Raw genomic sequence first — 144,179 nt, forward strand, 5'->3', positions numbered from 1 at the left:
CTTCTCATTTGTATACAGGTTGTCTATATTTGGGGGCACAGTCAGCAGGGGAATTTTCCCAAGTAAGATGTAGCTATAAATCAAAATACTTCTATTCCTTGTGTTAATATAGTGATTTACAGAATTTATTTTACATGATCTTAAATAATATCATACGAAAATGGTATGAACTGAGTTCAGTTTTCATTTGCTGACAATACAGGCTGTTCCAAGATCTTGCTTTTGAGATTTCTTATACTGTAATATCCAAACCAATGAACTTACCTAGATTCATAGGAATGTGTATTGTCCACAATAAATCTTTTGATGGCTTGTGGCTGAGCTTTAAGAGTTGGATGGTGATTGCAGCACCACACCCCAGAGAAGTAGAAGCATTTTATTATCCCATTGCTGGAGAAGATAATTTTTGCTAATGTGGAGGTGAGTAAATTTTCTGATTCACACCATGGATGACCCAACACATCGCTGAACACATTTGCACAAGACACTAGAAAGAACTCTATTTCATCTCCCTTACCGTTTACAAAATACAAATCATCAGCCCAAATGGACAACAGATTCCCTATACCTCTCTTTCTAGCTAGGCCATTAGTTGTCCTGAATTTAGCAAAAGAGTAACCTTGTGGGAGCTACAAATGTTGAGGTTTACACGAGAATATTTGAGTCAAAGTTACTACCTTGGACTTTCCTGAGAATTAAAATTAACGCAGATTAAAACCAAACAAAATCAAAGTAACAGCTACAGCTAGGGAAAAAGAAAATATACATGAAAATAAGTCCTCCAAATTCTGATCAAATATTTAAACATCTGTTGTGTGGACTTAAACTTCAGTGTATAAGAAATTCACTGTGAAACACGCTAAAAAAATGGTCTGAGCTCCCAAAGAGAAAATTCTAAACTTAAAAGGAACAGCTCATTTTTGATAACGCTGCACCAATACACTATATCAGAGGCTGAGTATCTGCTCCTTTTAGAATAGTCATTGATGACCAGTGCAGAGTAAGACACAGTATTGAAAACTATAGTACCAATGAAAACAATAGAAAAGCTTCTGAACTTTCAAAATCCAACCTTTTTTTAAAAAAAAAAATCTCACCTAACTACCACAGTCCTTGAGTGTTAACAAGGTACCTAAAAGTCAAAAAAGATATAACCCATAATGCTATGCTCACATTATCACAAGATAAAGTTATTGTCAACCATGGCAATTAGAATGCCAGAAATATTTCTCCTTTAAAATTTCTTTCTAAATAAATTATATTATTGCTTGGTTTTCTTCTTAGTAGCTGTCTCTTGTATTTTGAAATATACTTTATGACTTCATTTGGCAATAGGAATGCAAAAAACTTTTTGACCAGCTGAATTCAATGTCATTTTCAAAACTAACATTTGCAAAAGAGAAGATGAAAAAGGAAAAGCTGATTCCACTATAATATTGAAGACAAACCCATCCAAATTTATTCAGAATCATATCCAAACTTGGATGTCTTTAGTATACATGATAGTTTGGATTTTGTTTCAAGATTTACCAAATTAATATTCTTTTCAAAATTAGTAATCTGCCTATCTCCAAAGTTGTCATGCTTCTTATGAATTCATAAGATTTGCTTTCTTTCTATTTAGTCTTGTCAGGAGACCCAGTTAGAATCTGATGATGTGAACACCTATAATATGCTGACAATGTAGTAAGTGCAAGTGATGTTTAGGAAATCATACGACGAAAAGATTTAGGGCTTCATATTTTTTTAAAGAGTTCACTTGCATGAGACATGCCTCTGTAGGAACAAGAATATAGCTGTGGAAAGCAAATTAAAAGCATGCAGTATTCCAAAAAAGTTTATTTGCCTGCAAAAATTTCTTCTCCCTCCAATGGCTGTGTGAAAAGGACAGGCATATGTGTTTGGATGTTTCCACAAACTGGTATGTATGGAAAGGATAATATTTTTTTTCTCTCATTTTGCAAGAATTATCTTGTTTATGTCTGTATTTTCCCCCTACTTTTCTCATACCTGCTTATTCAAGTTTGGATTTTACATGGAACAATCATGGCAACTCTTCCTGTTTGTTCAATTTGTTTCCTGATAGCCTTGTTTACTGTTGTATGGCTTTTTTGGAATCCTTTTCTTTCCCATGTCCACATGGTTAGATTTTTAACATGAGTGAGAGGCAATTGATTATAAATAACAATGTCTACAATGTTTGTAAAATAATTTTTTCCATACTGAAGCATAGCTACTTGTGAACCGAGATGAAGCATTTTCTTATTAAGACTCTTTCAAGAACAGAAAATGAAGATGGCGATTTTGGTCAGGATCTGGCTGAATGCATATTACTGACCACTCACCAAAAGGGTGTCAGGAATAGTTTGAATTTTAAAGCATAGCCAGACAGTCTTTTATATCCTCAGTGATTTTCCGAGTCACAGTTTCATTATCCATTGCCCCTTTCAACAACTGGAATATACAGTACAGATGTCCTGGGCCTATTTCCCAGTTTTCTTACATAGCTTAAATTCACAGTTACCCAGAAGCACATGAAGTGAGTGAAGCTCCTCTTTTGTAATTCAGCTTTTCAAAAGACTTATGACTGACATGAACAAACCGCCTTTGCAAAGCATTTCTAAGTATAACAGTACTTTACTTGACAAATAAAGCACAACCTCAGCATTACTAAATGCAATGTCCATTACTTTCAATTAACTTTTCTTTAGGACTCCCTGGAGATCCCACCCATGTTCAGTCATGAGTTTTCTTTATTCTGTATGACTCTGCACGCAGACAGCCCTCCTTCATTTTAAGCTATTGTGCCTCAGTTCCTATGCTTTTACAACCTTCCCTTTTTCTGTCAATCTCAGCAAATAGCAGCCAGACTACAATACCAAGGCAGTACCCTTTCATCTAACCAATTCTTCTTATGGGTTAGGTTCTGACAAACTCTCACAAAATAATTTGGTCAATCAAGCTCTCATATACAGAATTTCTCCCCACAGCTTTTATAAACACAGTCTTTTTAGTGTGCTTTTTCAGCTCATTGCCCAGGTTCTGCTAACATTGTATCTTTACTGTTCTGTGTCCTTTTCTGTACCATTGTCAAATTTTACCCATTCAGATCTATTCAAAGGTTTCCTGTGAAGATCATCCTCTGAAACCACCTCTTTGACCATATCCCTCTCATTGAATCTTCCTCTATTGCCTTTTATGTCAACCATAAACTGCTTATCATTACTTTTAAGATATTTCCATTACTCCCAACCTATTCCTCTTCTATCATCTTCACTATTGAGATGTTCAGTCTAAGCTGCACATCCCACTTGCTTGTAATGAAAAATAACAAATCACAAGGACCAGATGGTATTCTCCCAAGAGCTTTAAAGGAACTCAAGGATGAAATAGCCAAGCTACTAACTGCAACATGTAATCTCTCATTTAAAACTCTGTTAGTGTCATAGGAATAGATGGTGGCTCACATGATAAAAAAATTTTAAAGAAGTCACGGGGAAGATCTTGGGAATTACACACCAGGAAGCGTTACGTGTATATCTGACAGACAAATAGCAATTAATCTAAAGAATAATTATAAGCTACATGACTAAATGTGATACATAGAAGAAGAATCAATCTGGTTTCTGCACAGGGAAATAACTTCTCCCTAATTTATTGCAATGTCTTAAAAGAGACACTAAGCACAGGGATGAGATAGATCTGATGGTGTTCAATAGACATTTCATAAAATCCTTCACTGATGTCTGATAAAGAAACTAAGGTACTCTTGGAATAAAAGTAAAAATACCTAACAAAAGTTAGAAAAGAAAAAGTAGGAAGCAGCTCACTAGCAGGAACCCACAGGAGTCTGTATTGCTCAGCATATTTGTAGCTGAGCCAGAAAAGACAGCAATGATACTGTTTTCCAAGCTGGTAAGGACAAAAGCTACTTAGTAAGAGCTGTATGAAAGCCTGAATAATGGGGTAAAATGGCAAATGAAGCTCGGTGCAGATAAACATAAAGTAATGTACACAGGAGAAAAAGTCCAGATCTTATGAAACAAGTTTGGAATTAGATTATTAGTAGTGAGAAGAAAAGTCTTGAATTTATAAAAGCTGTTTTCTGAAAATGTTGACTCAATACTTACTAGTCATTAAAAGGGCAACTAGAATACTAGCAGTCAGTCATTAAGAAAATGCACAGAGAACAAATGAAAAGTATCTTTATGTCTCTCCATAAATCTCTGTTCTGCTAGTAACTCTAAGCACTGTGCATATTTCTAGCTTCTCCATATTGCAAGAGGTATTCTAGAACTGGAAAAGTGGTACCAAAAAGTACCAAAGACTGTCAAAGTTACATACAAAGTGATTTTTATATAAGGACCTTTCAGCTATGGAAGATGGCTGCAAAATCTGGAAAGGCCTGACAGGGAATGTCTTTTCCAGGACAAGTAAGAGGCACAATAAATGATACTGGCATGTTTAAACCTAATTCAAGGAGGTGCTTCTTCCAGTATCAATGCTGTGGAAATATTGTGAGGGTTCAAAATTTGCAGGTGTTCAGACTGTCATTAGGCAAGTTGAAGAAAGAAAAATCATTCAAGGCATCCCCAGATAAGATCTCTGTTGGAAAATTCTTTCCCAGAGTCTGAGAGACTATTCATGGGAAGTTAATACTGTGCATTTGCTCTGTTCTTATAGGCATCCTTATTAACAAGGTCAGGATAGTGGGCTCAGTGTGGTCATTCCTGCGTTATTAAATGTTCAGGAAAGACCTTTCTGCATCATCCTACTCTTTGCCCTGGGGAGGATTTACCCATGACCCAAATGTGTGCTTTTCCACAAGTCCTACAAAAGAATTTGACAGACAAGCAGAGAGTTTATGTGCTGACCTTTGCCAATTATGAAAACTTGTTTCTTTGTTTTCTACTAACTTTTCTGTCTTGTCTTATGCTTAGATTGTGAGCCCTTTTCAGTAGCAGCATTTTCTGATCTGTGCTTGTGGAGCACGAAGCAACAAGAGACACTGGTTTCTGACTAGAGATCCTAAAGGTATGAAAATTGTGGTAGTTAATGTGATTAAGAATATCAGAAGTGGATTTTTAAATGTGTAAAATAGTTTAGTTTGGGATTTGCAGCTGTGTGGGATTTGTGGTTTCAAAACATGTAAGACTCATTGAAACAGGGGGAGAAGAATCTGAGCACCTACCTTCATGACGAACATACATTAATATTCTTTAAGGAACTTTTATTATGGACAAGACACCAAATCTTTCTTCAGTCAAAGGGATTTATGTATCTCAACTCTTTGCCAGCTTTACCTACACCAAGTATAACAAGGAAGAAACTTGAATAAAAAGAACTGAAAATATAATTTTCATTGAATGGTACTCCTGAACCAAAGCTGATGCAGTTGCTTTTATATTGCTTGCTCCATTAAATCCCAAGTCCTCTAAAAATAAGAGTTGAGAAAGCAGTTTCAGAGAAACTCCAAGCCATTTACATGGACTTACTGAAACAGAAAGGCTGCTGTTGATGTCTCCACAACAAAGATGTCATTGTCTACAATGCTGACCTGTCATGATTTGGATAGTGTTCATACACATATTTTGTTGTGTTTATGTGGCATCCTGAAGGGCACCTAATGGCATAAAATAAGCCAAAAATCCTGGGTCACTTTATTCAACAAAAATTAGATTGTTAAGGTGAAAGGCTTCTTTAACAACAACCAAACATTTATTTAGCTTCCAATTATTCATCTCAGAACTTGCTATATGCATAAGAATAGCAGGGGGAAATGCTGCTCTAGATGTTACTTCTTTCAGATTCTATTAAAACTGTAATAGCTTGCTTCCATTATACGTCTTCCTGTATATTTCAATCAACATGTCACTTAGCTGCTGCTCCTGAAGTGCACTTAATATTTTCATTAAAATCAATAAAGCCAAGAAATGACAAGGGTGCAGGTGGATGCAAGCAATTAAACTTCTCCTACATGTATTGTTAACTAGCAGTTGGAAAAAGAAATTTCATTCAACACCTGTCCCTTTCCTTTTGAATTGCAGCTAACAGAAATCCATTTAGCCAGCTTTTGTCTGCCTATTTTGCTGACAGATGATGTGAAGAAGTAGGCATTTATAGGGCCAGTAATTCAGAATTAATTTTCCCTTCAAAAGAGTGATGTGGACAACTGAGTGTGGTAATGGTACCTGCTCAGAATTCAGAGGGTAAACAAGATAATTTGAGATGATGCATCAGAAATAAAAGCTCTTTAAAGGTTTACTCCTTACATGGCTCTCAAAGGCACACTCACTAGCACTTTTTATCAGCCTCAAATGAAAGTCAGGAGAATTAATCATTGAAGTATTAGCCTGATGTACTTTTGTGTCGGGTAGGACTGAAAAGGAAGCAAATAAAATAATAGAGGTTTGTGCCCCACCCCAATATGAAAAATACATGATAGTGAAAGACAGCACCTAAGCCACACACTGATTGTGTATCAATCATATTTTCAGAACATGCTGCAAATTAAAGAGAGCTGCTGGCTGTACATGGGCTTCTTATTTGTAGTAAAGAGATATCATCATATCTTCAATCATTCAGCAACATCTTTTTATCCTTTCACCTGTGCAGCATTAACCAGGGTGGACCTCATTACTAGGAGAAAAGTGCAGTGTGGAAAGCACCATTGCTTACGCAGAGCCAAATGCAGTGGTTCATTCTGTAAATGTGCACAGGTTTATGTGGGAACTGGAAGCTGCAGGTCTGCACTCACTGCTCCAGATGTGCTCTTAAGGTTGTCTCCACACACGTGCACATGAAGAAACAAGGCAGGATCTAAAAAGTTTTGAGCACATTGAACATAATGGTAGATTTGCCCAGGTATTTCCTCTCCCTATACTTTAAGTACATATGCATGCATTAACGTTTCAAGACAACTGTTCAAAAAGAAAGGGAACCTTCTCAGCAACTTCTGCTGCTGTAAAGGGAGCTAAACTTGATGTCTTTCTTTTTAAAGACTTTTAAAGCCATGTAGACAGCTCTCTATTACTACAGACACACAAACTTGGAATTAGCTATCGCTATTGATTTCTGGCTCTCTAACCTCTGGATGTGGTTCTAGATGAAGTAATGGGACTATTCATGGGACAGCTGCCAGACTAGGCTGTAGTTGGAGTCTGATGCCTCATAACATTTCTTTCATCTCTCTCTGACATTCAATCCTACTCTGCCACTCAATCTCATTATTATCAGTTGGTTGTTTCTGTCCTCTAGCAGTTTACTCTGCACTCTAAAAGCTACTGTCTACAAAATATATGGAGGTATTTAGTACCTAAGTAGTATTCGCTGTTACTGCACTCTATAAGAGCCCAGGAAAGGAGTTGACTAATCTTCAATACAACCTATGATTCAGTCGTGGTCATCTTATATATGAGGGATTTCTGGGACTCAGACTCTTGTACGAAAATATTAAGAGCAGTCCAGGGTTAGCCTTCTCAAAAAAACTCAGCTGCTTTTGTGTCTGCCATGCATAGTCAAGCCTTTCAAGGGAAGACCCCCTGCTCTTCAGGTCTGCAGCAAAGTATAGTGTTGGCAAGTTGCCAGATCTAGAAAGTTTGCAGATGTGGAGACTGGGTGAATGTCATGTCCAGCATGCTCTCTTTCCTTTCTTCCTGAGCACCCTGAAGCTCAGGTGTGCCTAGAACGGGCAGCCAGTGGGCACGAACAGTGGCTCCCAAGGACTACAGCAGGGCTGTGCCTCATCACCAGCCCAGCAGAGCAGCTGCTTACTGTAGCTACAATGGTAACTCCGGAACCATTGGGTGCACTCCTCTTATGTGTCAGACACTCTGCTCATGGCTGTGCTTTATGACAGTGCAGCTCTCCATCTTAGCAGGGTGCCCTTTCCCCAACTCCATCAGACAAGAAATACGTGCTGAAGTGTTTCTCTTTGTTTTTTTACTTCTCCTCCAGTCATGGTAGTTTCCCTTGTTATGTCTGATCTTAAATTAAGACCCAGTCCTCCAAAGACTTGTAGACTGTTTTCTGTAAAGCTTATTAGAAGTTGTGCAGTGAGGTGTGCAAGCACATAATTTTAAACTTGTACCAATACCTGTGCAGGATCAGAGCCTTCATTTGCAAATCCTTTGCTGTGCAATTCATGTGTTTTATTTATTTGAGAAAAACTTCAGTACATTCCAAGATATGTTAAAATAGTAATGCTTTTATAACCAACTTTAACAGAATACCTACTATCCCCTCTCATTTTTTCCTGGAAAAGAATAACCCTTACACATTGGTTAGTTGAAATATATCACATGAATTCATGCTAGAGGGTAGCATAATTATCATATGTGATGGCCTAGGCTGTCTCTAGCTACAATGTTCCATGTAATACACACTCATTCATCATTCATATGGGGTTTATTTCAGATTTACATTGACAAGACTGAGATCAGAATCTGGCCCGGTCTGTGTATGAGGGTCAGGTGATACAGAGTTGCTATGGTAATGGCTTATTCCTTTTGAATAGCAGGGTAACTATTTCAGATAAATCCTGTATCTTCTGGCATCAAATTAAATCTGTTCCTGTCATGTTCCTCACTGACTTGTTGAACTTAAAAGCAGAAAAGCTTACTCTGCAAAATAGACCTACTTTATTAAACCTGATCTTACTGTTGTATGTGGTAATACTTATCTTGTGGCTATCCACAGTTTTGCTGTTCTGTGTTTTTGAAGAGAAGTCTATGTGCATAGATTGCTAGCATGACCCCAAAGTAAATTTGGATCTCACCAGTATCAGAAATGTATCAGCTATTTGTTTTCACAGTACTGCTAACACTTAGGTCTGTGGATTGTTTATTCATCATCATAGCCATGAAGTTGTCCTCCTAAAAGTGGTTAAGTGCAGGGAATTGATGAGCACTGAGCTGCAATCTGACATTGGACCTGAATTATACCTTTAGAGACAGAAAGAATGAAAGGTGAAAAGCAATTGAATTGAACATTTGATCCAGCAATAATCAAAACAAAATACATTTTGTCACTTGTGAATGACAACGTAAGAAATTGGTTGGCAAAAAAGAGAGGATGGTAAAAAACAAAAATACATAAAATGTTTACAAACCTAGATGGAAGAATGACGTATTTGAATATGCAGAATATTTTCTCATACCCCGTGTTTTGTAAATTCTAGACAAATCAGGGATTTCTTAACATGCAAATGAGATGGCCCAATGTACTTCAGGCTTTTAAGCTTGATCTGAGGAGTTCCTTCTCCACAAAAGTGTTCACACAACAAAATCTAGTACAGCATCTGAAGTCAAACTATAAGCACAGCTGTATACTGCCTCCATTTTCTTGCTGTACATGGCGTGTCTGCTGTTAGTGCCTGGATTTTCCCACTAATTTATTCACTTCATACACTTGTCCTGTAGCACTGAGCACTTTTTAGTAAATTGTCCCCCATGCCAATAGTTCTGTAACAGTGAGTTCACAACACAAAGACATCTATTTATTCTGATCTTACTCTGAGAACAGGCATAGAATGGTGCTTTCAGTTGCGGATGAAAAAATATGAGTTGTGACATACAACAAACATTTGGTTATTTTTTTTTTCTGAAGCCTGTTGCAACAAACCATTTTTAATGTATTTTTTTACTCTTTGATATTTTTAATCGTGCCTGCATGTTAAGCGACAAAATTTACTTTTCTGGTTTTAATTCTTCTTGTGTTCACTATTCTCTGCTCAAGACTCAGGAGACTTATTTTTTGTCTTTGTAACAATAGTGTTTCATAAATGTTTTTGCTAATGAAAGACACTTCTATTAGAAAGCATTTTTTCTTTCCCCCCCCCTGAAATATTTGTTCTGTATTTCCCTTTCTCAAAAACATTAGCTTTTTTAATTTAAAGTAAAAAAAAAATACATGTCCACATAAAAAATTTGCTTTGGTGCTGATCAGCACCAGGAAGCAATTTTCTCCTAGTCTGAATAATGAAATGTTCTATTCTGGACAAGACAGTGTGGGTAAAGATTATAATCTAAGCTAGTTCTTAGGAGTATGGAAAATCATATTAAGCCAAATTAACTGTACGGCCTGCTACTGATACTTGTTACTAAATACAACAATTGTGAAAATCTGGTAACTGTCTTATTTCAGAGAGATATTATATATATGTTTTTATGCCAAAATAGATCAGAACATTCCCAGAATTGATGTACAGTCTAAATATGTTTGTCAAATTCACTTATGTCACTACAAGGAAATGCAACTCCAAGACTCAGGTGAAAGTTCAGCCCACACATGGCCCCAGTCTTCTGATTAAAAATATGCCCACCTTTCCTAAGAGCTGGTCCTATTATTTACATTAGTAAATGCTTATTTAATCAGAATCATTATTTCAAATGCCCAGGAAATACCCACTAAATAAACCACTAAACTTTCTACTGGTAATAATAATGATTTCTCCTACTGCAGTTTATCGCGCATTCAAGTGGTAGAAGACAACATTCACATTTTCCTGTTTGCCAGAGACTCAGGAAATGGAGCGGTAAGATCATTGTAATTGCCCAGCAACATTATTTGTGAATACACACCGAACAGCTAAGAAATAAGAAACGTCATGTCTGTGCAAAAGGGCATCATGCAAATAACAAAGTCAAGAAGTCTATGATTTTCTAAGCACTATAGCAGCAGTTACATTATCAGCTCTCTGCTTCTACAGTTCTCAGTACCTTACTGAATTTCAAGTACAGCCTGTGAGAAAATAGGATATTGGTTCTATATGCTTTTACAGATGATGCTTGCATGGATGAGCATGGATGTTTTTACTAGTTGCACTTCTACACAGTTCCCAATTTACTCATACAATATTTATTTATTTATGCAGGAAATGGTGGCATCGGACAACCTGACAAGGGGAAATGACCATGGATAGGGACTTGGGAGGTTCAGGCTGAGTATCAGGAAAAAACCAAACATTTCATTCAAAGGGTAGCAGAACACAGGAAAACTTCCTGTGGAAGCCATGGAATTTCAGAGGTTTTCCACATTCAGCTAGACAACACTATGACTGTCTTGATCTAGTGTTGGTGACAATCCTGCAGGAGTCTGGGCTGAAGACCATGTAGGTCTTTTCCAACCAGCATTTCGGTGATTCTGGGAAAAATTATACCAGAAAGAAAAGTACACAATTATTTTAACATTACAGTGTATTGCTATTTTCCTTTTCATCTTTAACTTCACCTAATCTGAGGGAATAGCTGAAGTAAATACTAAAAAAAAATAAAATAAGAGAAATAGCTACTATTGCCTATAAACCCCATTAATGTGTAAAAGATGAAAAACATTTGCCAGCCTGTAGGACTGAATGCTGTGAGCAAACTAAAAGAAAGCCCAAGTAGAAAGTAGCTGAAGCTACAGGAAAACACATTTTTAAAAGGTATAATAAAACATATATAGACTAGAGTTTCTGGTTTATAGGTAAAACCATTGCACTGTTTGGTTAAAATAGTGATCTCCAGTGGGCAATAATGCTACTTAATGGTCCCTTTCTCAAGCCAGAAGGCAATTACTTCTTTCCCTCTGTAAACCTCAGCAAGAGTAATATGTGCATATATATTCCTATTTATAGATCAGAATTAATTTGCAACAGTACAACAAATCATACAGATATGGAAAAGATAGATACAAACAAATGAACAGATATAAATAACACAGTTATACCATATTGCCATAAATATCTTCCCTGAAAGAAGTAAATCACACTATAACATGCTCTTTTCCTCATGCCCAAAACACAAGGAAAATGCAAAAACCACTTCAGTTGTCTGTCCAGACATCCTTCCCTTGCCCTTGTAAAAAAAACTGCAGTATACTAGCAACATTACAAAATTATTTTGTCATCCAAAAGCATCTGGAAAACTTGCACGGAGATCTTTTTGAAAGTCTTCTTTAATGTTTTAAAGTGCTTTAGCAGCTGTCTTCTTCATGTTTATTTTGCAGCATTCACATTCCCTCCCATCAGCCTGTTTTCTCATTTGCTGAACAAAGCGCACTTGATCATATGGGTAACATTTCAGACATGTCTGGAACATCCAGCTCTAAAAACCCCATCCATAGGCCTGTTTTTCTCAACAGAATAAAAGTCTCTCTCTGCTTTAAGTTCTGAGGAGTTTTAACATATTTTATGTGTAGTATCAATAAACTCCATTTTTTTTTCATTTCCTGGAAATCTCCCAATGGGATAAATTACACATCCATGTTTGAAGTTGAGAGAGGTGTTCAGAAAAAGTGAGATTCATATCAGTTTGTACACAAAGTCTCAATGCATCAAGGAGAGATGGGGGTGGGGGGTGGGGAAGCAGACCTGCAATAGATAATGCTTCATCTAAATGAGATGACGATTTGCTCATAACCAAAAAGCAAGGTGCTGCTGAAGGTTTATTAGAGCATTTTATGAATAACCAGCCTACCCAAGTAGGTGTGGAAGACACTAGGCCTCCGAAACAGCTCACCTACTCTCTAAAAGATCTAGCAAAGCAGCACTAATAATAGCTCTTCCAAACAAATTCCACTTGCAACTCAACCATGGCACAACTGTATATATTGGAAATGGCATTTCTTTTAACACTCTCTCACACTTTACACTCCTTATACATTTATGTTCATGTATGTACAATGTTTCACAGTAACAGCCAAGCTATCAAAAGTCGCTGTGGCACAACCTGTAGAGTGGATGGTTCCAAACGTGATCCTCAAGTGATCTGAGAGGTTTCACTCTCCAGCAGAGCTCACACTCCCTGTGGAATTTCTCAAGTTTCTCAGGACAACTCCTTCCCTACCCCATAGGAATTTAAAATTACAGGTAGGACAACCATCCTATACAATCCTCTGTGTAAAGGCATATCACACTGATCTACCAGTGCTCACCACTAACCCTGAGTGTTCATGACATGGAGGGGATAATCTCAGCCAGTTTCAATCTGCAGTGAAAGTCCTTTGAGCTTTCCTCAGGATATTGTCCTTGTGTGGTAACACCAGTGCTTCTCCCCAAACAAAACAGGAGGTTACCAAAATAAAACCTTGTTGCGGTTTTGGTGCTAAATTAGCAAGGCTTTTCTCCCCAGTACGCTGAACTACAAATAAATATATCAAGTTTTCCAGAAAAATGCCTTCAAAGTTTTGCTTAATTCCATTAGACAGTGTGAAACGATGTGTTCTAGCTGCACAGAATGGTAAACAGAATGGGAAGTGTTTCTGAGCATGCTGCAGATGGGGTAGGAAAATCAATAGTTTGTGAGGGAAAGCTTCCAGCAATATAGATTGTTTGAACTACTTACCATTATGTCAAATTCACTTTAGCATCAGCAAATAGACACACAGTAAGATGAATATTGAGAGAAGCACTATTTCTACTGTTTGCATTTAAAGGCCTAAAGTTGTATAGATTTTTATAATCAACTAAGTCTTTATAATTCAATAACAAGGCTTTTATTTAACCCTTAAACAGCTGATGGACCAAGTATTCTTTTTCTAATTTTAATCAGGCAGAAGCCCAGTAAAATTTTTAGACATACTTCTCTTTCCTTTATCCACTCTCATAAGTATTATTGATAATTTGTAGAACACGCCATTCTGTGGGAATCATTTTTGTCAAAAAACTTGAGGGAACCTGAAAAGAAAGTGTCATCTGAAAGCAGGTAAACATTCTCACCTTCAAAAAACCCCACCAAATACCATATGTGATTGCTAATTTTCTTGAGGAAAACACATTTTCCTTTTAAAAAGATACATTCAACATGTGCTTAAAGTTAAATATGCACAAAGTGTTGAACACAGGTAGAATTAAGCATCCATTTCAAGTACTTTGTTGCAACAAAGGTTTGAAATAATAATTTAATTGATTTAACTTTGAAAGGCAGGTAGCATGGTTTCCATTCAACTGGTCTACCAAAACTGAAACCACATTCTTCACATAAAGTTCACAACTGACCTCCATTTGCTTAAAATTAGGAAGTCCATTGCATATTATGATTTGCACGGGCTTGCATTAAAAAAAAGTGGTTGTTACAGTTACTCAACCTGACAAGCAAGACTAGTTTAATTTGCTGTTCTTGTCCAAGACATTGTTTATTACCTACTTTGTGTAGGAAGATAGAAAATATGAGATACAGAAGCACAAACAAAATTGGGGTTCTTGGAACTTAAATGAAAAGGGAACTGCATTTAAAACAATTGATTTAGCTACCAGGATATCTGCAAACTTCTCCTAGGCTTCTTTTATAAGCTTCCTAGTAAGAGCTCAGATTTGCCCAAACTATGAGGGAAAAGAAGGCCATTACTGCCTTGACAGTTCCTGGTTCTGCACTGTAAATATTCCAGCCAAAACATCTCAACTGGCTGACAGGCAGAGCCAAACAGATCACTTTCCCCAGATCCTTAGATTATAGACACCTGACTTGGTGGCTTTTACTCTCCTGAAATAATTTAGCTACCTATTCAAGCAGGATAGATAGCACCTTTGTTAAGCCTTTCTTATATCCGAGAAATCTTTCACACCTTCAGATGTACAACTTTCTTTGCTGGTCTTCTGCTTATGATGCTCAATATTTCATCAAGGAACCAGTTTCTGCAGTATACATGGTGATATTGGTAAAAGTCTCTGTTCATTAAGTCTTCTTCATGGATAGTCACTGAACTTACTAGTGTGAATTGTAAATATATATTTTATTAAATACATTTACGCTGCCTGTTTACACTAATGAAGATTAGTAGGAAAAGGTATACTTTGCACCAGAAACAAAATGTAATGATGGTCATTAATTTCTCTGGAGGCTCAAAGCTCAAACCAGTCCTCCAGCTTGCTCTAGCTGCAATGAGGTCATGGAGATGGACAGCTCTGCTGTGTTTGACAGGCAAAACTGTGGACTACCATCAGTGTTCCAGACTTAGCAACAAGCTTTTCTAAAGTGCAGACCTTACTGCAACAAGCAATGAATTAACCCAAGAACAGATTCTTCCTGATGGGATGAGTATGTATATTAAAGCTGTTACAGCAGTTATTCACCTGAGCACATGACTCCTGAAAGGTTCCCTCGATGCTAGCATAAAGGTGTCAAATAGGGCTGTAGAAAAAGAATTTATGGTTTTTAGACCCCTGAAGCTAATAGTGTGATATCAGGAGTTTCCCTTGTTCTGTAACACCACTGTTAGCACACTTGCTCTGTAATAAAACTCTGGGCTGTTCAGAGGTTTGTACTATGGTGTCAATAGCTGAGCTGAAGCAGCATGGAGAGCACAACGCTATCATGATAATAATAGACAGCTCTCCAGTCTAGTATAGCTTTTTTTTGCATCAACACTGATATTTATTCCTGAGCAGTCTCCATATCCATGTGGGAAATCACATTCATTCTGTCCGTAGTGAATGTGTTACATCTCACTCCTTGCCATTGCCCACCACCAAATCCTATCCCAGAGCGCCCTGGAAGGATGTATAGAAGCCAAAGCCTGATATCAGAGTATGTTCATCTCTCTAGCAAGGTTGCTTTTCTCGACACTGTTCCAAGGATAAAAGCTGATTTCTCAGCCATGAACTCAGAAGTTACTCCCTGCAATGTATAGTTAGTGTCAGATTTCTGAAACAACTGTGACACACTCTAAGAGATATGTTAGTTTCACTCCACAACAACTTGAAGAAAAAAAAATTGCCTACAATAGTCTTAATGTATATTCCAAGATCCTTTGATTTACACTACATGAAATGAATTACTTTAAGAAGTGTCAGTGGCATTGCTGCATGCTGTTTCCCTTTCCAGTGCTCAAACATGAAGGACCTCAAACTTTTATCCTGTGTACTTGGTGGGAAGCTGCAGGGATGCTGAATGTATAGATCCACTGAAGCAGTCTATATTAGCAATGACACAGCAGTAAAAACAAGATCACTGGTGCTTGCAAACCTCAGAGCAAATAGTGGGAGTTCAAAGTGTGTGCCTTCAAAAATTCTATGGGTACCAGAGCAGCACCGAAAGCTCATTAACATTCAAATCATTCCCAGCCTCATTAGCTCACCCAGATGTTTCTATGACTGTCCCTTTAAAGAATTCCTGTCTAAATTTTATTTACATTTGTTCAGCAATATTGATGCTTAATGAATAAATGCAGTATGCTGTCGGTACTGATGACTAATTACATCTATGTATGAGCCTGAGAACCTGATTGAAAAATCTGCAGTAACTAAACTGGGTTTAAATAAACACTTTAGTGTAGTGCTTTAATTACACTTTAGTTTGTAATGTAATTTTTGGCTGTTTAAACTATGATTTAGTCTGAGCTAATTACAAATGATTTTCTACTCGGTAATTAATAATAACAAAATTGTAATTAGACAGCTGCTCTGGATCAGGGTGGCAGTTTGTGTTAACTGTCTCATGATAGACTGTCAGATAGACAAGAGCTGCATTTGGGGACTAGGACATACTGCACCTTCCAGTGTTTATTTTTCAGTCAGAGGAGCTGTTACAGTTGGGAAAACTCTAAAATGCTCCACATTTTTGAGGACTAAAGTTTGATATTTGCAGTGAGAACTTCCTGTGCTTCTGCTACTGCTGAAGGTGGGTAGTTCCATCTGTGGCTGATAGAGATGGCACATGTTCCTTTCTCTTGCCCAACAGGAAAAAAAAAAAAAACAAACAGCTTCAGGTTTTTTTGCATGTTACATGACTGCATCACCACAAAGTACCCTAACTCATGGCAAGAAGACCAGTAGCGTCAACAGCTTTTTATCGATCACCCACCTGAAAGCTACAAGAACTACGATAAAGCAAATGTAAGCTAGGGATGATATTTCCATATTTCAGCATCTCAGTAAGTGTTCCACGCTCCAGAAGTGTTTGGTGACAAAACACCCTCTCTAATACCAGTATCCTTCCTTACTCCAAATACTGCAGACCCAGAGAATGGGATCAGTCATGCAACACTCCAGACAATACTGCTGTTATTCTACTGGTTTGCAAACTTCTTCCTCATTATTTATATTCAGCAGGCCATACATGATAAAACAGTGACTCTTCAGACATACAGTCAGATAACCATCTCAGCTGTCCTGTAATCACCAGGGATTGATTCCCGGAGCCTAAACAGGTTCCTGGAAAAGACCAAGCACACGCTGCTACTTCCCATCTCCATTTGGGGTTCCAGAGTTCTCTATTTCTGACACTGACTCTATTTAGTGCTCAGCTTGTGTTGCAAATGTTTTGCGTTCTGAAAATGCAGTAACATTTCCCCAATTTTAATCAAAAAAGCTTAAAAGCTTTTAGCAGATTGGCTTTGGGATACATTGTGTATCCTTTTATTCAAAGCAGGCTATAAAGTGCAAATTTGCCCAAAGCTGGAGCAAAATATAAAATCAATCACTCTATTTCTGCTAACAGCTGAGTTCTAAAACTCATTTGAACAGACCACCAATCATGTTTATACCACCTAATGAAATATAATAATTGAACACTGAATGATACACTAAAAAGAAAAAACCAACATTCACATGCCTTAGGATTAGAATCTGCTATAAGCTATGTGAGCACACAGGCAATGTATAGCCAAAGTGAGACTTTCACAGGTTTGTTTCTATATATGTTTAAATACTCACAGATTTTGTACCACTGGAGCATCTTAAATACAAACTACTACTACCTCATTACTTACAGTAACCTCATGTCTAAATATATGTGAGTTACTAGCAAATTTGGTGCATCTCTAATTGAACAATCCACTTAAGGATTAACAAATTACCAGGAATATTTGCACCAAAATGTAACTATAAATCAGTCATATAAATAGGAACCTTAGTACCACTTCCAGTCTATAATTATGTAAGTAGTTTGAACAACATACTGTAGCTGATGTTTTACTTAAAATATTTATTTCAAAGCATGTTGCCTTCCACCAGAGAATAATCATCAATTTTACAATGTCTCCTATGAACCATTTACATGGGAAGAGATGAATGATTTTGTCTACGTCTAAAATCTAAACGCCCAGCCTGTCCTAACTTAAGGCAGGATAGTAAAATTGCAAAATAGAATAAAAAGACAAGTCTTTGGACAGACACAAAAATTAGGAAATAGTGCCTGTCTGAACACTGTCTCTTATTGTGGTCTACAAAGAACAAGATAAATCAATCTGAAAATAGATGTGTTTAATTAAAAATCATCTGTATATCCCTTTTCTGTCTATTTTGGAACATTCCTCTGTTATAATTGCTCTTGATCTTGTTCTGAGAAGATTCTGTGAAATACTTTGTAGGATCATATTTCAGTCTTTTAGGTTCCTGATATATTTCCTTATGCAAATTTAAACTAAGAGTTCTAAATTTAAGTAACTGCTCTTTCTCTATTGTCATATCTTTCTATGATTTCAGTGAAACTTTATAAATTGAAAAGGAAAACTTTAGGTTTTTGTTGGCTTCCTAAGTTGTTGTGAGCAGCAAAAGTAAGTATGTCTTAAAAAAATCAATGGTGCAGTTATATGCACTTGGTAAGTGGATTAAAAAAGAGCCCTATTTTAAAATTAAATACCATTTTTCATGGGACATTTACACCCAACTACTGCATCTAAGCTAGCTGGTGTCATTCCATAAGCTATTATAGACTGGATCTTTGTCTGGTACTCTACACAAATGTAACACACCCTCCGGAGATTTTCAGAGTGCACTAAATTTCACACCCACTCACCTTAGCAACAGTATTTTACCCTTAATTTTGATGTACTTGGTTTGATTGCAACATTAAACTTTCAATTCTCGTGGCCGTTGTATGACAGAATATAACAACATAACCAAGTTGTAAGAATATACAAAACTATTAATTTTAAGGTTTTCCAAAAGCTATTTGAAACTTTTCTCTGTGGTATCTTAACGTATAAGCAGGGCATAAACTTACCTTTGAAAATAGCAAAAGTGTAATGGTAGCATAAGTTAAACCATATAGCTCCTTTGGATTTGATCCTATTTTGAATCAGTTCTTCCAAGCTAAGAATCCTGGAATCATAGAATACCAAGTTGGAAGGGACCTCAAGGATCACCTGGTCCAACCTTTCCTGGAAAAAGCGCAGTCTAGACAAGATGGTCCAGCACCTGTCCAGCTGAATCTTGGAAGTGTCCAGTGTTGGCGAATCCCAAGAAGAAATCCAGACCGAAGTCTTACAGCTCCTCAGAAGAAAAAAGGCCAATCAGTGCAGGATTTCTAAAGCAAAACTACCTACATTAAGATATAAATCTTCTGAGCTTGTTGATGCACTGAGTCAAATGCTTTACTAGCTTTTTTTGGTTTTTTGCGGGGACTAGGAGTAATTTTTGTCACCGGAGTTTAGAGCATCCTGGAAATTTTATTTTGTCTTTATTTGTCCCCACAGCTTCAGGTCTAAAAACTGAATTCAGCTTCAGTGCTTCCTGCCTATATTGGTTCTGTGTTTTAATGAGTTGCATAGTGCTAAAGGTGATAAATAACTTATGTTATAAGGTAACATAGGTGACAAAAGGAAGACTAGGGAAAATGTGGACATTGCGCAACAAGTTGGGGGACCCAGTTACACAGGACATGGAGAAGGCTGAAGTATTGAATGCCTTCTTCACCTCAGTCGTTTACTAACAAGACCAGCTCTCAGGAATCCCTGGTCCCAGAGACCAGGAGGAAGGCTGGAGCAAGGAAGATGTATCATTGGTCAAAGAGGATCTGGTTAAGGAATACTTAAACAAACTGGGCCCTGACGGGGTGCACCCGCAAGTACTGAGGGAGCTGGCTAACGTTATTGTGAGGCCACTCCCAATAATCTTTGATCAATCATGGCAAATTTTAGAAAAGCCCAAGAACTGGATGAAGACAAATGTCACTCCTATGTTCAAGAAGGCCAGACGGAGAACCCAGGGAACTACAGGCAGGTCAGCCTCCCCTTGATCCCTGGGAAGGTGATGGAACACCTGATCCTCAAAACCATTTCTAGACACATTAAGGACAAGAAAATATCATCAAGTGTAGTCAGCATGGATTCACCAGAGGGAAGTCATGCTTGACCAACTTGATAAGCATCTACAAGGAAATTACTGCCCTGGTAGATTAGGGGAGAGCAATGAATATTGTCTACCTGGACTTCAGTAAGGCCTTTGACACTCCCATAAGACCCTCATGGTCTTCCATAAGATCCTCATAGGCAAGCTGTTGATGATTGAGCTGCATAAGCAGATAGGGAGGTAGGTTGAAAACTGGGTGAGTGGCTGGGCCAAAAAGGTGGTGATCAGTGTCATGAAGTCTAATTAGAGGGTAGTAACTAGCAGGGTACTCCAGGGGTCAGTACTGGGTCCAGTCCAATTTAACATCATCATTAATGATCTGGAGGATGGGGCTGAGTGTAGCCTGAGCAACTTTAAAGATGATACCAAATTAGTCATCTGTTACTAGAGGATCATGCTGCCATCCAAAGGAACCTTGATAAGCTTTAGAAATGGGTTGAGAGAAATCTCATGCAGTTCAACAAGAAGTACAAAGTCCTGTACCTTGGGAAGAACAACCCCATGCATTGGTACATGCTGGAGGCCACCCAGCTGGAAAGCAGCTTGGCAGCAAAGGACACAGGAGTCCTGGTAGACACCAAGTTGACCATGACCCAGTCCTTGTGGCAAAGAGGGCTAATGGTGTCCTGCATTAAGAGGTGTTGCCTGCAAGTTGGGAGAGGTGATTCTTCCTCTCTCCTCAGTGCTCACGAGGTCACTACTGACATAATGTTCCCACATCTGTAATGTGTCCAATCACCGCCAGAGGAACATAGTCAGAAAGAGGGCCTGGGGCATATCTCCACAGTGCACAACAACCCACACAACTTGGCCACCAACAATGCCCCTTCTACTGATAGAAGGGGTCCTGTGGAAAGCCACTAAGTGCAGAGGCACAGCTTAGCTCCAGCAATCTCAATGCCTCATCCCAGCAGGCTCCCACTCCCAGTCCTTTTCAGGAGCCAATGCCACCAAGTGAAGGAGAGCACCCGTCTGGCACTGCAGCTGCAGTCTACAAGCACATCAGCAGAGCGGTGTGGCGAGCTCAGCTTTTTACCTACTATTGCACGCAATAAACATGCATATGCTTTCCAGGGGCTGGTTTTTTCATTAAAAGAAAGGACCTGGGTGTTCTGGTGGACATCAAGTTGAACACAAGCCAAAAGTGTGCCTTTATGGCAAAAAAAGAGGCAACAGCATCCTGAGCTGCATTAGGGGGATTGTTGCCTGCAGGCTGAAGGAGGTGATCCTCCCCTTCTCCTCCACACGAGTAAGACATACCTTGAATACCATGTCCAGTCCTGGGCGTCCCAGTACAAGTAAGACATGGACATACTGGAAAACATCCAGTGATGAGTCACTAAGATAATTAAGCAACTGAAGCACCTCTTCTATGAGGAAAAGCTGAGAGAACTGGGACTATTCAGCATGGAGAAGACAAGGTTTGGTGGGTATTTTATCAATGTATATAAATACCTGCAGGCAGGGTGCAAAGAGGACAGAGCTAGGCTTTTTCCAGTGGTGCCCAGTGGCAGAGCAAGAGGCAGTAGGCACAAACTAAAACAAAGTAATTTCTCTCTGAACATTAGGAAAAAGTTTTTTACTGTGAGGGTGATTGAGCACTGCCACAGGTTGCCTAAGGATTTTGTGGAGCCTCCATCCCTGGAGATATTCAAAAGCCATTTGGACATTGTCCTGGGCAACCAGCTCCAGATGGCCCAGCGATGTGGGCAAGATGACCTCCAGAGGTCTTTTCCAACCTCAACTACTGCATAATTCTGTGATTTCATATCTTTCTGATCTTTCTTATATTAAGCTTTAAGGAACAAGATCCTTTGACTTACTTTTATGCTCCTCTTTTTACAGTAAAGCCTTGATTCTCATACAGCACCATTAATTGTGAATCTTCACACTTTTTTCTATAAAACAAAGGAATATCAATTCCTTTCAAGAGAACATAACAGGATATGAATGCCTTACACATTTGAGAAACTCATTAATTTCCTGGATCTTTATGAAGAAAAGACAAATAAGAAACACTCTAGTGTCTTTGGGAAGAGACCTTTTTCTTGTACATTTCTTGAATGGTTTATCATAAATTGATAGATCAAACCATAAAGATTTCCCTATATTAAAGATTAATGGTAACTGACTGATGGAAGTCTCATCTTATCTTCAGGGTTTAAATTTCAATTTAGTTCAGGAAACATTTGCATGTATGAATGTGCATGTGTGCATGTTTGTGCCTGGGCTTTACATGAGTTTAGATGCTGCTTCTCTCTAAGAGTAAAAATATAGGCCTGATTTTTTTCTGATTTATATTGCTATAAATCAGTGTACTGCTGTAGTCAATGGGGTTACACATACCCCACTAGGGTACGTGTAACACTAGGGAGAGCTGACACAAACATGTAAGGTTTTATGGTGATTTTGTCTAGATAGCTTGCCTTTGAGGTTACTGCCTGACTCATCATTTTTTTCCTTCCAAAGGGACAGAAATTGTTTCAAAATAAAATCTTTTTGAACCGTTTGAGTGGTCATTTCGTTCAACCCAATATTCAAATGGTACAGACAACCACATAATCATAGAATCACAGAATGGTTGGGTTTGGAAGGTACCTCTGGAGATCATCTAGTCCAACTCTCCCTGCTAAAGCAGGTTCACCTAGAAATACTTCAGTCAAAGGTGCTGCCAGCCGTAAGAACAAAGCAGCAAATCAGTGAAAAGGGTCAGGAGAAAAATACTTTCCTTCATCTTATGAGAAAATGTGAAAAAAGTTAAGGAAAAACTTTTTGTTTGGACATGAATCTAGTTTCTGTTTCAGTTCAGACTGAGACATTCAGAAATTAAATGTATTCAAAAGTCAATAATAAACAGTTGTTTAAGTGCCTTTTATTATAAAACTTGGAGGAAAGTCCCTGAATTCCTTAAGTCCATTTTAAATATTTTGCTACAATGTTAATACAGAAACTGCCCATAAGAAGTCAACATTTGCCAAAAAGTTCTGAGTGAGACACTACAGTAGTTCCCTGTTCTGGCTAGAGAAATTAATCGTGACATGGCTGAGGCATTATGTGGAACATTCGAAGAAATACCTTTTGAAGGAAAAGTATTTCATTCATCTTTGTTTCAGGATGCTTGTTTATGAGCTGAAAACAAAAGACGCAGCCATTGTTTACAAGGATAAAAGCAGGTGAAGGTATCAGATCACTTAGAAAAGAACACTACTCCATACAAACTTTTGACTTTGTTATGTATTCTTGATTAAATGAAAGAATATAATTTTCTTTATACATTTACCTATTTTTTCACTTGTTTGTATTACTGAGTTTACAATGAAAACTTTATCTGAGTGGCATTAAAAGTCAGTCTAGCAATATCAGCCTTAGAAATAGTATTTCCTTATGCTTTCCATTAGAAACAGCAATATCAACATTTAGTGATCCCTTAAGAATTTGATTTCTTCTTTCACTTCTGCAAGCCTAAATCAGTAGTAAGTCAACTGAGCTGAAGACCTGTTAAGCTAGAGCAAATTCGATCAAAACCACACGTTAAATATACAGTGGTATTTTAATCCAGCAGCTAGTTTCCTTGCTTGTAGTTTTAAGCACCTTCCAAAACTGCTGAAGCTGGTGCTATGTCTGCATCATCTAATGCTTCCCAAAGGTTTTGAACATTTACCACATTTTTTTTTAATCACAAATGGTATGGAACAAATTAAAGGAGAATGAATCTCCTTGAAGTCAGATGTTGAGGTATAGAATTACCTGGATCATTTAAACAGAAGATTGCACCCTAAATCATCCAGAGTAAGGTGGCTGACCCAGAGTATTTGTCATTGGCCATAGAACAGGTGTTATAAATGCTATGGGATAGCATCAACGATCTTAAGCTATCATTGTCACAGAAAATTCTTGCTAAAAAAGACTAAAAATAGCATCATTAATTCATGACTTCCCATTTAGGATTCAGTTTATCATGGATCTCCAATACTTGCATACTTCAAGTACGCATACATCCTACTGAAGTCGATAGATTCATCCAAAAGCATGAATTCAGAGGGATATTTTACTCCTTTTTGAACAAAGGCCTTTTGGCCAGCTCCTCAAAAGCAGTCACCAGTGTTGAATCTTGTCTGCTGCTTCTGCATGTACCAGTGCTTAGGTAAACATCCTATTTTTGTGACCGAAACACCTGAACTTCATAATAAAATGACCAAATTATCAAGTAACTCATGACTTTAACAGACTTATAACAGGGATTTAGGGAAAAGTCTCACTATGGGTATTTTAGACAGGGAGAAAACTATACAGACTTTTGAACCAGACTGGTAATGACCTAGAACATAAAGAGTATTAAGAGATCCTTGTCTTAGGAAACTACCGGTTATAAGCAATCAGAATTACAAGTGCCTCACTTCATATAATAATGCTGTGACTGTCTGGCACTCATCATTTACAATAGCAAAGCAGATTTACCAGAAAGTTTCAATTTGCCATTTTTAAAAAAATAACTGAAGTTTTGCCTGCTTTTTGGAAAAATAAAATGAGATGTATCTTTGGAGACGGCTCTAGAATACTTGTTGCAATACAATGCAATGTTTCCAAACCTAATACAAAAGGAAAGGAAAAACATCAGCCTTCAGGAGAAGGAAAGAGAACTTTGCACTGCAACTGCTGCTTGTGAGAAATTGCAGCAGGCAGACTAATGTTTTCCTTTGTTTAAATTATGTGCAGAAACAGTCTGACATAGGTTGGTTGGGGAAATATACCTTTTCACAGGTGGCACAAGAACTTAGTCAACTCATATTCTAACATCGTTCTCCTTTTGTCTTTGATTACAGGACACATATTACATGTAAGAGTATTGAATTTGTGTGGCAAGGTCTTGGTAGTGTGGGGGTTACAGGTGTGGCTTCTGTGAGCAGATGCCAGAATCTTCCCCCATGTCCAGCACAGACATTTCCAGCTGGCTCCAAGACAGGACTGTTGCTGACCAAGGTGGAGCCCATCAGTGATGGTGATGGTGCCTCTGTGGTAATGCATTTAAGAAGGGAAAAAAAAATCTGCTCTCACCTTATTCTGCTTCCACCCCTAGGCATATTTTGGTACATGCTGGTTGCTCCCTCACATAAAGACCAACTCCGTCACCTCTGCTTGCTGGCCTGTCTTTCCTAAAAAGTACATAGCCATCCATCACAGTGTTCTAGTCATGCAAGCTACCCCACCAGATCTCTGTAACTGCAACGAGATCATTCCCCATGCTGCATGTGTGGTATACAAACATTTCAGAGGGATACCCAAGCATGCATGTTTCCCAGGAGAGGTGCCAGAGGATCCACCATAGCTATGCACACCCTTGAGGTGCCTGGCCTTCTGGTACTCATCTTGGGAGTCAGGTAAGAAACATATATCACTGCTCATGTTTGCCAAATAACTGCAATGTCCTCAGCCAAAGGTAGAAACTGTGCTCATATTAAAAAACTTGAATGGGAACTCAAGGGAAAGAGAAAAGAAGTTTAGTCAAATTTTAAAGCATAGGTGCAGGCTATTTTGTTGCAAGCCTTCTCTGCTACAAGATACTGCTAAATTTCTGCTGCTGCAGATGATGGCTTTTCTACCAAGAGGCAGTTGGAACAGCTATATCTTCCTTTCTTCCTCTACATTTCAATGCACAATGGCTTTGAAAAAGTCCCTGTGTGTAGGGGAGAGCTTTCTCACTATGTTGTGTAGGGAAAAATTTTTCTGTTCTATACCTTGATTGTATCTCAGCTATTAAAGGATGTTCTAATGTCACCTGGGATAGAGTTAATTATTTCTCTTAGTAGCTGGTACAGTGTTGTGTTTTAGATTTAATATGACAATAACATTGTTAACACACTGATATTTTCAGTTGTTGCTAAGTAGTGCTTACTCTAAATCAAGGACTTGTCAAGCTTACCATGCTCTGCCTGTGAGCAGGTATGTAAGAAGCTGGGAGACAGCATAACCAGGACAGCTACCCCGAACTCACCAAAGGGATATTCCATATCATATGATGTCATGCTGAGTACATAAACCAGGGGGTGCTGGCCAGGAGCTGCCAATCACTGCTCAGGGACTGGCTGGGTATCAGTCAGCAGTTGGTGAGCAACTGTATTGTGCATCATGTGGGGGGTTTTGGTTTCTTTTTGCCCTTGGAATTTATTTCTCTCTCTTCTTCTTCTCTTAATTACAATTTTTATTGTTGTTGTTATTACTGTTATTACTATTTTATGAGACTGTTCTTACGTCAGCCCATGGGTTTTACTTTTTTCCAGTTCTCCACCCCATCCCACCTGGGTGTGGGGCAGGGGGGACACCTGGACTGAGTAAGCACCTGCATGGTCTTTAGTTACTGGCTAGGGTTAAATCATGACCTGAGAGGGATGGATGATTATCACTTCACTTCTGAGTGTTCATAAAATTATTAAAGTGATACTAGAGTAGCAAAAATCTCCTTGTTTGTTAGTGCTCAGGGGCTGAGGAAGAATGACAAGAAAATCACAAGTCCAAACAGAAGAACAAGTAAATGCTGCAATAAAATAGTTTTGTGAGATAAGTTTAAGTTTCTTCCCTCTCTTCTTGATAATAAATGTTAACAAAAATACTTCATAAATTTACAGCAAAAACTGAGCTATAGGTAATGTATAATTTTCCTGTCAAATCTTATTGCATCAAAGACAAAGTTTAGTAAACTCCTTGCACTTTCAAATAATCTACTTCAGGGAGAAGTGTTTCTTAGGGTGAGAGGAAGACTTTCACAAGATCACTCCTGACTAAAGCAAGGAAGACAGACAGCATGAGCCCACCAGGGTCCTAAGTACCAAATTTTAAAATTTCCTTTGATATATATATATAGTTTGTGTCTATTTCAGTACTTTGTTTCAGAAAACAAATATTATTCTTAAATGAATCTTTATGCAATTAATGACTGCACATTGGTACACTTTTAATATGTATGAGAAAGCTTCCTTTTGGTGGACATGAACACACGAGCAGGAACTGAATGTCAGCTCCAGGTATTCACCAAATGAACTCAGCCACCCATAGGGGTCCAGGGCTGTAACAGAACCTTACACAGCCTCACAACATCTCTCTGATAGAAACATTTGGTCTAGAAAACAGGGCTAAATATGATCTGGTGTAAGATCCCCAACCAGCACACAGTACAGATGCCAGGGTCTCAGCACAAGCTGCTACAGTCTCCTGATCAGATAATCACTCAGATAGGAAGGAGGCTCTCTAAATCCAGCCTCCTGCCCAATGAATTAAGACAAGGTTTTTCAGGGCTTTGCCCTGCCCAAGTCAAGGCTGGAAAATCCCCAAAGACAGAGATTCCGTATCTTCTGTGGGCAACCTGTTCCAGCTTCTGTGGGCAACCTATTTCAATCTGATCCTTTCCTATTACACCAAATCACTTCTTCATGTAAACATAGCCAGAGGAACAGGCAGGTATTAGAACGTTTATGATGTGAATAATTTTGAGGGCCCGTTTTTTAACTGCCTTTGCCTTTCCTGTAAAACAGCAATGGATACCACTTTTTGCAAGTGAAGGGATGTGTAGATGTAATTGAGTTTGTGTTTCACCTTCTTTAAGTAAGATACAGCATTGCAGAGGATTTATATAGTCCAGTTCTGCTTCTATTGTGACAGTTAATTTTCTCAGCACACCTTTGAATAATTCCATCAATAATGCCACCACACAAATGGTCATTTCTGTCAGTGGAAGTTAAGGTCAGACAAACATTTATCAAGAATGCTGTATGTTTAGTGTACCTGCCGAAGGCAAAGAAGTGGTCTATATTTTTTGTTGGTCTTCTCCACATTTTATTCTGCATCTGTGATATATCTCTTCAACTCAGAATTTTCATGATCCAACCATGGTTTCACTGGAACTTTATCACGAAGAATAAAGATGCATCCTATGTTTTGCAGTATGCAATAGTATTTGATTATGTTGAATGTCATGATTATTTAAAGAGCAAGGTTAATATGAAAGGGATTTTGTAACAGTCCCTTTCCTTCAGCATTTGGAGCAGTCATATACACCAATGCAAGACATCAAAAACATCTGTACTTTTCAGTTCCTCTTTCAGCTAGCTTTTTAGAACAAAAATTTAAAAATGGCCCATCTTGTCAAACACTTATTCAGCTTTCTGTGTATGATGGGCCTTCCGCAACTGCTACATAAAGTACCAGCTGAAACCAGCCCTGTCATACATACTTCTACAAAATATGAACAGTGCTAAATACTTCAAAGTGTGTTGATTTCCAGTGAAAGTGTTTTAGCCTCCTTTTAGGTCAAGAAATAGCAATTTTCCAAGCTCATTGTAACCTGAGAATTAATCCTGAGATACAAGTGTGCACTGCATAATTCGCTTGGTCTGTAAAATTTATTAAAAATACTCTTTTTCTGACCTGTACTTGAAGCTTTCTATTATAACTTAGGTGTGGTTTCTCTTACTTGTATTCTAAGTTGTATTCAGAGTTGAGTTCTCTCAGATCAGCTAGAGGATTTGCAATTCACAATCTTTTTCTTTGTTAAGAATATAACAACAGAATGAGCAGCAAAACATGACAGGGTATGCTCATACATATAAAACTTGGGTATGCTGCTGAAGCAATTTGCAAGTAAAAACATTCACTCTTTGTGCATTCACAAGAGTGGAGTACTTATGAAAATGACATTTGGCTCTAGTCAATCAAGGGGGGTTTGTGTTGAAATTCTGTTTCTAGATGCATTGCATTCAAGATTCAGTACATTGAAAAGCAACAGCACAAAAAGCATGGTTCACACTGTTGACCCCATAAACAGCTGGTGGTGCAAGGAGAGAAATATTAATTCTTACAGTACTTTGTCAAGTGACTAACCATGCTAGTATCAGAATGCTTCATTCCACAGATCAATGAAATAGTTACTAGTCCTCTTGTATTCTTGTCAGTATGTTTATTATTAATCATATTTTTTTTATTTCCTTCATAAAAGAGACGTTTGTTCTTCATCCTTAAACTGTTTATTCCTATATATGAATATCTTATGTCAGTAATAAAGATTAGGTGTTTGGTATAACACATGGCTCTGAACGATTGGAATATTTTTTAATTGATTAGATGGTGCCATTTTTTTTGTTGTAGTAATGAAATAAATTGGCAACTGCAGCCTGTCATCCATGGACATTCAATGTACAAAGAATTGCCTCATGGCACGATACTTACATTTCTCCTCACATCTCTAGCTCTAGGCTTTCAATAAATGTAAAATTAGGGGAAAATACTCAAAAGGCATAAATGAACTTGTGAAGATGTGTAGGAGTTGGCCAGCTAACTTCCAGTGGCAACTTTTAAAATCCTTTTCTGAAAATGTTGGGATTTTTTCCCTGAGGTTTGTTTTTCCATTTGAGATTATGACCATAATAATTCCAGAAACATATTGAAATCTACACTGTACTCCAATTTTTGGCCAACATACTTGCTCTGCTGGGTCAGGACAATGCCAAAAAACTCAAATGATAAGGAAAACACTGGTATGGTAGACGTGTGAATGGTCTGTTTTCAGAGAAAAAGTTCCTATTATGGAAAGATTTTAGATCTCAAATTTCACATATATTAAACATCAACAACTACAACACGTAGAAAAGTAAACACCATTTCTAAATACATGGAGTGCAACTACATCATAGTAATTTAATCCTATAATTAGTCTATACCACATGTAAAATTTGTGCAGATTTCTTGCACCAGTGAATCACAGCAGCACCACCAAAATTTGGACTAAGCTTTTCCTCTAAGTTTCTGCACCTGTTCACAAGCTCCACCTTGGCATCAGTGGAATTTGTTGGTCCATTTCCTTTCCCTCTGCAAGGCTATCATGGTTCAACCCCAACCAGCAACTAAGTACCACATATCCACTTGCTCAGTCCCCCCACTTGCCTCAACAATATAGGAAGGAGAATCAGGAAAAAGATGAAACTCATGAGTTGAGATAAAAAAAGTTTAATAGGTAATGCAAAAGCTGCGTGCACAAGCAAAGCAAAACAAGGAATTCATTCACCACTTCCCATGGGCAGGCAGGTGTTTGGCATCTCCAGGAAATCTGGGTTCCATCACCTGTAATGGTTACTTGGGAAGACAAACGCCATGATACCAAACATACCCCTTCGTTCTTCCCCCAGCATTACATGCTGAGCATGACATCATATGATATGGAATATCCCTTTGGCGAATTCAGGGTAGCTGTCCTGGTTATGCTGTCTCCCAGCTTCTTACGCACCTGCTCACGGGCAGAGCATGGTAAGCTTGACAAGTCCTTGATTTAGAGTAAGCACTACTTAGCAACAACTGAAAATATCGGTGAGTTAACAATGTTATTGTCATATTAAATCCAAAACACAACAATATACCAGCTACTAAGAGAAATAATTAACTCTACACCAGCCGACACGAGGACAAAGTTATCTGACATTTTGTTCTTCATCAAAAAAATCCACAAAGACTTCCTGTCTCAAGCAGAATTGCTAATAAGCATTTGAAATCTTTCTATTTTGCTTAATACATAACACACATTTTTGCTTAATACATAACACACATTGCTTATTCCTGATGAGCACCCTTGGTCTGTAGCACTTTTATTTCTCTTTACACAGAGATACCTAATCTGGTCAGCTTCAGACTTGTGTGTGTGCACATGTTTATCTCAAAAAATAGAACTATTTATTTCTAATAAAGTAAGTTCAAGAATGACCTATTCTGGGAAAATAGACTGTTGACCTTGCAAGCTGCATGAAAATCCCCACCAGTAAGAAAGGGGAAGAATCAGGTTTCATATATCTTCTCTCTCTTTAATTTCCTTCGCAAAACATGCGTGCTCTGAATTGAGGATACTTTGCTGTCAATGAAATACCAGTAATTGGTGAAGATACCCATTACAGAAAGAAAATGAGAATACAGCCTGTTACTTCATGAAAAATGTCCCTACTTCTAATCTGTATCTATTTGCCTGCTGTTTCCACAATCCTCTGCTGTACACACACACATACCTACAAAACAGTCAAAATATATGTAAATATATTTTCAAGCTACAAGCTGAAGTTTGCATTTCTCACTGGAAGTTACTGCTGTCGGTAGATCAAATCTGGCAGCTATAGTCAAAACTCTCTGTAGTCATTTCAGAATTTAACTTGAATAAAGAGTCAGTATGGACAACAGTTAATGCAACTTTTATTATATTCTTCTGCTGATAGCTATTTTATCGTGCCTTTACTACAATTCCTGAATTTTAGCTCACTGATTAATTTCCAGAGCTCTAGTATTAAAAGGAGTTGTCATTACAGATTAGTGTACTTGAAACACTTCCTCAGTATTTACAGTATTTCATTGCCTATCTCCTTTGAAATTAACAGTTAATTAGAACACTGTTTTGCACAACTCCAGGTGCTATAAACATGTCTGAAAGTATTTCAGTTCACATTTTTTCCTTTATAACCAGGTATACTCAGTTTTCACCAAATTTCATGACTCACAATGCAATTAATATGCATTAAAAGATAGCAAAGGAACAAAGAATTGTAAACCAAATGCAAATCTAAGTGCAGAAGAGGATAAACATATAAATGTACTACCCATCAGCTGGTTCCTCTGTGTGCCATATAGCAAAGTGGATGTAAAACGCCAATGTGAATCATTATATACGGTACAGGGAACTTGGAAATTATATCCATGGCTTCCTTTTATAGGAAACCTGCCCGAGTCTCAACTTCTTATGACACTGGACAGGCAGGACTGTGGCAGAGCCAATGGTCCAACCTGGGGCCTTAGGCTGTTTCTATAGGAGAAAATTTAGCCATACTATTTAATTGCTGGCATGTCCCTGCAGCCTCACCAACATCCACTTCCCAAGTAACTTTCAGGTGTGGCTGTGTGACAGCAGATGGCAGGAATTGCTTTGTATAGCAGTGCAGGTGAGACTAACCTGTCCTCAAAGGAAACGGAAGAATGTGCCTGTACTGGTGGAAGTCTTGCCATGCACTTGTACCTGGGGTCAGAAAACAGAGCATGCCCTGTTTTATGTATTAGTGGAAGAGAGTGGAGGGGATAGGGGAAGAGACAGAGACTGAAAGACAGAAAGGCAAACTTTTATAGACATATTAATTTTGAAGCTGATGGAAAGCAGCAGGATACAATACCAGCTAAGGTTACTTTTGACTATTTTTTAATGAAAATATTCCAAATCCACCTTTATGGAGCTAGCATACATCTCCATTTGCTGAGACACATTTTAATACTGATTTTGATCTTACCTACTATACAATACCCTAAATGTTATACCTGAATAGACCAAGATGAGTGTGAAGTGATTCCTAGTGAAATTTCAATGTATAGCACTCAAAATAAAAGAGTTAAAAAATAATCTGTAATGGACTACAAAAATATAAAATTCAAGGGAAGGTCCCTGTTTAGGCCAACACAAAATCTCCCACTGATTAACAATGCCAAAAGTAAGATAAACTATGAATTTTGTAGATACTTTAGCTTTTAAAACAAGGTAAGTAAATCAATTTTCATCATACAATGAATGTACGAACAGTTAGGCCTACTAGAATAATAATAGGCTTGCTTCATTTTATCTAGTCAGATTGACCTTTTGTTGCATACAAATTACAGTAAGTATGGTTTTCTTACATACAGGTATTTCTGGCAAGAAAAAAAAAACAAATATTTGATCTCAGTTAAATATGTATATATACATATACACTTAAAAATATGTATGATATCTTATCTCCCAGAGATTGTATGACTTCTGATTCTTCTGTTGCATATGGTTTACGGGTGATGGCTGGTGAAGGTAACTCTTCACTTGTGTGTTGTGGGAGATCAACAACTGACATTCATTAGGAGTAAGGATGAAAAACATTTTTATATGGATTGATGGACTCCTTTATCAAGTTTTCATTTTTTACAGCAATAGCAAAAAGTATAAAATACATAATACTGTGAGAAGGTAGTTAGAAAAAAAAAAGAGAGGACACTTTTTCCTACATATGTTTCTTTCTTTTATCATCAGCTCATCGAGAAATGGCCCATCTAGACCATCTAGTGCGTAATAGGCTGTAAAGTGAGCAATATTACATCATATCATTGAGGCAGGGTATGAAAAACTGAGGCTTTCCATTGCTAGTTACACATTGCAGCAAAATTATTACAATTTGTCACTTCAAAACTGTTATGGCCAGACTCACCACTTTTTATAAAAAAATAACATTTAAACCATTTATTTCCTAGCAGTGATTTTGACATCTAAAAATACATACTATTTATTGCAGTAGGCCTTCAGAAAAGACAGTATTTAGTACATAAATAAATAAACTTTTTTTCTTTCTTCTACTAGTGATTCTAGATTATGTCTCTATATGTCCCTGCATAAATATAAAATAACTCTACTGAGTTCCCCGGTTATGCATAGCTGGAATTACCTCCCTCTTGGGAAAAAAAGGAGAAAAAAATTTTAAAAAGATAAAATAAGTTTACAGTTTTGATTCTATCTTTTCTTCTGATCAAAATAGAACAGTATTTTTTTAGCTGAGTAACTTTCCAGAGTAAAGTGCTTTCCAGAGCATTTGGGAGAGAGGGGGAAATAGCACTGTAAAAGTCACATAAAGATCTGCCTGGAAATCATTAGAAATCAATCTAGAAACATGAAGCATTGTGTCATTGTATTTAAGTCTTTGAAATAGTGTGACAACCTGATGCTACTTCCTTTCTTTAAGATCATTTGAAACCACATGAATCTTCTCCCTTTCAGCAGAGAAACGTATCATACCACATTCATTTACAATATTATGTTAAAAGGTGCTAGTTTAGCAGGTTCACCCGAGAACCTGGACAATCATTTCAGCTATTCCATATTTGAAATCTGCCTGCAACTTTTATTTCTAATGAACTTGTACAGGGCTTGCAAAATGCTCTTGATTAAAGAAAATATTCTGTACCTCAACATATAAAACCTTTTTTTTTTTAGAATTATTTCTGTTTGTCGAACTTCAAAATTTCTGATTAAATTCTCAAGTACATTTCCATATTTTTGAGAAACAACTGATTATACCTTTCTATTCTTTTTTGCATGTTTTAGGGTGTTTATTCTCTTTTTTCATCTCAAAAAACATAACATTTTTCTTCAGCTATATATATTATCTTGCTCAACAAAGCCCTAAATACTTTGCAGTGGAGAAAAGTATTAAAACAGTCAAAAGTAAAACCCATATGTAATTTCTAGAGGAGAGGAGAGGAGAGGAGAGGAGAGGAGAGGAGAGGAGAGGAGAGGAGAGGAGAGGAGAGGAGAGGAGAGGAGAGGAGAGGAGAGGAGAGGAGAGGAGAGGAGAGGAGAGGAGAGGAGAGGAGAGGAGAGGAGAGGAGAGGAGAGGAGAGGAGAGGAGAGGAGAGGAGTGGAGAGGAGAGGAGAGGAAACGATACGATACGATACGATACGATACGATACGATACGATACGATACGATACGATACGATACAATAGTTGGACGGGACTTACAATGATAATCTAGTCCAGCTGCCTGACAGTTTCAGGCCCAACCAAAATTTAAAGAACATTATTAAAGGCATTGTCTAAATGCCTCTTAAAACACTGAGAGGTGTGGGGCATCAATGACCTCTCTAGAAAGCCTGTGACACTGTTTCATTACCCTCTTGGTAAAGAAATGGTTCCTCATGTCAAGTCTGAGCTTCTTAATGTCATGTTTGAACATCCACTGTTGTATAAACAGTGATATGAAGAAAGAAGGAAGGTGCAAAGGTGGGGGTCAATAACTTGCCACTCCAAATTAAAAATTATGACATTTCCATTACAGAAATTTCAGATTTCTGGTTTTTTATGAACAGGCCAGACCATGCTGATATACTGATACTGAGCTAGTGACTTGGAGTGTTTGGGAGCTTTTCCAAAGTCATCTGATTTTTTTCTGCTTAAGTCCATACAGTAAGGAAGATGGAAATTACCAACAGCTGACATAAATTCCATTAGGCAATGATTGGGTTGAGTATTGCCATGCAGTTTCCCATCCTTTTGCGTCTGCAGTTTGCATTACCTTTACACTAAAGTAGAGCTCAGAGGAAAATGGTCCTCTGCATGCAGTACCCAGCCTAAGGCTGAGCCTAAAGTCTTTTGAGTAGAAACACTGCACTGCAAAACAGTGTTACAGTTTTTAGCCATAAAAATCACTAAATTTAGGTTGACAAAGCCATAAAGATTCCTCAGTGTGGAATTGCCAAGCTGTTAGCAATGGTAGAAGACCACAGCTTTGAAGTTGCTTTTTTTTTTTCAAGTCCATTGAAGTTGCAAAATCTTCTCCAATTAAGTTAGATCAAGCCCTCTCCAGTGCTTCTGCTATGAAGCCTATTTGCACCCAAATATCTCTGGGAATGTTATGAGCGACAGAACGTGGAACCAAATACTTGAAGATAATTTAGAGGCTAGAGTGACCTTGGCCACCTTAAGCTTTAATGAATGTGCTGGGGGTCCATTTGTAGAATCCTCATTACTATGGTTATACAAAGTTTACTCTTGGGTCCAATTTGTTGCTGAAGGAAATTCAGATAGAGGCAAAAGAAATTACTAGTGAGAACATACTTAGTTGAAGTAAGTAATCATTGTTAGCATGGTTATGAAAGCTGTGACTAATAACTTGGGAGAAAACCATAAGGTTGGGTTCTTCTTCATAACATCGAAAACATTGATGTTCCAATAAAAAAGGACTTCTGCTAGCCAGCATGCTGGATATTCATCCCCATCTTGTTCCCTTCCTGTTTCTTTACACTGTAACAGAAGCAAGGGTGTACAGTTAAATAACACCCCTTGTAGCCTCCTTTTAGGATAAGGGAACTGCCTTTCTCTCTTTGCTATCAGTAAACCCAAAATACCATTCTACCTCCAACATCTACATAGACTCCAGCTGGAACTTCAGGGAATGACAATGAAACACACATTGATTTAGAGCAGCACATCCTGTTACAAATACCCAGAGAATGAGGAACAAAAACCTACAAATGCCTACATGCATTGGATCAGAGTGGCACTACAACGACTGTGCAATGCACATGTGGCAGCATACTTTTCCTAGCACTGACTTTTGTAATGGACTCATTTGTGTGGTATCCTGATTTTTCTAAAGAAATAAGTTCCTTGCTTGAAGTGAGTGGTATGTATAAGACTTTTCAGAGTCCCTGAGAAGCAATTTAAAAGTGGATTCAGGCTTTCCTTTCCTGGAAAAAAAAAAGAAAGCTGGAAAGCCTTGTGTGTGTTGGAGGGATGCTCAGCTCTTGCTTTATTTCTTCTCCCCTGAGGTAGAATGATAACTGTGGCCTTCCCAGATCATTTCCAGACAGTCTAGCAGAGCACATTCCTTGGTAACTCACTATTTTGTCTTTAGCAATTCCACTAAGTAATTAGTTCAATCAATTTGCATAAATTTCCAGAGACAGAAAAACTACCTCTTGACACCATATATGGCATCAGAGCCTGGAGTAACAGCCTTTTCGTCCTTATAGGGAGTGCCCAGTGATCCTGCAACCTAAGCTAATGTTTCCATGGAATGCTGGGACTGTTCTGCTGTCCCAGGCTACCATTTCCTCCCATGTCCAACTCCCTAAACCGTCATGAAGTGGGAAGGGAAAACCACCTGTCATACTCAGGGTGGAATCCAGAAACTATGGCATAGAATTTCATTTCTGAGGGAGGCTCCTGAAATAAAGCTAGTAATTTCCATCTTAGTAACACAGGAAATCTAGAAATAGGAAAACACACCTTTTTATTTTTTTCACATTTTCACATTTCTTTTAAGCCCTTGGTAGAAAAGTTATGGCCTGGTTGTTAGAACAATTTGTCATTTCTTACTTCTGTTTTGGATCAAAACTTGGTTCCCTGAGCCTGATCTATACACAAAACAAGACCTTTCATTCTGGTGCAAATGATCCACTAGTTTGTCCTCATACTTAATATAGAAGCTGCCATAACAAAACAGGTGCCCTTACACAGACTGCAGTGTGTCAACAGTTACCCAAATTGTCTTTCACACCATCCTCATACAGGTAGTAAAGAAAAATGTACTTTGGCAAAGGATTCGCTGTTGATTTTCAGTTGTGGAACTTGTGAAGTTCCAATTCACAAGTAATAGCAGGCCAGAAGTAGAATGTATCTGGCTACTTGCGAAAAGCTACAGCAATATGAAGCCCAACAGCACCTGAAAAGCTCCTCTGCTAACTTCCCTCAGCTCAATACCATGCTTTAAAAAAGGATCTACAGACATGCCTTTACTGGACAGTTTCCTACTTACAATCTGCCTTCTGATGAGCCACTGCAATGATACAGAGCGACTAGCTTACACATAAGAAGAGCCGCATGCTCTTGAATGGCTCTGGCTGATCTCATCTGTATTAACCAGGCAGTTGCCTTTCTTGCTTAGCTTGAGTTGATGACTTCCTTCCTCCAGATACTGTGGACCTGCTAAATCTGCATGCACTAGACTCTTACTCCTCAGTGTTTATACTTCTGGTTCAGAACTGCTCATCTCCGCAGGGAGATAGTCTTATTAAAAGTCAGCTGAATGTAGCAGTCCAGTTAAGCCCCCTCTATTTTCCCTGTAATTATGTGTAACATGAATGATTTCTTCAGCTTCTGGTGCCTTTTCTGGACAAAAATTTGCACCCATAAGGCCTTCTGCTCTTATGCCCATACAAGACTTCACTGTCCAAAGGACTGGTGTAAGCATTTCATGTATCCCATCACTGATAGGGCTCCTCATCTTCCCACATGTACAAGCATATTCCATGCAGGGCAGACAGGGCTCTTATTAAGCGGTCCCATACAGAGAGGAGTATGATCACTGAAATGCATGGCAAAAATACAAAAGGAGAAGCTCAAAAAAAAATGCAGTCCCAAAAGGCCAAACAGAAGCCCCTATAGGAAAACTTCATGCAGACCAGTGCTATATACAGGTAATGTTTACTATATAGAGGTAACATTTATCGGGAGGGGTTTTGCCAGGCTAAGCCTGCTGCCCTGGTTCAAGCGGATAACAATGGTGCAATGTGCCAAGTGCAATAGCTGTCAATAGGCAAGATCCCTGTTACTACTCGCAGATGTACACTAAGCCACTTCAAAGCTAGGTCCCTCTATTTACTGGTGGATACAGTCTCCTACTGCTACATACAAATCTTTGTAGTAGACAGGACTTGACAGAGAAGAAACCAAAAAGGGGCAACAACCAACAACACAAAACCCTTTTTTAAATCATAGCTTCTTCATTTCTTTCTTACATTTAAACGTAGAGATAGCACTGTTTAAGCCTTGCTCAGGTGCTCCGTAGAAATGAAATAGTTGGACCTTTTCAAAGAATGAGTTGCGCCCATATGTAACAGTGTTTGTAATACAGAGGCAAGAGAGCTATTACACCAAAACAAATATTAAAATCAAGGTCTAAAGGAAACTTAGTGCATGCCAAAGCTAATATAATTTTCTAATCCGATTCATTTTACTGGAATAAGACATTTTTACTCAACAATTATTCTTGCAGGCTCACATTTGGTACAAATTTTCACTCACCAGTCTCTTCAAAACACTCTGCAATGATTCACATTGGACTTCAGAGGCCCTTTCTTTGAAATTACCCATAATAACCCACATGGCTGACACTTAGGAAGCCATATGTGGAGTTTCCCAGGTTAGGTTTTGTTTTGTTTTTCACATGAGCTGACAGCCTGATAGATGGGCTTATTTTAACACCAGAGGGGAAAAAAAATCATAAATACTTTTGGCAGCTACACTAGTCTTAACATAACACAGTGAAATCTTCCACTCTCAATGACCAAATTGTCTTAAAAGCAGTGAGTTGTGATGGCCATTTTCAGTATTAATGAGCTGGAGGAAAGAGACAGAATTCCAGGGAACAGTTAGTCAAATTTCTATTCCAGTGGTTCAGGCACTTTCCCTGATGAGGGACACAAACAGTACAAGAAGAAAAAAATCTTGGAGGATATCTGGGGTGTTATGGATTAGTTACTTGATCCTAAATAATTATACTTAGAGAGACGAGTTTTCTGCCTGAAACCTTACAGAAAGGTTCTCTTTTTCTGTTGCAAGTGTTAACCCAAGGTATGAAGGTTACAAAAAGCATTTTTTGCTTAAGTTAGAATCTGTTCCAAGTTTGAAGATATTTTGAAACACGTGAAAGAAAGAAGAAATACAGACAGCAATAAGACAGAGGAGAGGAAAAGCAGACTAGAGGTAAGACTGCACAAAAAGAAGTGGACAAAGCAAGTAAACATAGAATATATATAATCAATTGCCTGAATTTCAATGGTGGATAGCTGTATGTATAAATACCTATAAATGTTCACAGAAGCAGAACATAGTGGGTTGACCCGGGCTGGGTGCCAGGTGCCCAGTAAAGCTCCTCCGTTACACCCCTTCTTCAGCTGGACAGGGGAGCGAAAATACAATAAAAGGCTCGTGGGCTGAGATAAGGATGGGGAGGGATCACTCACTGATTGTTGTCATGGGCAAAACAGACTCAACTCAGGGAAATTAATTTATTGCCAGTCAAATCAGAGAAGGGTAATGAGAAAAAAATCTTAACTAAATCTTAAAACAACTTTCCCCCATCTCACCCGTCTTCCTGGGTTCAACCTCACTCCCAAATTCTCTGCCTCTTTCCCTCCCAGTGGCACAGGGGCCAGGGAATGAGGGTTGTGGTCGGTTCATCAGACATGGTCTCTGCTGCTCCTTCCTCCTCAAAGGGAGGGCTCCTCACACTCCTCCCCTGCTCCACCATGGGGTCCCTCCCACAGGAGACAGTCCTCCGTGAACTTCTCCATGTGTACTTCCCACAAGCGTAAGTTCTTCATGAACTGCTCCAGCGTGGGTGTTGTGGGTTAGCATCAGCTGGTATCTAAGCCCCAGGCAGCCACTTAATCCCTCCCTTCCAGTGGGATGGGGGAAAGAATCAGAAGAGTAAAAGTGAGAAAGCTCATGGCTTGAGATCAAGACAATTTAATAAGTAAAGCAAAAGCTGCACAAAAAAGCAAAATAAAACAAGGAATTCATTCACCACTTCCCATGGGCAGGCAGGTGTTCGGCCACCCCCAGGAAAGCCGGGCTCCATCACATGTAACGGTTACTTGGGAAGACAAACACCATCACTCCAAATGTGTGTCCCCCCCCCTTCCTTCATCTTCTGGCTTTACATGCTGAGCATGATGTCATAGGTATGGAATATCCCTCTGGCAAGTTCCGGTCAGCTGTCCCAGCTGTGTCCCCTCCCAGCTGCTTGTGCAGCCCCAGCCTGCTCCCTGGGGTGGTGAGGCAAGGATCAGAAAAGGCCTTGGCTCTGGGTAAGCCCTGCTCAGTGATAGCTGAAACATCCCTGAAATAGCAACATTATTACCAGCGCATATCCAAAAGGTAGCCCAATACAAGCTACTATGAAAAAAATTAACTCTATCCCAGCCAAAAAAACAGCACAGTAGGCTCCTCCCATGGGTGCTGTCCTTCAGGCCCAGCCTGCTCCAGCGTGGGTCCCCCGTGGGGTCACAAGCCCGGCCAGCAAACCTGCTCCAGCGCGGGCTCCTCTCCACATGGGGCCACAGGCCCTGCCAGGAGCTGCTCCAGCCTGGGCCATCCCCAGGGTCACAGCCTCCTTTGGGCACCCACCTGCTCTGGCGTGGGGACCTGCATGGGCTGCAGGTGGGGATCTGCTCCACCATGGACCTCCACGTGCTGCAGGGGCACAGCCTGCCTCGCCGTGGGCTGCACCACGGGCTGCAGGGGGATCTGCTCTGGCACCTGGAGCCCCTCCTGCCCCTCCATCTGCACTGACCTCAGTGTCTGCACAGTTGTTGCTCTCACATGGTCTCACTCCTCTCTCACCAGCTACTGCCCTGCAGCAGTCTTTTTCCCCCTTCTTAAATATGCTACTACAGAGACGTCACTACCATCACTGACAGGCTCAGCCTTGGCAGTGGCGGTTCCCTCTTGGAACCAGCTGGCACTGGCTCTGTCAGACATGGGGAAAAGTTCTGGAATCTTCTCACAGAAGCCACCCCTGTAACCCCCCACCACTACCAAAACCTTGCTACACAAACCAAATACACAGAGCAACATTAGTGGAGTTTTGAAAAATGAGATACCATGAGAACAGAGCACAAGTGATAATTATAATTAGGAAGTTTATTGCCAAAAGCCACTGTTAAGTTTTAACTGGAAAATCAAAGTAAGAACAGAGTGGGTGATATGAGCAAGAAAGAAGAAACAGGTTTTCAGCTGCTTTTCTGCTTTATTACATGAGCAAACTGACAATGATACACATACCCACTGGGACCCTGATGACCTCAAACTGCAGCCTGCAATGGTTATTCCTTAGCCACACATTTGTTTTCCAGCTTTTCTGGCAATTATTAATTCACCTCTGTTGGCTAGAAAGAAATTATGATAGATGGAATAGCAGATGGTTCTTACCAAAACATGAAGGTAAATTCAGGTCTAAAAGGAGAGAAGACATACTGAACCTCCCAGGTAACTGATTATCGTAATTGGAAACCTTCTTATGATCTACCACACACATGGGTAACCTAGCGCTTGCACTGAACTCCAAGATATGTGTTACTGTACTTCAAACATTTGTTGTGTGTGAAGAATTATGAGGAGGCGACTAAGCAAGATGATTATGATGTATCCTGCCTTCTCAATAGGGCCAAAAATGAAAGATTCTTTGAGGGGCTCAGCTTCTCAAGGAAATGCCATGGGAATTTTAATGGCAATTAAGAGTCCCAGCTGCCATGCAAAACTTGGTCTAATGTATTGGCCCTAACACAACGCCTCTTCCCATCACAGCAGAAATGACTGTTACTGTTATAAGTGGATTATAACTATTTTTCCCCTTCCTTACAAAATTCAAGTCTGTGATGTTCTTATCAAGGGAAATGATGATAGAGTTACAGAAGCCTGTGATTAAATTTGCTTAGCAGCAATCTGTAAATAACCTGCAGCATAGTGTTTCCATTTTTTGTTTTATTCTATAACCTGCAGTGAGTGTTGACTTCCAAGTACTGTTCAGCAAAAAGAAAAAGCACACAGCTGACTGATTGGTCCTCATACTCTGAAATAAAAAATGATGAGCAGAAAGTCATCAAAGGAAACCCCAGAAAAGAAACAAATTTCAAACCAGTGTGCCTCCCCTACGTTTTCACTTGACTGCTCCGAAGGGTTTTCATGTTGTGCCTTGTCCTTGTCGTAGGTCAATGAGGACAACTGCCTTGTATTTAAGAGAAAGCTAATTGTTGAACTCCGTGATCTCCGCAAAGTGAGGAGGCTCATCAGAATGACTGTCCATTCATGGGTGATTAGAGCCAATAATGCTAGAGCCTTGTGTTGTCTCCACCTATCTTTCTTTCGTCCATAAAATGAGCTGAATTTTGCACAGGGCTTTGACTGAACAGGGAGTGGGGTTTCTTCTGAACCCCCCCATACCATACAATCCCTAACAGTCAGACCTCACTGTTGACAAAGAGCTCAAAAGCTGTGCTTCTAGGCTGCAGGATGGCATTGAGAACAGTGGGATAATCTAGGGACACCCAGATGACAGCAAGTGTGTAAAGATCTCCATCTAGGTGCTTCCAAACTACGTCATGTTTATTTTTTGAGATTTCATCATTCTTCCCATGACTGAATAGCTGGTTCTGCTCAGTGGAGCCTGGAAGGAGGAAGTGCTTGGAGATCTTCCTTACCAGACCCTGACAGTTTTTCATTTCTCTGATCTTTGTGCATTTGTATTCATCAATATTTTTTTGTTGTTGTTGTTGCTTAACTTCCCAGAGAATCATTGGACTGAAGTACCTCTCTTCATTTCTCTAACTAGTGTCATTTGACCTGCTATACAGTTTAATCCAGCCTCCACTTTTGAATGGATTTTATCACAAGTGGCAATCTCTAACAGATCACTTTGATAGGCAACCTACCTCACACCATAATGAGGGCAATTTCAAAAGGTGTTCAATCAAAAGAAAGGGTGTTTTCTGCAAGATTCTTGTGTCCTAGGTTTTCACTTGTCCTTATGGGTGGCTGAAGATATAGAAACATCTCAATCTATGTCTTGTAATTACGTCAGTTTTGTGTTTGGCAGGAGCAGAAGTTGCAGTACTCCAAGGATAATCTTAGCAGCCACTGGGAATTATGCAAGTTGGGAGGACCTGAATTGCCTGTCAGGAAAATGAAAGGATTCCCTCTTTCTCAGGCAGACCTTTTCAGAAGATTTTATTTGCTTGGCCTCTAAGACATGGACAGATAAGAAGGGATGGATAAAGAAGGAAAGCAAAGAACCTGTCAGTGTACTCCACAAATTAGTCTGTTTTCAAGTTATCGTGAGGCTGTGATTTGCACTGTAAAACAGAGAATAGAATTTTTCCTGTACTGTAACAACACCTTGGCTGTATATTTTCTAATCAACAGTCCTTTGGCATTCATGCTGTAAGGCCTTGTGCCTTACTGCTCTCTCTGCTGCCTTTTTTCCTCTCTTTTTCTTGTTCAAAGCTCACAAAGACTGATAGCTTTTCAAACTCGGTGTCCATAGAAAAGGTGCAGTGTGACCTCCTGTATGAGCAGCTACACTGGTTCTGAAGGAAGCTACTTACTTCTGAGCTTCAGCCTTTCTGCAAGGAAACCATACTTTACACAAGGGCAGACAACTCCTCCAAAAAGTATGTGAGCTGTCTGCAGGAGTTGCCAAAAAGAGCACCAGGTTTCATTAAAAATGTTGTGATGTTACCATTCAGCTGCAGTGAACATCATGGAGATCAGCAACATACATTCTATTATTTTGTTTCAAAATTCAAAATGAATGTGAGTAGAAGCATTTTATTCAGTTTAGCTGCTTTGTACCAGAATCATAAAAAACTGCAAAGGCAGGATCAATTAATTTAATTAATTAGGCAGTTGCCACAGGTAGGGAAGGGGGGAAAAAATCCCAACCAAACAAACAGAAAACATCCCAACTTGTTTTTAAATAGGCAGTAATACTGTAAAATAACTGACTATCTCAGTGAGGTTGGTTTAAGTGACCATATCTTCCTTGGGTTTTACTGTTTATTTCTACCTACATCAGTTCCCATGCAGGAAAAAAAAAAAGTCAGGGTAGAGAATACTTGGGGAGCAACAGCTCATCTGTAGATGTTAAGCCTTCTTCTTATGCTAGTTCGTAGAACGATAATGTATTTTTTCGTAATTTTTAAACTGAATGTGGGCCACTGGAGCTCCATGTGCCCATCACTGTTTATTTCAGAGGATGAACAGTTATGAAAAGTAGGATGTATCTTCTTGAGGAAGTGGATTAGAAACATGCAGAACTGGGCACGTATTAAATTAAGATTGCGCTTTCAAGCTTTTCTGTGTGGTTAGGTGTGTTGGAAAGACTGTTTCTATTTTCCTTACGTTTTTTAGTACAAAATAAAGTTCTGATGGCACTGATGAAAAGTGAGAAATGAAACGCTGGTATGTATTCTTTGTATTCAGCTAATCTTAATTCTCTGTGGAAATTAACACAGGATTTATAAGACAAGTTTGTCCTTTGTGCCTAGCAAACAGGCTAACACTGGTGAGAAAATAAACTGAGCTAATCATTACATAATAGCTCTGAAGATGTGCAGTCAAAACTGAGTACGTTAAAAAATCTTTTTAAGGATGTTTTTTAAAAAAGGAATGAGTAAAATATACTTTGAGATATGAAAAGCAAGTGAATTACTCAGGCATCTAGGCAGTTTAGCATGATTTTTTTTTACTTTCAGAAGCAAAAATAATCAGTAATATCATGACCATATCAGATTCCATATAGTTACTGCATATCTTCTACTTGCTTCACTTATGCAAATGACCACACACTATATATATATATGATATAGGATATATATATGATACAGATATATATATATATGATATAGGAAAATATCACTCTGTAATGAATAGAAGTACAGAACCATTTAGGCTGGAAAAGACCAAATTTAAGATCATTGAGTACAGCCATTAACCTAACACCTCCAACCAAGTCCACCACTACACCATGTCCCCTAAGTGTTACATCTACATGCCTTTTAAATACCTCCACGGATGGTGACTCAAACACCTCCTTAGGCAGTCTGTTCCAGTGATTCAACACCCTTTCAGTGAAGAAAATTTTCCTGATATACAATCTAAACCTCCCCTGGCACAACGTGAGGCTGTTTCCTCTTGTCCTGTTTCCTTGTTACTTGGGAGACCCACCAAGCTACAACCTCCTTTCAGGTAGTTGTAGAGAGCAATGAAGCCTCCCCTTAGCCTCCTTTTCTCCAGATTAAGCAACCGCTGTGCCCTCAGCTGCTCCTCATAAGACTTGTTCTCTAAACCCTTCACCATTTCATTGCCTTTCCTTGAACACAATCCAACACCTAAATGTCTTTCTTGCAGTGAGGGGCCCAAAGCTGATCACAGTAGATGGGTACGCAGAATGGCAGTTGCAGAGAGACACCCAAGGTACAAAAAGACTGGAAAAGAATTACACTTGTCTAGAGATACAGGACTCACACGGTTTTATCTAACACGAAGGAAGCTGACACAGTAATAAAAATTCATTCAAACAGGTTTCAGTTGTCAGCATCATCATTATATAAGTTACAATGAGGCAAAGAAGCAGAATCAGCAAGGCACTGAATGCACATCTCACTTACAAACTTTGATGCAGACCAGAAGCAACACAATTATCCATTAAGTTCTTTCAGCCTGAATGAAGAAGGGAGGGAAAGCTAGGGAGAGATCAGATAACTGATGGCTTTGACTACTTTGACAAAGCCAGAGTCTTCTCAGAGGTACAAAGTGAAAGGATGAGAGGCCATGGACAAAAGCTCCACCAAGGGAAATTCTGATAAGATACAAGGAAAAAAGTCAAGTGGGGATGGTCAGATATCAAAAGAGGTTGTTCAAAGCAGCTGTGGAATATCTTGGGAGATACTACAAATTAGACTGGACAACTGCAGCAACCTGAACAGACCTCGAAACTGGTTTTGCTTTGAGCAGATCAAACCAGATGACTTCATACATTCCATAATTTTGTGATTGCAAAAGCTATGTAGTCCTGGATATCTTGGTAACAGAGAGACACCTGGTACAGACAAATCATTAGTGTCCCACTGAAAATACCCTTACATTTCCAGTGTTTTAGAAAAAGGGCCAGATGTTTATTAAACAAGTTCAAGTAACCAGGCAATCAAAGATGATTTATATACAGTCTGAAGATCACCCTAGCTAGATTAACAGAATAGTGCTTCTTGAGAAACCCATATGCAAGCCAAATCATTCCTGACCCTTCCTTTAGGCATAAATACGAGTGTCTATCATCAAGAAAAGATAGAAGAAAACCAGGTTACACAGAACTAAGATCAAAGAACAGGGATAGAAGTGGAGGCTCGTGGTCTCAGAAAGCTTAATTCTGGCAACTTCCTACAGTGCCTAAGCTCTCACCCATCATTCTCTGTCCATCTTTATAAGGAACTCTGGAATGAGGCTGAAAAGCTTGGTACCAAAGCATTTGAGTCAACAGTAGTTTAAATTATGCTGAAAAGATCTTGAAATACTACCTGATATGACCTGTTGGGCTGCTTCTGCTTCACAGGCACCCACAGGAGGCAGCAGGTTAGTATCCATACAGTTTCATAGTGAAATCCATCAGCACTAGCTCAAAACAGAAAAGATCATGCATTTCTGAACAGAAGGCTTCTACTTTAGGCAACTTGATTTAACTATCCAGAATTGGCAGTCCTTACAGGAACCATAGTCAGTCAAGAGTGATGGAGTAACAATTTCCCATTCCACAGAATGTTCTGCTCATGAACACAGGATGAGCTATATGGGTAAATGAATAAACGCAAATACCCATGTAAGCAAATACATGACACACAGAGGACCAGCATTCTCGTATATAACTCTCCACTCCTTTGCCTTTGATGGTCTTTGAGGGGACAATTCTACTTTGACCAGCCTAGTACTAATGTAATAGCCAGGGTAACTATAATGGAGACTGCACATGCCAGAATTTGAAGGGTTTCATCACCCTGGGAATCATCCACATGAATAATCAACATGAATTTGGTCTCAGATCTCAATGTATTTTTCAAGTAAAATAAGTAGTCAGTTACTTTCATTGGGTGAGGGTTTGGTTGGTTTGGTTTTACAGACTTTCTCCTATTTTTTAAAAAGCCATCGTTTATATAGGACTTTGCACTGTTCTTGAATATTTATATGTACGTATAACATACACATATATGTTATAGATTGCTATACCAAGGCATCTGGAGCTCAGGGGTTTAAATGTGCATATGGAGAAGAAAGATGCAGCTACTACTTTCACTCAGTGCTCAAGACCAGCACTAGAATTTGTCTCCCTGTTCACCTCTTTCTCCCTGTGCACAGCTGTGTGAAAGCATTCCTATAGCAACTTGATTCTGCAATGGTATTTCCAAGGAGTAGCAGCATGCCCATTACTGGTGTCATTTTGGGACTCACAAGGAATCTTCTTATGACACTTGTTAGTTGATATGAGAGGAGGTGTGTAAGTGTCAAAAGTGTGTGTGTGGGGGGGGTTCCTACCTTGTCTCATGATCAGGTTTCATGCTCACACTAGAACCACTTCCCCTCGCAAGGAATAAAGCAATAAAGGGTGATATCTCTTCATGTTTACCCAATATATGTGCTGAACTATTTGGGAGTGCTCGCTGCTCTTCAAGCTAGCTTCCTGGAGCATGTATCAGATGGCACAGATGCCGGCTATGACTGAGAATATCCTCATACACTGAGTGTACACAGTCTTGGGTACATTTAGACTACACATACTCTTTTACATTCTACTGTTAATTTTTTTGTCCGTAATTGTATTCTGTGTATGGAATTAGACATAATTACACCATCTACTCACCTTTCTCTGATACCTTCCTGCTCTTTTGACAGCCGTACCTATAACTGCTGCTGACACAGCTTATTCTCTTCTTAGCAATGGTGGCAGTCAAAGTAAAGGCTGTAAGCAGAGATTATTTGACTTTGTTTTCTCAGTGGAGGAATGATGTTCTGAGTATCCTTTTCCTTCTGGCTTCTCCCCTTTTGCTGGAGATAGTTTTCCTTCAACAGTAAATAGAAAATACAACAGAATAGCAGAAATAGAAGAAAGCTGTTGTCATATTTTAAATTTTTAGCAAAAGAAATAGAGTCTGCAACATAAAGTAGATGATTTACTACTTCCTTCCCTTTTTCAACCTTTTTTTGTGAACTACAATATCCACAATCTTGTAGCAGAAGCATTTAGAGTCAGGTGATAGCAAAGCTAAGACTAGATGACCCAATAATACTTTTCCATCTGTACATCCTGGAAAAAAGTAAAGAAACAAGATGGACTGAAAATCAGGGTGCTGGGAAAGGCAGCTACTGTTCCAGTACAACAGTGTGCGCGCACACACACACACAAAGAAGCATTATCAATAGCAGTCAGTACAGGAATATCAGTTATATTTTCAGTTTGGATGTGCCACTGCAGCTTCTTACCACGGCAGACACAGCATTCAAGAGTATCAGCCAAGGGAATGCAGGCTGATGGCCATTACATGCCTAACATGTTCTCCTCATCCACCCTGAATATTTGCTGTCTTTATGTATTTTGCAATAGCATATGGTGGAGATGGTCCACTGACTTACATTCTATTAGTGGCTTAAAACTTACCAAACAGCATGTATGCAAGAACGGATTTTTCCTCAAAACATTGCAAAGGATTCCAAGCTAGAAACCCAGATAACAATGTTTGGCTTTATGGCAGTCTGGTTTTTACACAGTTAAATAACTCATCTATGTGAACCTGACTTTCAGAGTAAGGCAAGCAAGCAAGCCTCATGGTAAGCACAGAAACCTGCCCCTCAATAGCTAAGCAGCAATAATAACTATAAACTAAATTCAAACTAGCACATTCCAATAAAATCTGTTGTTATCTCAAACCCTTTGAGCACCACATTGGGCACTAAAAAGGACTGTCATGGTTTAACCCTGGCTGGCAACCAAACACCATACAGCCAGTTGCTCACTCCCCCTCACTCAGAGGGATGGGGAGGAGAATCAGAAAAGGAATGTAAAAGTCAAGGGCTGAGATAAGAACAATTTAATAATTTAAACAGAATAAAGAGGTAAGGACAACAATAATAACAATAATACTAACAATAGTAAAAATAGCAAATGGAAAGGTGGGGAAAAAGGATAAAGCAAAAACTGTGCACGCAAGCAAAGCAAAGCAAGGAATTCATTCACCACTTCCCATGGGCAGGCAGGTGTTCGGCCATCCCCAGGGAAGCCGGGCTCCATCATGTGTAACGGTTACTCGGGAAGACAAACACCATAATGCCAAATGTCCCCACCTTCCTTCTTCTTCCCCTAGTTTATATACTCAACATGGTGTCATACAGTATGGAATATGCCTTTGGCTAGCTTGGGTCACCTGTCCTGGCCATATCCCCTCCCACTGTGCCATGCCCCTCCAGCCCTCTGCTGGAGCAGAGCATCATCCAGCAACATCACCCAGCAACAACTAAAAACATCAGTGTGCCATCAGCATTGTTCTCACATCAGAGCCAAAACACTGCACTGTACTAACTACTAAGAAGAAAATTAACTCTATCCCAGCTGAAACCAGGACAAGATGATTCCTTGACAATTCAAAAAGGTGTAGGGGTACCCAGTGACAGTCACTGGCAGCTCCATGCCAGAAGCAATACAACTTGCTTTCCCCCCTGACAGCTGTAACGTTTAATTATGTGACCTCAATTAACCAGCCCTAGAAATAAAGGGATTTCCCGTCCTTTCACTATTCTGTATTTTTATATTATCTGCATAAACCCCAGTTTTCTCCTTGATTGCATCATAGGTATTTGATCTTCCTTTCTACTTTCTGAATTTTATTATAATAGCCTAAAATTATCTTTATTTAACTGTTAGATCTAATACTTATCCACTACCATCAATCTGGCCATTTTCTAAGGAAAGCTAAGGTTAGAAGAAGTAATAGCCCACTAAATGGAGTCAAAAGGACTTTTCACAGCCAGATTCCAACTCAGATTCCTATTCTTCTCCCTCTACCCTCTCCTCCACCCCACCCTGTTTCCCAGGTCAACATAGAAACAAGATAGTAGCAAGAATTCAAGCTCTCTCATAGACCCTTTCTTAACAGCATAATTCTCTCCAGCTGAGCCCAGGCACATTTCCAAGGGCAAGGAAACTCCATTAATTATTTTGCTCAGGGTTTCAGTGTTAACCCTTCATAGGTAAGTCCATAAAATTTCCTATCTATATTCACAACTTGGCTTTAATGTATTTTATACTGTAAGTATCCACACACAGAAAATACCAAAATCTGCCCTGTTTGGTCACACAAGAAATGAGAAAAAATAACTACTATACTAAAGTGAGGTGTTCTTTCAGCCTGGAAAACTCCTCTGATATATCCTCATGAAGCTTTGCAAGATATAGAGTAGTTTTATTGGCAGCCACTTTTGTCAATACTGAAATAAGGAGTTAAAGGAACACAGATTACTCTTCAAGATCAACCAAAGATTAATATTATGACAGTAGGAGAACAAGTTGTGGTTTCATGATGTCCAAATTAAAAAAAAAAAAAACAAACAAAACCCAAACAAACCAACAAAAACAAACAAACAAACAAACTTAACTTCTGTGCTGTTGGGATTGTGCATTTTAACAGGTGTACTGATAATTTAATGTTATTATTTAAGATGTCCTCAGGATACCACTGTAGAGAACTTGTAAATCATTATTTCTGTATGATAGGTTGTAAAAAATGAGCGTACAAGATAGCATTCAAAATTTTGGAAGGGATGCTTTATTTTGAAGAGCATTAATTTGATGGAGAAATAGTGTTAACGCATGAGTTAACAACTGTATCTCTAGCTGAAATCAAAAATCAGTTCAACTTTTTTGTCAAATACTTTCTGGGGTCCAACCAGACAGTACATTGCTATATTCAAGTTTTCGCAGGTTATGCTTTATTCTTTCTCACTACTGTCTGGCAAAAAGCACCATGTACATTGCTCCTGAGGATAGATCAACCCTTCACATTAATAGTTTCTACATAAGCTGTACTAGTCTGTGCTCCCTCACACACAAGTGGGTGTGAGCCCTCTTCAGAAATTGGCCCCATAGTTCACTAAAGTAAGTCACTGTTCAGCTCTTTAACCTCATACTTCAACTTAATTTTCAAACTAAAAACCTGATCTGACTGCAGAAGCCCTGTGCTTCAAAGATGCAGAAGGGCTCACATAATTCCCTGAGTATGGATCAAGATCTTCAGCCAGGTTACCAATAATGATTTGTAGTTTAAAAGCTATACATAATTTTTTTAGCTTTAAAGATTGTAAGGATAGAGTCATTTACTGAATATTTATTGGATATATGTATGAATGTGAGTATGCCACGTAACAACATGAGAGTGATTGTAAATTTGACTGCTCACTTATCAGCTGCTATAGATGTCATAGAAGTACATTAGATCACCTTTTTCTTTTTTTCTTTTTTTTCTTTTTTTGGTGCCAATTACTGTTCTATCTTTTCTTTTGAACATTTCCAATGCCATGTTTCTCTCTGCTCTAGCCCTGTGTTTTCCAATCAGTATGTAATTCACTTGGTTAAAAATGTTTAAGAGATCTGCTATGTAATTATCTACATCCTTGTAGCATTTTAAAAGAGGTCTTCCTTTTTTCTACCAGTGACTGAGCATCAAATTTGTCAAAATGTGTTGGCCTACCACACAGAGGAGTTAACTCTGTGTAATATCAGCAAATTCAGTTTGGAGACTGTGGTAGCTGTAAATCTCCAAGAAAACAGGATTCAAAAACTGCAATAATTCTAGCCCAAGTTGCACTTCAAAAAAAATCTTTAGCATTTGGTATGAAGTGAGATAAAGATATTTTTCATCATTCTCTGCATTAATACAGAAATGAGGAGTTGAGACAAATTCCAGATTGGCTTTAGGTGCTTGTAAAAGAAATGTCAAAAATCAGTTGAAGCTTTTGTTTTTCTGAGAAATGTATGTCCCAATTATCTTAGTCTTTGAATACATATTATGGTATTTTTAAAGCCCCATGGGTAGTCTGAGCTTCTTTCTTTGAATTAACATTATATAACGAAAGCATATCTGTAAATATTCATCATTTACCTGTCAGAGGTTTTGAAAGGCACTGTTCTGATTCTAATCAAACACTCCTTTCCAATGATGTTCAGAATGTTTTCTGCCAATTTCAGTGATGTTTTCACTAGATTTTGCACATAGGGTGAGGAATAATAATACAGTATCATTTAATTGAATTGACATTATGACAGCTTTAAAATGAGCCATTTAAGGCACAAAATTTTATAGATTGTTATTAAATGGAATTAATTGATTCAATTATGTATCTCCATGTGAAGATGCACGTGTACTGAAACACATGTTTTTATACATGTGCATGTATGTAAATAGATACACTTTCGAAACACATCAGGACAAAGGAAATAGAGCCACTGCAAAATCTTGTTTTGATATCCTGCTTTACAATATTGCCATAGTCCCAGGTAGCAGTGCCATTTTCTGTCATAGCTTTTTTCCTACTTTTTCTGCTTCCTCATCCTTTCTTAAAGTATGAGTAAGGGGATTGTGCAATAGTGCATCATAACTTGCACACATAGTGAAATCAGTGTTTAAGGCCCTTTGTACAGCTACATATGGCTCTGACTCCAGCTTTCTTCCATTTTGTGTGGTTATTTGAGAAAGTCTGGTTCTGCCTAAAAGCAAAAGGAGTAAGTTCCTTGTAGAGCACTGGGAAACTGGTCATCTAACTGCTTTTATTTCACTCATGAAAACATTTCAGTTAGTCAAAGCAGAGGTTTCAAAGGAGTGCCAATCAGTATCATATACATTCTTTCTCCTCTGCTGAACAGCATCTCTCAAGACTCATCCATGTCTCTGGGGTACTTCTTAGAAAACTCATCTGCTATAGTTGAAATATCCAGGTACCCATAAATGGCAAGACATGAGTCTTTCAACATAAGGCTTGCTTTCTGAAAGACCACCATAATAATAAAACCTACTACTTTCAGAGTTTGGATGGACAAGATCTTAAAGACAGGCAGAGATCACCCACACCCCGACAAAGCTTGTTTGCAGTTACCTTCCTTGACAAACGAGCAACTGGCACTGCCTTCACATGGCCTTAACAATCACATAAATGCTGTGCATCAGAAAAAAAAAGTAGAACTATTAACAACAGCATGGGAGAGTGGGAACTGCAGTTCCTCGTCTCAAAGTCTCGTCCCAAGTCATGACGGTCCCTTCTTCTTTCTTTCCTCTAAAATGGGTACAAAGGGCATATTTATTCTAAGTCTTTCAGCCACAAAAGATAAAGCTGTAAGGACTGGTAAGCCTGATGTAAATACATACTCCTATCTCTACCACCATTGTACCGTACTTCAAACTACCCCTGCTGATATTCGTTACACCAAACATTGTAAAATTGCCTGTTTTTTCTTTTTTCTTTTTTTTTTAATGCAGTAATGGCTAAAATTCTGATAAATTACAGCAGGTGTTGTTTTTAATAATTTAACATAATGGCCTTTTTGCTAAAGTAGCAGTTAAGTCATCACAGTTGCCTGGCCTACACAAATTTATGGTGTCTGGTTTTATTGTTCACACCTTCAGAACCATTTTGCCACACAACCTGACAGCAAAGTCAGAAATCAATGAAAGGAAAACTGGTAGAAAAAGAAAGATCACTAACTGAAACTCTTATTTTTTATTATGTTCCACTGATATTAACACAGTTGTAAGTAGCTCTGCACTTCAAACATTGTTTGCCCATGTAATCATCATTGCTGTAGATATATGTCTGTTCAAATACATATCTCATTCTGAACCATGAATATACGTTCACCAAAATCATTTATTTTTAGGTGCTTCAGCTGTATAGCTCATCTTTTAATTCTTGGTTTGTTATGAGCAATATTTATAGAAGATTCCCATATTTGTGGCATGCCAGTCCCTTGTTTTTTCATAGAAGCCGATGTCCTGACGCATAAATAACTTTCACTACAAACCGTTGTTTTTCTAGTTGTAGTGGATTTGTTGGGTTTCTTTTTTTAATTTCATTTCCAGGGCTGTTGCTCCCAGTACTGAAGCAACACTACTTTACAGGTCAACAAGGAGTCATGAGTTGAAGTCTCATTTAACACACACACCAGTCAAATTCTTTCCTCCCAGTCTAGTTAGAAATTTTAAGATTTCACTATTTCTTTTTAATATTCCTAAACTGATCAGGAAAGAAAGCCAACAATTATTCCATAACAATTTAACAATTTGCTTTATGCCTGACCTTATGTGTGGCCTTAGACAAAACACTTAATTTTTCTGTACCTTGTTTTCCCTATTTATTTTGAGTAGTGATACTAGCGATCAAGGAAATGAGAACTCTGAGCACTCTGACCCTCATTCAGCGAAACACCTGAGTTCCTTGGCTTCCGTAGGGCTTTTCCAGCAATCACAAAAAAAAATTAAACAACATAGATCAAGGTTTTCCTAATCTCCCTAAGAATTTTATGACATCTCAGGCAAGTTATTGCAGTCACGGATTTCTGGTAAGGACGTGAAAGTTGTCACTCTAGCTTTTAAGAATATAGAGAAATGCATGTTCATGTGCTTCTTGATGCATGACTCCATAGTGAGAGGACAGAGTCACAGAAGTTGAAAAATACCTATTTTAGGAACCAACACCAGTGGCCTGTAAGTGGGCTCGAAGTATTTCCACCAGTGTTTGACAAATAAACCCTCCTCCATTCGGAAAGAAATGGGAAGAGAGACACAATCACAGCCCTAAAGGGTCAGGAATGATCCTGCCTTGATATACTGCATACTGCTCTCTGGAGATAGGTCTGGGCATAAATGCGGTTCCAGTCGTGTACTGCAGGTGAGAGTGTGGGCACAGGCAAGGACCGTGGAGTAGCCAGCATGTCATCAATCAGCAGCAGAGATACCTTACTCATGTAGCCATGCCCCAAGCTACCACTAGACTAAACCACCTAGTAATAAAGTATTAATATACAGCGGGTGTCTAATTATGTATGCCAAGTTACAACCGGCCCTCATTTTCATGTGAAAAAATTGGGGTTTTGAAAATCCTAGCTGAAGGCTTTGCAGAAACAGTACATTGTCACATCAAAACCCAGTCACATCAGGTATCCTGGTCCTTGGTATAATACAAGACCCAGGGGGACTGATCAGTTTAAAAAGAGAAACTAGTCTGCCCCAGGCAAAAAAATAATTCAGAGCAACACTAATTCACACTACCAAATGGAATAAGACAGCAAGCTTTCTGCTCTATCATCTCACTCTCTCTCTTCATCTACCCTCCCTCCCTACAAGAAAAAAAAAAAGAAAAAGAAAAAGAAACCTGCCTCACTAGCTACTGCAGCTTCAAGGAATTATTATTATTATTCCCCTAAACACCAGTTTAAGTCAGAACATTTTTGCTACCACAAACAAAATTCTACATGCGTACACTGGGTACATACAAAGCATTACAGGAAAAAATGTCTTAGTTATCTCTTGCACTGGTGTGCTACCCTTCATTTCCAACTAAATGAAGGCTTTCTCAGCTGCTCATTAAAGGGATTAAATATGTAGTCTCTAATTCCTTTAAATCCAGCAAAAAGAACTCCAGGTACGCTTATGTTTCATATGTCCAGCAACATCACCTTGTCAGGCATTGAGGAAGCTCTGTTCCTGCAGTAAAACCAGTGTTATGCAGGGTGGTAGGGGTTTTTCCTTCTCCCTGCCCCCATTTACCTTGCTGCAATCAACAGCTAAATTGATCTGACACTTCATCCACACAGCAAGGTCCCCAGGGAGAGGGTACGTATGCAGTGCATGGAGTGCACTGGGGAGGAGAGAGGTGCGGGGGGTGGGGTGGGGGGAGAAAAGGTTCAAAACTAAAGTCATCAAAAATAATGAGGTTGTTCCACCCAGCTTCCACTGCAGCAGAGGAGCAAAGTGCCCTTTCAAATTGGGTGTCCCAGCTGCACAGCTGAAATAACTGGTCATAGAAAGCTGCAAGCAAATTGCCTTGACAAGGCTGTTACTGTTGTAAGAGTTCAAAGGTTTTGGACACTAGGTCAGTGGCTGCCAATCAAGCAGACAGAAAAAGCTGCTCATTGAGCCTGTGATTTCTACCTAGGCCGCTATTATCCCTGACTATTCCTGTACCTCAGCAGCTCCTCTGATTAAACCAGCCTCACTTTTACATCTCTTTCAGAGTGCGATTCACACACTAATTAGTTGCCTGCTCTCCACTGGGATGTCAGACCCTCAGTCAATTTATCTCTATTTCAGCCCGCTCAGAGTGACTTCCCCAGTTATCAAAATTTAATCATGCCTTCAAAAATGTTGAAAAGTGGTCATTAGAAGCAAAAGGCCACAGGATACAATATTCATTTTTCTCTATCTTCCAGTCATCCAGCTGGCATCTATAATGGATATCCTGGGGGCTGTGAGAACACGTTGATTTATGCAACCTTGCTCTTGCTCTCACTGTGGTGCACCAGCCTGCTTTAAAGAACAGGTTTTAACAAGGTCTGAGGTGGGAGGACATTAATCATGGTAGCATTGTATGTGAAAAAGGGTGCTGTGTAGTCAGAAGAACCCCCTACAGCAGGGCAGTTAGATTTTTTGACCACCTTCTCAGAGATAAAAGAGAGTTTGACAATTGATTAGACCTTTCTGTAACCTTGCAGTCCTGTGAAATGATGAAAGAGAGAAAGGGAGGGGAAAGAACAGTGAAAGGGGGAGAAGGGGGAGGGAGAGAGAGACAGAGAATGATTCTCATACTGACAGTCTTAAATGTGCAATAACTTTATGATTCTTGACTGAAACTGGCTATCAAAATCAGTCCCAACTCAATACAGTCTAAAAAAGAAGATCATTCTTGGAATAAGAGTCCTTTCAGCTGTACATGTCAGAGGCAATCATGGACACCAGCAGCCTGCAGTGACTCCCCTGAATACTCTGTACTGCACCGTGAAACCCTGATAAAAATGGCATTGGATAACATCAATCCGAGCTGTAACATTCCAAAGTAGGTTTCAGCAAAATCAACAGTGATGAATTGAAATTTGTTGACAATAGGCCAGGGAGGGAGGGGTGGGTGGGTGAGTGATTATTATTCTGCCTTTTTCTTCCCTGAAACCAGAGGAATGATTTCCAAACCTCGATGCATGCAACTGAATGCATACATTTGCATGTGATGAGCCAATGCAGAAAATGAAGGCAAAATCTGAGTGTGCAAATCGGATACTTGCCTTTGCCCATGGAGGATTCCCCAGCGAGCTATGCATATGCAAACGAGTGTTGAAAACTGGGTTTGCCTAATTTGTTTAATCTACCATGACATCGTTGGTTTTGCCCTTGTCCAACATGCAGGATCAAAGGGTCACAGATTAGAGCAGCTAGAGCAGGGCACAGTGAGAGTACACATTACGTTATGCCTCCCCCAGACCACTCCGGCAATGTTACTTAATCCTAAACTGCAGTCCCCCTGTTATTTCAGTCCTGAGCTTTTCTCTCCATCACATGCAATAATTGACATTTTCCATTCTCCTGTCCTGGGATCTCTCAAACTGAAGAAGTCTCCTGAGCTCTCACCCTCCCTCCTCACTGATACTTGAGACCCTGGGGGTAAATGTTCAGCATAGTATGCAGGCATTGAGCTGAACAACTCATTACTCCTATGGGGAGGAGTATGTAACTAATTCTTGTATCATGCTGGAAATTTAACCCTGGATGTCATAAAAGACTGTTATTCTTCACAGACAGAATCAAAATGAGCTGGAGAGAAAGTGAAAAATAAAATAAAAATCAAGAGTGTCCTCCAGTTCCCCCTTTTTGTGTTGGTGGACTGAAATCCCTTTTCTGGCTGTGGCCAGCCTGCCAGCCTGCCTCAGTTTTTCCCCTCCAATGCAGGTCACTGCCAGCCTCTTGAGAAGGTGTGGACAGCCTGTCAAGGGCAATCTTTGCCCCTGTCAGGTTCTGATCTACGTACTACAGCTTGGTAAAGGAAATAGTGTTTCACCTTTAAAAGCTCTAGAGTCACAAAATACAGGGCCAATTTTTTTTTTTTTGACTGTCTGAGGACATGCCCCATAGCACCTTCTCCCAGGGGAATGTGGGGATGTCTTCCAGCCTGCAACTCAGTACACATTTCAACCATGCACTGCAATCCTAAATAATAAGGACTTCTGCATTAGGTTGCTAACCTGTTTCTTGGTCTTTGCTGTGCAGCAGGAAGGACATCAAGTGCCAGCTATTCTTCTTCAAACATATTAGCTCCTCCAGGCAAGCAGTTCATTTGTCACTAAGCAGCCCATGTTATGATACATCATGATACACATTCAAAATTATTTAGGCTTACAATTTAAAGGGAGGTATTGGAGGTACGAACATGAAAGTGCATGTGCCTAGTCTCATTAATTTCAAAACAGATTCTCTGAATTCAGGTGTACTGTTTATACAAGCAAGGCCTGAGTACATTAGTTAAATGAAGTCAGACATAGTATTTGCCTTGGACTGTGGTAGTGCTACCAGAAGGTCACTCAGTTTCTGAAAAAGGCTGAGAGAGTTCTACATTTTGTACGCAGCTGTCCAAGGTGGGATATGTGAAGGGGCAACAGTGCATCCCATGCTACCTGTATTCCTGGGTGAACTGTGAACAGCATTTAGCCAGTCCAGTGCATAAAGACCCTGTCTTCATAGGATCGTAGAGTTATAGAATTACTGAGGTTGGAAAAGACCTTTGAGATTATCAAGTCCAACCATTAACCCACGACTGCCAAGTCCATCACTAAACCATGTCCCTAAGCACTGCGTCATGCTACCTTACAAGGCACATAAATCCCATGGAAGAACAGGTTTGCTGAATTCTGCCCCTCAGCACCTCTGCAAAATGCAGCAGTGATGTTCTTGAGAAGAAAACCTCAGTTTTCTGCTATGTTTTTTGTGCAAGCATATTCTGCAGGTATCCTGGCAGGCACATATTCTGCAGGCAGGGCGTACATGGGACACCTCTCAAAAAAGAGGAAAAAAGATTTTAGAGGCAGGAAGGATGAAGCTTGAATGTAAGCACCAAAAAAAGGGGTGCAGGTGGTTTTTGCTCAGAAACAGATTTGTGATGTTCTTTTCTTAATCCACTCAAGATTATTCAAAGAATATTCATGAGGAAAAATATCATGTATTTTCCTGGACTGTTACAAGAATGACATTGTATGTGAATGAAAGGAAATGAAGAATCCTGGAAAATACTAACTGCATGAGAGTAGTAGCCTGATAGTTGTTAGTATTTTGGACAGCAGATATTTTGCATCAACATCTTCCCGTACTGTATGTCAACCACAGAGAAACAGAGGTATTAGCTGTACTCTCTGTTTGAAAGAAGTGAGTGGAAGTACAGTACTAAATTATGGTTTTGCTCCAATTGCTCTGTCTTCCTGGCACTGTTGGCAAGCATGAGAGCTGTAATTTTCATTAAAAGGCTCATCCAGATATTTGGCAGCAATTATATGATTCCTAGAGCCACTCAATCACAAACAGACAATTAACCCATAAAGCAGTGCTCAGATTTATTTTGATTTTTATTATATATCAGTGGTACAAAGAGAGAGAAGCTGCAAGGATGTTTACAATTAAAAAGCAAACACTGCAAAGCAACAAGATAGTATAGGCTATAGAGCTTAGCAGATCAATCTCTATTTTTTATTTCAATAATATAACAGAATGAAATCAAGAGCTACAGACAAAATCCATTTTAAAAATGGAAGAAAATATCCAGGTTATATGGAGAACATAAAGGAACAGCAAATCACTTCCAGTACTGTAAAAATTCTGACTATAGCTGATGATAAAATTGTAGGAATTAATAAAGGTATATGCGTACACTTTCCTGTGTCTGCATATGTATGTTTGCATATATGTTTGTGCAGGCATAAGAGTGAGTTCGCGTAATCGTGGAACTGAAATATGTCAGCTAAAAGCAAATGAAATTATTATGTATATAAATCACTTCCGAACAGTCAGCAACTCATCCTCTGTTTCCTATTCAAGTATCCAAACTGACATAAAATAAGTACTTCAAGAGACACCATTTTTCAACTGGAAGATTCTTAGTAATGGACTGTTAGTCAGATCAAATAAATAACAATAACAGTCATTTACATACTGTGGCAGCAGTATAGATGCAGTGCACTCACCAGAAAAAATTAAATGCTAAAACTTTTCAAAAGCCTTAATCCAAAGCAACTCATCACAAGCCATGTGATCCTGAGCTACTCCACTGGATTTTCACTTCCACAACTCTGGAACTTTGCTTTGAAACTATCATCCAAGCAAATACATAATCCCAAGCAGTTTAACTGAAACTACAGTTTTCAACCAGGAAAAGCCCTAAAGCACTATCTTCGAAGAGATTGGGAGCTCTTGTATATCTATCAGGCAAACAGCTTCCTTTCTTGAAAACTGAATTTCTGAAGTTTCATGTTTCAGTTTGAACACTACCCATTTTTTATCCATATTGTAAATTATAGGCTAGACCTACGCTGATATCCATAAAAAAAGACTTGTCAAAATAGTTCAAAATAAAAGCTTTTAAATGGAACAACAGCTATTTTATTCATATATTGCAGTAACTAGGAGGAGAACACATATTCAAAAGACCAGATACTGTCCTTTTCACGAACACTACCAAACATTTTAAAACAAAGTATTGTTTGTAAATATGAACTCAGAGATGCTTACTTGGTTATGGGTTGTAAAATGGAAATAAAAACATACAGTTAAATAACCTTTTTGAATGAGTGTCTCCATTTCACTATTTTTACTCCTGCAGAAGGTAGCTAAGGTACAATGTTAGAAGCCACTGCCAAATCCAGGGAAATAACCAGATAACATGAATATTACTCACCACAGCAAAAATATACACTTTCAAGATATACAGATAAAACAAGCCACATGTCCTAAAGTAACTCACATATAGCAAAATTATGACCCCGCTATATTTATACACATGGGTGCAGTTTTCATACGCTATTATACTCTCATATTATATATCCTTAAATCATGCTGCAAAAGTTTCTGCCTGCCCCTAATGCTGGCTCTAATTTAGGATGAACAACTACTCTCATAAAGAAAAACTGCTGCTGCTGCTGTTTATTAGGCTGCAGAAAGGTCTCGCTGACTAATGTCCCGGGATTAAATGAATGTGGAATAATAAGAGCTGATTTATTTGTGCTCCAGTAGGATAAAGCTGCCACTGATTTTACAAGAAACTATTCATCTGAGGGCTACTATAGCTAGTAAATTGTGGCTGTTCCTGAAATTAGTCTCCAGGCCTTCGTGCAATCTACAGAGTGGAGTAGCAATGCGGTAATAAAGCTATTGTGAGTACTTGGTATATTTAAAAGGTCCCACTTTTATCTCTGTCTTAAGGGATCTTAAAAGTCAGCTTTCAGAGATTCCCACCAGAAACTCTACTGGCCTTTGCCTACAATTTAAATTTCTACCCTGGGAATGTATCAGGATTAGAAAAGTACAGGTGGTGATAAAGCAGAAGAAATCTCACGCTTGTGGTTTGTTTTTTGCTTTTACACAGCCTGGAGTAATGTTTTCATTTCAGCATTACAGTGGGTACACAGGTCTTTGTCCAGCCAAGAATTTTTAATTAGAAGAATAGTAAAGTGATTTCTCAATAAGTTAGCAAAAAACCTCTTTCTTTAAGATTTCCTAAAAATTTTCTGATGTTTGCACTTAGATAATAATAAAGCAAAAATGAACCAAATCACATTAAAAGATACAAAATGAAATTGGCTGAAAAGCAAGGAATTACCAGAGCCCTTTAAAAGAAAAAAGAATGGGGAAATTATATAAATAGAATTCAGAAGTGAAAACCATACTTATACAGGGCTGGGAGCACTATATCCTGATCCAGTAAAAGGCTGAATAGTATTATGTCAAATAGATATTTCAGAGATATGAATGAATTGCTGAGCTCTATGGACAACCGCCTATACTGAAAATAAAAGTTAAAGCCTTTTCATCAGATTTATAAATCTCAGCATGCAAATTTTATTTAAAATTAATTACATTCTTGTCTGTCAGCAATATTTGTTCCAGGCTAAGGATCAGGTTGTATTTCTATAGTTGACTTTCATTATCTATCTTGTACCTATTTCCCGAATAAAATACAACACACAACATCATTCTCCAACAGTTCATAGTTACTAAATCCACTTCAGCTGTAATAAATGGACACACATGTTCTACGTATATTTGTACATTAGTGTAGCAGCCCCTATTTCTTTCACAAGAAGACCGTGTTGGTAATACCGCTATAGTACTGTTGGCATGACATACATTTATGTGGAAATGTGTACCAACAGCATGCATCACCTGAATCTCTGACATTAGTTCTCACAATTGATTCTGAAATAATATAACTGTTGAACAGGTGCACACGCAGCACACTCCAAAAGGCATAGAACAAATGCAACCTTAAAACTTTGTGGGTAAGAGATGACACTTCATTTTACCTTTCTCACATTTTTTATTGCCTATTTTTGAAGTGAGCACAAAGGTAAATAGGATTTATTTAGGCTTGGCATGAAAATTCAGACTGGGATTTCTCCAGGTGAAGAGCATTCATTAGTGAATTATTCCAAGGCACTGAACAAGCTGAAAGAGTCCTCTACCTCCAGCTCAGAATTTGCTAGATAACACTTCTCACCTATAGTGGATTTCACTTCTTTGTATCATAACCATAGTGACAAATTTTATCCATAAAATACATTGCACTTAGCACTAGAGCTTTTCAAATGAAAGGTTACCGGCCTTTTCTCTTTACAAAGTGCTTTATAACTGAGTGTTATGCCTTGCATCTTCAGCTATCCCATCCCTACTTTCAGGTGTTACTGTATATTATAAATATTCCTCACAGTTTATACTTAATAGCGCCAAAAGCCCTACAGGGGAGGACTATTGTCGAGACAACACAAGAGTTTTAAGTTCCTTTTCAGAAGGGCACGAGACAATGATCCAGATACTTGAATACCAGCATCCACGATAACTGTAGAAAAACCACTGCCTCTAAGCTTTCCATGCCTGCACATTTAGGTACAATGGAAACGTTCATTTACAGAAAATCAAGATTTTTCTAGACTGTTAAGCACTAAAATTATTACCAAGCTCAATTGAAAGTTGTAGAACTGTGATCTGGTTTTAGACTGAAGAAACAAGTGTTAAAAAATTATTTCCATCAGTCCTGTCCCTTCAACTTTTGAATATCTTGTTGTTGCAAATGGACAGGAACGGTGCATTTTAAGGAAGCAAAGAAATTAAAACCACCAAAAGATATTGAGGGTAAATGCCAGCATGTCCCAGGATACTGAAATAAAGTTAGCACACTGACTTGGTCTTCAGGGATACACAGATAGATTCTTCTACATTGGAATTATTTTAGCTAGTAAAATTTTTCTGCAACAGTATCCTCATCTTGTCTTTCCCTGCTCATGTCATCATACTGTTAACTCTCTCCCAGTTTACTTTAACTTCCTATCACTACAGTTTATGAGGTGGTATTTTGTGTAGTGCATGTCAGAGTATTATCACAATTTTAATGGAGACATTACACCCACAAAGCACAATAACTGTTGAGAAAATGAGATACATTGGCGTGAAAATAGCCAGAGTATCAACTATGGTTTTAAAGCATTCTATCTAGGTTGGGGGGGTTTCCCCCTACATTTTTGTCAAACATTTTTTGTAAATTGAAAAAAACTACATCCTTTATGAAAGAACTTTTTCAAAGAAAACTGAGTGATTTTTCATCAGTATACCAGCTATACCAGATAAAAAACTGGGGGTGAAAGTAAAGCACTTTTAGTACTGTTTTCAAAAAAAAAACACAGAGAAAAAATCTGAAGGTTTCTTTATTAGCCTTTGGTGCCATTTTTTTACAACAGATTATCATCATTACAGAAACATTTGTTTTCTCCAGCGTTCATAAGGCGTGCCCCATTAACGGAGGTTTCCTTGGACCCTTTATATTTGATCAGCCTGTCAGTTTCCCAAGAGGACACTCTGGTGTCCGACCAGCCTGTCCACTACCTGCATTTTGACAGCCCAGTGTATCGGAGGGTGATTCGACTGATCTATTCGGGGACCGCCGCTGACAGTGTCGCTGAGTCAAACCCCTTACAACAACTACTCAGGTCTCTGGAGACTTATACAAAATGAACTTCAGCTGAGGATTTTTATTATACAAAACACAAGTTTGTGAAAGAGAAAGGTTCAAAGTCTGCTGGTGATAATACGCTGACTGCAAAACAAGCTTAAAACAATACACTTAATAACAGCTAGTGTGAGTCGTAGAATAAAGTTCTTAATCAACAGAAGCCCCTGTTGGGGAGAAGACAGGTTCAGCCCATCGACTGATCCCAGAAGTTATGATGGAGTCTTCCTAACTTCTCCAGGAGTTGTCCACATTTTATACTGTATAGTACATCACATGTTCGCTATCACACACAGGATCGGTTACAAATTTCTCACTTCCAACGTAAATTAGCATGTGTCCTCAGACAGCACTGCTGAAGTTTTTCACTAACTACACATGCTCTCCAAGTGGGGGTTTACCATCTTTTGGGGGGGGCTATTTGAGTCAGAGGTCTCAATCTCCCATTACTACAATTACCTTTTTCCTACTTTCAACTAAGTTTCTGTTAATGTATGGGGGTCGTGACACCTTATCAGTTTGTCAGCCAGAACTTATAACTTTAGAGGGTGGGTCAGCTTGACCTAACCTTGTGACACTAAACCAAAGTTTGTTGGGAGATTAGACAAGAATTCTCCCCCTTTAGATTTATTTCAGTCCAGAACCAGTCCATTTTCTTTACATTTAGATGGAGCTTGAGTGACTCTAGTCATACATATTTTTGTTACTGATTGCTATCACGTGTCCAGTGAGGGGTAGTAGTACCTTTGAGGCAGGTGACTTTGGGATGGAGGTGTGCGTTAGTATCACAATGAGACTATTTCATCTCAGTAAAGTAATTTCGCCACAATGGTCAGCTCAGCAACAGACATATCTCATATATTCTTCTATGTGACAACTGCTATGCAGCTTATCAAACTATCAGGTCCCCCTTCCTGCAGGGAGTACAGCAGAGACTGGCCGTGGTGTCCCCACCCCACCCCACACTCTGTTACTCCTCTCAGCAGGTGCTGAGGTGGCGGGCTGCGTTGCTTAGGGAACTGTAGTAAAATAGATTCTGTGCATGCCAATGATCCTGAAAGCATTTTACCCTAAAAAGCTTTCTGTAATACTACACTTCTGTTAGGTCGCAGTTTTCTCTAATTCTTGCCCCACCCCCACCCCACCCCCTCCTCCCCCAGCCAAAGTAATTTTCCCACAAGGCGGAATGCTGTTTGGCGCTCATCTTCATTGTCCTGTCAGAATAAAATGACTACTGAATTAGATGCTGCCCTTTTATTCAAACTGAAAGGATGAATTAACTTCCTAAGGCTCATTTATAACAGTAACATGCACAGCAGATGCATGTTTCATCAGTTTATCAGCTGTGGTCCTAAACAGAATGTTTAGTTCTATTCAGGTTTTTGTGTCATATCTACTATTGAGATCAATTAAGTCTAGGTGTAAGAAAAAGTCTGCCTGTATGGATTAAGGTTATTAATTACTGGGACTAAAAAGTAAACTTCTGCTTCTTTGACCATAGAGAAATCTAGCAAAGAGGAGGGTTTTTTCCCCTCTGTCCAAACTCTTTCAACCAGAACTGAGTCCAAAACCGTCTTTTCTTAGACAAACCTCTTTCAGTAGCAGTTCCCAACATTTCTCTTTCTTCTGTTTTTCTGTGATGTTTTCTTTGCTCTTCTCTCTTTTCCTGTTCTTTCTTGTGAACATACTTTGATTACACATTAAAAATATACATGATGAACTATGTACAAATCACATTATTTTGTGGAACTATATTTGCTGAAATGGTGACAGATGCCAATGTTTGGGATATAAACTGCTTTCATTTCCCAGAGAGTTTTGACATTTCATATGCTTACATTCTTGCTGTCTTCCCTACATAAACATATTAAGATTTCAGGAACAGTTTGCTGTGCATATGCAACACTCACAACGCTTTAATTTAAAGAATAAAAAATATTAAAAATAATCAAATTATTTATTTGGCAAGTACTGAAGGATAATCTAAGGAATTGGAGTTACAGTTGTAACATAAGGGGATATTCAAGCCACAGTTGTGTTCTAGCTGGGTTTGTGTACAAACCCAGTGCACCCTGTCTTCAAGTCCCCATGTCATCCAGGAACACTGCAGTCAGTTTCTGCATGGGTGAAAGCACAGACTGACTGAAAGCACGGTGAGGGACTCCACTTCCAGCCACCTTTACAACATACCTTTTGATTAGATGCTGCAGGACTCTCAGGAGAATTTCGGAACCTGGAAGATCCCCCCAGGCAGCTCCTGCTGTGCGTAGGCCAGCTGATGAGCACTATCTGTACACTTACGTGTGTTGATTAATATCCTGGGTAGAGACTGGCCATCCTAGAGATGCCCCCAGGCAGTTCCAGCTGCAAATCTGACCAAATTGCACCTAGATGAGATGCTAGTACATTTCAGAAACTAGTCCTGCAGATACAAAAATAGTCATGTGTGGTGACGTAAGTTGAGGCGGACTTAAAAGAAACACTATGTCTGCGTGGCTGGGTTTGGACAAAATGGGCTTTATTGTTTATACAAACTATTTATATATCTTAGACAGTGCAGCTGTTAGACCCTGATAGGTTTTTGTGTCCTTCTCCTTGCTTGCTATTCGCTGTTGCTGTAGGTGCCCGTATGCTGCGGTTCTAAGTTCCAGTTCTTCACACCCTGTTTACATACCTAATAATTTGTGGCTGTCTTAAAGGTACGCAGCTAGGTCTTTAAAGTCAACTAACTTGTCTGCAGACCCGCTGCAGACCCCAACAGTCATGTAAGCCAACCTTTTCTACTGCCCATTTTTGTACATTTGTGTTGTACACAGGTCAGGATAATCAATAGCAACAGGTGGATTGTGCATATGTGGCTCATGCAGGACCACTGACCACGTAAGGATTCATCAGAACAACCATTTAGGGCATCTCCACTGATCCAGCTGAAAAAGCCATTGCAAAACCCTTCAAAACCCAGACAACTGACCATCACATTCAAGAGATTTAGTTCTACATGTAATCACTAACTTTTGCAAAAGATTAAATAAAATTAGTTTTGAACAAACACTCTGTCCATGAATGACTGTTGAACAGAAAAAATATATGCTGGAAAACTATCCTAGAGTCTATGAACTCCTATTGAAACAGCTAAGATGGGAGCACTGAGCAGGTAACCAGCAAGTCTTAGGGACCATTTCTGAGATTGTCCTTACAATACTACTGCTGTAGATTTACAGAGGTAAAACTCTCAGCTAAGCTTTTCCTTTCTGAGATATCCTGAAAAATATATGGAGGAGCTTTAAGAAATCCTCAGAAGGACCTAAAAAACTACTACATTACTTCATCAGGGCTTGGTGATGTATTGACTTTTGACAAAGAAGCTCAGTAATAGCTCCGAAAAGGAATTTTTTTTGCTGTTGTTGTTAGAGTTTGTGCATTTTGTAACTTTTTTTTTTTTGTAAGCACAAAGTAGATTGCTTCCTTCCATATTTGTATCCACTGTATTGTTCAAATTATGTTCATACAATGCCTTTGAGGGGGAATTTTGGTTTAGACCAAGAACATAGTATTTTGTTAGCATTGAGTAGGAAGTTGTTCATCTTAAGTGAAATTCAGGACATACTGAACTCAAAAGAAAATCCCCTACAGAGAAGGATTCCCATCTTAACCTTTTATAGTGCTGTGGATAACAAGTATGAGAAAATCAGTCTAGCAAAAAAGCTGCTGACAACAGTTTTCTGGAAATATCTGCCCGGGCTTTTAAAAGAATCTTCTTCCAATTAGTCTATGAATTCTGCTCTCTTTTTTTGGGCTTTTTTTGGTAATATTGTGGCAAGCTCCCAGACGAGTGTTTGTAGAAGCCATGTGTAACAGATTTGTAATAGAAATGTGAATAATTTCTTTTTTATTTTAAAAAACTACAGTCATCAGTGATATTTTGTTGACTGTCCGCTGTTTCAGTTGATATGACAATATTGATAAACGTAATCTGCATATTCACTTTAATTTAATAATGAAGAAAACAAAAACTAGTCATTGTGAGTTATACAGGGACAACACGGGTCAAAGAAAATTCAAATTCTTACAACTGTGTGATTAAGGTCAAAGATTATGAAAGACAAAACATTGCAATATGGACACTGTGAAACTACAGTATGATTAAAATCTCATTTTACATCAAGGAAATTGCTTGAACACAAATAGAACATCTTCTAGCTAACTTTTTTTCTGTAAACCTTTTAGTTGTTCTTGGAATGTTTGATGAAATTTTCTTCCCCTGTACAATAGCCTTTTGTAGCTTTTCTTATTAGTGTGGACCTGCAGCCTGCCAGCATCAAACATTAATCCTCTGCATAATGAAACTGTGAGAATGGATTTCTATGAAATTTCGCACATTTGTTAGTCTGGTGAGGAAGATGCTCATTTTCATGTCTGGCTTTTCAAAGTTTTCTGATTTAAAAAAAAGCATCTCTAAAATAAAGATTGGTTGGAAGTTGAGAATAATTAATTTTGTTCTTACTGGTGTTAATGCTTCAATCTCTTATTTAATAAAAAAGAAAACATCCAAAAATACTTGGTCAGAAATATTTGGGTTAAAATGAAGCATATAGTATGTATTGGAGCTATGCATATCTCACACTAGGCACAGAATTACCATATGCCCATCACAAACAAAGTATACCAGATCATAATTCATGAGAAGTACATCATAGCTCATACTTTCTTAGCATCAGACCTTCCGGCATTTCTTTGCACTTGTACAAATCTAGTTAGTTTAGATAAAAGAACTAACTTGATCTACACGTGTCCAGTGTTTTGGCGGGGGCGGGGGTGTGGGGTGGGGGGGGGTGTGGGCTGGTCCCCAGATTTTAAGGCTTAAAGTATTTTATTTACTTTAGCAACAAAGCTAAAGGGGACCTCCCTTTGCAGATAGGGGATAGCAGGTTGCAAACGCATAGTCATCTAGAAGGAGACACTGCATGAGACAATAAGGGAACTGTAGACTAGGTAAAACTAGATTGGGTTAAATTGCTTTGTCTGGGGAACCAGAGAGAAAAGCTCTTTCATCAGACTTTCCTCACCGGTGGAGACCCTGATGAATTTGTTGTTAAATACAGTCAAGGTGATGATACTCTGTTTCTGAGGGCATCCTGCACTGCCTGAGCAAGGCAAGAGCTATCCTTGACAGAAGTTCTTTTGGTTTCAGCAAGCATTTTCCACATGTCAAAGGACCATTCCAGAAATGCAGCAGAAACTGGCCACCTAGGCATAATAGGGCACTTGGGCCATTTTTGTCGCCAGCACTCCCAGTAATCTTTCCAGTAAAGTGCAAAAAAGAAGTCATTGGATTTGACATAACTAAGGGAAACGGGGATTTTAGAGCATAACAGTAGCGTACATATATCAACATTTTCTCTAGCTGGGCTTTAAGCACATCTAATCATTTATACATGCACTTACCTAATATTGGCACACAGTCCCAGTGCGTTATAAATGCAAACATGGACATACATCTTACTAGTTCCCGAGTGAATTTGGAAGTATCAGTCCTGGAACGCTTTCCTTGAGGGACACAGATGGTTTTACAAGTCACTTCAGAAGTCTGTAGGGTAGAGTAGATCACCATAAAACTTTGCAAATACATAACAAAGAACAGATACAAGTGAATTTGCAAATGTTTTAATAAACTGAGAAGTAAAACCAATGCCTGTGGTGTTATACAGTTAGCCTGCTGTTATACTGATTCCAAGAACAGGGAAGAGGAATTAGCAAGAATTGCAGTTTTTCACGATTCAATGAGATCTGCCGATCACAGGTCCCATTCTGAATTCTATTACACACGTCTTACCAATGCTTAAAAAGGCACTTTAAAACCAAAATATAGCTTCTAGAGTCTCAAAAGCAGCCAAAAATCCTTTTGGGGACATCAGGAAGCAGCCACTATTTAGGCACAGCACTGTGAGATGAGATTGCTTAAAGCCTATGGAGTCCACTACACTTTAAAGTTTCAGATGAGACAGATATGCCACTTTGGATGGGATTCTGCTCTTATTTAGAGTTAAGACATCTAGGATGCACCAGGTCTAAAAACACAAGGTGATTATTACGTATCAAAGCTGAAGAGCTCCTGCTTCAAAAAAGTGAATGAAGATATATAAAAGATGGAAAGGATACAAACACCATATAAAAAGACTGGCTTGATGGCTAATGGTCTTTTCTTGCTCATAATTTTATGAGTTAAAACTCCTTACTTATTTTTCTTCATTCTCTCTATAATCATTTAACACCACCTGGCTTGTTACCACATTCATTGCCATGTATTTTGCTGTTCATTTTAGCTTGGTCACCCCCCATCTATCTACTAAACAATTTCCTTCCCCTCTTATATAAGAACTGAACAGTAGGATCCTAAAATAAATAGATAAATAGGTCATTTAGTTAGCTGGTTTCTCCTCAGCAACAAATGGTTGTTTGGGGAAGATTTCATTGAGTAGCTTTGCAGACAAACTTAAGAAAGAAGGACATGCTAAAGAGAAAATTGTGACAGAAAAGTTGTGTGAAAGGTGTTGGAAATGGAGAAAATAAGAAAGTGGAGAGGAAAAAGGAAAGTAAATCAGATCAGAATTAGGCCTTGTGTGTTAAGAGATCTAAATTTAACACTGCAGCATGTAGCTGATTGCAAAGCAGCAGGAAAGTAGCAGCACCTGTCTGCTAACCTCAGGAACTGCCACCATTAAATCTGATTTCATTCATTTAGTAAGTATCAGTAAGAATCAGAGATATTGATATGTTGCAGTGTTGATGAATAAAATAGCATTTATTGGCAAGTGAAAACATCTAAATGGTCAGTTTTCCAATTCTGGATTCAAGTCACAATACACATACTTGCGAAGTATTTCATTTTCCATGTTCCTTCACCTCTGTGACATAAGATTAGTGAACTTTAAATTGTCACAAAGAGTCACACCTGTATCAGTTAGGTGAATTCTTTAATAAAATGGATGGATAAGTATTGGAGGGAGAGACTTTCTACTGACAGAACGATACAAAATGACAGACTGTAAATTTGTCAAGATATTGGATATGTTCTGTAAAATTGCCCTGCTTACAAGAATAAATCTAGATAGTTAACCTATACCAATGTTCAGAGCAGGAGGAAATTTTGCCATTTCAATAAGAAAAGCATATTAGATTCCAAAAACATATAATAGATGATAAAATTTTAAAAATAAAGCAAAATCAATGTTTTCTTAATTTGCTGATTGTCCACAAAATCATTTGTGTATGAAGATAGAAAGCAGGTAAGGAAATGGCAAATAAAAACCTAATGGATAAAACAGAGAATTAAAGTGATGTTATAATGTATGGTATGTCTAGAAAGTCATCAAGACATATAAACTAAAACTGATCACTTGAGTATGACACAGAGATACAGGAAGTTAAGCATATTGGCAATGTGCAGTTCAGATTGGTGCCAGAAAAGAAAATCCCAGCATCTGCATGACTACTAGAAATCATATAAAAAGGTGCCAATATTTAGCTAATCAACCACTTCGAGCATACATTTAGTCAGAAGAATTATTCATTAAAACAATAAGTGCCAAGGAACATATTTGTGTTAGGATTTTTTTCTCCAAAGACAAATGGCAAAACTGTCTAAAGAACCATAAAGATTTGTTTCTTTCACAGACAAATTATTTGGACAAATAGGGCCAAGATTTGCAACACTATCAAGATGCTAAAGATGCCGATAAACTCTTAATTGCTGGAATCCAAAGGATTTCTGAATTTCTGAGGTCTGGATGCCTCATACAATATCCATAGCATACATACACATTCCAATCTAGAAGCATAGTTGTATCTGTTATAAGAAACGTAATTCCCCTTGACATCTAGATAAACTCGGAGCCTACTTAAGGGCTGTTACATATCATGCAATTAAAGGTGGTGTAAAGATGCTAAACTGCCTCTGAACAAGCTCATCTTTCTACACAGCACAGTGTAGAAAGGGCCATTCAGAGACATCTGCTGGCATCCCAGAAGCAGGACAGCATTGCTAATTAAAAGGATGAATAAAGGCAGAATTATTCAACCCACTGCAAATAGTGCTAAGACTACTTTGGGGCCCAAAGCTCCTTCTGGCATTGTATGGCACCATGCAGAATTACAGTAATGTCTTATTTACACTTTTGCAACTTACTTGAACTTCATACCTGTCCACTGCTGTAAATCTCATCTGCAAGTCTTAAAAACTTATTTGTAAAGTACGTCCTCTTCAAAAGGAAGACTACTACAGAGCATTTCATTAGGCTAAAAAAAACCCTTTGAACTACAAATAATAGACACAATAAGGACCCTTCGCTTTAGCATATTGTAGCTCACCGAGGTATGTCCCTCAAAAATGGTGTTCCTAACAATCTTTTCCTATAAATACTAAAAAGTCTGGTTAAATGTCATCCTTAGAAGAGCTGTTAAGCACATTTATATGACTTCAACAGAGAGACATGACCATTTATAGTAGCAAATACTGCCCCACTGTAATTTCTTAGGTTTGATGTTACTTGAAACCAAACGAGCTTTTTTCTCATGATCAGTGACTGCAGAGTAACTGAACATTCAAAATGGCCCAGTTTCTGCCATCAGCCTTGTCAGTTACATAGCAAACAGAGCCTATATTTGTATAGCACTCTGGCTTCAAATGACTTATGTAGCATCTTCTCACACTGAATTAAATGCTACCCTAAAGTCTAATCCTTATTTATGATAAGAACCTTTTCACCTCTCTTCATAAAGGATGTTCTCATTTTAATGTCCCTCTACTCCCTGTCAGAGTATATAGGAGACTTAGTGCAAATGAAAATCTATTCTTAAATACACAAAAAGATGAAGTGACTGGGTAACGTATTGAAACTATTTCCTCAGCACTGCAGAGGATATGTACATATATGCCCTTTCTCCTCAGGTGTCTTTTACTAATGTATGTGAACATTTATTTGAATGCTGTTCTTCTTTAAAGATTTCCTGCACACTTCTACAGATCACAATTAATAGCTGAAAGAGACCACTAGCACGCTTTGCCCTCATACACCAGTATAAATAAAGACAATAGTGGAAAATCAATAATGTCATTAGGTCAAGTGCACTTGGTAGTGCAAAGCCAAAAACATCTCTTGCCCACATTTACACAGAATAACTGGGAGGAGAAAAAAAAATCCCTGCTCATGTGAAAATCTTGGGCCTTTCTGAATGTGGAAGTTACTATAAAGTACATAATTCTAGAGTTCTTCTGTCAGTACATTTAAAGCATGAAGTGCTTTTGCTGCTAATTTGGCTATTATGGGAGGAAAATGACCTGTAAAGATGTTTTGAGTAGCTAAGCATTTTGCATACATTATGGCAATGTGAGAGATGAAGAAAAGTAGTAAGAACAAAGTTTACTGAAGTTGGTACAAGCAAGTTTATTTTCTATATCACAGCAAGGACTTCATAATCTTCTAAAGGAAAACAAGTCTGTCAAGATAAATCCTCATGGAATTTGGGATTTGCAACATCAGTTGGAAAATGCTTCCCACCTGCAAAAAAATATTATTTTAAAATTACAAAGGCAAATAACGCAAAGCTTCTGATTATTAGATCCCCTTTCTGTGTTGCCAAGCAGGGAACACACATGTGAGGGGAGGGTCTATAAGTGTAGGTGCCAGTTTCCCATGAGCACCCAGATTGCAATTGCAATCATTTTTGCAAGGGCTGTGATGAGTGCAGAGGGCAGACAGTAAGCCCAGGACCCTGTTAGCCATGCTGGCACAGAGTGGTACCTAGCAAGGGGCACCAGGACCAGAGCTCTCCCAAGCACTTCCTAGAGATGGACACTTCCTAGAGCAGTGCTTCTTAGATGCATGATCCTGTATATATTTGTGTTCTTATGTATCTGTGTTCTTCCGCTGTTCCTCAAAGGAGTTGATTCCCCAGGCAGAGCCAGCTCCTGCCGGACTTCATACGAGAAAAACTACTTGAGATTTCCATCCTGTGCTCAAGGGAAGCACCCAAGCCACCTGAAAGAGCTTGTCCTTCAGCTAATGCTGTCAAACCAAACTGGCAGTAGTCTACATACATAATGAACAATGCAATTCTCCTAGGGCCCCATGATGCCAAGGGAAGTCTCTCCATGTGGTTCCATGGGTTTTGGTTCAAGCCTCTAGTCTGTTCAGCAAACCAAAGGAATACGTAGGTCAATGAGCAGGAACAGTTCTTCCTGTTTTGTGCCAGTCAATTACCTATTTTGTTGATGAATGGAAAAGGTAATCAAGGCATTGAGACCTTCTCCCTCTGATGTTTGCCAAAAATTGGATAAAACTTTTGTTTTCTAAGTTTATTGAGCTTTACACTTTAATCATATCATTGCAGCTGCTAACTTATGCTCAACATCACTCCTGTAGGACAGAGAAACACATATGATCTACAAGACTTAAAGAGATTGTGTTGTTACTTTTATTATTTATTATCTCTCATGAACACCACTTCAGTGGTCTGGCAGCATTTCCATTAAAAATCTAGATTTTTCAGAAGTTTATATCTCAAATGTAAAAAATCAGTCCAGCCTGCAACTGGGCAAACAAATTCTTAATTGAAGAGTAAATGAGCATTCTCTTTTTGTTCGTGGGTTGATTACTTTTTGTTTTATTCATTTCATGCATTTAAAAGGAGTTTTGGTTATGTGAAAGTTAAGTACATACAACTCTAGAAATAAAGAGATAAGTGATTTAAACTGTATAAAAAGGCTTTCATTTCCAAAGGAAGTTTTGCAAACAAGCTATAGAAAACTACAACAAATATACCTTGGAATTTTAAAAACAAAATAAAAATAGGATAATGATTCACTTTCCAACATGTAAACACCGAAGTTCTATAAACACATTTCCACATCAAGATGCTCACTTAAACAACTGGCTAATTATCTGCTCCTAAAGTGTGGTCAGATAACAGTATCAGGTCTTCAATCAATGTAATTCTTTAGGTCATCTTCAAGATTTCTTCATCCTGTCTTCTGTCTTGCTTAAAAATAGAAGATGGTTTCTATTTAGACAACTCATCAAGTACAGAAAAAGATGCAGGTGTCTAGCTGAACAGGAAATTACACCCAGAGTTTTCAAAAGGATAAACTTCTATTATCATTTGCATTTACAACATGTCACATATGCAGCACTTGCAGGCAGGCCTCCCAGATATCTGTGGTCATTGCATGGTTATACTTCGTTGCAATTTAGCTTTTCCATTAAATGTACTTTGCAAAAGACATAGGCAGACTGACAGTAAAATAAACATGACTCAGAGCCATTGGCTTGACACAGATAAGTGTGGGAACCAGAAAAAGTGCTACGAAGCTGGAGAAGACTGAAAAAGTGTTTAGAAAGCCCTCAGGCAAAGAAGAAAAACACAATATGAGCACAAGCGGCAAAAGTCTGTGGGGGATAGTGAGGTGGTTAAGAGGAAAGGTCTCATGCTTAAGCCTCCTTATTCATACAACAACAAGAACAACAAATACAGAAAGTTAATGTAAACCACTACAGAAAACTGCTTTACACTACTACATAAGTTCTTGGGACCAGATGTTACCTTCCCTGAGACAAGCAGTTTTTCTCTGAAATTGAGACTAAACAAGGTGAGCACACATAAGCATGTTGATGTATGAGCAACCTACTGTTAAAAGTTGTCTACCACAAGTCTTCTGAGCCAGCGAATTTCCTCAAGGTAATTAATCAAAAAAGAGGTAAGAATGGCAGCTGCTGACGTACAAGCATTCAGATTTACAAGCAGTAATTGTGTAAGAGGCCCTTAGTGAACAGCCTTTAAGAGAGCCCAGTGAGTTCCCTACACAGAGCTGATGGATATGCAACACACACTGTCTCACACACAGCCTAGGGTATGTGAAATAATCCCCCAAACAGCAGAGCTGAGCCCTGACAGTCATGTAATTAAATGAGCCAGGGAAACTTATAACTTCAGTTGTTGTAACCAAACGTACACATACACACACACACACACACAAACACACACATAATTGTGTCTTATATGCACGTAGTATCTCCTAGAAATACAGTATTTCAGGCATATATGATTTACTGTCAATTAAAGCATTTTAGCACTGAAACTGGCATCCAAACATAATACTTAACATACTGAAACACACACACACACACCCTTTTTCTCTTTCTTTCTTTTTCTCTTTTCTTCCTCCCTTCATTTTTTCTCTTTCTTTCTCTTTCCCTTTCTTCCACTTTTCTTTCTTTCTTTCCTTCCTTCTTTCATTTTTCCTTCTTTCTTTCTTTCTCTCTTCTCACTTGAAATACCTTCATCCCCCAGAAAAATTCATTCCTGGCAAAATAAAAGTATCAATAATTTCTTCAGTTTTTGGTGATTTTCATATACATTACACCACTTAGTAAGGAGAGGAGATATTTAATAAAGTCACAAGAATAAAGGAGAAAGCAACCCTTGAATTAGCAGAGTCTCCACTGGGTAAGAAAGAACTTTCTCAGTTTGCTAGTCATGTTTAATCCTGGTTTATGTCATAAGTATATCCTTTTTAGCACTGAGCTAAAATACTGCAGTATCTTTGCATTTAATTCACTGAATTCAAAGTACTTCTTTGATTCCTTCTTTAGCATCAGTCTGTTATATGTTTTATCTTGTGAACTCAGACCCTGATTTTCTTTGGTTCATGTTTTGTTTTTACTTTGTAGTGAGCTGCAAACCAGGATAATGCAACAGTTTCTAAAATTCCAGTTTTCAATAGTCATATAGGCATGTATTGCTTAGCTTGGATTTATCTCAAGCCCTAGATACTGCAGTTCAATCTGATAGTGCGTGCAGACAGTAGACCTCAGAAAATATGTCCTTGTGTAAACACAATATAGCTGAACCTGTTTGTCAGGATGGAAAGGCGTATGAAAGGACACTGCACTTGGTGCCCCAAAGGGAAAATATGATGTACAATCCAAGGCAGAGTATTAATCATAGCTGATATTTCTGGACAATAGAGTTATCCTTGTGAGCAATCTCTCTTCAAGGATAAAAAGAGAAAATAAGGACCTGGCAGTATTATATGAAACAGCATAGCCTGACATAGGACAAAGCTAGAAGCATCTCAGAAATCTCTTTTGGAAAACAGCTTAATAATTGCTACATGTTTTATTGTGGCTAAGGTAATTTTTCCCCCTATTGCATCAGGGTTATTTTCTTGCTTGTACTACAGACACCTGGGCCCCTGTAAAGTTGGCAAACCTGTGGTAAGTGAAAGCACTTGTCCATTTAGACTTGCAGAGTTCACAAGGTTAGACCACTTCTCCTGCAGAAGAGAAAGTGTTAGTACAATTTCAAAACCCACAGGAATTGAATGTGCAGACAGTGATATTGTTACCCACTCCTTCAGCTGTTAGATGTCTGATATGTACCAGTATTATGCAATGAAACACAAATTACATGATAAGGCATAGAAGTTTCAGTTTTAAAGAAACATTCCTTCTCACTGTAAATGTACTGAACAAACCTGGGGCCAGCATGTAACTTTAGGGCAGCAACGCTGGGAATAGGTGCAATGGAGGTTTACTCAGGTTCTGACTATGCAGTGTCAGGAGCATGAGAAACCCCTCTGACACAGAGGCTAAGTTCCTTTGATTATCAACTATGCAATAGTAAGCATGACATCTTTCTAAAAGCAGGCAATGGCTATATGTTAAAATGGAAAGATATGAGATGCTTTCCTACACAGTGGATCCTTATAAATCTAGGTTGAAAAGAGTGAAGACAGAGAAATGTAAGAAATTCATTAAACTGCAGCTACAGAAAACCGCAGAAAATTCTGTGCTTCTGAAAGCCAAAATCAACTATTTGTTGTCCCTGAAAAAGATCACCAAGTTTTCAAACTAAAGGCTCTGGGCTTTAACTCATCTGGGACAGAAACGTGGCCACAATTCACCATAGCCAGTGTTCTTGCTCTTCATCACACTGATGGGAGGGATCGAGATAGCCCATAACATTCCAAAAGCATTATAGCTAATGCACAGTTTCAGGTTCAAGATAAAGCATGTTGTTTCTGTCTTTGGAAGTTTCAGGGTTGTGTTGTATCTGACTTCCTAGTCAGTGAGTAAGAAGTGAGGGTGGAGGCTGGGCAGTGCTTTTGGTTTGGAGCACCTGGTGCCATGTTGTGGCTTTGCAGCCCTTTCTGCTGGTGTTGCCAGCACCAGCAAAATCAAAGTTGCTTTGGGCAGCACTGGGCTTCCCTGTCCCTCCTGCATTCTCCATCCTCAGTGTCTTGTCTATGCTCACTCCCACCCCCACTACCCCTTCTGACTGCCATCTCTCCACAGGTCCCCCACACTGCAGCAGGACGTACAGTGGTGCCCATACAGTAGAAGTCTCCCAAATAAAGGCAGTGGCATGTTGGGCACACATACTGCTGCTGCCCAGGTCTTGGTTGCTCTTAGTGTGCATCTGGAGTGGGCCAGGCCCAAGGAGGAGTGTGCCCAAATCCTTCGTGCAGGACAGTCCATCCTCTGATACATCATGCTGTGCAGGCAAGGTTATCAGCCTCCAGATAGCCTAACCATAGACCTCATTCCCCTCCTTAGTCAAAAACAGAAAAAATTACACTTATGGTTTAAAACAGGTACATGGGGCACACGTTTTCCTCAAGCATTTACCAAAGGTTTGTGAAGGAAGCAGCAACAGGTCACCTTCAGAGGATGCTGCTTCCCTTTCTGTTGGTCAGCACAGCCCATGCTGAAGGTATAGCAAATCCCATGTCTGGAGTTACAGGTGAGACTTGTGCCCTTGAAGAGGCATTATCCTCAGCCACAGCCATTTACTGATTAAAGGACTGCCTCTCCTGCTGTCCCACTTCATGCTCCCAACCTTAGTGTCCCTCAGCTCCATATTCCAAGGAATAGATAAGCTCAGGCTGATGCCAGTGTTATTACATATCCAACGAGTAAACAGAATGCTGTCAAGTGGCACCTTTCAAGCACTCCACAAATGTCATTTATTTTAAAATATTTGTTTGGGTTTAAATTTTTCATCTAAAATACAAAATTAATGTGGTAAACAGTAAAAGACGGAAATATTTTATAAACACATTTACAAAAAAAAAAGCTCTTCATGTTGCTGCCTAACAACGGAACGTTTCAAGAATGCTTCTCTAACACTTTTCTTTGTTGTCTGATCCAGAGCTTTATGTAGTAGGATTTAATTTTTAGTGTCACCATGGAATGCAGTGTGCAGCACATGAAATGTTAATGTAATGCATAAATGTGCAATTCAAAAAACCAAGGTGATATAAACAAATAAGTATTGAATCAGTGAAATATTCCACAGTTTGCAAGTGCCATTAGGCACAAAAATAATGGATTATTTCACCCATTCAAACTTTGATGTGGTTATCTCCTTTCTTTTCCTGTCTTCTAACCTCTGAACTGAAGTTTCTACTTGAACTGAGAGGAACCAAATGTTCGTTAGCTAAACTTAATATTTCACTGATTCATGCAGAGAGCATTGGACTTTCTATAGATTTGAAGCAGTGCCATGGGTAAAGCTACACCACTTAACACCAGCTGAAGCTTAACTTCCTTGGGCAGGAAATACTAATTAGTGGCACTCCAGAGGGCAACTAGAACTGTTAAGCAACCTTTTACTGCTTTCCAGGGTATGAAACTTCAGGGGTTATTTTGTTTGAGATTCAACATACTCTCATCTACATCTTTTCCACAACACTCTTTGTGCCTGGATTTGGATGACTGAAATAACCATCATGTATTAACTCCTGCATTTCACCTTGTCTTAACTCAGAATTGTGCAAGATTTCAGCAAACTCCAAAAATACGTTGTCTCTCTAGTGAAATGAAGTGGACAGTATTTTTCTGCCTCTTAAAGCTGTTATGAGGGTAAACATACTAAATAGCCTAGGCTTACAGACACTAAGCATTTAAATGTCTATGCTACAAGAAGTATGAATAGCATTCAAAATTACTTAGTACTGTAGTACTGTAATAATAAATAAACACGTATTTCAATAGAATGGTCAAAGTCAAGTGATTACAGAAACATTACCCCATTTGTATGTTTGGACTACAGTTGTGCTGTCCATAGATGCACACTTAAATTAACTAAAACTGTTTATCAGCATAAGAAAACTAGTGATAGAATATATAACAAAGAACGAAACCTTTTTTCTATGGTAATTGAATGACAACGACAAACATTAAGGATTTCTCTCAGGGCAAAAATTATGCCCTGCTCCCAGGCCAAATGGTGGAGGCTGGCTTATGTCTTTTTTGGAGGTAAATCTCTCTATGGCTGACCATTCATGTCTGCATACTGCACAGGGCCTGGCCTAGCTCTCCTCAGTGCTCAGCTCTATGCTTTTAAGTAACTACTGGGATTTTATCTGTGAACTTTCCCCCCCCCCCCCCCCCCCCCCATTTCAATCACATAATATGGGACAGTTATGAGAATGAGGGTTTTGTAGTATCGTGTTGAAGGTAGGTGTTGTGTGGTCTAGGGCAGGTGAGGTCAGTTAAGAGTGCAACGTAGCATGATATGATGTATGGTAGTGTAGAAACCACAGTGTAACCTCTGTAGGGTAGACAGAAGCAAACCTGGCAACATCTAATGCTTGTTGCTTGCACAGAGATGTAGTGCCCCATAGGGAACCAGTTTGTCCACTCTGTAGAGGATCCAACAGGACCCAGCAGTGACGTACCATACCTGCATTGCTGTTGTGGTTTAACCCAATTAGGCAGCTGAGCACTACCCAGCCCTCAGCGGGATGAAGGAAGAATCAGAAGGGTAAAAGCTCAAAAACTAATGGGTGGTGGTGGTGGTAGTGGTGGGCCCAGGGAGAGAAGAGAAGGGGAAAAAAACAAAACCAAGAAAACAAGTGATGCAAAAGAAAACAATTGCTCACCACCTACTAACTGATGCCCAGCCAGTCTCTACGCAGCACAGTCCCCACCAACCTCCACCCTCCAGACTTACTGCTGGGCATGGCATCATATGGTATAGAATATCCCTTTGGTCAGCTGGGCTCAGCTGTCCCAGCTGTGTCCCCTCCAAACTTCTTGCGTACCCTATACATGCTCACAGGTGGGGCTGTCTGAGAAACAGAAAAAGCCTTGACACTCTGTAAGTGCTGCTTTACAACACCTAAAACATCCTTGTGTTATCAACAGTGTTTTCATCACAAAACCCAATCCTAGACAAATACAAGTTACTATGAAGAAATTGAACATGATCCTAGGCCAAAACTAGTACAATTGCAAAAAGTCAGACTATCAGAACCCATTCTGGTCTTGTATATGAACATGAGACAGATGCAAAAGCTAGAACACAAGGTAAGATTCTTGGATAATTTCATGTCCTCCTTAAACCTAAATGTAGTGTATACTACTTGATTTTTTTAATATCTGATTTGGAGATCAAATTGTAAAGTTTGTAGCAAGAAGGGATACAAAATAATCTTTGGAAAAAGATATTAAGAGTTTAAAAATACCAAATGTCTGTTTTCTTGTATATTAGTAGTTGAGTGTTTAAATAATAATAATAAATAATATGTAGTATTTATAATTTGAAATTATAACTAATCTACATAGGATGTTTAATAGGCAGGTGGTAGTAATGGTTCATTTATCTTCAAAAGGCAATGAAAATATAGACATCATAATTAAGACAGTATAAAGGTATGAAATCTTTTGATCTGTTTCTCTGTTGTCCACTTATTTCAAGAAAACAATAAAAATAATTTAGAAAGTATTAGTGTTGCATCACAATGGTGTGAAACATTCATCTCTTGATTTTATTCCAGAGTGTTTCAACCTTGACTTCCACTTTGAAAAAATTAAAATAATTGCCTTAAATGTAAATGTCTAGCTAAATTTTAATGAGATCTGGGCCAACACATTTGAAGCTAGAAATGAAGTCATAAGGCCACCATCTTTTTCACTTTTGTATATCAGAATTAAATTGACTTTCTCAATTTCTCCAATGTTTCACAGTCAGAAAAAAATTAGATCTTTGCAGTCAGACCCAGCTCAAGGCTTCCCATGGGTTACACCAAGTAACTCCCACAAATGCAAAGCTCATATCCCACAGCTGTCAGCAAAATTCAGTCTGTCTTATGTGAGGTACTATGGGCCAGGATGTCTCTGACTGGGCAGCAATGGGCAGGCCAAGGGATGAGCAGAGGTGATCAACACCCACAGAGATGGGGACACTGGGCTTATCCCTGGAGAATGTTTCTTACTGCAAAAGGTGAAGTAAGAGGCAGGAGAGGAGGTTTGTGAACGGCTAGCAGCAGCCACCTCAAACCCAGCAATCTCCTGCCCAAGCACCTGCCCACTTTGTTTGAGCTTAGTGTCAGTCTCTTACCCAGCCCAAATCTGTATTTCAGACCCAGATATTCCACCCTGTCCTGTTGTATATAAACTTTTCCAGGACTTATTTCATCCCAAAGTATTAAATGCAAACTAATAATGTTTTCATTATCTGTAATATTAGTAGAAGCAATGGTAGCTGTGTTAGCAGTATTACGTAGCTCAAGTTAGTATCTCCTAATTCCAGAGCCTTGTCAGTAAACCTCGGAACAGGAAACATCCCAGTCGGTCCTGTGAGAGTAGTCCAGCTTTCAGCAGTGCAGTGTGTAGCCTTATCACATTTCAGATAGCCCAGAGGGAAATGCTGATGCAACTTTGCTGCTCCTCTGAAACTTGTTTTTGAAGCTCTTCCATTTCTTTTGCAAGAAAAGTCAGTATGTTTAAACTGCTGCCTTCTCTCCTGAGCTGTTTTTGACAACTCTGTCCAGAAATGGAATACTAAACTCAGTTCTCAGTTGCAGTTACAAATCTCAGTGGAAGTCATAGTACAAGATGACCTTTTGGGATATTTTTACTGTGCAACTTCTTTAACCTTGTAATGCAACTTGCACAGAAGGAATGGATTTCAACAGTAGTCTTGGGTGTTTATGAGAGCACACTTGATCAAGCAGTAGATTATGCAAGAGACCAGCAAGATAAAGCCTGGTATCTTAAGGAGACAGTTTGTACCTCATATAAATCATAAGGTCAGTCTGGATTATGAACTGGATTCCAAAATTTCTCAAGCATACTTCTGTAACAGTCTGCTGCAGAAGAAGCACTTTTTTCATATGTGCAAGCTATGCTTTACATTGCACAGTGCTTTCTCTTAAGATTATACCTCTTAGAAGGACAAAACAGTCTTCTGAAAAACACCAAAGAAATACATTTTTAAAAAAATAAATATTTATAATGGATTACTTATTTAATTATATTTAATTATTTATAACAATTTATATAATTTATTTATAATAAATTTTGTTTAAATAAAAGATTATCAAGTCAGAGCAGTTTCTGTTCTGAAACTATTATATGTAAACAGAAAAAATGGTGATAAAAAGTTGCAAGATCTGTTTGAAGACTATGGATGTTTTTTACTTCTTTGAGCTCGCTTTGACCTCTTTTACAAAACTGCTTTTACATTGCTCTAACTTCATTTGCATTCTTTCCAGCCTCCCTGCATCCCTTTTTCTACTTGTCTTTCCTTGTTCTTCGAGTTTAATCCTTTTTTTCTCTGATACAAGAAAATGCTAAAAAATATTTACAAATGTACCTCTGTTTCTCTGCCAAGGATTTAAACAGAAATCCTCTGGACTGCACTGATATTCACTGTGACCATCCACCTCTGTTTTCTTTTTTTTCTTTCGGTCCTCCTTTGTGTATTCTCTATTATCAGTGCCACTGCCCATCTCAGATGTATTGATGTCACGAGAAAGAGGCCACTTGAGAAAGCACTGAGTTATTTCCACTCCTTGCCAAAACTGTATTTTTCCAAGGGAACTGAAATTTGCCTTTCCAACAGAAAATGTAAGTAACTACACAAAATAGCTCCAGGTCCTCTTTAACACAACACAGCAAATCTGCACTTATGAAGGGTGCCATTAAAAATAAGAGTTAACAGTGACTGAGATATTTCCAACACAATGATTTTCATTCAAAGATGCTGCTTGGTCAAAAAAATTTAATGTTTGGCAAACACTTACCAAAAGCTAGGCAGGTTTCCATGAGAAACTTTCCCATTCTCCCATCAGTTCACCTGGCATCTATGGATTACCCCACACTCTCAGACACACAGTTGATCTCAGGGGTGGGGAGCCAGAGCCTTCAGACTCAGAGATGGAAGAATGATCTGATCTGAATGAGAATTCACAGTGTGCCTAAATTCCCCTAGTCTCAGATATGATAGCACAAAATGCAATGAGAGACCTATAGCAGATCACTACAACCTAGGATGCAAGGGGAGTTACTGGTTTGGAGAACTGATACTTAGATGGTGGCTTACAAATTGTGTCTTGACCTTTCATGCAGTTCACAGGTTATCTAAGCCACTACTTTCTGAGCAGAAATTGCAGCATTTTACAAGGAGTGGAACAAGGGTATGAAGAGATTATTTGTTTCTAAACAATATTAAAATATACAATGTTTATATTATAATATTATATATTATATTAACTATATATAACATATTATAGTAATAATATAATATTAATAAAGGGATTATTAAACCCTTTTTCATTGAAAAATATTTACCAAAACCGAGAGAAACTAACTGCTTGCAGATAATTGATGTGAATGAAGGCATTTATTCAAATGAAAAGCATTCAAAAGCATTTCTGTGCAACATGGTCCTATTTTATTTATTTATTTATTTGACAAGTCCAGACAGTGCCTTATGTGGCATTTTCCAGCACTCTTGTCTACTAGAGTTTTAAAAGACTCATACTAGAGTTTTAAAAGACTCAAGCAGCAATGGACCTATGCTGCACGCTGTGGGAGGCAACTTCACAAACCAGAAGCCCTCACACAGGAAAGACAGCTTAAAATGCTCCCTCCAAGGTCATCTTTCACTCTAGCATACACTCTCAGCCTTTTTGCAGCCTTACCAGGAAGCTCCACTCATACCTCACATAAGCAGGTGAAAATCTAATGGCAGGGAAGGTGCTGTCAGCTCCACAACATTTATAACATTATGGTTGTGTGATGCACTCCTATAATTGTTATGTATTGAAACTAAACTATGGTTGCTGGGAGGAAAAGGTAATCCTGCTTATACTTTTTGTTCAGTTTTAGAAAGGATGTTTTTAAACCAGTAATGAAGAAGCAGCACAAGCCTTAACATTTTCAGTCATAAATTGAAACACTCAACAAATAGGCAGGGATGTTTAGCCCACTAGAAAGAAGGGATTAAGCCCTTTGAAATAACTTTGAATTTGATATGGGCTTCCTAACCAGAAATGCTACAAAGATACTTACAGATATGAGGATAGTAATAAGGTGGAGCATGGTAAGGAGAGAAATGAGAGGCATCTGAAAGGCAACCAAATAACACTGCCTACATATATCCCCCACAAGTACTAAACATCTGCAGAAGACACATATGTAAATCCCTGGAACGGTTAGTGAGTTCTCCATCTCACTGCATTGTATAGAATAGATAAATAAATAGTGAGCATATGTGATATATATTTAGATTGTGCATTAGACTTTAAAATCTCTAACTGAATGCATTAGCCTGTATTTTCTGTTTATGCCTCTGGGATGCCATGGAAACAGCACTGAATCCTAATGGGTCTCTCCTGGCAATAAATAAACAAAGTCTTTGTCTATTCATGTTTCAATTTTTCTTTTTCCTTTTTTCATGCAATTTACAATTTCAGAAGGAAAACAGACTTACCCCCACCCATTCTCTTCGGTAGCAAAGTGTGCTGAAAATAGATGCAAAATGCACCTTCTAGTGGCCACTGCAACTTTACAGCCACTGCTGCAATCGGTAGGTAGTGAACGCCACCTATTTGTGTTGAACTTTCTTATAAGGAAAAAACATGGCTATATAATTAAACCTTGAGTCGGGGTCCTTTAGTTCATTTAGTAAATTGCAGCCTACCTAAAGAGCACTTAATATACTTGTTGAAGTTGAAAACTGATACATAAGAGAGCAGACATCTGTTCTTTTCCTTACAACTCTAAGAGGCTACAACCAGACCCTTTTTATATAGACAGTAACAATGTTCATTGCCTTTAAACTGCTCCTCCAAAGCAATGGCACACTATCACTTCCTGTGCTCCAGAGCTTATTAGAGTGAACCGAAGCAATCATCCCCATCAGACTAACGCACAGGAGCAAGGTGAAACTCTAAGCACCAAGTGATAGAAATACTGAGTATCACACAGCATTGGTTTGCCATCTGGCACCTGCTGCCCCTGTCTGAAATGAATAAAGTCATCGAAAGGGGATGTTGTGCAGTAACATGAGTAATAGAAAGACTGATAATTATCTATGTGGAGAAGTGGGCAGATTTAATTAGACTACTCATATCTGAAGAGTCAACTGAATCCATAGGCAGTAACCTCAGCTGTGGAGGGCAGCCATATGGTCGCTCTCAAGCTTTCAGGTTACACTGAAATTCAACAGGGACCTTCATAACTAATTTAGAAATGCAGTGCAATGTGCTTGACTCTGCATCTGTCCAGCAGTTCTTAGGCAAGAACAACAGAAATACCATACATGCAGGTTTGGTGCAATGCATGCTATAGTCCCTGTTATACCAGGTTTGAATAACAAGCTGGCTCCCACGAACCTTTCCAACCACCCCAGCAGAGACACCAGGTCAGCCCTGGGAAGAGCAGAAACAAGAAGAAGGAGCAGTGTACAAAATGCCCTTAGGGTGTCCCTCAGGTATATGGCTCTCCGGTATAAGGGTGAAGCTGGGACACTGTAGCAGCCTTGAGTCTTCAAGATACTCAAGGGCTGCTGACGAACTGCGGCAGATCACCTGGGTGGTACAATTGATGTGACTATGAACCCAATTCATATAATGATAAATTATTGTGCAGGGGAACAGATGGTGAAGAAGCAGTCTTGATAAAAGACAGGTACAGCATGTGGATCCTGAAAGCCTTCTCTCTTACCATTCTCCCAGAGTATATGCACATAAAGTAAATTCATTGATTGTTTTTATTCTTGCTTTTATTTTTTCTGCTTCCAGAGGAATGGAAATAGTTGTTTTTTCATACTTTGATTTTACTTTCTTTTTCATCTGACTGGCAGGCTAAGATAATAAATATTTCTACCTTAAAAAATAAAAATATAATAATTGTTTTCTGGTTTTCCTTGGGGGGGGGGGGGGGGGGAAGGGGGGCAGGCAGTGAGGGAAGTTGTCAGAACCCACATAGTGCATAAGGGAACAAGCAGACTGTCAAAATATGTACTGCAGAGAACAACAAGAACAAAGGAACTAGTCATGACAATTGGACAAGAAAATTAAGTGGATAGGTGGACTTAATTTAGACTGTTGCTCTAGCATTTGCAAAATTATAAGGCCTTGATTGCAGTTCTCTTTTGAACACGATGTGATGCCAAAAGGCAGCAGGATGTGAGGAATCTACCATGAAGGGAATGACCACTCTCATGAACTGCCTTCCTCCTCCTGTGTCATGTACAGCTATGGCACAATTGCCTTCCCTGCTCCTGGCCAGCAGGGAGGGAGCAGATGTTCCCCTAGGAAGAAACATGCTATTTGAGGAGATGGCAGCAGTACAACAACCCGGGACCAAAAGAGAAGTTGGATACATGAGAGTTTGGGGCTTTGCAGCTGAGGTCAAGTCAAACAGAGATGGATAGCAGGGACTCAGTGCGCAACACAGCATGAACTAGTTTCAGCCCAGAAAGCTACAAATTCCAGTTCACCACTAGCAGACAACCCAGCTAATCAAGACTTCCCACACCTTAGTCATCTGGGAGAGCCATAAAAAAACATGGTACAAATAGGACTGATTAATACTAAATTTTAAGTTGAAACTGGTTAAAATATGGTACTTGGCTATAGCCATTGTCTCCTATTTTGCCAGCCTGGTTACATACAAATTTTACAGTAGTGACGTGTCCAAGTGGTGGAGTCAAGAGACCCTGCTGTCTAAGGTACTTGCTTTCAGCTAGTGGAGACCTGGCAAAAGCTGCCAGTGTAACAGGAATTGTTCAAAAATCACTCAAGTATATGTCAGAGTCTGCTTCCTTCAGTGTCTCTGTAGCACTAGATTATGTGAACCTCTATAGACACAGCAGTCAGTCTTATGCTCTTGCCAAATGTCTTTTAAATATGTAGTTCTTCACACCTTGTATAAGTGGTGAACACCAACACAGAACAGCTAAAACAATTACAGAAGATTCCAGGCATTTTGGACTGGAGCCGTCTGCACATGTGTAAAAAAGACACGACCTAATCCCATAATCTTCGACAAAGAAAGCCAAATAGCAGTTCTGTCATTTGAGGCCAAAAGAGTCAAAAAAATTCTTTTCAATAGCTTTTCAGGGGAAAAAAAGAGAAAGACATAGAGACAGACAGCTACACAAAGCTATTAAGCTGCATCAAGTGCTATGGTGGGTTGACCCTGGCTGGACACCAGAATCCCACTAAAGCTGCTCTATCCCTGTCTTCAGCTGGACTGGGGACACAAAAAATATCGGCGGGCTCATGGACTGATATAAAGACAAGGAGATCACTGAGGAATTACTGTCATGGGCAAAACAGAACTGAGTTGTGGGGAAAAGAACCCCAACATTTATTGCGAACCAAATCAGAGTAGGATAATGAGAAATACAATCAGATCTTAAAAACACCTTCCCCCAACCCACCCTTCTTCCCAGGCTCAAATTCACTCCCAGTTTTTCCCACCTTCTTCCTCACACACAGCACAGGGGAATGGGGAAGGGGGGGTTGTGGTCAGTTCATCATGTGTTGTCTCTGCTGTTCCTTCCTCCTCAGGGAAAGGACTCCTCACTCTCCTCCTGTGCCCCAGCATGGAGTAGTGCTCCACAAACTTCTCCAACATGAGCCCTTCCCACAGGCTGCAGTCGTTCACGAACCGCCCCAGCGCGGGTCCCTCCCACGGGTGCCGTCCTTCAGGCCCAGCCTGCTCCAGCGTGGGTCCCCCGTGGGGTCACAAGCCCGGCCAGCAAACCTGCTCCAGCGCGGGCTCCTCTCCACATGGGGCCACAGGCCCTGCCAGGAGCTGCTCCAGCCTGGGCCGTCCCCAGGGTCACAGCCTCCTTTGGGCACCCACCTGCTCTGGCGTGGGGACCTGCATGGGCTGCAGGTGGGGATCTGCTCCACCATGGACCTCCACGTGCTGCAGGGGCACAGCCTGCCTCGCCGTGGGCTTCACGGCGGGCTGCAGAGGGATTTCTGCTCCAGTGCCTGGAACCCCTCCTGCCTTTTTGTCTGCACTGACCTTGGTATCTGCATAGTTGTTGCTTTCACAGGTTCTCACTCCTTTCTCTGGCTGCAACTGCTCTTGCACAGTAACTTTTCCCCTTTCTTAAATATATTATCACAGAGGCACTACCAATATTGTTGCCTTGGCCAGCAGTAGGTCCATCTTGGAAACAACTGGCACTGGCTTTATTGGACATAAAGGAAGCTTCTAACAGTTCCTCACTGAAGCCACCCCGGTAAGCTGTCTCTGCTACCAAAGCCTTGTAATGCAAACCAAATACAAACACTTCTTCAAATTCACATGCAGCACTGTTATATCATCTGGAATGTCACATTTTGCCTGTATTTATCTTCTGCCCTTTTTTATGAATATTTCCAGGCCAGATTGTTAAATACTTTAAAGTAGTGGCTGCAAATATAACTCAGATTACTTTTAACATTCAACATGCAACATGACAAAACAACACGATCTAATAATTCTGATGACAAATGCTGCAGAATGTTAACATTAACAGCAACTTATGTTTACTGGGGTATAGCATTTGTCATCACTAGGGTTCTGGGTTCTTCCCAGCTCTTAGAGAAAGCTTGGCTCTTGTTTGAGTTTAAAAATCTGAATGGAAATATGAATTTTTATGGTTTTTTAACTACATGGTAAAGCTTTAGGATGTTTAAATTGCAGATCTTCATCCCAGTTCTGTGACTTCAGTGTTACCTGAAAAGCTTATCATCTATGTATGTGACAGAGTTACTCTCTCATCTTCCTAGAGTCCTACGGCTTCTAACTCAGTAGCATCTGAAAGCAGACAAACCTTCTCTTCATTGCTATAAGCACACATGAGTGAGTTTTATATCAGACATATGTGTCTCATTGTAATCCCTACAGGGGCTCTTTATACTTCACTGAAATGATTCCTCTGATCATGCCCTTCTTCCCTGCCCTCAGCCATGCCTATTAAGACCTGGGCATGGCTTCCAAAAATTCTGTAAGGCAACATGTTCTTTCTATGCCAATGCCAAATAATTACATCACTCACACATTCAGATCCATCTTTTCCTTACATACTCACTTCTCTGCAGCTTCAGGTTCTAACAGTTCTTGCTTCCATGCCCCACCAACCATACAGATAGCATACACATTAAGCTGAATGGGTTTAAAGTCAGAATTTCTTTTTAGATTAATGTTTTTTTTCTCTAGTAGGATATTTTTCTCAGTCCTTTGAAACAAAAGGCACCGTTTTTCTGATACTCATTGTTTAACACCTCTGACACACAGGGGCAAACCTGTCATGCAAGATCACCAGGAGCTTCTGAAGCTACACGGAGTGCTTGCCAGAGCTTTCTGGCGCTGGTGACTCCTATCTGTGAAATGGAGCTACTCCAACAAGTGCCAAAGATAAGACACTTATGCCTCTGCCTAATTTAGTCAGCTATCAATTGTACTTGCCCTCTTTTCTTTTCTGAGGTCCTCATGGCTTAGTTCTTAAATCAAAGGGAGATTTTGTCAAATAATTGTGTTGTTGCATACTCTCTATGGCACTCCCACTGTTTCACATGGTAATACCTTTAAAACATACACAAATTACTTACACCTTATAACCCCATCCTTAAGACACTGATTGTTTATTCTCAAGCTCTGCTTTTTGAATGTATCTACATCTGATCCTTTAAAAATACTTCTGAGACTTAAACAGTAAATGTCAAACTGACTGGTCTAATTTCCTGCAATTCTTTTAGATCTTTTTCAGAAGTAATTGGGGTGTTGCATTGGATATTTCTCTGGCCTTCAGAGACGTCCTATTTTCTAAATTTTCTTCAAGTTTTTCTGTTATCTTTTATTCTTGTACCTGGTCAGATTCAAGACCCTTTAAAGGGTTCAAGACCCTTCAAGGCATCATCAGCTTAAAGATCACACTGTCTACATGCTTTTAAACTCCTACTGTTACAAATAATACTAAAGGCACCTAGAATCAAAAGAGACTAGAGAAAATTATGGTTCCATTTTCTTTACTTTGTACACTTGAAAGTACTTCCTTCTGAGGCTAGTTTTATGGTTTTCCTTATTTTAACTAGCTTCACCTGTTTTTTGTATAGGTCACTCAAGCAGCTGCAGAGACCAGAACAGCAGAGTTTAAAATAAGAAGAAACAAAGATTAAAAACACCCAGAGGACTGAGGAACAAATGTAGTGGCAGGAACAGTTTTTAACTCATTTTCTAAGCAGGCTAGATTTAAAATTATCAGGTCTTCAAGTGTAAAGGGAATAAGTGAGAGCAATCTATGGTGTCAAAGAGGAATGGTACTGAGACCTCCAGAAGATATGTTTTTAGAGATCCCTTACAGACCCACACAGCAGATGAAGAAGGTCCCATACCTTGCCCTCCTCTGTGGAGTCATGTTCTGGACACGCAGCAGCTACCTCTTTGAGCATCAGTGTGATCCCCTCCCACACTTTGCTGGCAATAAAAGTTCTCAGTTGCTATTTACCTACCATCATACTGCCAACAGCACCAATAGAGCTGCTGAACACAGAGCAGCACATTCCCCATCCCAGATTCGGCAGCCAGGACAACCCTGCCCTGGGAGCTGGTATCCACAAAATGATTGGGGCTACCCACAAATTCACCAGCACAGACAGGATGACTAGCACCTCCTTTGTAGAGCTGGCCATCATAGACACCAGGTGTTCAACAACATTACAGAGAAATCCAGGATATTTCTTCCCTGGAGACATGGCCTGAGTGGAGGGACTAGAGTTAGGCCCACTCTCCTTCTCCCCAAGCAACAGGACTGGCACGGCTTCAATCCCTGAATAATTCCAGTCAACAGGCTTTCACAAACAGACCGTTTTCCCTTTCTCCTCAAGGCCTTTACACTTGACACAGACAGGGCACTCCAGCTTGGAATATACTTTCTAGATGTTCTCTGAAGCATATCCTCACGTAGCGTTGCATTGCAAGGTCTTGACAAAATTTAATAGCAGAAGTGCAAGGTGATTCATAGCAATAATTTCTGCTTGGAATATTGCAATAAAAAAAAGAGTAGAAATATCTGGATTTATGAATTTAGCACAAATGCATGCTGTACTGTCAATATCATCTGACCAAGAAAGAAGGGAAAGTTGGTCCTACCTGTATTAGTCTATATATTTCCAGTAGAGATAGCAAGTACTAGCATCATGCAAAATCCTAGTGAAGACTAACTCTTTTTCAGTTCTGGCAGCTTGTGTTTGACAAAGAGAAATGGAAAAAGACGATGCAATGTAGTCCTAAGATACCATAAATGGCTTTAAATAACCTTGGCTATTGAAAGCAGTCTACCACACAGAATGAGAACTCCAGCTCTAGGGGACATTTCAAATGAATTATTTGTTAAAATCTTATTTTAAATTTCTTGGTACGTTTCCAGGAAGTTGACATTTCCCAATTTAAAAGAAAAGCTAACCGAAGTTCATAACATTTGATTTTGTACCAAGTTGTAACCACAGGCTTTGCTCAACAGGGTAATGTCCCAAGTACCAAATTTAATGTATTAATTTACTTTAAAATATTTCACTTCAAAGTTTCAAATCAGACTTTATCATCAGTTCTTTTGCAAATGCTTTAGAACTTCAGGTGATATTGGGGTTTTTGGCTGGTTATTGGGTTGTCTTTTTCTTTTCCTTTCATGTTGAACAATTTGAAAAGCAAAACTAAAGATGTTTGTTCTTCTTCATAATAAAGTGAGTAGCAGGGGAGAAAGGCGGAAGAATTATCAGTATTGTTAATTTCAAAATATCTTACAGCAGTCAAAGGCATATGAAAAGTGCAAGAAAGCGGTTTCCAATTTTTTGGTAAATCAAGCGGTTCTGTCAACATAGCATTCATTTTACTCACTAAATACAGCAACTGAGGCAAACACTGTGTTTATTCAAATGGGTACAGTAAACCCTAGATCTCAGTTCATTCAAATCCAACCAAGCTGAGCAGATGGGGAAAAGGTTTCTTCAGGTCTTGATTTTCCATGTAGTCTCTGCTTGAGACAGATAAAGAAATAAACACAACCTGAGATGTCAGCAGTCTTCTTTTCTGAATAAACAGCATTTGCTAAAAACCATTAATCTTGCCACTGTACTAAGTTGCTTTCTCACTTTGTGTCTGCTTTTTATAGTTTTACAACATTGCAATAAAACAATCATCGTTATGGTGCTTTGATTTGAGTCTTAGAATAAGAATATCCTAAATCTCTATACATCAGGTCACAGAAATCAGTCTTCAATGACAACCAAAAAGAGTCCAAATATTAAACTAGAAAATATTTGAATGGGCTTTGCTTAGATATACAAGCCACAGCAACCAGCGCTAAGTTCAGGACATACATAGAAAAAAATCCTCAAAGCAATTTCTTTAGGAACATTAATAGCAGATAAATAATGATTGGTAAAAATAAATTTAATTTTGGTCTTCCCCATAACAAACACAGTAACAACTTGAGCTTTTAACTCACTAAGATTTTTTGAAAAATAATAATGAGAAATACTATGTTGTTTTATTCCTGACCTCTTTCTAACAAACTAAATAGCTCAGATTTTGAATATTGATATTCAATAAATGGAATAAAGCCAAGAGTGTTTGTGCCACACTGTCTAATAATAGATGCATTTGAGGAAAACACCTAGTCTGAGAGGACAAAGAGGCTAAATTTAACAAATTATTCACTGGTGATTACTTACTTTTCTCTAGTGACAGCAGGAAAATGTGACAGCATGAACAAAGTTTATAAGCTCATTCGTGTCATCTGAGCATAGTTTTATGTCAAAAAGAATGAATGATAAAAGCCACAAAGCAGAATATTAAAATAAATACCTTCAGGGGAAAAAGACAGCAAAGACTACAATGAAAGAAAAAACATAGAGTCTCCTGAAAGTACCGCAAAAATTTCATCACTTTACTTTGTATTTGTAATGAAAAAAAAAAAAAAAACCAAAAAAAAACCCACAGGAAAGGTACAGAAACATTGGTAACATCAAGCAGTAACTATCATGCTTTCACAGCCCCCAATCCTTTAAGGAAGATGACAAAATAATGTGACACTGTACCTACCCCTTGTGCCATATCTTTTCTTTGACCCAAACTCTTTTCACACAGAGCATTAAGCAGCACCAAAGAAACAGTGTCCAGCGACCAACTAGGTGAAGAGGTAACAAAGTATTTCACAAATTTTTCTTCATCACTGCAAGGAAGTGTAATAGATTTTTGATTCCTCATAAATCAAAGATTAGCTTTGCCTTTAGTTAAGTCAGGAACTGTATCCTGATGCCACAGCCAATGGAGAGAAGGTTGATGTCAAATTTTTCTGATGTACATTTGAGAGATGAATCCTTTGCATTTTACCTCAACACCTTCTGATCTCTCAGCTTTTGGTGTTAAGTGTTTAAAATTCTGTTCACTTACTAAAAAGTGAACTGAAGTTCCTTTTAATGGCCAAGTAAAATACAATTTTATTTTCATTTCGGACAATGAGTAACTTATTTTCTGCCCAATAAGGTAATTTTTCAGACTACTAGATTACCAACAGTGTGGTAGTCTCTGGCAAGTTTTTTTTCACATGTCATACTTTTGCTGTATGCTAAGGAAATATGGTCGACTCCTCATTGGCTTTACTGGATCTGCCTTTATGACCTCTCAAATCTCATCCACTCCCTTTCTAAGCAAAGAAGACAGAGAAGGGAGGAAAAGAGTGAGAGAAAACAAAGTAGATTGAGAGGCTTTAACATTTGCTTGAAGGAGTATTGTCACTGTCATCCTGTTGTAATCCAACATGACAAGCTGAAAAGAGAGTGTTATTATACACTTGCTCGGAAGAGAAAGCAGAGGTGTCACATACAGAATAGATAACAGGAATCACGATACAATCTGGCCAGACTATTCAGTCCTCTGCTGAAGAAGGCCAATACACTGAGAGGCCATAAAGGTGCTGGTTAGTTTGCTGTGTCTCACCTTGAGAACTAGAAGGAAAAAATTATGACAAGAATGCTTTCTCAAAAATGAAACTACCAAACCATTACCATATATAATAAAATCACTGAAGAAACCAGAGAAAAAAAATGCACAGGTTACAGTATTTGAGAACTGCCAATATGAATAAGGAGAAACTTCTGGTTTAAGTAAGTATATGTTTTTTCTATCTCCTCCCCAGCCTGAAGATCTCTTTGGGGCTGAAGTTTCTAATGCTTGTTTTCAGGCTGCAGTTGAATTCTTACCAAAAGAGCAAAAAAGACATCTAATTGATACATACCTGAGTGTCCCACATGTGACTATATCAGAAAAGCCATCTTTTCCTGTAATCATGAAGATCTTTCCCATCGCTTTTCTCTGGAATCAATGAAGGATGCTTTGCCCACTGCTTTATGGCACTTCAATATTTACTGGGGTTTAATTTCTGAAACTTTCAATAGTTAAAAATTTTCAAAGATAACTTTGTCATTCAAAATCACCATATACCATATCAGATGCCTTTTACCATCTGTTATTAAATTCTTTATTGATGACCACTGCCTGTTTAGAGGCAATGTCTTGTGACCTTGGATCTTGCTAAGTTTGCAGAGGCTTACTTAATACCTTATCGCAATACGACAGACCTTTACATCTTCCATTACTTCATATTTAAACACTGACTTAAATCTTTGGGAGAGATAAGGAAGTAAAAGGAAAAATATCTGAATTAAAAACTAACTTAGGGGTTTTTTATTGGCCCAAACCAGTATGAAAGAGAAGCAGGTAAACTTCAAAATAAGAAACTAAAGGCACATTTGTGTTTCTTTCTCTTTGGACAGCATGCATAACATGGAGCCTGGTGCACATAGCAGAATCCAAATATCTGGTTTATGAAATGTTTAACAAAGATCTGTATACAAGTATTCTTATATATATGCAAAATACATACCCTGCGTACAACACCAGTACCCTGTCTGGCAGTAAGCTGGTGGCTGCTGAAACCCAGGAGATGCACAAGGTTCCCATTCCCTTATTAACAGTTAATGGCTTTCATCTCCCTCCTTTAGGGTGAATTGTCTCACAGCAGGAGGAAGATGTGAGAAAGCTGGCTGAGCTCAGTCAAAATAGATGATGTTAAGGACCTTCTCCCTACTCACTGCAGCCCAGAGGGGATAATGTAAAAGAAGCAGCTGGAGTAGAGACCCAGGGCACTGGAGGGGTCTGAAACAGCCTGAGGCTTCCCATGCTCTAAAGCTGTTCTGGGGCCTGGTTGGCTGAAGGATGACCCCAAAAGATTTGGGAAAATGCCTAGCAAATGGCTTCACATCACCTGAGGACAAAAAGACCCATGACAGGCTCACATAGCACTCATAGGGATATTCCCAATCCAACCAGTCCAGGTTACATGAGGTTACAGAACCCAAGCAGAAATATCATTATGCCTGACAAGACTGTTTGGCAGGGGCAGAGACACTGGTTGGCATTTTGCAGTTTATACCTCATGCATTTGGCAGTGGCTAAGACAGCTTCATGAGTTGAGTCATCTTTTAGTGGCATTTGTTGTGATACAAGATACACCACTAACAGCAGCAGACATTCTAACACTCACATCAGGTTACAGTGGAAACCTGATGAAGTGATACTACAGAAATGCATCACACATTCGCGCATGACGGGCTTGGAAAATAATAACTCTAACTTAGCTGGCTTTCATAGTTTCTGCTTTTGCATTAATTGACCCACTCTCAGTGTCCTGATCTTTAAAATTAAGTGTCTGCATGATTATTTTGAAAGGCATTTACTTTTATAAGGAGATGACCAATTTTCAGCTATATCACAGTAGCCCTTATTTAACAGCTTCTTTCCATACAGGCCGTCTTTCCAGCTTGGAGGCCAAGCTTAATGTGGGGCAATGAGGAAACGGCAGGTTTAGCCATGGGTCTATCCACTCACTTTTCTAGCCAAAGCAGCCAGAAAGTAAGTTCTTTTGTTAACACAACATGAGGAGCTTACTCCATGAGGAAGAGTACTATGGCCTGCTCCCCCTCTGCAGTGCAGTTAGGCCTCTGAAAATCAGCATTTGTTCCTGCAGATTCAGCGGTGATGCAGCCCACTCCTCACCATGAGTGGACATTTTACAGTTTGTTTCTGGGCTTTTGCTACTCTCCTTTTTATGCAATTCACATCTAGGCCTAAATTCTGACTGGTAACGCATGGATGCTCTGGAAAAAAAACATTCTGAGGCTCCAGCTACCTTCTCCTCATCTTCTGAGTACCCCCAGGAGTAAAAGTCAAGATAAATTCCACCCCAGAAGCAAAACAACATGATTAGTAGACCAGACCAAGATAACATACAACAAGGATTACTCAGCCATCAGGCAGTGAAGCCTGGCAGTTCAGTGTTGTGCTCATGCCCTTCACAGACAATACTGCAGTGAGTTGCAGATCAGGGTACTCGTTTGTTTGGAGCGGCTATATATGGCATCATAAAGTTTCTTCTCTGTGGATTACCAGATTCATTCTGTCACATGTTGACTGCTCTCTTCCTACCAAAAAAGAGATTTTCTCTTAATCCATTTAAGTTATTGCAAATATTTGCAACTTCTTGGAATACTTGAGCTTTATGTCATGGGAAAATCTGCTGCTAGAGATGGGTGAGGCAGATTGGATAAATCAGAGCTGAATGTGATGATTCATCAAAACTTAGACTGCAGAAAGTCTTTGTTGACTTTCTTGGTAAAGACTGAGTGATTTCTTTAGGTTTGTTGATTGTTTTTAAAATATACCCAGTGTTAACTTTTTTTCGGTATTAGAGTCAATAACCAAGTTACTCAGGCCTGAAAAACTCGCAAGTTTAAAGGCTCATTTTCTAGACCAGAACAGAGACCTGACTAATGTAAACTGAAACAGGAGTACCTTAAGTTCTCTCTGTGTCTTTGAATCTTTAGAGCCTTCGAGATTTTCTTACTGTGAATTATACTTTCAAGTAATTTATGTACTGTATGTATGGCAACATTCCTTCTCTTAGTAAAACAATTTTTGGGGTTTTTTTTTCTGGTCCTCCAAACATCTTTCACAGCAGGTTTAAATTCCTGGGAGAACAGGCTTTCAGTTGTTATGCATCTACCATGAGCTTTGAAACATCTTCCCACAAGCCATTGGGGATATGATATCCCTGATGGATTTAAGACTTGCACTGGCTTGTTTCTTGACTTCAGTGTTTTCTCTGATGTGTACATAACAACTTTGCAGGCTCAAGGATTCCATGTATTGTCCTCTGTTAACATTTGTCTTATGGATACACTTAATCGAACTAATACATTTGATCATGCACCTTTTAAAGATCTTTAGGTATGAACTGCATTCTAAACTGCATCAGTGATGTTGGTCAGCCTCTTTAGAGGCTGCATTTTTCATATACTCTGGTTTTGGAGAGAAGGCAGTACTGTTGGTGCTGTTCTTAGCTGCTATTAGAGCTGGCTAGAGGACAACAATTCTATTTGATGACAGCTTTCAAAGTCCCAATCTTTTTCTTCCTCTCTGCACTGAAACAGTCTTTTTAAGGTTGCATTGAAGCTGCATTGTGATAAACAGCCATTTTTAGATGGAAAAAAGTTGTGCCCTCAGTCTTTTTTCTCTATTCTTTCTCCAGAAAGTTCATCTTGAATTTATAAAACCGTATCATTGTAACTTCACCCCAGATCTATCAGGTTTCATCAGAATTTTGGTGTTGGCTACAAGTCACAACTGCAGGAAAACACTCAGTCCTAGTCTTAAGAAAGCTGTCTTCCTAACCATAGAATCACAAAAACAAAGAATTATAGAATATATTAAGTTGGAAGGGACCCATAAAGATCATCAAGTCCCACTCCCTGTTCCTCACAGGACTACCTAAAAATAAACAATATGACTAAGAGCATCATCCAGACATTCCTTGAACTCTGACAGGCTTGGTGCCATGACCAGTTCCCTGGGGAGCTTGTTCCAGTAATCAACCACCCTCTCAATGAAGAACCTTTTCCTAATGTCCAGTCTGAACTTCCCCTGATGCAGCTTTGTTCCATTTCCTCATGTCCTATCGCTGGTCACCAGAGAGAGATCAGCACCTCCTCCTCCACTATCCCACTTGAGGAAATTATAGACTGCCATGAGATCACCCTCAGCCTTCTCTTCTCCAAGCTGAACAAAACAAGTGACCTCAACTGCTCCTCACAAGTGTTCCCCTTGAGGCCTTTCACCATCTTAGTCACCTTCCTCTGGACACACTCTAATAGTCTGATGTCCTTATAATGAGGCACCCAAAACTGCACACCCGAGGTGGGGCTGCATGAGTGCAATGTAGAGTAGGACAGTCACTTCCTTTGATGGGCTAGCTATGCTGTGCTTGATCACCCTGGGACACAATTGTCCCTTTTGTTTGCCAGGGCACACTGTCAACTCATATTGAACTTGCCATCATCCCAAACCCCCAGATCTCTCTCCACAGACCTGAAATCCAGCCTTCCATGCCCCAGTTTTTACATAAAACCAGAATTACCCAGTCCCAAGTGAAGAATCTTGGACTCGCTCTTAAATTTCATATGGATGACGATTACTGTGAGGGACTATTCAGAAGTGACCATGGTAACATTCTCAGAATAACTTAAACATCTGCCTTGCCCAAGGATGCTAAGAATACAAAGGTCCAGAGAGGTTCACTCTGAGGTAGGGTGGCACTTTTCTGTGCCCACAGTCACTTAGGCTAAGAGGCAAAGTGCCTGGGTGCTGAAGTCAAGGTTGATCGAAGGTGACTCATTTCAAGAACTTTCCACACAAGGCCAAATGCACATGTGCATTGATACGCCAGATGCCTCAGGGGAGGAACGGGGTGGAGACCCTAGGATATAAAAATGCACCTCACACAGGCACATGTATGCCCACTACCTGAGAATTACCTGTGATCCATAGAAGACTGTGGATCAAGACAACACAGGATCTGAGGATAGTAAACCCTTTCTCCCTTTTTTTTTTTTTCACTTTCCCTCTCTATTTTCTTGTACAATACAACTATGTCTGAAGCTTGAGAATTCAAGTTTATTGCTAACTCGATTTTCTCATACCATACATTTAAGAATTTGAGTTTACAAATCTCTATTCTTTGTCAAGTACCAGTTGCAATAAACAAATCCACCAGTAAGTCACTGCTTTACACTAGGTCCATAAGTAACTGTAGTTATTCCTAGCTGACGCATAGAGAATTAGAAACAACCTCTCCCTCCTCCCACTGAGTGGGATGGGAAAATTACCCAGCTCTCTGCTCTATCCAGACCTCTTTCTAAGGCCTCTCTGGCTTCAAGAGACTCCATAGCTCCTCCTAGTTTAGTATCACCAGCACACTTAATGTATGTTCAATCCCTGCAACCAGATTATTTACAAAAACATTAAAGAGCACTGGCCTTAGAACTGAGTCCTTGGGAACCCCGCTGATGACTGGCCACCAGCCTGATGTAACCCCATTTACTATAATCTTTTGAGCCCAAACCATAAGCCAATTGCTCACCCGACATGTTATGGGATGGTCTAGCTGTGCACTGGACATTTTGTCCAGAAGAGTACTGTGAGAGACAGTAACTAACAGAAGTTCTCCTGAACTGGAGTGGAACAAGGCCAATATTTTACTGAAGACAGAGGTGGAATTTCCTATAGTTCCCAGCACTTAACTAATAAACATCTTGGGTTTTCTCCCAAGCAGTATTGGTTTTCTCTGTGTAATTGAGGTTTATTGGATAGCAGTTGCTGCTCCAGCTGGCACTGCCTAGAATCATAAGAGCATTGTTTTCTCTGCTCACTTTCTTCTTAGTGCAAGTCAATACATGTTGCTGCATACACAATAAAGAATGCTAGTACTCCTTTTACTCTTAGCTCACAAAGGCATATCTTTAAAAAAAATCACCTAATTGTTTTTTTGGTGACTGGCTATAATAATAAATTGGCTATTATCATGCTTGCAATGACCCGAGATGTGTCTCTTAGGACAGTATGGCTCTGTGGTTTCATGGCAGTGCACATTGCCGAGAAGAAAGTTCTGGGCAACACATGCTTCGGAATCTTCCTCTGCCTCAGGTTTAGAGCAGAGACTGGATTTCTAGTGTTAAAAATGAAATGACATTAACTTTAGGCCATCATAAATCCTGTGTTCACCAAATGCGTAGAACACTACAAATTTTCCCAAGATCAGTTCTGCTCTTTTGACAGAAAGGCAGCGCAGTTAATGTCTACTGTGGATAAATTGTGGATTAAGTCACACCACATCCTTCAAGTTTGGGATATGCAGTCCTTGTGGGCTGGACTGTTTTACTCTGCACATCACTGCCATCTTTTAACATGGGTAATATGTAAATTTTTCTGACAGTATTGTACAGAGTAAACGCCTTGACAAAAGACTTTTTCCCCCTTTAAGTTAAAATATAGAGCTCAAGCATTGTATTTACTGACAGTTTGAAGTTTGTAATCTTTTCCTTAAGGTAACAGAACTGTATACTTCCAGCTAAGCATATCTTCTTTTAAGTTATGGTAAAGTGCAATTACAGTTTAAAGGGAATATTTATGTACATTAGTTAACAACATCATTGCAACTTAGTGCTCACACATCAACACTTAATTAGTGTAAGCATAAGTGACATAATTGCTACAAGGCATGCATAACCCATAATGTGAGGTAATTTCATGGACTATGCACATTTTAAATATCTACTCTGCATTTTGCCAGGCTGGATTTTTAAATCGATAGGAGATGTTTGCACATCAAGACACCTTAACCTATTTTCCATTTTACTTGAATGCAGACTGTTGTCCAGCAATAGAGCAAAAGCCTTTTTTTCCCCCAAGGAAACTCTAACCAACTTTCGATGTTCAGACTTGCAAGTTCAAAAGTGTTTGATTCAAAACAGCACAACTGCCTATGTGAACAGCATGGTAAGTTTTATATTAAATGTACATATTTTTGTGCCTTTTCCACAGAATTGTCAGACTTAATATGCTGATGTTGTTCTTCTGTAAACCTAACTATGCTTTCGTCCAGTCCTCCTCTTTGCATGAAATGCCCTTGTTAGCTGATCAGCAAAGCCAGTGGCCTCTTCAAAATTCAATATGTCCTGAAGAAACCCAGCTGTTACAATAGCTACAAGAAACCAGAGAGCTGATGAGTAGACAGGGCATCTGGGACTACATTATGGATGTGCAAGTAAGTAGGTTCATATGTACAAATAAAAATGCAGCAATTTGTTTGCTGCCCTATTTTGGTTTCTACTTTATGAGAGGATTGTCTCTTGGATTTTATTTTCTGTTTGAGAGGGAATGACTCTATATATTCTATCAAACATTAGATGTATTTTGCATACATAAGAAAAAAAGAAAACTAGCTTTACAAACTAAAGACAGGAAATGGAAAGTGTATGTTATCTTCCTTTTGGATAATTCACAGAGGAAGCTACATATGATCAAATGGAGGCAAGAAGGAACCGAGCAGGGTTAGAAAGTTTTAATGTTCCCTTGTCATGTTACATAAAGGGCTAGAAATCTTCAGTAAATCCTGCTTCCTGCCTAAAACCTAATATCACATGCAGTAATTAGTGCTTAATAGTCTTGTTGAAAGGATAATCTAAATTTAAGACCATCCTTCCCTCTCATTATCTACAACTTATTATAAATAAGATCCGAGATTTAAATACCTGGAAGAGATTAGGATCAGATATTTTTCCTGTACTTTTTTGGGGAGGGGGGATGGGTGTAGTCAGCACAGCTGACAGAATTTTACATGCAATCATTTCACTGATGCTTTTCCTTAGTCAGTTAAAGCACTTTTAAAGCTAGAGGAAATTTTACCAGGGGAATATTTTCCTGCTAGAAAATGTTCTTTCTTATCATATAAAGTCTTCTGCAACAATACATCAATGTTGAAAGGTTTCTTTAAAAAATAGAGAAAAAATAATGATTAGACTGAGTGGTGGCTTTTTTCCCTATGTTAGAGCTTACAGTTTGAATTTTTGTTGTAAAAAAACTTTCATTACTGATTTTCATTTTTGCTATTACAAGCTGAATACATCTTCTACAGACTAAAACTGAACATTTTTTTCTAAAACTGTCCTTTTTTTGATGGTAATTAAAAATATTAATATCTTTGCAATTTGCAATAATTAAATCACAAGAAAAAAAATTCTGTGCCTGTACAAGTCCATCTACAAGTTTACTGAAAGATTTTGTACATTTTGTTGTTTATATGAGTCTAGTTTCTGTAGGCTATTTACCAAAAGACATTAACACAGATCCCAATTTTATAACTTGTAATTGTTTGAAAAAATACTTATGCACATGCTCGTCTTAGAAATCTTTTTCAATTGTCATTGATGTGAACTTTATGGTTTTATACATATTGAATGGCTTAGACAAACAGCCATCAAAATTTTGGAAGGTGTTGCAACTATAAGCACCAACTGTTTTGGGATAGTCCAGTGACAGTTAAAATACCTGACTTATATCCTTTTTCTAAATCATTCAAAAGAAGTTAGATCTGGAGAAAGCTTGGTAGATCCCACAAGAAGTTCCAGCATAAAGTCTCTCCATAGCTTTACTGAATTCTACCAAGACAGGCTGAAGGACTTCCTATTTTCCCCAAAGGATTTGTGTGTTCCCTTATGACAAAGCTGTTCTAAAATCTCAGTTTTCTCATGGTGGGAAACATGCAAATTTGCAGCATTTTATTTGCTGTGTTCCTTATATCCTTGTTTCCCAGCAGTAATCTCCATTAAAAAGATTTTCTCAGAGTGGTAATGTAATAATGATTCTAAATAAAGCATTTTTTTCCCCCATGGTCTACCAATCCAAACTTGTCTATGATCCTCTGCTTTAGATGTCTTTTGTTTCTTAAACTTCTCAGTTGCCTCTCTGCACCCTTTGCAATTTGAGTACACCTTTCCAAACAACCAAAATGGGACACGATGACTGGCATCAACAATACCTTGTACAACTGCACTAATACTGCTATTACTTTTACTGAAAATATCTTGCTTGATGTATCCTAAATCAGATTAGCTGTTTTTTACTGACATATCACAGTAATGACACATGTTCAACCTAAGATCAATAAGCACATCCAAAGTCTTATCCTTCTATGTTGGATTCAACGCTGAGCCTAGCAGTTTATAGCTTATTTTAATTTGAAAAGTATTGTATGGTTTATTTTAATCTGAAAAGTACATTTATACAAATAAGAGCCATAAGGTATGTAAAAGATGAGACATTAGCTTAGAATATGCATTGATATTTGCCAGAAAGCTTATATATATTCTTATATGAACATAAATATGTATATCCACATATTATTATATATATTCTAGTGTGTAAAACTAGTTTTATAGTTTATCATTACTGTTATTATTATTTATGTAATTAAATGCATCATTCATACTCTCCTCTCTCTAACCTACAATGCATTCCTGCAAACTCAGATCTCCTGCTTGACAAGATAATATATTGCTGTCACCCCACTGAATATTAGTATAATTCTGATTTTAGTCTACTAAAATGACAAGAGTAGCTACTTTATAGCTGCTTTGGACCATAAAACATTTTGAAAGTAATTTTGCCATTGAATCAGCACTGGAGCAGATATGCATGAAGATTTGGCATTTAATATGTGAGGTGGTTTTGCCCCTTTTCTGTTGTGGGAAATTTGGTTATAAATTTTTCATGACATAGTTCTTTTGTCTGTCAGCACCTTTTACTTTGGGAAAAAATTCTGCTTGACAGCCACTTTGAGCCTGCTCCTCCAGAGCTTTTACCCATTGCAGAAAAAAAGTTTAGGAAGAAGAAGAAGAATAAAAAACAAAAACATTAAAAAAAAAAAAAACAAACAAAAAAAAAAAAACAGAAGAAGAAATATGGACAAAAAGAGGAATCTAAGAAAATACTTCCTTTTTCATTGTTGTTTTTTTTTTAATACTAGATATAAGATAAGATGAGTAAATGTTTTATGGTCCAGGAAGAAATCAGAAGAATATGGTTTTAGTTGCAGACCAAAGTCTACGGGGTTGTCTGCATTCTGCACTGCATCCAGACCTAAAAGCCTTCCGTTTGGAGGAATCAGACTGAGAAACATAAAGGCCCTGCCCCATCAAAGAGTGATACCTGTGCTTAATATTATGAACTGTGACAACTACCACCCATTTAGCAGAGCTTGTTATGATACAGATTGAACTAGGTATATACAGAAATAAACACAGGTCAAAACCAAGCTTTGGTTTCAGGATTAACTGGTATATATTGTACTACTATCTTTATAAAGAAAATGGATGTAATACTAGTTTGTCCCTGTATATATGCAACACGTTTGGTATATACATAATTAAATCATGAAAAGGAAGAAAGAAATATACAGTTAAGTGCTCTGAGTGAAAAAATATAATACCATATAAGTACAGATATAGCTGTACAGAATTATTCAGCTATGCTGGTCTTTAAACTATCAGTATGTTTCCTCAGAAAACACTTTAAAAGACATCTTCCAGTGTTAACAGACCAAGAAAGGAGCGAGGTCATTTACTAAGAAACCTTAGGTGTAGGTAGTAAAGACATAAGTTAAGTGCACAGTTATTATGTCAGATCTACACAAGGTGGACAGTACCTCATGAGAAAACATTGTTTTCCTTTCATAGATAGTCCATAACAAGTTCTTTTGTTTAATCTAGGGTGGATGGTTATTGACTGTCATCTCTCGACAACTTGCCTGACTGCCATTCCAATGAAAAAAGTACCTCCGTCCTCCCGAGGACATCAAGGCAAGGCAAACATGACAGCCTGCGTGCAGATCAATGCCACAGAGAAAGTTGCTTTCTTTCCTCCAGAGCAGGGCCATCAGCATTGCTGTCATTTTTTCTCAACCCCAAAAAATTTCAGTTTCAGATTTAATTTGAGGAGAAGGATTTTTTCCAGGAAAAAAATACTTTAATAATTCCCATCAAACAAGCCACAAATGTAAAAAAATACTACCAACCCAAATCCTAAAAGACCCCTTTTTCAAAATTCTGTATGTAACTCATACCTGACAACTAAGTCCCCACCTTATTAACTACACAGTTCATCCCATGTATTCAATTTTCCCTTTATATCATTAGCGGCTTTTTAAAAAAAACAGTTAATTGCCAGTGTGGCTGTGCAACAGTCCACCATAAACCACCATAAAACAGTGAAAATCCAAATATCCAATATGTAAAGCTAAAAGGAAATAATACAGAATTAGGGCTAGTGAGAGACACACTAGTCCTCCTCCTCCTCAGAACTTGAACTTTAACTGTTCTGCATGAGATTAGTTGTACTGCCAAAGGAATAGGGATTTTCCTGTGTGAGTTACTTTCTGTTTTCATTGTTCTGTGCTTGCAGTCCTTCCTTCATTGTCAGAGTCTTTGGAAGTCACGTCATCACTCTCTGATCACCATGTTTCTCCAAAATCACTTTTAGTTTCTAAAAGAATTTACTTTCTATATAATCTATTGTTATACAAAAATGTATACAAGGATAAAGAATTGCTGGGAAAACACTTTGGTTTAGGTTTAGCTTTATCCTCGTTTGGTTTATCTCGGGCACTCAGCTTCATGCAACAAGCACAGCTGGAGGAAGTAAACAGATGAATCATAGAATCATAAAATCATAGAATCATTTAAGTTGGAAAAGACCTTTAAGATTGTCAAGTCCAACTGTTAAACCAGGACTGCCAAGTCCACCGCTAAACCATGTCCCTAAAAATCACGTCACAGCAACTCTAAGAAATTCAAATGACCACCCAATCTCCAGTTAGTTCAACAGCAGTCGTGAATATTTTGGTGGCTTCTGTAGTCTACAATGATTGTCAACTTGGACCACAGCAACATCTAGATGGTAACATCCAGAGAAATGCTTTTTCAGGCTAAAAACTGTTCCCAATTATATCCCACTGCCCATGGCCAAGTGCAAGTCAGTCAAGATGAGCAACAATGACATTTCCAGTTTCATGGAAATTTCTCATACTTCTGTGGTTTTGGGGAGTTATGAAAAAAAGAATGAACCCAAAAAAAATCATGATTTCATATGAAATCATGAAAAATATATGGGGTTTGGCGGATGAAGATATTGTTTGACAACATCAGAACATTATATTCTACCTTTGGAACACTAGTTTAAAATACAAAAAAGGAATATAAAAAAGAAGGAATTAAATAAAAAAATGCCAAATTTTGAGATTTTTATTCTTTGTGCATCATGATAAAGATAAGATTTTTCCTAAAATGTTGGATGAGAAATTTCTTTAGCCAGATTTAGTTATCATGCAGTTAGAAAGAAAAAAATCTTAAAAATTTCTGTTAGATAGGTGGAATGTTCCCACTCCCATTATAGGAAGAGGTTACAGGCCCTCTTCACCTAACTATTGACACCTGAGAGTGAGAATGAGAAGAATGGTTCAACTGCAGGACTAAGTTGACTGCTTCCTCCCTCTGAAAGGAGTTCAAATTAATATGCTGAAGTCTGCTACCCCAAGTTTAAAATCTGTTTATAAAGAAACTCTCCCATCTTTCTTCTATTTTCACTCTGTATTTCACAGTACTCCTGACAAACTTTCCTCTGTGCTTCTGGATGTCACCTTCAGCAGATTGGATACAAGATTCTGTAATCCCTTCCTTGTAGAAATGGAATGGAAGTTGATATTAATTAGAAACACATTTTTCTCTATGTGGATTCTTATAGCTTTTTGTAGGTCACTTTTTCATTTTGGTCAATAACACAATAATTTTATTACTGTAGAGGGTTTTTTACCTTTTGCTGTCCAACCATCTCTGCTAGTAGACTTAAAAGTTTACGTGTGCCTAGAGAAAACTACCAGAACACTTTCGCATGTCCAAACTCATTTTTTGCCACTTTAAAGAGGAAGTTAGGGTAAGGAGAAGGTCATTGTTTCATTCTCAAGTTCAGCATTATGCAATCTAGATGTGTTTCCAGCACACTGACCTTTGTTGGTTTTTTATTAATATCAAACATAAGCAGAGTGATTTCCTAAATCCTAAAAAAAGCTGACAGGCCCAGAGCAAGGACCTACTTTTTTATCACAATTACATTTCAATGGTAATTCTGATGTCACCATAAATGATATATGTTTAACACTAAGAAAGCCATGAGATTTTGTCTTGCTTGCACACAGAAATTTCTTTTGATGGCATTTTGGTCATAAAATATCCAAGAAATTAATCATTTCCAATTATAGAAAATACATCTGTGTTTTCATCTTGTTATGAACTGAATTCCTATCAAATCTTAAGAGAATTATATCTCTTTAATACTCAGTCTGTCACCATCTTATAAACTCTTCGGCTAAACTTATACTGGAATAAATTCATATATTGAAACAGAGAAATTACAGACAGTAATAAGCTGCAGCTTACATTTTTGCTACCACTGGAATAAGGAGCAATCCCTTAGTGAAATCAACATATTAGTAAATAAGGTAGACTAATTATTTTCATAGAAAATGCTTTGCATTTCCAGGATTGTCTCTGTTTTCCCTGTCTACACCCCGGGCAAAAATGAATGCTTTGCAACTGGAACTCCACAAACACACCCAACAACTCACCACCTTCCCCACCCAGCAGAAAGCACCCCTCAGCCACAGGCGCAAGCACATTCCTGCACAAGAGATTTTCTTTGTTCTGAGACCACTCTGTTCTCTCCCCATCCCAGTTAGTTCTGTAGGTAACTATTAATGGCTCTAACAAGCCTTGCTGTGTGCATATATTTGCCTTTCCATCTCTGGATTGTGATACTTTTTAGTTTGCAAATAATGCTTATGTTGGTCTATAGATCTCATCTAAAAGTTTGATAGGTTGGACTGATGCGGAAGGTCAACAGATAAAAGTAAATGTGCTTGCCAAAAACAGAGGGATGGGAAAAAAATAGATACCTGAAATGTTTGTGTTTTTTCCTTTACCTTTAGTTGCTTCCACTAAAAGACATTTTTTCTCTGCTAGGCATAACAAACAATTCTGCAGTTATTACATGGAAAAAAAGCCCAAAAGCCTAAAGACACAAGTCTGATGAGAAAAAAAAATATCATTTCACAGTTCAGGGTTTTTTTTTTAATTATTGTAGGCTATACTAATAGGGAAACAGCTGCAGTTTAGCAATTGTAGCATATGTAACTGCAGCTGATTTTGGTTTTCTCAAAATCTCCTTAGCTTTCATTTTTGGGAGGGTACGTTCCCAAAAACACAGTGCCTTACCACATCATTCATTTCAAGGGACTCAAGAGATTTCTGCAGACCCAGCACACATTTTGTTTTAGAAAAGGAAATACTAGATTCAGAAAGTTCTACTCCATATGTGAAATTGAGGCTGTGTCTTTAAATTACAAAAAAGTCTGCCTATTCCTGGTGTGTGGTGAGGGTCTTTATGGATTGCTCAGGACAGCATTATGTGTCTAAGTGAGAAACCTAGATGGAAGACAACCAGGGAAGGCTTGTTAGTGAACTGAGTTCTCTGGAGTAAAAATAATTTCTCCTCCTTCAATTTCCCCTGTACTCTGGCATGTTTATGTTCCGTAATTTTTGTCACAAGGCTTCAAATAAATCAGTAGAGATTTGCCTTCCTTGTCAAGCTGTTTTTTTAAAATTAAACACACACATTCAGTGCTGGTTGCAAGGTTCTCCCCTCGTCAGGACACAAATATTCCTGTGCGCGCACACACATGCACATGCACACACATACACACCCCCACCAGCATCTTGCTTACTAGACAGAGATAAATCCTCACCAGTGTGATCATCAGACACTAAGCCAAACACATCTTTCCCTTCTTCCCCCCCCCCTCCCCTGCCCCCAACTCTGTTATTCATAGAGACCACAGGTGAACCAGGAGAGAATTATTACAGTGTGATGACTGCTGAAATGATAGAAGGTAAAGAAGATGGATTATCACAGTGCTGATATGATTTGTATGGATTTCCAGAATTAAGCTGTTCACTTAAAGTGACCGTCTTCTTTGCACCCACGATATTGCAGCTGCCCTAGTAATAACCTTCATCTGCGCTTGTGAGCCAAGTGAGCAGAGCACGTTTCCCATTACCTGTCAAGCGAGTATGTAGAGTTCTTCTGGCCCCGCAGTAATAGCAGGGCTGCTGGTGAACAGAGTAATAAACACCTACCGAGAGGGATGTAGCGTGAAAAGATCTCATCACCTGCCATTAGCACACTGATGAATAATGCAGCATTTTCCGTGGCAGATGTCAGGGGTGGGAGGAAGAATCACTTCTGTAAATGCTCTGGTGAGCACTTCAGCACAAAGTGAGAGGTGATAGCAACAGATGCATGTGACAAAATTACACTCGCTATTGTATTTTAAAAGAAATGGGAACATTTACTTCACAAATAGCTGGCAGGCTTTCTCTCTCTCTCTCCACCCCATCCCCCACCCACCACCTTTTTTCCGCCCCCCCCCCCCCCCCCTCAGAGTCAAAGGATGCTGCAAACTAGCAAACTAATTCACATACTGCTAAGCATTTTCAGCTCCTAACTTAACTGCTGTGTAAGGGGCAGTAAGGCTTGGCTGTCCAGCCAGTTACATGCTTTTTCCTACAGGCCTAAACTGGCAAATTGATTGAATAGGTAAGATTAAAAAAAAAAAAAAAATCTTATTTCTATTTAAATTCCCCTTCCACCATACATTTCATTTCTCTCTTTCAAATAATCTACAAGCCACTGGTTAAGTAAAGTGACAATTCTTGGATTCCATGAAGTTAAACCTCTCAGAGGCTCTGGCAACAAGAAAAAGGTCTCACTAATGTTAAAGTTACCAAGAAACCTCTTATTACTGCCCTTGTTCCACCCTCCCATTTTACTGCTGCAAATGAGGCAAACAAGGGATATAGCTCTAACACAACTGGTTTCTGGCTGTGATTTTAAGTGTGGCTGTCCCTCTCAGCTAACCTAAATTAATGCAGGTATTATTAATTGTTGATAATTATTTTTTTCACTTGACAGAACTCACAGACCTGGTCCAAGTCCTTGTTAATGATAAAAGGTGTTGCTTGATGGGAGGAGTACAAGGCTTCCAAACTGAACAGCAGTTAATTCCCTGCACCTACAAGCAACAGCTCTCAGAGAGAGCCCAGTTTAATTTTATGTGTTTCATGCCATTGCTCTCTTGCAGAGAGAGTTCCTCAGCACTAGTTATGAATGAGGTCCAAAATCTGTCATATCTGATATCTACATATCCTGGGAGAAAAAAATAACAAATTCACAACCCATAATATTATTATGTGATTGAAATATTATTCTTGGCACACGTTATCATCTTGTCTAGGGAATCACAGATTCAGATGATTTAAAGCAGCCAGTCCCAACACAGAAATGTTTTCTAATTAACTATATTTTCAGACTTCTATTTCTAGTGGTATTTTGACCCAAACAGCTCTTTTTGGTCAATTGATACCACTCAGCACAGTAACTTATTAACATCAAAGTCCTGGGTAACAGATGGCTTGATGTCACAAATGGTAAGATTTTAATACAGAAATAGACTCAGGCTCCTGGACACCTGCACTCTGGAGGCCATGAGGGCTGGTTATACAATGATAGTCACATGTTCAATGTCTGCAGGACATCAGAGAAGAGAAAGGAAGAACTGTTGAAAACCAGAGGATGCGAACGCCTAGAAGCCTTTCTGTAACAGGTGAACCACAAGATGGCATAGGTATTGTCATTGCTCAGAAGGGTCCTGTCCATATTCATATGCTGTACAAACCACAAAAGGAAAAGTTATGCCAGATGTCTTTCTTTCTGTCCCTCTGCAAGCCATGCAAACATTTAGATTCTCATAATTGTCTGACTAGAAAAGACTTCTAGAGGATAATGAATTGGTATTAAAGAGCTCTGAAGGGGTGAAAAAATACCTCCATCATTAATTGATTTTCTGGAAATTATATTTCAGGGCAGAATCTGTCTTCTGATCACCTTTTTGTTGTAGCTGTTATTGCCTGAGTTCCTTCTGCACTGCCTGTTCACACACATTTCAAAGGTCAGCACTCTTCTCTTAGACTGGGCTCTGTCAGAAGGAGACAGTGAGACCTAAAGAAGGATGCATCGCTTCAGCAAGAATTATGTGATGAGAAATACAATGGGTTTGGGACATATCCATAAAGCTGCAACAAAATGAAAACAGGAGATGAATGAAATACATAGCAGAGGAAGGAAAATAAAAGGCTAGGTAAGGAGGTCATTTCTGATTTCCTTCAAATGGTAAGTGCCATTATTAGAAGCAGAGTAGGCAGAGCATATATCCCATAAAAAAGAAAGAACGTTCTCCCAGAAGAAAGGTAGATAATCAACACGTAGTAGGGATAATCAAGACAAGGAAAATACTCATAATAATCCCATATCCACTCAGCTTTTATTAGAAGAGGATTGCTTTGAACTGTGATTCAAACACAGGATAGATTTGAGAGGGAGAGAGACATAGTTACCAGTAAATCTGGCACACTGGAGATGTACTTCCTGACACAGAAAATTTCAAAGGATATGTATAAATAATACCAGTCTCCTCTGGGTAAGAGACATGAATAAACTGGAAAAAAGATCACCACATCCTCCTCCTTGCCACCCAGCCCATCCCTCTCGACATCATTTCTTCAAAATCAGTTGTGCCAAACCCAGGGATTAAATGCACTTTAGTTTGTTTGGCATTTCTCTTTGCAGTGGGCCAGAGTAGTGCAGAAGTAGGATTGCGAAAAATACTCTGTTAAGTGCTGTAGATAGAATGGGAAAGTTGGTGAAGTAGAGTGAAAAGACAGATCTGTTCAAAATTTCGGCTCAACTCCTCCAAGATTCTGCGTTTCAAACTTGAAGTAAAAATAAATATCATTAAGTGGGAAATAAATGATGCTGTAAAAAGAACAAGTAGTGATTTCATATGGTCTCTTTTTCCACAGGGGAACAGGTTAAGATTCTTCAAAAATCGGGTGCTTTGTAAGTTATAAACCTACCTGAAAACATGCTGTATTATAATAGTTCTTTTTTACTCATAACTTCATAGCTGTTTAGGAAGAAAATATAGCTTGCCTTCCTTTTAAATGTGCAATTCTTCATTGTTGCACTTGCAGTTTGCTAAACTTATCAACAAGTAGTGTTCACACGTGTTGTATAAATATCATTTTAATCCAGAAGACAGTCCTGGAAAGACATTAAAAGCTCAAAAAATCTGATAAAAAGCAACCTTTGCCATGTGTTTTGTGCCATAGTATTATTCCCACCAATGTGTAAGGCTAAAAAGGGCCACCTATTACTGTAGAGATGTATCTAAAAAATCTCTCAAGCTGCCTGTAATAATCTCCATTATGTATAATGACCATTTTGATAATAGTCTTTAGAAGAGGTAATGGCCCTGCTGAATGGTTATTACCTGTCTGTTCACGCTGGAAGCAAGATGCAGAAGCCAAAGGGGACAGTGAAATGGTCCTTGTAGTGCAGTCTGAAGGAATAAGAAATATTTAACAGAATGCAAGAAACGGACAAGGAAGCACCTTTGGTTGTAAAACTGTCTGCAGTAGTGCAATGAGCCATTGTGAATTTTGTGAAATAATAAAGATATAAAACACTAATTGATAATAATAATAGGCAAGCTATCACTGCAAAAGCTATTTTAAGTGTCACAAAGTCTTTTAGAAAATAAAAGGTATCTGAATGTTAAATATAGTTTGGTGTGTTATAGAATATGTTGTTATACCTCAAATCTATATCATGCCATAAGACGGCTAATATCACTTTACTCCAGAGAGACTTCTGCACAAATCAAAGGTCAAAATTGTTTACATATTCTGCCCAACCACTGCAGAAGCATCCCTATATACAAAAATACATGGTTGTAAAAACAGCATGTAAGTCATGTCAGCACTACAAGGACTCAGACTGGCCTTTAAAAAACACAGAATTGTCTTGTAAATGAAGCCCGAGTATAGAAAATTTACTGCCACAAAAACATCAGAACCTCAGCAACTTATGTCTCCTCTGCCCAGGCTCAATGACCAGCTCTAGAATAATAAATTGAATAATAAAATTTGGCCTTGATTTCAATTGTGACCTGTGGGATTTACCACAGATTGAAAGTGCATGTAATGAATAATTCCTGAATTATGGAAAAGTGAAATTATGAATTATCTTATTCTGGCTTCATGTTTAGAAGTATATTGGGGAATTATTTCGCTCAAAAAAAATTGGGGTAAAGATATGCAATGAAAAAAAGAAGACCCTGTCTTCAAAACCAGAAGAGACAATCCAAAAAATCTGTTTAACAAAAAAAAGTAAAATCTTGGTTCAAAATGCAAACCACCATTTCAAGTGTTTTATTCTCTGTAGATTGAACTATACCACTGAACAGTGGTATTTCAAGAACACAATACAAAGATGTTTGTTTACATCTTTACATATATTATTTTCCTTAAAAATGTCATTGTCTCCATGCCTCAGCAGCTCTGCATGTGTGAGGTAAGTGTGAGCATTCGGAAAGAAGATCTCAGCCAGATCTGTGATCATTTGAAGATCTGTGATCTGCCTTTAGAAGAAATTTATTTTGTCATCAGGCTTTTGGATTCAGGGAAACCCAGAAGTCCTATTAAGAGGGACGTCCTTAAACATTTTATTGCCTAATCTTTCAGGGTGATCAGGAAGGGATGCCAGCTGCATGCACTCTTCTGGTGCCTTGCTGGCATTTGTGCACTGAATGGGAACACTCCAATGAGAACTGGTAGAGGAGAGAGTGACTAAAGCAGACCAATAGGCACTGGCAGTCCTGGATCCAACTCTCTGTTCTGGACTGACTTGAACTGTGAATTAAAATGAAAAAAAAAAAGTCTGTATTGATAGTGATGATATCTCCTGCCTTTCTTTTCTCCATTATTATTACCCTAACTTGCTATCACTAACCAAAGAATGTGGACAAATTATGATCTAGATGTAACAGATGTTTAATTTACTACTACAGGCAATAGAATGGAGTGTTTTTTCTGTCCTCTCTTCCCATTTTGACTCCTCTTCTGGTCTTAAGCTGGATCCCGAAAGTCATCTCTTAAAATAATTTCCCTCACTGCAGTTTTAGATGCTCATCTTAGGTCACTGTCCTGGTCTCAGCTGGGATTCAGTTAATTTTCTTCTTGGTGGCTAGTGCAGTGCTGAGTGTTGGATTTGGTGTGGGAACAGTGTTGATAACAAGCTGGTTTTTGTTGTTGCTGTGTCATGTTTGTACTGGGAGGGGACACAGCCAGGACAGCTGACCCAAACTAGCCAAAGAGGTATTGCATACCATGGGACATCATGCTCAGTATATAAACTGGGGGGTGGGGGTGGGGGTGTGTCTGTGTGTGTGTCTGTGTGTTGCGGGGGGGTTGAGGGTTGGCCAGGGCTGCTGATCATTGCTCAGGGACTGGCTGGGCATGAGTCAGCAGGGGATGAGAACTTGTATTGTGTGTCACTAGTTTTCTTTTTTCCTTTCCCTTTGGATTTCATTCCTCTCCCCTTCCCCCACCTTTTCATTATAATTGTTATTGTTATCCTTACTATTGTTCTTTTGGTTTTATTTTAGTTCAGTTATTACATTCTTCCTATCTCTAACCCTCAAATTTTACATTCCTTTCCTGTTCTCCACCCCACTCCTCTGGGGAAGGGGCAAGTGAGCAAGCTGCTGCAATGGTAATTAATTACCAGCTGGGGTTAAACCTCAACAGTCACCCATATCCCAGGAAGAGTATTCCTTCATTCTCACTACCTGTGTGAAAGCACGTTTTCTGTCCCATCTCTATACTTGAGCAAATTGCCCTCTGACTGAAAAGTCCATAAGCATTTAATAGACCTAAAAGAGTGACTCAGGACATCTTAAAGAGCTGATTAATTGAAGGGGTTTGAACAGATTCTGCAAACTTAGTTGGGACTCTGTATCATGAAGGCGTGTATGAGGAAATAACTGTAACAAAGATACAACACAATAACAGCTTATACCCCATAACAGAGTCCAGAATAAGAAATTACTTCAGAGAACCACACCCAGTGTCAGAAAGAGGCAAAAGCATGGTCCAGTAGCAGAAAAAAAGGACTACCCTGATGCTTCTTCAATTTGTACTTGCTGGTCAGTTCACCTGAATTTAGTCATAGACACCATACTACTTGCCTGGCACATAAAAACAAATGACTAGGTAGCGTCTGAAAGCACTAATGCTGAAGAACAAAAGTAACTTTGTTCAATTACAACACATAAAAATTAAATGTGGAGCCCAGCTTGAAACTGTACAGCCTCGGTACACAATTAATGCCCAAATAGAAAATAAAATCCCTATTATTAGTACTAGCACTCCAAAAAAAAGGTGTTCTCTCAGAAAAAATTTCAAGGGAATACAGAAGCAAGATAAAATGTGGAATAGCTCTGGTAAATTCCTGGTGGTCTGTATCTCATCTGGAAAGAGGTTTTTACAGAAGTAGACAGTGTATCATGGCAAAATGCAAGACTGTATAAAATACAGTTAAAGACTGCCTTTCATTTGCTCCCTTGTCACTACGGTTTGGGAACTGGTCAGGCTTTTTCTGATGAAATTAGGTAATATAGGACTTACAGATGAAAATTCCTTTGTGTTTATCTTATCTAACAGATAAGATCCAGATGGTGGATTTTTACATTCATCTAAATTTTCTTAACATCTCTAAAATTGTTGCCTTAGTAATAGCCTCCAGCATTTGTTTCCACCAGGCAATTAACGGAAGGGGGATAAAAAATCATTCTTGTGCCATTTCTAACTGCTGCAGTTCTTTGGCTATAATTCAATTCTTCTTTCGATACTGACATTCAGGCCATATCTGGTATCCCAATGGGAGAATGCATCCTTGTGGAGAACACAAAACCCTTACAAACACTTTCAAACTTTCATCTAATCTGAAAGAAAAACAAATCTGTGATCATAAAATACAAATGAATAAGTAAATATCCAAATTAGTTTTACATTAAAGAAAGAGTGAAAATAAATTTTGGTTGCTTTGGGTTTTTTTAGCTTAAACACCTTTTTTTTTGCCGGTGTGTTGAGCTGTAAGTCACAAATGTTAAAAATTCTGCTTGGAAATTTTATTTACCGGTAGACTACAAACAGCTTTCTTTCATTACTCTTTAATGCCATTTTGCTTGTAAAAAAGCACAGACAAAGGAAGTATTTTCATATTAGGTAAAAATTATATTATTTTTTTCAGAATGTGTTTCTTTCCATGAAGAGAAAGATGTTTTAACAATATTTCCTACTTACACAGATTCTGACAGAAATTCCTGAGTGCTCTGGAGGCTCAGGTTCATATCCTTGCATGGCCACAGGCCTCATTAGACAGGTTGTACTTAGTTTCATGGTTCAGCCATTTGTAACACTGGAATAATAGTACTTCACTGTTGTGCAGTCTTCTCAGGCCTTTACAGACTGCGGTGTCCTCTATGCTATAGCAACAGAAGATAGACACCTGCCACCTCCAAGACACATGGGTATTTCCAGGACCTCAAGATAGCTTCTTGCCCCCAGGTTCCCTAGTTACCACAGAATCATGGAATGGTCATGGTTGGAAGGGACCTCTGGAGATCATCTAGCCCAAAGGCAGAATTGCGTCTAGGCAGATATTGAATGTCTCCAGAGAAGACTGCACAGCCCCTCTGGGCAGCCTGTCCCAGGGCTCTGTCACCCTCAAGGTAAACAAGTTCTTCCTCATATTCAGATGAAACTCCTTGTGTTTTTGCCCATTGACCCTTGTCCTGTCACTGAAAAGGCACCCCTGAAAAGAGCCTGGCCCCATCCTTTTGACACTTGCCCTTAAGGTATTCGTAGACATTGACAAGATCCCCTCTCAGCCTTCTCCAGGTTGCACCGGCCCATCTCTCTCGGCCTTCCCTCATGAGGGAGATGCTCCAGCCCCCTCACCCCCTTGGCAGCCCCCCGCTGGCCCCTCTCCAGTCGCTCCCTGTCTCTCCTGAACTGGGGAGCCCAGTGCTGGGCACAGCACTCCAGGTGCGGCCTCACCAGGGCAGAGCAGAGGGGCAGGACACCCCCCCGCACCCGCTGGCCACGCTCCTCCTGATGCAGCCCACGCTGGCAGCGGCCTTCTTGCCCACCAGGGCACACTGCTGGCCCACGGGCCGCTCGGTGTCCTCCAGGCCTCCCAGGCCCTTCCCCGCAGAGCTGCCTGCCAGCAGGTCAGCCCCAGCCTGTGCTGGTGCGTGGGGTGGCTCCTCCCCAGGTGCAGGACATGCAGCATAAGCATTTTTTGTCCAGTTTGCTGGAAAGAAAGCCAGCTATGTTTCTGTGGAGAGAAAATGGGGCACAGAGGGTTGGGTGACCACACATCCTGTCCCTAAAGGTCTCCTGCATAACTGTGGTTCACTTTCTTGCTCTGCTGGCTCCATCCATAGTCAATCACATCCACCAAAGGCAGAGCATACTTAGCAGCCAGCAGCACAGTGCTTGGAAAACTCTGGACTTTTCACTATTCTGTATTTTGCACAGTGTAAAAAATCTGAGGTTTGCATTCTGCTAACTGTAAGCCAACACTCTTGGATTACCTGAAAAATTAAAAGCAGCTAAGGGAAATGCAAATGAGTTCTTTTAGACAGAGAAATTACTATTCCTAGCACTGGAGTGAGCAGGTATGCTACTAACTAAGTGCAAAAGCAGTTCAATTTGAGTGGTGTCATTACTGGTTTTGAATGCAGAATATATCTGGCAAGGTATGACATGATCTCTGTCAACTTTGCCTGGAACAGAGGACATGCAGCACCCACCAAAGGATCCAGCTCAATTCAGATCTTTTCAAACAGTGCTCCTAGGTGAAAAACAGGAAAGGAAAGAAGGTGAAACAATAATCATCTATTAGCATGCAGAATAGGCTTTCTAGACCTAAGTAAACACATTTGAACAGATTTTATGCCAATGTTATCAATTTCAGATGACAATAAAAAATATCTTTTTTCATTTGTATTTATATAAATTTTAAATTATTTCTGAAGTACATACAAAATAGAAAGAATACACATTGGTAAAGTCAGAGAAAATTATGTTGTGGTGTACAGCTTGAGTCTTACAAATAAGGGTCAAAAGTTTATTCTGCAACATAAGCATTATCTATTTTCTTAATTGTACAAATAAGTTCATTTCAGACCTTGACACAAATGTTGCAAAGTGTCAGTGAAATCAGAAAACAAGTATTAACAAAAAAACCTACGAAATGGTACTTCTGTCTTCAAAGAATATCATTCTTATTCTCTCTTTCATCTTGCTTTTGAAATCCCAAATCATATAGCTTTTTAATTCAGCCTGATCAATATAATACATGAATTTGTCTTGTCTATTTTTTCCTCTTTTTTGGCAGCCACAAAGAATTACTGTAATGAAATAATTTCTAGCTGGCGTGGTGCCCGGCAGACTTGGGGAACCACTGAGACTGGCTTACATTCAGTCCTCACAACAACCATTTGAATACAAAGTCCTCGGACAATAATTTATTTCTCCTGCAGTTTTATGTCATTTCAGTGGCCTGAAATATCCTACTTGATAGCAATTTACATCATTATGGGTCTTCCATAAATTATGCAAATTGTCATAAAATATTGGGAAAACCCTACATCACATCTTTATTTAGATTTCTCAGTGGCGAGATTTGGGGTTGCTTCACATAATTTTTTTCATTTAGTTGCAGAAAAACATCCCCCTCTTATCAGGTGTTACCAGACAACAATTTGGGTTTTTTGGTAAATATTAAATGGGGCAAAGAAATAGATTTTTTTTCAGCGCACTATGCAACAGCTCAGGAGTAAACCAAAACACATTGATTCTGATGTGTTTACTACCAGCTAAAGAGAACCACCTACAGCTTTTCTTTCCGCACCCCCCTTCCCCCACACACCCCACACACCCCCCACACCCTTCCCTGTGGAACCCCCATTACAGCCAGATTAACAACCTTGATCCCTGTCCATATTACTACTACTAGGCAATAGTGCTTACACCTTTAGGAAAGGGACTTGCCTCAGTCTAAATCTTGCTACAGAAGATTGTCTATCTCATTTACTGCCTAACTGTCAAAAGTTGAAATATCAAGCATGAGAAGCTTTGAAGGAAAATACAGGCTGTAAACACTAACTGCATTTCTGTTGATGTTATATTGGCTGTGAGAAGACATAGTCTACCGCATGGATGTGGGGGCTTGCCTATCTTTCCAGCTGTCACCAGGCATTTCCAAAGCACCCGTCACCTTTATGTAGGGCAAAGGCTATGCTCATCTTCATTATCATGAAACTCTGATAATAATTATTTTAATATTAATAATAATAAGCTCTGTTAATAATAATTAATTTGGCCAAGTGTAGCAAATCACTGACCTCACATTCAGATTTAAGGCAACAGTAGATCCAATATGAATACAGTTATCTGAGAGCATACTCAGTGAAACTGAGGGCAGAACTGGAACAAAAATTAGTACAGCACCAATAGTGTAGACCCCTTCATCATAAGAAATTCTAACTAGGGAACAGTGCGTACATTCTGACTTACAACAGGAAAACAATACAACCTTGTGATGCCACATTCACCTAAATTGAACACTATCCATCCCAGCAGAGGTCTGGCATTCTGAGCTATGCATACTGGTGTGAACATGCAGTAACTTCCTCGAAACCAATGGGATAATCCTGGATTTATGACAGTGTAGTGGAAACTAGGATCTGGCCCAGTATTTGGGCAGAAGCTCCAAATATTCCCTCTGAGATCATGCCTGGACACCAAAACCAAATCTCAGACAGAAGGCTTTCATAAAGGTTTTTCAGTACAAGTATGGAAACCAGATAAAGCAAACAACCAAGATATGCAAATCAGCAGAAACCACGTTTCTACTATCCCGGCTCTGCTCACAACTCACTTGCCACCATGAAACTTGGTACTGGGGCACAATCCCAATTTCTCTTTGATTAGATAAAACTGAACTTCTGGAATCCATTCTGAGGGTGCGAAAAGGAGTGAGCTGCTTCCTGGGCCCACTGCTTGTAGCCACCCTTATGCAGAGGCTTACCCACTTCTGTGAACAACCCAACTACCTAAACATTTTTCTTCTTTAAACTGAGAAGGGAAAATAAGACTGTTATTCATGTGGTTACATGCTTGAAGGTTCCTTACATGCTTGGAAGATCCCATATGTAGGAAAGGAAGAAGTGGAAAGATTGAAATCTAGGACTCTGCTTCCAATCAGACAGTAACAGTAGCAATTTCTGCACTTACTGTAGCAATGTATGTTTGTAAGAGCTACTCATTTGCAGTTTTAATTACCTTCAATAAAAGCCCTAAGTGTGGCAACAAATCTTCCCAAAACAGGCTGACATTCACTCTGGTTCTTAGATTTCCTCCTTAGCCTTACTGTGGCTCCACTGTCGCTATTGCCCATTCCAATATCATAGGTCTGTTGTGCTGAAGACCTCACTCAAAAACAACATTGATATCTCTGTTCTAGCCCACGCTCCAGAAAACAAAACTGCCTGAGTTTCAGACTGATTTTTTTTGGCACTACACAAATTCCATTCAGGTTTGGATGCTCTTTAACATCCTGCCTGTTCTTTTCACATAGGAATTCCATTTTGTCCTGACATCATAAATTCTTAGCACTTTCTTCAATTCTCCCCAGACTGCAAGGAAAAGGTAAAAAAACTGAAAACTTGTTCCAGTTCTCAAGTCTATTAGTTGTTTCAGGGTTTCCAAATAAATTACTAGCATTCCGGTTTTATCTCCAGACATAAAAATAGCTTGGACACATTTACAAGATTAATTTACTGCAGTTTAGCATCAGTCTCAAGAGTGTCTGTCAATGACATAATTTTCTGCAGTCTGAATAACTTTGCTAGTTGGGATACAGTGGTGAGATTAAAGTAATATCCAATGGAAGATAGATATTATGGAATATTTAAGAAATGCAAGGTACTGAGTTAATACTGATTATCAGAGAGTAAGTCTATATAGATATCTAGATATGACGGTAATTCTCTCTGTTCTTTGTCTGCTAATACACCTCTGTGAAATTGCACTAGACCATCTTGAATTTCTTCCATCACTTTCATAGTGTTGTTGACATCCCATTGATGAGTAGAGCTACTCAGGCAGTTTTGTCAGTCATTAACTAATATGCCAAAAGGTCTAATTTTGTGACTCATCAGCCCTATTCATTGTAATGATTTGAGCAGTATTTCATTAAAATCCCTGTTTGTTAAACCAATGTTAACTTAGTTTTACATCACAGGTGAATGCAACAATTTTATTATTTGCCAAGAAATATCATATTTGCCTCTAGCCTGCAGACCAAGTCTCACATGAAACATTACAGTAGTAGCAAGAGGAACAGAACACATCACCAGGCTGACACAGAGAATAAAAGACCTCCCATTTCACAGCAGAGAACTCGTGATAATCCATAAAGAGAAAAAAATCACATTTATGTCCTCCTCCACATGTTGTGTATACAAGTCAGCCAGCATATGTATATGCTCTAAAATGCTGATTATAGATTTGTATTCATTCATTAAGTTTGATTTTGAATATCAGCTGTTCCAGATTAGTTCTGTTTAGTAAGTAATTACCAGGAAGAAACTATTTTTTTCCATTCTTCCTACTACAAACATCAGACAACATGTCCAGAAAGCTTTGCAGTGACAGAATCCAGGTGAGCTGCTGTGAGCAATGGCCCCCACCTTGTTATTGCTAACTCCAAATAATGTAAATGTAGTATTGAGTAGGAGTCCTTGACACTTCTTAAATATTCTGGGACAAATGTAATCAAAACCAAAAGGGACTGATGAACTTAATTCTTTCTTGCTCTTTTCATTTTTTATTTCAAAATACCTTTAGCACTAACAATATTCAAGGAAACGTTATTGAAGTAGAAGAGAAAATATTTTTGTCAGTGATAGTGACAGAGACATAAACAGGAAAGTGCTGAAAAGATGTCCTACACTGTAACTCCACGCTAAAGGTTAACTCCACATATGTATCCTGCTTCTATTGTATAGCTTTTTCAGGTGAGAACTGTCCACAAATCTGCCTTGTAAAATTAGAAAAAGACTCCAGCCAACTTCAGCCCACCTGAAGGCTTAGCAGTGAGACCCAGGGGAATGTTGTAGAGAGTCATACTTAAGAAGTGTAACCATTTCCCATTTGGAACATGAACTTTGTCGACGGGGCAGTCAAAAAAAGTGGAAAGTCCAGGAAAGATAGAGAATAAGTCATTTAAGTTGTTTTCTTTTCCTCCTTATGTCATTCTCTGAGGGGATTTTAAGAATAACAAGTGCCACCATGAGAGCTTCCCTAGGAAAACTGAAATTCACAGGAACACACTAAAGTAGCTCTCTGAAAACCCCAAATTCAAACTGGGAATATGCCCCTGGGATTCAGCACAAGGGAGAATCATAGGGACTGAGAGTCTTGTCTGAACAGCTCTTGCCAGCATGAGCAGGGAACATGTCACAGTGTGTGACTAGTGAAGTCATCACATAGGAAGAGCAAGCAGAAGCTGATTATAGCTAAGGGAGAACTATTTTACTGATCATCGATGGCTCCTCTGGAGAAGGTTTCCAGGAGAGTGGTGTGACAGAGCTTCTCTGACTTGCCCAGAGGAAAACAGATTTACCCAGCACCGAACAAAATACATGATCAGATGCAGGGAAAGCAAGGTGGTAAAAATGTAATTGCAATGTACACAACTTCTTTCTTGATAGGCAGTAAACCTTCAGTCACAGTTATGGATGAGCAGAATATGATTACCAGTTACTATAGTGGGTTGCTTCTACAAACCTTGTAGATGTTCCATCAACAAGATCCAAATCAACTTCTCTTTATAGTATTCAGATAATTAAAAAAAAAATTAAAATGTAACACTTGCTAGCATTAGAAACAAGCAACACCCACCTATAGTACACACACTGTTTACACACTGCTGCCAAAAGTAAAGGGGTTTTTTTTCTGCTGTTCACAAGAACAGTAGTTCAATGTAACTATATTAAATATTTTTCAAAGTCTCAGCCATCACTCCTTTTCAAGTTTTCTGACCACTATGATGTCTGAAGAAAATCAGGACAATATCATTCTTAAAAATAAGGTTTGTTTTATACATGTGCAAGAGATTAACTAAAAGATTAATATAAAACCCCAAAATGGCTTGTCTGTCTGATCTGCTTAGAAATTAACTGCTCTGTGATAGCATCTGCCTAACTTTATATTTTGCACCACACCCATTACCTCACTTTTGACTAATAAGTAATAAATAATAATAATGCTGCTTAATGTTATGAATTAGCTCATTAATAACTTAATAGTAATGCTAGGAAGATGTAATGCATCCATATATTAATAGTAAATTACTGTCTTTTTCTCCACTTCTTTTCCCAAACTAAATGAAAAACATTCTGAGTTCAGGAAAGAACTGCAAGAAACAGGATAAAAGATGCTTAAAAGCAAGGCATAGAGAGCTGCTTTGTGCATAAAACCTTTCCTGATGCTTATTGTTTCTTTGGTTTCCTTTATTTGACTGGAGATGAGCCAGTTAGGAAGAATAAAAGGGGGGGTGGGGGGTGGGGGGGTGTGTGGAGCAGACAGGGAGAGAGATTGTAAGCCAGCATTGCAGGGAGGGTTGTATTTGTGTGTCTCTGTGTGTGTCTGTGTATAACTGAGGCTCCATTCCAGTCAGTAGAACCTGAATTTCAGCCTAAACTTTGGGTATCAGATGATCATCATAATGATTCCTGCTGCTGCTTTGCTTTCCATGGTAAAGCATCCGAAGCATCTGCAGCCGAGCTGAAATTAGCCCTATCCTGATGTCCCTTTCTAAATGTTTCCCTGTTATCTCCCACTTGTCTTGATAGCTAATACAGTTCCTACAGCTGCTATATCATATTAGGTCAGAGCGATGAAAACGAATGCCATTTTCTTGATGGCTTATGCAGAATTGTTGTAATTTGAATCAAGTCTCCCTAACCTCTTTCTTCCTTTCTCTCTTTTTTCTACCCCTCATACGGAATATATTGGGGCCCTGGCGAGCTGCCATTCTAACTGCACATTAGAAATGGTAGAGTTTTCCTCTATCTGATTCTTTAAAATGAGTTCACCAAAAGGTGCAGACCCAGCACATTTGTGGTTTTTCCTATAAATTACTTTAACACTGTGTCCAATCATATATATAATTTCAGATTTTCAATTTCAACTCACTGCTGTGTCAGCACAGACTCCACTGATATGTCTAACGTATTTAGCTTAAAATGAAACGGATGGCATTTCATTACCAGGAAGATAATATTTTTGAATGTGTTTGCTGCATGGCAGGATCCATCATTATTCTGCCATTTTATGTTCGGAGTGTGTAATAGCTTTTTAATGCTTTGATGTATTTTATTTATATATGTAATATTTTTCTAATATCATGGGGTAGTTTAACTCATTGGACACATTATAAAATCTTAATTGAATGCTTTTAAATATTAGTTAGGGGGGAAAGGCTTAACAAATTGCCAACATTTTGTTAGAAATTTAGTAGAGAGTAGCTGAAACACTGAAACACCCATCTCATTCTCACTCCTTCCCATTGCTCCTCAGCTTCCTCTGACACTCAAAACACTTTGAAAGGAAAAAAAAGAGGAAAGAAAATCCCACAGTCCCCTGAGATGCTCAAGCTGTCAGCATGAAGGTAAGTAACACAGCAAATCTTGAACGTGCCCAACTGTGAATGACAGAAGCCCTCTTATTGGAGGAAGCTTCTGACAGGCCTGAAATCTTTAATACCTGGTTTCTCAGTCCTTTGACCAAAGTCAAGGAATTTTAAAACTACTAAAAAATTCTTCGAAGTTGGTTTTGGTGGGTTTTGGGGTTTTTTGCTTGCAAGGAAATGATACTACTTATGTACATTAACATAATGCCACAGCTAAAAGCATTCCAAATGAACAGTTAAGTATTAAAGGGCATTTCTTGATATTAGCAGCAAATGATAAAATGAGCCATGTTAAGTGCTCCTTGCAGTGGACTAGTCCTGTTACTATGTCCTGCATGCAATTGAACAAGAATGCTTTTTGCTTAAATGAAAGCTGTCATACAACAGTGTGTGATGTTAACTATGACCTTCTACATCCAAAATTGTAAATCATCATGTACTTTTTCCCTTTTCCTTCAGGTTACTTTTTTAGATGCCTAAATGTGGAGCTAAGGGGTCTGTCTGCATTTTGTGGCCAAAAGCCCTAGTTATCAAAGGTAGTTAGGCATTTAAGTTGTGTTAAAAGATGAAAATGTGTGAGACTCAAATATTTTGCAAGGTCTGATTTTTACCATGAAATGGTTAATAACAGCATCAAGAGACAGCATTTTATTTTATCTTATTTTACTGCTTGTTCAGACAGGCAGAATATCAAGTTTATTTTTAGGGAAAGTTGCAATTTTTTATATGGACTAACTGGTTTTAAACAACTAGCAGAAATATTTAAGATGGGGGGCAGGAGGAAGGAAAGAATAAAAAAAAATAATGATTCATAATTCCCAGAAAGAAGAGGCTGAAAATTATAATAACACATCGTTGGTCTAGTGGGAATTTGTACTGAAAAATGAAAATATCACAAGAGCTATACGCGTCCTTAGCAAAAGTTATTTGAAAGTAAAAATTACTCTAGATAAGTCCTTTTTATTTATTGTTGCAGTTTAATTTCTTCATTTAAGTTTTTCACTGTGTGAGAGACCACAAAAATAACTCGTATTTAAAATATAACAGATAGCTTTATAACAGGTCCTTCTCCTATCTTCTCAAACAGTTGGATCAAGGTAACAGGTGCGACCTTCTTTCTCCACCAGTCACGACATGCTTTCCCATTCTTGCTGTTCTATGCAGACCAGTTCTCCATCTGTACAGCAGTTTAAACTATATTTTTCAAGGGAATCTTCAGTCCAAGTAGGTACTAGCAAATAGATCCAGGGAAGTTAGTGTGAAGACACGTATTTCCTGTATTCACATTAGCCGCTTGTATACATTTTCCAAGTGTTATTCTGGGAATGCCCTGGTGATGGAGTTTTTGCAGTTATGTTCTGCCTAAAGATCACACGAGTGACAGCAGCAGCTGCAATGCCAATATTAATGAAAAAACACTACAGCAATAGTCTCTAGTTCTCTAGGTTAGCATACATAAACCATAAAATCTTAGAATCATACAATCATTTCAGTTGGAAAAAAACTTTGAGATCATAAAGTCCAACTGGTAACCCAGGACTGCCAAGTCCATCACTAAATCATGCCCTTAAAAGCCACATCTACAAGTCTTTTAAACACTTCCAGGGATGGTGACTCAACCACTTCCCTGGACAGCCCATTCCAATGTTTGACAACCCTTTTGATGAAGAAATTTCTCCTGATAACCAATCTAAGCCTCTCCTGGCACAACCTGAAGCCATTCCTCTGGTTCTGTTGCTTGTTACTTGGGAGAAGAGACCCACAGGCACCTGCCTACAATCTTCTTTCAGGTTGTAGAGAGTGATAAGGTCACTCCTTAGCCTCCTTTTCTCCAAGCTAAACAACCCCAGTTCCCTCAGTCGCTCCTCATAAGACTCGTGCTCCAGACCCTGCACCAGCTTCACAGCCCTTCCCTGGACATGCTTCAGCACCTCAACATCCTTCTTGTAGTAAGGGGCCCAAAACTGAACACAGTGTTCAAAGTGCAGCCTCACCAGTGCCCACCCAGCACAGGGGGACAATCATTGCACTTGCCCTGCTGGCCACACTGTTTCTGATACAAGACAGGATACTGTTGGCCTCCTTGGCCACCTGGGCACATGCTGGCTTATGTTAAGCCAGCTGTCAACCAACACCCCGAGGTCCTTTTCCACCAGGCAGCTTTCCAGCCGCTCTTCCCGAAGCCCATAGTGTTGTGTCATGTTGTTGTGACTTACATGGACCAAGTCAGAACCTCCTCAACAATTAGCATCTGCAAGGAGAGAAATGTCTGATTCTAGATTTGGGCTCTGCCCTTCTCAGTAAATTTGTAAAGTAGTCCAATTTTTTTGAAGGCCAACATTTTGCCTTCAAAACCAGTCTCATGGAGTAATTGAATCTTGATTCAACTGTGGAGTTTTTCACTGCTCGGTGCACATTGTCATAAAGGCCTTAAACAGTCATTTCTTTGAGCTGTACCTCAGTTTCTCTGTTGCAAGATAATGGTAAACAAACTCAAACGTTAAATATCTTCGCACCTTTCAAGTCAATTAACCCCACAGCACATCTATGAACATAAGGCATTGTCTCACTGAAGTAATCCAGCCCTGAAACTGAATGTATTCAACTACATGTATCTTTGTTTAGAAGCTACCCTCAATTAGAAGCTGCTCTCCTTTAGTAGCTGTACCATTACCCTGCAAGCCTCCAGGGAAACTAATTAAACTTAATAGAAGCTGCACTCCATTTAAAGATGTAGAGAAAATTAATTAAATATTGGGGAAACCCTAGTCTTGAAATTAAGACATATGACAAATGCAAATCAATTCACACAACTCATCTTTCCCAAGCCATTTTAACCCTTCTGTAGAGTGTTGTCCCATGTACATGCATTGTATGCTAACACTGCAGTGTATCCCAGAAAGCTATTGTAAAAATTCTGCAAGTTATGTTATTTTTTAAGTTGGAATTCATATAAACTCTAAATCTAGATCTAGAATCTAAAATCTAAATCTAAATTCATATAAAAGCAAAATTTTAAGTTGACTTACGAAAAGGCAATGTGCAGTAATATATGGGCATCCTTATTTATTTATATATTATGCTGAGCATATAGTTTGTCCTACATCCTGAAAGGGATTTGGCAGAAATTACAGCCTTCAATATCTTGGATGCTCTGTGACTGTGTCCATCAAAAGGAGGCTGCTTATCTGATCTGCATTTATGTATCTTAGGTCAAAGCCTTCAACTCTTGAAGAGATGTGGCACTCTGTGTGCAGAAACATCTGACCTCCTACTGACTTGAGAGCATGATTTCTAAGAAGATTTTTGTACAAAGTGATGATTATGCACATTGGTAAGAATTCCAGCATTATTAGTGCCATACACTTTTCATTTAAATTTTAGGACAAGACTGAGCTGAGTTAGTGAGAACACACAGGGTAGTAGACTGATTTGCCAAAACATAATTTCAAGGCATGAGTTTCCTGAATTTATCATGTGATTTCATTGTGGCCATGCAACATTAGAATAGAATGGAATGGAATGGAACAGTTCAGTGGTAAGGGACCTACAACGACCATCTAGACCAACTGTAGTTAAACATCTAACTTAAAGAAACAATTAAGCACTATCTAAGGTGTGGTGAATACATTTGTGGATTACCGCAATCCCAGTCGGGTATCTGCAGAGAAACTGCAGAAATGGTCTTTGCACCTCTCTGATACTTCTAGTGCTCATTAAGGTGACCATCCTTAGTGTTAGTCACACTGGACTCTGAATACTCCAGTAGTTAGGAAAATATAAAAGCTGTTAATTCTCAAGTAAATTTCTTCAGGTCCTGTTTTTCCATAAAGATAATGTTGCGAGTAATGTCAACTTTTACAAAAAAAATCAATGCAATGCAACTAACATATAAATTAGGTTTCCATGCACCTCACCAAGTTTCTGGATATTAGATCCTTGCTTCTAAGGGCAGTTGAGCAGCTCTAAGTCACACTGAAAGTTAACAGAAACTTCAGGAACTACATCCCTCTCTAGGTTGTCCCATAAAATCTAATCTTTATTGTGGTAGCACATAATCCACAGCTACCCTGAATAAACTAGGCAGACACAGAAATAAAGCAACACTCAGTCTTTAATCAAAAGTTTTAAATTATGATAAATTACCTTTTCCTCCAAGCCTAGCACTTTTTTTTCTTTTTTTAACTTGGTATTCTTGGTTTTTCCTGACTTCTTAAACCAAAAGATATGCAGGAATCTGAGCTCTAAACATTCAGAATCTTCAGGGGGTGACATTACAAGCCATAATATGATGGAAACAATGCAACTTCTTGCTTTGTTTAATTGTTAGCTGTCTACAGCTATGTGCTTAAGTGCAAACTGCCTTGCCACCCCACTTTTTTCAAGTCCCATCATAGGAAAAAAAAAAATTCCCACAAAACTGGTTGTATGTATTTTGAACTGATGGGTCCTATCCTTTGTCGCTGTGCATATGAAAGTAACCCAGAAATTGTTCACAGGATTTGAAAGGCATCCCTCCATACAGTTTCTTGGGTTTATTTTCACTTTTATACCAAATTACCTATATTAGTTTAAAAATAAAAAAGCATATAAACTTTACTATTAAAGGTAAGAGTTATTATAGCCCTCTCTGGAAAGTAGCTATACACTAATATTTATATTTCATAAATGTCCAGTGTCTGGACATCAGACCTTTGCATAAATCTTAATACAAATTTGAAATTTCACAGTCCTTCATGACATGCTAGCCAGGTATCAGCCAAGCTGGTAAGAAATATCTTCCTAAAGAAGAATATGTAGATTTGGTCAGAAGTATATGCTTTCAAGCACCCCTTCTATAAGAGTGAGCTAGAAAAAAGAGTAATTCCAAGAGACCCAGACAGGAATAAAATAGGACAACCACAAATAGTATATTAAAAAAATAAGTAGATAAAAACTATAGTATAGGAACCAGAATTATCTCATGATACATTTTTCATATTTTTCAAGCTACTGAGCAGAACATGGTACTGGAACCTTTGGCCAGTTTCATCAAAATAAGTTTCACAGTTAATGTGTTTGCGTCAACCTGGCTGTATTTTAGTTTGCCAAAGAGCAAGCAGTACAGTAATATAACCTTTCAATCTTTTCTCATGAAAATGTTACCAATCACTTGTTTTCACACTACTTTGTAGTCTAGAATCAGCTGAACTAATTCAAACATTTAAGACTTCATAATGTAGGATTAGACCAATGAAAACATGACTGAAAGAATTCCCTTCAACCTGCCCTAAGTCATTTCCCTTTTAGACACCTTTTAAAACAAAACACATCACTCTAACCAAAAGTACACTCTGCTTGCTGGCTTCTTGTATGAAGAAGACAAAGCAGAGAAAATAATCTGGCAGGAATTTCCCATACTTCTAAGAATATATTAATTTTGGGGGTTGGATTTTTAAAAACCGAATGAAATTAGGCAGGAAACTCTACATACTGTTTTATGCTTATGGCTGAATGCTTCTTTTTTACATTTTTTCCCACATATCAGTATCCAAACCATTGAACAGGCCAGGGTTCTGCTAGTTTGTGGCAAAGCAACAATTGAATGAACCTAAGCGTACCAGAAACCATCCTGAAAGATTTTTGAGACAGCCCAAGCTGTGAAACAAACTCCTATAGAAACCACAGGCCATCTAAAATTTCCATATTTTCCACACTAAGTATAAACACATTTAATCTGTCTTCTTCCATATAAACATATATCTGAATGCATTTAAAAGAAAAACAAAAAACTACACTGTTTTAACAGTTCTTCCCCTAGAGGGAGAGAGACCAAGAGAAAGAACATGGATTAGTTATAACACGAAATGTGCAACATATGTTTATAAACATTCAAAGCAATAGGGATTATGCAGTCAGTATAACCAGAGAGAAAAGAAGCAAAACATAAAGAATTACAATTATCATCTTCTGAAAGAGATATTGAAATGTTTGCCTTAATAAACAGATATATTTTATGGACATCACATTAATGGTTATCAGCACAAATGATGTTATACTTTTTCAGAGCCAACACTTAATATCTTAGCAGTTTAACACTGTGTAATTCTGCTGACCTCATTCAATTTTTGTTTTATAATTAAGTAGCTGCTTGAAATTAGGCCCATAATTTTACTTATTTTTAATCTGTGAAAAGTTTGTTAGCTAATGCACAGTTTTCATACAGTCTGAACACATCGGTTGCTAATGTGCTATTAGACCATTTTAGATATTCATACAAACTCATTCAGACCAGAAACTTACTACTTAGAGCAAAAACATTACCTATGTTTATCTGGGAACTCTATTTACTAGTCTCCAACATTCTTCTGTTAAATCAAATTATATAATAAAGTTTGTAATATTTCCATAACATATGGGCTTTGAAGAATAAAATGTAAGGATCTCCATAGCATTTTTATTTGACAATTATCCATTAATATAAAGACGGGATATGCTCCAAGCATATGCCAAGATACAGAGGTTTGAATACAACTTATACAAAGATGCCTTCACCTTTCTAAGACTATACAAAGAGGCTTGAAAAAGGTGAACACGCCACATTTAAGGCATCTTTATATTGTCCTAATACTGGTATTAACCTTTTTGGCAAATATGTGTGAGGTTCCTAATTATTTTAACTAAAAGGAACTAACCAGGTCACAATGTATTAAACCATGGATGATTCTGAAGAAGTACCTTTAAAACCACTCCTTTAGCAGTTTTTTTATGATGATCTATAGAAGTAGTGCATGATTTTTCATCATGTTCTGTAAGAGTCAAAGTGCAAGTCCCTCATGTAGAATTACTGTATCATTGTAAAGTTCATAATTTATTCATTCATGGATTTACTATAAAATTTGTACATTTGTTGGCTGTTTTTTATCCTGAATTATATGTCTGGAAGTCACTAAATTTGAAATTACCCCAACCAGATGCAGTTCTTAGTATTGACTTATTCATACCAGCTGTTACAGAAGGTAGAACAATCACCTCTTTTACTTGAATGCACTGCTGGATCTGCTTAAGGAAATGGTGCCAAATACACCCTGACTTTAGAGACCACTTCTGTACACCTATATAGCAATATATCAACAAAAGGATTTTCTTTTCTTTGTCAATAGATCTTGGTATCTTGCAGTGGACTATTCTGCAGTACACACTGGTGTTCTTTTAGACTTGTATTGTGAGAAATACATAATATTCAAATTCATCATCTTCTCTGTCCATATTTTGTCCTCATAAAAAAAAAAAATCTCTTTTTCTCTATGTCTAAAACATTGTGCTCCCTCTTACACACTCAGATAACAGCCAATCCACACATCCATGACTTCCTTGTTTGACAACCACAGTTGAAATGGCAGCAGTCTTGAACAGCTCTACCTGACTAAAAACACAACAGCTTCATGCCAAGCAGAATGGAGTGATTTATATCTCTTGGAGCCCTCAGACTACAAGAAATGAAAAATTTCCTGTATATGGAGGCTCAGACTTGAAGCTCTGTTGCTAATTCTAAAAGTTTTCCGTTCCCTAAGCCCTGAGCTACTTCCAGAGCTGTTTCTTCACCCTCAGTCACAGATTTTCCAGTCATAGTGTATTCAGAGGACAACAAAAGGGACTAGTGAAGACAGGGACACAGACTGTCGTAAGAATGAATGCAGACAGAAGTGCTATCTGCAGAAACTATGAAATCACCGAAGTTTCACATAGTGGACAACAATCATAATGGGAACTTACTTCATAATACTGTGTCTCTGCTCCAGTATTTTTACTTTTCAAAGCTGACATATCCTATCTATAAGTTAGTCTTCTCTCCATTACAAAAAAACACAATTAAATGCTTCCTTTAACATTAAAACTTACACCTAACTTTCTGGATGGTTAATCAGTTCTCACTTAGGACTCTTTGACATATCAGATGTACGCAGACAATACAAAAAATATTGGCAGGAGATTACTTCAGTCAAAGCTCATGCCAAAAGGTCAGATGAAGCACCAAGGACAAGTGCTCATAGTCTTTCAGAAGGAATTAATGGTGGAAGGTAACAGAAAACAATGATATGGGTCAGACCAGAGGGGAGAATGAGGCAGAGTACCTTGACAGAATGGCCAGTCACCATGAACAAGAAGTGAAATAAATGTGGGCAGATATTTTTGAGATGTTGTGTTATGCTTACTGCACATTTTCAAAAGTTTGGAAAGGAATGAGAGTTATGGAAAAACACATTCACAGAAATGATTCTCCAGTACTGCAAAAGCTGTGTTAGGCATTCATTCAAAGTGCTGTCGAATCACACACACAAAAATTACTGCTTAATGGTTTTATTGAACACTCTGATCCCTCTGCTTCTGAGTCCCTTACTGTGGTTATGCAAAGAAAGCAGGAGGCATATGGTTCGTAAGTGGAATGAATTGATTTCTCTTCTATAGATTTAGCTAGTGTTTATCATCAACTGCTTCTGCACCCAGGCAGTTATGAGTGACTTGACCTCACTGGGAGGCTTTTTTGCATTTGAAGGACTTTTCCATTATCAACTTGCGTATGCTTGCCAGCAACTTTTCATAAAATTGTGATAGATGTGTTGCAGAAATTGAAAGCCTTGTAAAGCCAAATAAATGAGAAGGTTTATTTAGAGCTAATAGTCTGCCATAGTAGTGTGTAATTGTACAGTTTCCTCTGGAGTAAATCTGTCCAAGAACAAATAAGGCGGGGCAGGGGGATTATTTCTTTCAAAAAACTTCGTTCTTCTAGACATCATCAATTTCTTGAAGTGTGGTCATACCACCATCTGTCACAAACAGAGTGCTGGATAGAGTTTAGCACAATCTGCCCACTTGATACCACAGAACATTTTAGTCATATACATTGCCACAGATGTGTTATCACATTGATTGGTCATTATAGTAAATGATCAGAAATAACCTTCATTTTACATGTTGCCATGTAACAATAATGCCACCTATTTGGCTCTGGTGTTCAGCCACTGTGGAAACCGCTTCTAAATCATGTATGGTAATAGCTCTTAGGTTATCTCTGCTGACTTTGCTGTTTTCCTCCAAGGTGCACATAGGTATGTTAGTATGTTAGCCCCAGATCAATGAGGAATTTTAAAAACTTAGCCACCTCTTACACAGCCTGTTAAGAACTAAAACAAACCACGGTATCTGGCAGAAACTTACTTTCTTCATCACTCTCTGACCACATCAGATGCTTGTTACTCTGTCATTTAGCAGCCTTTTTCAGAAAAAAAAGTCCTTCGTGACCTCTTGCAGGCTGTCATTTTCTTTTTCTCTATAAGCAATCAAGCAACTGTAACAATGAAGTCATTTTCTGATTAGTGAGAACCTGGACAAAATGCACAGTGTATGAGAAAGAGAGGACAAAACAGTGACAACAATCAGTTCACAACCTTGACATTTTTTGCCTTTGCTCCATTTGAACATTTTCTAGCAGGAAAGACATCACTGGGCTATCTCTGTACAAGATACTCTTTCTTTAACTCACAGAAAGTTTTCAGAATTTCTTATACCACTTTGTGGATGAAATTGTGGTTGAAAACACAATTGTGGAAAATGAAAGAAAGAAAGAGAAAGAAAGAAAGAAAGAAAGAAAGAAAGAAAAGAAAGAAAGAAAGAAAGAAAGAAAGAAAGAGAGAAAGAAAGAAAGAAAAAGAAAGAAAGAAAGAAAAGAAAGAAAGAAAGGAAAAAGAGAAAAAGAGATAGAAAGAAAGAAAGAAAGAAAGGAAGGAAGAAAGAGAAAGAAAGAGAGAAAGAAAAGGAAGGAAGGAAGGAAGGAAGGAAGGAAGGAAGGAAAAGGAAGAACCATAAGCAGAAAAGCACAACTGCTCCAGGATAGGGAAGAACATTGTTAAAATTTGAGCCTGGATCTGAGATAGCAAGTTTTCATCCACACATTTTCTGAATCAGAAAAATATACTCAGTTTTAATTCTTCGTTAAACTGTGGAGCGCTTTGACCACCAAGCTATTGACTATTCTGGAACTGGTCTTCCCTTGAACATAGGTAGACAAAATAAATGAAACAAAGTGTGAGAATCACTTTTGATGGTCTTGGAAAGACAAAGGAGAGGTGAAATGAAGCAAGCAGGGTGGGAGAATCGCACTGAGGGTTGTTTAGTCGGCTGACATATCATTGCATTCTTAAACCTCTGGAAGAGGGACAGCAAAAACTAGAGATCAGGAGAGAGATCACAGTGTCTCAACAAATCACTGCCACCTTTTCAGAACTTTAAGAGTTGTAGCACGCATACCAATGCTTTGTGCAACACTGGACAGAAGCGGAGATTACAAGTATGATGGGGAGAAGAGCACCAGGTCTAACAATAGCACAGCTCTCTTTCAAAGCCTCTTGGCATGTGAATACCAACATTTCTCTTTGCTGACAATTTTTAGCTTGTCTATATATCTTACAAAAACATGCTTCACTTAATTGAAGCCTTGTAGTACTCTACCAGAAAGCAGCTGATCAATATAAAAGAAACATTTCAAAATGTGCCAGTGGAAGGGATTTCTCCAACAGTTTTGGAATGGCAGCCTTAGGGGATATCTCCGTCCATATCAGCCATAGTTTATATGTAGTTTGCTATCAGACTGTTCATAGCAACAACGGTACTGCCATGCCTTCTGTAACTTCTGAGACAAATGTGCCAGCCAAACGAATGGCTGTTCATTTCATAATGCAGATGATGGGTGAAAACACACCACGAGCCTTGCCACAGCATAAAAGTCCAGCCTGCAATCTCTCATGCCGGACTTCTCCCCGCACTGTCCTTATCCTCATTCTCTGCTCAAAGTGGCAAAAGTCATAATTGCCCTGAGGTAGCGTCACCAATATTTCTGAAGATTCAGCTGACTGCTTTCAGCTTGCAGACCAGGAGGAACTGAGCAATTCCCTTCAGGCAATCTATATATATGGTCTAGCAGTTCACTGGGTAAGCAATGCCTTATTGATTTCTGCCATAGCCTTCATAGCTGACTCAAGGATCAGAGGCTCTGACAATGGCTAACAAGTTTAAACCATTAGTCCCATTTGCAACTACTTGGTGAAAGGCTTGTCAGTCTTAACGTACCTTATACTGCAGCTTTTAGTGGATTTCTAGTCCCATTCTTTTTGCCGCAATGACCTCTGTAGTTAATGGGGATTATTGGAAAATTATTTTTTTCTTCAAAAGCTTTTTCTTTCTCCTCTGTGCTTTTTCTTTTCAGAACATAAAAGCCATTTAGGTTGTGATGTTACAAAATATCAATGGAGGCAATAGTCTGTTGCTCTCCAGTGAGAAAATATGTGTCCTTGTGTATTGTAAGTTGTGTCTGATACTAAAAAACATCTTTGTCAATCAGGTGCCAGTAAAGTAATTCATGTTGTATAGAAAGGTTTACTGAGAGCAGTATTATTCTTTTAAATGGTCATATTAAAAATCCTAACCCTCTTCAAGTTTGAGGACATTCCATTCATATAATTTCACCATATTAAAACCTTTCCTTTTTCCCTGTCTAGCCTTCTCAGAGTTTTGTCGTACATGCAGTCAAACAGCTTCCTTTAGACCAAACCATGTGAGGCAGTTTCTTCATCTTTTATGAAAAGATTCTGCTACTTACTGGGCCCAGTTATAGAAGTTTTCATAATAATTAACACTATAAACTAGAAGTAGATCCTATTAGTTTTGGCTGTGCTGTTCTCTTAGGTCACTCTCAAAGGCCACTCCAAAAGTGGTCTGGGGTTCATCATCCTTGTCCTTACTGCAGGCCTAACAGCCCTCATTGCCTGGAGCAATCTTAGGCCAGAAGTATCTCTAAAATGATGTCCTATTGAAAGGGTTGTACTTACTTTCATCTTTTGGTCTTTGTGCCAGCATGGCAAAAGATACGGTGACTCATAAGGTTTAGGGGAAGAACCAGGGCACTCCAAAGCAAACCTACTGGGTTAAAGATACATGTAACTTGATGCTGTTTAGGAGCTAGCCAGCTCATCTCAGGGGCTACAGCTTACATCTCATAAAAAGAAACACTTCAGCTACTCTCAGATTCATTACCAGGATCCCTGCATTGCTGGAGCTTGCCACAGCTGAGGCTTGACCACTGCAGTGGTTGATCTGGACCTGCATTGCAAGCACTTACTGCATTGCAAAGCCTCCAGCTCCAGACTGGCAGCATATCAGCTTCTAAATTTCTGGGTTACTCCCTTGGTCCATTTTTATGTGTTTTGTTTACTGGACCATTTGTACTATTTCTCTGTTCCTCCCATTCAAATGGAACAGAAATTTAGTTCCCTATACCTGTCTTCATCACAGGAGTCTATAACGGCATATGTCCTCCAGTTTATCATGTTCTAAGGGCAACTTCTGTCCCCACAAGCAGCTAAACAAGATGCATTCTAACGTCTCCTGGAGAGGGCCCATACTTGCTGTGATTACGTGTAGAGACATTAATGTCTCCTGCTCCAGGGTGTCAAAGGCTACCACAGGCCACCAATAGAAGCTTCATTTCCAATTCTTTTTGGTTTTGCACTCTGATGTACATTCCCTGGAGTCATGAATCTATGTATCTAGGTGTTGCACCATGTGCCTAGGTTTCTGCAATGGAGAAATACACTGACAAATCAACAGGGATGTGAGTTCAGCTGTACCTTCCCATTGTGCCAAATATTCAACTGCAACTTTCAGCAGCTTAGAACAGTTGACGCTGTTTATCCTTGGCACCAACATGAAAAATAGCACTGGCAAAGCATCATGTCCTGCCTCACCAGCTGAGTGATACACAGTGCTCATCAATTGCTGCTGGGTGCAAGGAGGCTTCAGCTAGGGGTGCCTGACAGCAACCATGCATAACTGCCACCAGACTCTCAACCCCACTCATTTGAAAGAAAATGTGTGACCTTCTCTTGAGGTTCATTACAACCGATGTAAATAGGAGGAAGGTTTACAGAAGGAGGGGATAGGATCTCTCTCCCATCTCACAAGTAACACACATTGTCCCCAGCATGCTGTTTTGGAAGTCCAAAAAGACATTCCCACTCTTCCGTTGGGGTATAGCGCCTCTCTATGCCCTCACCACATCCAGGCACTGCCTGCATCTCCTGATGTCTGCTCCTTCCTCTAATGCCTGTGCTGCAGGTGCAAGTGCAATTATGCAGTTGTTTCCCTGGCAGTGGCCCCAAATGTCAACCAAGTCCCAGGTGTAACTGGTGAATGACAATATTTCTCTGGTTTCCTTCTCCATCCCTGTGAGCCTTCAGTCCTGGAGCTCTTCCTTGCCTCTCTTTACTCTGCAGGAAAGGTCAGTTAGCCTTTCAATGTCACCTCCCCCAGGGACATGGTATGCAATTATGTCACCTAGGCACTACAAGGTGGTGGGAGAAATAGGGTGGGCACCAACTTACAAAGGTGTATATAGTATTTGTTATCAACATTGCTGTTGATGCCAAGTGCTTCGGTCACTGCCATGGCTGTGATAGTTACATGGAGACACTGAGTATTTCAGTACCATCCTTTCTAGAGGAAGCCACAGAGTCAATAAAAACATGTTTCTGCTGCCTCCTTCCCTTTCCACACCCGGTGGCCAACATCCTACCAGTTGAAAATGTGGCCATACGTAACATGTACCACATATGCAGTGACCCTTTCCTCAAGGACTTCAGAAGCGCCTCAGACCCTGGATGAAAACACTTCCCTACTCTCCAACTAAAACAAAAGGAGTTTGTCGTGGCTCCTTCTTGTCGTGGCTCCTTCATTGCCTCTGTCTTGGCACAGCACTGCTCTCCTGGTTGCTGTCTGCAACCACAGTCATCCTCTTCAGCCAGCGGGTCACCTCTGTATGGCCATGCCCTGTCCAGAAAGGTCTTCCTCTACACACTTCATCAACACGCCTGGGGAGGTATACATAACTGACTGGCTGCATGGAAGAAAAGCACTCTGTGTTCCCACTGCATCACAGAGTTATTTTATCTAAACCATGGGATTTAGGACAATCTGGATGGAGAAATAAGGATGCGGTGGGACAGGCCACATTGTAGTGGCCGTGATAGTAATGTGCAGTAAGAAGCAAGGATGGTTTAGGCCAAGGGATGGAAGGGCTTTCCAATGGCTTCCCAGAAACAGTGGATATGATGGTCACGTGGCAGGGGAGACACCATGAACAGGCAAGGGGTTTTCCAAGGGCAAAATCATCCCCTGCACAAATATTTTTGATACCCCCAGAGCCTGCGCTGCCGTTCAGCGCGGCCCAGGCAGGCTGGGCAGTGGGGCAGGGGGGGCGTCATGAAGCTCAGCAAAGGCAGGGGTAGGGTCCTGCGCCGGGGGGGAGCGACCCCACGCACCAGCACAGGCTGGGGCTGACCTGCTGGCAGGCAGCTCTGCGGGGAAGGGCCTGGGAGGCCTGGAGGACACCGAGCGGCCCGTGGGCCAGCAGTGTGCCCTGGTGGGCAAGAAGGCCGCTGCCAGCGTGGGCTGCATCAGGAGGAGCGTGGCCAGCGGGTGCGGGGGGTGTCCTGCCCCTCTGCTCTGCCCTGCTGAGGCCGCACCTGGAGTGCTGTGCCCAGCGCTGGGCTCCCCAGTTCAGGAGAGACAGGGAGCGACTGGAGAGGGGCCAGCGGGGGGCTGCCAAGGGGGTGAGGGGGCTGGAGCATCTCCCTCATGAGGGAAGGCCGAGAGAGATGGGCCGGTGCAGCCTGGAGAAGGCTGAGAGGGGATCTTGTCAATGTCTACGAATACCTTAAGGGCAAGTGTCAAAAGGATGGGGCCAGGCTCTTTTCAGGGGTGCCTTTTCAGTGACAGGACAAGGGTCAATGGGCAAAAACACAAGGAGTTTCATCTGAATATGAGGAAGAACTTGTTTACCTTGAGGGTGACAGAGCCCTGGGACAGGCTGCCCAGAGAGGCTGTGCAGTCTCCTTCTCTGGAGACATTCAAAAGCCACCCGGACTTGATTCTGTGCAGCCTGCTCTGAGTGAAGCTGCTTTAGCAGGGGGTTCGCCTAGATGATCTCCAGAGGTCCCTTCCAATCCTGACCATTCCATGAGTCTGTGATGCTGGAAGGATGCCCTCAAGAATATTTCAGAGGCAAATTCCTTAGGCAAAATTTTACCTCAAAAAAATCAAAAGAGAACAGTATAGAAGCAGTAAAAGAAATCAAGGTGTAAGAGTGAGAAAGACTAGCCAGCCATGGTCCTACCAAAACTTAGGTGTACACTTAATGTCATGGAATTAAAAGGAAGTATCTGAACTTTGCCTTTTCCCTGACCTAATCAGCAAGACCTGAGCATCAGGCTCTGTGCTTCTACTGCTGTAGGGGTATTGATGATGTGTAGAATCAAAGACTCTATTATATCCTTTTTCCTTTAGATGTTTCAATTCAGCAAAAGACATGTATAACTGAATACAGGGGTCCTTGCCCTCCGAATTCCCTAATCTAGCATGTAAATAAAGATTTTCAGCTGGCTTAAATTTTCATGCTGTGCACCTCAGCCAGCCTCAGCTCAGAAGACAGAAATATGTTTTGACTGCAGAGTCATTTAAAACATACTTTAGGTGTGACTTTCTCATTCCACCTCAGAGCAGAGGTAAGATGAATTGTTCATTTGCACAAGTTTTTCCCAGAGAACATTTTCTGACTGTGGTGTTGGCCTTATCTTGAAGTTACAGTACATTACTTATTTAGGCAGCATCCATAAAAAGACATATGTGTAGACAGCATGTCCTTATCTAATCTCCCAGAAAAAGAAGAGTTAACAAATCCAGGCCAAATATGACAGAAGTACGAAGACCACAGTCCTCCCAAGAAATAAATCAAAGAAAGAAAGAATTAAACACACATTTTCCCACTAAAACAGGAATAGATCTCCTCTGTCAGTGATTATCTTTTCAACTGATTATTTCTGGGTCTGGCATCTATGGGCTGCCATATTATGACTGCTTAATTGTAGTGTGAAGTACAGGAAATTGCTGTTATTTTTTAAAACTGGTGCAATTCTTTGACAACTTAATACTCTTATATGCTTTACTTCCACCTAGCTGGATGTCTGTTTGTGGTAGTAGGAGAAGACAAAGCCTGTCCCCCAGCATTGCCTGTTGAAGAGATGAGCAGGAAGATCGAACAGTGGAATAAACCCCTTAAAAATGGCACTTAGGAACAACTGCCATAAACACTCTTCTGGATTTCTTATGGATCAGTAGCACTTTCACAAGGATTGCTGGCAGGATCTATACACTATTGTTTAAAAGAAATAGAGCTAGAGGTTTTTCCCAAGCTTCTGGCAGGTCTATGTACATCACTTTATTTAAAAGGCATGATGAACGTTCACTGAAGGTTATTCTATGAGCTTTATTTTCTTCTTGAGAACACAAAAGAGAAATAAACATGTTTCTTAGTTTAGCTTAAAAAAATCTTAAAAAAAAATAATTTAAAAGCTAAAATTCATCCTGGATTGTGTACTGACATCTTGTGGTGCAAAGAGAGCACAGCTGAGTAGGAGTTCAGAATACTGATTATTATCAGCACAACTCCAAAATGTGTAATAGCACTTCATGTCTGGCTTTTGATTGCCTCAACAGAGGACTGTTGCAGGATTGTCACTGCACCCTGTTCATTATGCCACCTAAAATGCTTTTTCTGAATGGGTATTAACTTATAATTAATCATCTCACATTAATGTAAATTTATCCATGCAGGCATATTTAATCAGAGCTCTTTCATTTTTCATATATTAATAACAGAGCACTAAAGGAGAGTTCTAAGATATAAAGTTACATGAATAGTGTTTATAATCTGAGCCTATTCAAGGGGTTCGAATTCTTGACTTTCAAGGAAACTGAAAAATGACATAATTTCAACCTATGCACTATCATTATGATTAACCTGCAAAACATATATACTTGTGGATTGGCACCCACTGCCCTATCTTAATGACACCCTCCATACAGCTTATACATAGCAATGACGTGTTTTCCAATAAAAGCAGTATAAGATAATAGGACTTAATTTATTTTAGGAGCCTCAGCACAGCAGTATATCACCAGAACAGTCAAAAGTGGAAGACTTTCAGTGAATGCAATGAGTGTTCATCCAAGTGGATGTACTTAAATGTGTGGCAGGTTTTAGGATTATCTCATTCAATTTTTTAAATCCTTGCTCTATAAACAGTGTAAGGGTCTGGTATTTCTAATGAGTGTCAATGGCAGCTGTCACTAAAAAGACTGGTTCATTGTGAATAATAAATCTGGACTCATTGTAGAAGATTACTACTACCGAATTTCTGGCAACATCATTTGCACTTTATATCCTCCTTAAAGCGCCAAAACCCAGCAATGTGCTCTACCATTCTTTGACAAATTTCCTATTCAAAGATGAGTTGGGTGGATTATGAACAATAGAAATACATCAAAAAGCTTCAGAAACTCGTAGGCCTGTGGATAAAGCAAACATTGCTCAAACTTGTTCTCACTAACCACAGGTAAATTTGGAGTAAAACCGTCTCTCTGAGGACCATAAGCAATCCCTAATCCTGCCACTCCTGCTCAGTTTTAATGTGCATTCTGGTAGCTTTCCCAAGAGTCTTCCTTCACTGTCATCCAAACAATGTGTTTTCTGTTGTGATATTACA

The sequence above is a fragment of the Falco biarmicus genome, chromosome Z (genome assembly GCF_023638135.1).
Source record: "Falco biarmicus isolate bFalBia1 chromosome Z, bFalBia1.pri, whole genome shotgun sequence".
Classification (NCBI taxonomy): Eukaryota; Metazoa; Chordata; class Aves; order Falconiformes; family Falconidae; genus Falco; species Falco biarmicus.